Source organism: Camelus ferus, chromosome 8 (genome assembly GCF_009834535.1).
Source record: "Camelus ferus isolate YT-003-E chromosome 8, BCGSAC_Cfer_1.0, whole genome shotgun sequence".
NCBI classification, from domain to species: Eukaryota; Metazoa; Chordata; class Mammalia; order Artiodactyla; family Camelidae; genus Camelus; species Camelus ferus.
In genome coordinates this window covers 51,542,343-51,686,521 of record NC_045703.1, presented here as the reverse complement: position 1 = coordinate 51,686,521, position 144,179 = coordinate 51,542,343, and the positions used below count along the sequence as shown (strand labels likewise).

The window sequence follows — 144,179 nt, the reverse complement described above, 5'->3', positions numbered from 1 at the left end:
GCCTGTGTCTTATCCAGTGTCTTTCACGTTGCAGATAGTAAGTTAAGTATTTGTTGTCTGAACACCTGGTCAAGGCAGTGCTGAAGGAAATTGCCCTGGGTTTGGCATGCAGAATGGATTGCACTGTTCAGAACTAAAATCCTGCTGTCTGGGCCCGGTAGAGGTTGAGAAGAGACAAAAGTGCTGGTCAAAGCAATTTATGTAGGCATCCAAGAAAAAGCAGTTATGGAACCACAGATTTCAACACTGGGGCCTCTTTATTTAGGTAAGTCATAGATTTTTGAAATTACTTGTTAGTGTAGTAAAGCGTCTGTGATTTTCTTTTTCTAGACTTTTTCTAGCTTTATGAAATACGAGTATTTTCACCTTATATTTCTAGTCTTTCTAAGTAAAGATATTTGTGGTGATTACTGTCTTAATAAATGTGATTGGGAACTTACATGTAATCAACAAACACATTGTTCCTCTATTGAGATTTGTGTGGTGTGAGGCTAGGGGAACCAGAAGCTGGTTGCAGTGATGTCTCTGTGGTCTGCCTATATTCAGCCCTTACTGAACCTCTTCTCTGTACCATCAAATGCAACATTGCAGGGTGTTCCCTACCATTTATGGCTGACATCTGATGACCGACTAGTCACCAGAGATATTAAATCAACAATGACTTACTTAGTTCTTGCTAGAACCCATCACTGTGCTGGATGCATCACATTTTGGCTCTTTAAGGATGTATATACACTATATGGTGAGCGCTTGCCTAGCTGAGCAGGTGTCTGAGACCATCTCCCTGGGGGAGGATTTGTTAGCTGGGGACTTTGTTGTTTCTCAGTTAGTTCTCTCCCTCAGTACTCATTCCCAGGATCTGGGTGTACATTATGGATTCTCGTGTTTTGAGAGCTCCTACTGCCTCACAGACCTGATGTGAAGCAACACCTTGAGAGAGCCACGTGGAGTGAGCCTCTCCTAGATTCAGTGTGAAAATGGCTTGACTTGTGAGTGACCTAGAGTGACCTGACCCACAGCGCCTTCCCTACAGCAGATGCTTGTTAAGGCTGGTGGAATGAAGAGCGCCTCTACCCTGCCATTTTCATGCCCTCCTGGTTTTTCAAAAAGACTGCACTGGGGACAGTAATGAATGGAAGATAATGGGAGAAGGTGGCAAGAGACTGGAGAGAAGAAGCAGGGATAAAGATATAAGGGGAGACGAGGCAATGAGTCTCCATACCTCGATTCTGCCTTCTTTTTGCCAACCCTTTTCTGACCCCATCTCCTAAATCACTGAAGTAATTAATGGCAGTCTACTGGGACTCAGTCATGTTTCTGAATATACCCCTTACAGGACTAAGTATGCTCTTGTCATATTTAAGGCTTGTTTCTTTTTAAGAAATAGCTTAATAAAGTCTGAACATGGTTGAAAAAGGTGTGGAGCAAGGATAAAGGCTGATCGACTCACTGGTTAAAATCAGTTCAGTGGTACAAGTGAATTGTCTGTCAGGTTTGGGTTTTGTATGTATTTATCTTTCTCTAAAAAAAAAAAACCCTTTATAAAAGTAAAAGCCCCAAGCAGTTGAGATTTCAAGTAACTATATCACTTTATTTTTATCTTTTCAGTAAACTTCAAAAGAGAAAGTGAGAATAAATATATTTTATTGTTGGTACAAATCCTTTGCCTCTACTCCCGAAGGTTCTCTTTCACTTTGTAACTAGAAACGCCTCAGCTAAAGTAGAAACTGGGTAACTGGTGTTTCTGGATTACATTTTGAGATAAACCAGAATTCCTACCTGCACACAGTTGTGTATTGCTTCAGTCCTGAGTGGCTGGGGATTCACAAAGCTTACAAAAGGCCATTTGTGAGTTTACCTTGGTGGGGGGTTGTGGCTGGTTCTTGGCTCGGTTGCTGTGGTCATCTTGACTGGTAGTTATTTATTTACATCATTTTTTTCACCAGTGGAAAGTACATAGAGTACTTTCAGTTCCTGGAAAAAGAACTTTGATTTTCACCTTAAAGTAATGTATTGCAGTGTTAATCAACACACTCTATTCCAACGATCAAAAGATCGTTGAAGTCCTTTCTTTCCTTGTTAGCTTTTTAGGTCCAGTTCTTCGTCCTTAAGCATGAATGTCTGAACATCGTTCTGTGCTAAGGATCCCAGTTCTGTTTGGTGTGTAAGCAGTTTTTGAGGCAGCTTGTTGCATTTGGGATGTTCTCGCGTGTTTCATGAAATGAGAACGACTGGGACTGCTCTCTTCAGCGTTCCTTTGAATGGTCAGACCTTGGTTACATCCCACACACTGGGGTATGTGTTAGCTTACCCAGTTGATCTGTGTCATTGTAACCACGTGCTCATGTCATTGTAACCAGGGAAGTTATGTCACTGACATTAGAAATCTTGAAGGTTATGTTTCCAACTCCAGCTAATAAAGGTCCGAACAAAAACCCGGTAGGTAGGTTTCCCTCTAGTTTCTGAGGAGGCTGAGCTAGGTTTCTCTCCCATAAATGCTTGTTCAGAATGGGGGAAAGAATCTTTTACAGTGGGCCCGTGATGTGAAAGCTTTGAAGTTTTCAGTGCCCAAGAAGTTTAATCGTAGTTGTTTAAGTCAGTGACTTTCAAAAGTTTTGTCTGTGTCCAGAGTAACAAATATACTTTACATTTGCTTGTAGTCTACACAACACATATACATACACACACACCACACACATATACACACACACACACACACACACATACATAATGAAACAAAAACTTTGTGAAACTACTTAGTCTTACTGCGTGGCTACATGTGATACTATTTTCTCTTCGATTTTATTCTATTCTGTTTTATTAGACAGAAGTTGTCAGTCCCAACCTACTAAACTGACTTTATCACTCTCGATTAGGTTACAGCCTTCAATGGGCAGAATAGTGGCTTGAGTAGACTTCACTTCTGTTGGTAGGGATTACCATTCTGAACACCAGCTAGCTCCTTCACATGTTATGATGGCATTTCTGCAGATAATCCACTGTCATTTCACTGTTGTAGAAAGGCCTGGCACACCAGAAGCACCTTGAGAGGCCGTGCAGATTAGTGGTGCATCTCAGGAAACCATCTGGTCTGAAAGCTGACAAACGCTGTGAGTGCCTGAGCATTCACTTGCCATAGTGAGTCCTCCTCCAGGTGTCCCCTGTGTGCCTAGACCAGGGCCATGCGGTGGATAAGGGAAAATGCTTGAAAACTCGCTGGCAGGACGGAGCGATTTCCGGTGTGGGCCTGGCTCCCTGCTGGAGCGCAGCCTTGCAGGGCCTGCCGATGCCCCTGCCAGCCAGCCCAAGGGGAGGCTTCTGAGTAGCAATGTCTGGTGAGTTTCTGCCTTATTCTGGAGATTTCTCTGTCATGCTTACTGGCCTGCTGTCCGCATCCCCCCATAGAGGAAAATTAGTTGAGAAGTTCAGTCCATTTAACTTTACTTTCAAATCATTGGACTCTAACCTGTGTATGTATCAAGAGATCCTATGCCTGAACTGGAAGAAAAGCTGCATTTTCTTTGGAACGAGTTATTGCAAAAAAAAAAGAAAACCTGATGATTAGAGAAAATTTTCTATTGTGTTCATATGGGCTACATGTTAGCTTACACAAATTGTTAGAGGAAGATGCCTTTTATTATTTGTATTTCTGTATAACAGGAGCTTGCTTCATTCATCCTTCAGAATTCTGAAACAATTAAAAGTTTTATTGAACATCTTTTTAAAGCATGCTCTGTAGATAGAGTCTGTTTGCAGGTCATGGTTTACCCAGTACTCATTCATGTACACTCGTGTATGGTCTCATTTCACCATCCTGACAGTCCTGTGAGATGGGCAGGACAGGTGGTGTCACCCACCCCCTTTTGTGTTGAGAAAGGTGTCCCTGAGAGATTGTGACTTGCCTGAAGCCTTGTAGATAATAATGGTGTAGTTGGACTTGAACCCACTTCTTGAGACTTAGTCCCTCACTTTCTCCAGGACACGGGGTAGTGTCTCTGCTCGATCCTCAGAGAACAGTGGAAGCTTGTTTTGATGCCTTGGTGTCACTGTGAGTAGTCGCTGAACCTTGTAAGAAGCTGGTGACACCCTGGTGGTTGTTGAGGTTTGTAAGGATCTCTGCTTTGGCACTAAGTGGGTCTCCACTGCCTGCTTTTTCTTCCTCTTTTGCTGTGAGGCTGTTAGCTTTCTCTTTTCACCTGTGTAGTTGTGCCAGCATCTTGTCCCCACCACTCTCTGCTCTGCTATTTCTAATACGTTACCTTGGTGTGTAGGGTCTGGTTTATTATAATATTGTTGACCGGAAGATTTTAAGACAATCCTAAGGCACAATCCTGTGAGTTTTGCCATCTGTCCAGAGACCATTTTGGCTTCTTGCATCTTGGCCATATTTTGAGTGGCTGAGTTTTTCAGAAAAGTGATCTCTTAATAAGTGGGATGTTCTGTGATATGTAAATATGTTTTTTTGCACATTTATCTTCTGTTGGCATTTCCTTTTACTACAGTTGAATAAAGCACTATTTGTGTTTGCATTAATGTTATAGAACTGTGACTGTATTTGGGCGCCCCAGTTCTTCTTGTAAACGTTACATTTAAACATGTCTATAAAATCACTCTGACTTTGCAAGTAGGGTTATGGCGTTGTTTCACTTAAGCAATAACTTTCAAGCTGTGGTTTCACCATTAACCACTTTCTCTAATGTGTTGACTTCTCCCTTCTCTCCATCTGATCTTTGGACACCAAATTTATTTTCTTGTTTTTCATATGGTTGAAATTGCTTCTCCATGTCTTCAATTTCATATCTTTCTTCACATCATTGCTTATTTTTTAAAATGTCCAAAAATAGTGATGGTAAGACATATTTCTTTTTTTTTTATCGAAGTGTAGTCAGTTTACAATGTTGTGTCAGTTTCTGGTGTAAACATAGTGCCTCAGTCTTACATATAATATGCATATATTCGTTTTCACTCTTTTTCATTATAGGTTACTACAAGGTATTGACTACAGTTCCCCGTGCTCTACAGAAGAAACCTGTTGTTTATTTTATATGTAGTAGTTAGTATCTGCAAATCTTGAACTCCTGATTTATCCCTTCCCACCCCCTTTCCCCCTGGTAACCATAAGTTTGTTTTATATGTCTGTGAGTCTGTCTTATAAATAAGTTCATTTGTGTCTTTTTTTTTTTTTTTTTTTTTAGATTCCACATATAAGTGATACCTTACGGTATTTTTCTTTCTCTTTCTGGCTTACTTCATTTAGAATGATGATCTCCATGTCCACCCATGTTGCTGCAAATGGTGTTATTTTATTCTTTCTTATAGTTGAGTAGTAAGATGTATTTCTATCATCTGAAATTCTACTCCACTGAACATTTTTAACCAAATACTTTAAATGACATTTGATCCTCATTAACACAAATGCAAATTGTATAAAATGTAACTTAAAAAGTTGATTTGACTCCTGCTTTTTGTGTGAATTTTCTAATAAACCACTAATATCCCAGCACTCAAAACTAATAGGACCATTTTTTTTTAATATGACCTTTTAATAGTCTGCTGAAATTCTCTGAACATAAGAGAATTGATAAAAGATGCTCACTTCTGTTATCCAAAGCTTTGGACACCCAACATCATTCACGCTGTGTTGTGTTTGTGGAGTCTCAGGGATGATGGCAATTGTAAAGACATCTTTCTTTTTGGATGAAGTGAAATTTCAAAGAATTCTGACTGTTTTGTATATACCTAGAGAAACCAACTTCAGCAACTCTTAGCTCATGGAAGCAATGACCACGTATTTTCCTCTCTCAGTGCCATTGAGAGCATTTTAGTAAATATTGGTATATAGTCCCCAAATCGGAGTTATGAAGAGATCCAAGTAGAGTTCCCTTAAAAAACAAAGCTAATTGGTTAGGGCTGGGAGGATAACCTCGTGTGGCCGATGAGAAGCGGGGACCCGGGGAGCTGAGTTCACTTGCTTCACGGCCTCACAGCCGAGAGCAGCCCGGTTAGGCTGTGCTCTTATGTCCCTCTCGCCTCTTTTAAATGGTACTGAGGCTGTGTTTCTTTCTCTTAGTTTCTTTAGCTCTGACATTCCCGACTGCCCTGTAAAGGTCAAGTGACAGATTCCTTTGCTGACCTTACAGAACAGGTTTTGGAAGCTTTTCACCCACTCTGCGTCACACAGAAAGTTTTCTCAATAGATGTGCCGAAGACAAGCCACTTCCTAATGGTGGCAGAGGCAACAGAGGGACAGCATCAACCCTGAACACAGGCTCTCCAGTGTCACTTTTACTCCACTTACAAAAGCAAAATTCATTCAGATTTTAAATAATTGAAGGAAAAAACAAAAACGAAAACAAAGCCCCCCAAACAAACAGAAAACCCCAAGGGTCCCAGGCTGTAGCCTTTCCTTTGTATGAACTGAAGTCCTTAGAGACAGTTGAATAACTTAATAGAGCCGTCAGAAGCACACCTGCCTCAAAAGAAATAAGTGCATTTGAAACTGTAAACTTGGTATTCTGTTTTTGACATAAGTTTTTTCTTCTGGAGGGACTGTGGGTTTTTATTATCATTAATAGCTGAATTTGCAGGGATTCATTAAATAAAATTAGAACATGAAGTAAATGCCAGCTACTTCCATCAACAGAACTGTGGGTGACTTCTAGTAGAACTTTACTGATGTTAAGTAAAGGAGAGAGGGAGGGAGAGGGAACGGGGTGGGGGCCGGAAGGGAAAGAGGAAGAGGTAAAACAAAAATGAAAAAGGAAAAGGTTGGGAGCTGTTTGTCATGATCACAGAGGAGGGTCAGAACAGAGTTGTTTCTGTGGGATGCTCTGTTCTCTGCGGACCTTGTCGCTCTGTGATTATCATGCACCACGGCAAGATGCCACCCTGAAACTGGTCTGCCAATTTGAAGAATCATTTTCTTGCTTATTTTTAAACTTCTAAGAACAGAGAAAAAGACTGAAGGAGCCTAAATGCTGTGGTTTCCTTAAACCATTATTGTTGTAAATCCTATGGGTCCTGAAATAACTTGCTGTTCCTGAAGTTTCAAACTGCCTGACTGCTCAGAAGACTTGGCTGTTGAAAGGGAAATGGTTAGCTCTTTCCTTTAAGCGTTGTCCCCAAGGCTTAAGTGGGTCACAAGTTGGAGAATGTGGTGATTTCAGAAATAAACTACCTTTTTAAAATGGAAATTCTTTAGTTCTTTACAGAGAGCTTTGAAGTTTTCAAATAGAGTTGGCTTCAAAATAAAATATTTTAAATTTATAAATCTTAAGTAACTTAAATATTAAAGTATTCGATTGTGCAGAAATTATCAGTAGCCTGGGCGTTTTTAACTTGGTGTCTTCCTTTTAATTTTTATGTTTTTGCTTGATGATTAAAAGTAATTACAGTCCAGTTACTCTGGTTATGGGCTTATGTTTTACTAACAAGTAAATTGTGGCAGAACTTATGTTCCTCCTGGTTGGCTGGCACTTGATCTTGAATACTTTTGTAGTCTGACTTCTCTTTAGAGTGATTTAGGATGGTGATTTTGTGGGTGGAAGAGTTGCACCTGTTTCTGTAGTTGAAGGTTGATTATTGTTTCAACTTCTTCAGATTACTCAGATGCTTAGGAGAAAATGATACAAATGACCTCTTTATTTTAGGTTAGTTGTATTTTTTTTTTTTTTGTGGAGGGGGAGGGTGGCCATTGATATGTGTATTCTGGGAGTCAGTCCCTCAACAAACACATGGATGAAATATACAGCGTGAAAGGATGTAAGGTTATTTTTGTGTGCATTAACCTAGACTCTCTAAAATATAGTATACATATATTAGGCACCCTGACAATGGCAAAGCTTTAAGAGCATGAAATTTGCACTCTAGTGGTTTTATTTTTCTCCTATAATACATTCCATTGTAAGTTCACTAAGAAAGGGGATCTGGGGTCATTATTATGACATCTTTTGGTGTCCTCCCTCCAGCTGGACACACTGACTTCAACATTCTTGTATGAATACTTCCAGAAAAATTCTGTTTTTTTCCTGCCCCCACCCCCCCTTTCCACTTCTATCATCCTTCAAACATTTAATTTGGGCTGAATGAGAGAAGAAAAAACTGCTTTCTGAGTTTGGTGAACGTGCCTTGAGAGAGAACGGTGTGTTTGTGTTGAAAATGAAGCCTCTTTGGACTATTAATCTTTAAAGAAATGATGATTTATAAAAATTCTACCATAAGTTTAACTATTCAGTAACTATTCTTTAATGATGAGTTTTAATACAGCTTTATGTGGGGAAATAGTATCTATTTATCAAATTTTACAGGATGTTAAATATTTTTATGACTTTTCATGAGAATCATTATGCTATTAGATATCTCATCCAGGTTTCCAGGTTTTATACATTCTCCACTATTTGCTTTTGGATGAACTAGTAAAGATAATAATTCTGTAAGCATTGATTGTCTGTTGGGTTTCAGGCACCTCACAGGGCACTGGAGGTTAAGTGTGAATGAGCAAGTCCTTATTTTGAGGAACTCTCATTTTAGACAGAAATGTGACACTGTCTGAGCTGCATAAATAAAGCTGGGGGAGAGAATCGTGGTCAGAGGTGGCTTCAGAGAAATTAAAAAAACAGGCTGTGGGAGGGGGGCTGTATTCCAGACAAAGAAAGTAGTAGTCTGATCAAGGACAGTGCAGCTACAAGGCCATATGGAATATGGAACAGAGCCTACTGATGGGGCCCCTTAAAGGGATATGTCCAGAAAAGTTAGGGAAAAGAACTGAATTCAAGTCCAAAAGAGCCTTTATTGCTAGATGAGGAGTTTGGGGTTTATTCTTACCTTGTGTTTTTTACATAAGTGGGAACATGATTTTCTCCCTGCAAAAGGAGAGAATGGAGGCACTGGGGCTCTTTGGGGAAGATGTAGCAGGTATGGAGGTGGATTAAGAGGTCAGAAGACTCAGAAAGAAAGAACAAACTACTAGAAAGTTATAGAGGAGTATTAGCACTCGAAGAAACATCTTAGCCGTAGGTACTACCTTTGGAAGCTTCATCAGACTGGATGCGTGGAGCAAGGTGTCACAGGGAAGGCGCCTTCCTGCTGCCGCTGCCTGGGGGGTAAGCTGTGCCCCTGAGTGGGCTAGACCAGAGCCAGTGGACAGCAGGGGAGTCCAGGCAACTCTGCACGTCCTACAGGGATGAGGAGCAGCTGTCGGATTATCTCAGCTAAGAGCTCAGGTCCACTTGGACACTCATTCTCGGGGGAAATAGGACCAGAGGGGCCCAAGGGTTCTTTAAAAAAAAAAAATCAAATCATTTGGGTGTTAGGAGAGCTAGGGTGCCATGAATGAGATTACAGACACATTTCTTGATCAGGAGCCAAATGGGGGCTTCCTTCTTGGTTGTGATGTTAAGAAGTCTAGAGGTGGCTCTGAAGGAAAAAAAAATGGAAATAACTCTAAGGATTGGCTCAGGAGAGCATATTTTAAAATGGTCAATTAGAGCAGAATTTCTATGATTCCAGGAGAAAACACAGTGATGTGAATGAGGCTACGTAAGGCTACAAGCCATTGAAGAGCCCCAGTGCAGTGTTTGCGGGTTGCCTTAGAGCTTTGTGATTGGTTTGTGTCCAGCACAAAGTAACCTGTCTCTTTAATGAGCCAGGATTCAAACATCTCCTAATGGAAAATTGACTGCAGAGAAGATGAAAGTTGCCCTCGGGATCAAGTAGGTCAGCCCTGGCTACAGCGGGCAGAAAAATCCAACAGGATATAGGGTCAGACGATGTTAGGAGGGGGAAGTGTCTGGAACAAAGTCCTATGTTCCAGATTCTAGATAATGAACCAGCGCTGCCTTCAGAGGTGGCCAGACTAGGGCACCACCACCAGTGGTCACTCAAAGTTATAATGCTGTCATTTTCTTTCCTTCTTTATCTTGGGCTTATGATAGTCATATATATACACAGAAAAACCCAGACTGAATCTCTCTCTTTTCTGAGCAATTCAGCATATTGTAAGAATGAAATACTCCAGAACAACAGGTGAGATGGGACTAACTAACACTTTGGTAAGATGTTCAGATGGTACCGCTCAGCCTTGGCCACCAGAAGGGCTTCTCCTCTGGTCATCCTAATATGAACAGTATCAGAGGGTTTCAGCATCTTCAGTCTCTAGCAATACAGGGGGACATGGGAGCACTGGTGATCGGGAACATGTCTTACGGCTCCTCAGTTTTTTAAAGCACTGAGATATGCCTAGAGATATATGGCTGAAAACAGGCCTTGCTAGATCATATTCTATATGCTATTCATACTCAGTCAGGCCTGATGGAATACCTTTCTAGTTGATGTGAAACAGCCCCTCGAATGGGTATGGATAAGGGTTTTTCCATCTACATCTGACTTTTTGGTTAAGAGTCACAATCAGGATTCAGGAGGAAAAAATACGGCTTGCCTGTTTTTCTTGGATAATTTTTGTTTTGTGTTTTGCCAGGAACAAAGTAGAATTTTGAGGCCATCTAGGCTCACTTGTTATATGCATTATGCAAATTAATTCCTAATTTACCCACATTCCCCACTATTTTATTGAGATCAAATGAAATTTTTTAGCTGGCCAATGAAATAGCACTGGAGTGGTTTGGAAGACGTAAGTATCTAGACATTTTTGGCTGTATGTGTGGCTACCACTCCCTCTGGCCAAGGTAACAATGTTAAACTTTAACGCTGATGCTGGATGTTGTAATGCTAACAAGGGAAAAATGTGGTTGGGGCTCTAAGGTCATGGTTGGCAAAGGGAGACCTTTCTTCTGCCCAGAGGGCTGGTCAGTCCTGCAAGCCAGCATCATCCTGGCCCACTCCCTTCACATAGGCTTCCTTAGGATTTAGTTTTGAACTTCAGTAGCAATGATCCGTTGTGGTAAAAACAATAATTTTTTTCTTCTAGTTTTATTGAGATATAATTGACATACAGCACTGGTGCACAGCAGAATGGTTTAACTTACATACATCATGAAATGATGACCACAGTAAGCGAGTGAACATCCATCTCATACAGACAGAACATTAAAGAAATAGAAAAAGTGTTTCTTCCTTGTGATGAGAACTCTTAGAATTTACTCTCTTAACAACTTTCATATTTACATAAAGCCATGTTAATTCTCTCTCTCATGTTGTACATACATCCCTAGTTCCTGGTACACAACACAGTAATTTAATATTTCTCTGTATTTCAAAATGATCACCATGGTAAGTCTAGTTGTCATCTGTCACCTTAACAAAGTTATTATGTAATTACTGACTATATTCCCCAAACTGTACATTTCATTTATTTTGTAACTGACAATTTGTGCCTCTTAATTCCCTCACCTATCTATGTCCCCCCACTACCTCCATCCCCAGATAGTAATTTTAATAAATAGTTCTTAATATTTTTCCTAATTTGAACTGTATGCCTTTTCATGTTTTATTTTTCAGATATATTCACAGTTGTTTGGTAGTGAAGACAGTGAGTTTATTTTTTTAATGACAATCTGATTTAATATTAATAAAAGCCTGTTCTATCTCCACTGCCTGCATTTCATGCTGTGAACTTTTCAGAGGATGATACCTATGATTTCACTGATCTAATAGAAGATGGTATTTGTGCTTTTGAGCAGTGTTAGTTATATTATGGAAGGATTTTTTTTTTTTTTCAGTAAAAATTTAGCCACTGTAAGTACAGCAATATGGGAAAAGCAGGTTTTAAGCCCATGTGATCATAAACTGAAGTCAGTTTTAAAAGGAAAAAAAAAAATCACATCCCTTCTTCCCCAGTTGTTACCTTGCTAAATGTATTAGTTTCCTTGAGCTGCGGTACCAAAGTTCCACAAATGGGGTTGCTTAAAACAACAGAAATTTATTCTACCACAGTTCTGGAGGCTGGAAGTCTGAAATCAAGGTGTCTACAGGGCCACATGCCTCCCAGGGCTCTGGGGGAGAACATTTCCTTGCCTCTCCCAGCTTCTATGGCTCTAGGTGGTCCTTGCCTTGTGGCCACATAACTCCAGTCTTGACGTCCATCTTCATGTGGCCTTCTCTGTGTCTCTGTTGTCCTTTTCTGCCTCTTATAAGGATACTGGTATTGTCCTTAACACCATCCTAATCCAGTATCATCCCATCTTGATCCTTCCCATAAGTATGTCTACAAAGGACCCTATTTCCAAGTACGGTCACATCCTGAGGTTCTGGTAGACAGGAGCCTTGTGGGAGGGGAATGGGACACTATTCAACTCCTTACATTAAATTATAGGTATTTTAACCTGGTTAGCAAGAGTAGCTTGATTAGATGGTAATAGGCAAGAAGTATCATTGATCATTTATGAATTTTGCACATTCTTCTATCATATGATTTATCACATTGTATTATAGTTATTTATTTACCCACTTACCTTTTGCATTGTCTTTTTTCCCTGACATAATACACCTAACAAAATGCTTATCTATGTTATACTAATATACATATCTATATCTATATATGTCACAGCAAAAAAAATTAATGGAGTAGGTTAGAAGGATAGACTTAGAGTTAATTTAGCCCCATCTTTACAGGTAGGAACTGCTGTAGAGACCAGCTAGACAAGGCTACAGATGCAGCTGTGGTCATGTTCTCTTTACTTTCCAATTCAGGGTTCTTTGTGGCATATCAGATTATCTCTATATTAAAAGGTTTAACAATGATTATTCATTGAGTGCTGTGAAACACATGCAACCACGCCAAGCCCTGTGTACTAACCTATGTTCAGAGATCTTAACTCTCCACAGTGTAGAATTTCTCTCTCTGTGTGCAATTTAAAAAGTTGAATCTAACCCACAAGGAATATTTCTGCAGTTCACACATTGCGTGGAAGACCACTCAGGAAAGAATAAAGAATGACTCTGAGCCTCCGTGGGGAGGGTCACATGGTGCGATGGAAAAGGCTGAGTCAGGTGGTTTGACTTTGATATTGACGCGGCCGCTACTTAGTTGGGCAACTCACCATCTCTGAATTGGTCTCCTTAGTGAGAGATGCTTTGAGGTTTTTTCCAGTTCTCTTCTAAGAATTAATATCCTTGTTTGTCATTCCACATGCAGGTTTTTTTTTTCCCCCATCCCAACCAGTTTCTGGCTTGGGATCTCTTGGGTTTCTCTGTGATCATAGCAACTAGTACAGCGACTTCCACATGGTAGGGAACTTATTAACCAGGCCTTGCTGGTGATACTGGAAGATGAGAAAAGAGCTAGGCTATTCTGAGCCACATGTTGAAAGCCAGAAGACACAGAGCATCCAGAGCAGGTAGCAAGGGCTGCAGCAGGCACCCCAGGACACAGACAGACAGATAAACTGGTTCTGTGAGTCAGTTTCCTGTATCCTGTGGAGTCAAAAGGAAGACCTGCACACAGCAACAGGCCTTGGGAACAATGGTCACTTCCTGTGACCAGGAGGCTTGAGAGTCTCAGAGGGTCGGGGGGCCGCTGGCGGTTCAGACGGCACTTTCAGGCAGGGTGCTCCCGAGGCCACGTCTGTAGACTGTTTCTCTTCAGATCTGCAATAAAATTCCTTCTTTCGCCTTTCAACCTGTGTTAAAGGGTTTACAGTAAACTAAACCTTGAACTTGCCAGAGTGAATTTAGCTTTCTAGAGGAGGAGGAGATGCGTAATGCTCTGATTAGGGCTGCAACAGTGTTAGAAATTCACATACTCCAATGTCAGCTTCAATACTTTAATCTTTGTTTCCTCATGTGAAAAACTGCCATGCCATGGAAGTGTGCCACCCTGCGCGTTTTTAATCCTCACACACAAATATAGTAATAGTGGTAGTAGTGGGGGGTGGGTGGAGCTCGGTGGTAGAGCGCAAGCTTAACATGCACGAGGTCCTGAGTTCAATCCCCCGTACCACCATTAAAGAACAAACAATCTAAAAAAAAAAAAAAAGTAGTAGTAGTAGTTTAGTCGTAGTAATAGTGATAGTCAACACTTCCATTGTGCTTTACTCTGTTTTGAGCACTTCACACACATCCACACGTTTAGGTAGACTCAGACAGCTGTGCACAGAATTTCACATCATAATGTTTAGTGCTAATTCTGAACCAGTATAGGAGTTGTTCCAGATCAGGGGGGAGAAAAAAAGAGTGCAACTAGGAATGGAATGCTGAAGTCAAAGAATAGTCCTGATAATTAATAGCAAACAGTTAAACCAAATCGAGTGATTTCTTTTTTGTGTTGTCGATCACATGAGGGGCTACATCGGCTGCAATGGAAAATGCTGACGGATAAGACAAACAACTGGGCTTGCCCCGTGCTCCACCGCCCTGGACTGGACGGACAGCGACGGCTCACCCCCGGCTCCCCTCACTTTCCAAGACGATCCCGGCCCATTCTAGGGTGTGAAACAACGCGTGACAGATAGGGAGGTGTCAGCAGCTCAGCCCAGAAAGCTGGGGATTGGGCAGTGGCTTCCTGTAATCACAGGCGCTGGCTGACTGCCCCGCTCTCTGGCAGTGAGGGCCGGGGAGGTGGGCTGGGAGACAGCTGTGCCTAGCGCTGCAGGCTGCACCGGCCCCTCCATGGAACTGCTTCACCATGTTCTGCCTGAAAGGTGAGGGGGCTTGGGGTCCACTCGGGCTGGAAAGTGGTAGTTAGAAAAATGGTCATTTGGCCTCAGAGTCTAAATCACAGGGCTGGTTCTATTAGGATCAAAGTTTGGGGGAGTTTTGTTAAGTATGAAAGTGAAAAAGTCATTGTTCTTTTTTGGTTGCAAACAGGAAAAAAGACCTCCCGCTGGGGAGGTGGGATTTTCTTTCAGACAAAAAGATTTCTCTGTTTGGATGTGTCTTGTACATGTTTTGTCAGAGACGAAAGTAATTAAAAGTTTAGAAACTTAATAATTTAAGTGGGAGTGGTTTACAGTAGTATGAGTCCTGTTAGAGATGTTTTCATGGGATGAGCTGCTTATGTAAAGGAGTAGAGTGAATAGAAAGGGGGAATGATTCTGTTGTTTTAAGCTTTAATGTGTGAATTCAGGAAGGAAATTAATTTCACCATGGAACACACTTCTCGTTCTCACAATGTGTTTATTGATTATAGTACTTTGGGAAGTACTGGAAGATGATGGATATATGTAGTGATTCCTTGATTAGTTGAAGAGCATTTTCTCTTCTTAGGCAATTATTTTTTCTTCAACTCTATATTTCTTCCAACTCTTGTCATAATGTAATTAATTTCAGCATTTGAGAGTGTGTTTTTCTATGAGATTGTTGAAATGGGGGAGTGAAAATGAATTTCCTTCTAACTGGAGTAGACTACTTTGTTCATATCTTTCAGTGTATGTCATTCTGTTGATGTGAAGTTCCTGACAGCTTTTCAATTTTTGGAAATAAAGTGATCTCGGCTTGCTTTGGCTCCTTTGTCCTCACTCTGTTACTGAGGTATAGACGAGGGTTGTCTAGTCTCAGCCTTTTCAGTTTTAACCCTAACCGGACACCTTAAAAACCACCAATGTCTTTAATATTAAACTTTAAGTTTGAGATATTTATTTATATGGTTGGTACAAATTTGATAAAATTGATGGGGTAAAAACAGAAGAAAACATCACAGCTTTCTCTCCCTAAGAATTCAACTAATTCTTACTCTAGAGTGTATCAAGTTGAAGTGGGTTTCTAAGGGGTTCGTTGGCTGAAATGAATTTGAATATTTTGGGAAAATAATTTTAGATAAAATGAGTTATAAGCTCTCATGATGCTGTTTCTCAAAGAATTTTCGGCTTGGGAAAAAGTGTAACTGTGAAAAGCCAAAATTTAGTATTATTGGACAAGGGTGCATGCTACCCTAGTGTAATTTCCACAGTCTAGTTGAAATCATTATGATCTAATGATAGCTTCCGGTTTAGGATTTTTAATTGAATGCAGGTGTGGAGTTGTTGCAGGGCACGACTTCTGCTTCATCAATGTGTTTGCCTCCACCCATTCCCATAACAGCAATTCCATTTTATTAAAGAATCTATCAATTTCATGGACTCTGAGTTTCCGTGGTAACTTAGGAAATTTTTAGAGAGTCAAGTGAATGGCACGTGATGACAACTGAATGCTTTTATGCTGAAGTGTGTGTTCTAATCAGGAATCCACAATCCCCTTTAAAGCCCGCTTTCTGATCTCCCAGCAGCCAGCACAGCAGTTGACATTTGGCTCTCTTCCTGTGATTTATAGCCTCTTGGTTTACAGTAATGATTTTTAGGTTGCCCTTGTCCTGCATATGAGGCCAACTCATGATAAAGTCATTGTGAGTGAGATTAAACACAGGAATATTAAGGGCTACTTGAGAGCTTTGTGTTCTTACTATGTTTGTGTTTCCCTCTTGTTTCTTCAGAGGATTTCATTAATTGGCCCGTTTCTGAGGCTACCTGAGGTCTTAGGAACTACTGAGTTAGTGGTTTCGATTAGTGTGGATGTTAGAGGAAACACGACTGCCCTTCTTTTGGGTCAAATCATGTTCCCATGTATTTCTTTTGATTGTTGAAAGAAAACACATCAGACAGCCTCCCCCCTTGATGGAGGGCTTCCTTTTCTCCATTTAGACTGTCTTTTCTGAAGTCATGTCTACTCAGCTTTTGGTCAGTTTAGTGCTAGAAAAAGTGCCTTCTTTGAAGAGAGATGTCATCTTTGTCACTGCTGTTGGCTGTAATAGTTCACATAGTTACAGTCATTCTGTACTATCGCCATGGAAATAGTTCCGATACATTGACTCTGCCCAGGTACGTTTCGTGTGAGCGACGTTTAAGCTCCCAGGCTGTGGGAGGATGTTCCCTCATGTTCCGCCAGGGTCCCTGTCATTCCTGAAGTCATGGTGTGTTGTCCCTTCACTGTGTAATCAGTGGCCTGGGAAGTGAGTGTCCGGCTAATCAAATAATATGATTAACAGGAAACACCAGGCATATACTGTATACCATTCATGGATTGCTCTATTTTCAAAAATTAGAATAAAATATTTTTACCTCTAAAGCTTCATGGAACATAGTTTAAGTTTCTCTGAGATGATCCAGAAAAATGCAGATTTCTTAATTACAGTGCACCAGCTTCATCTTTATAAATATTAATTATCTCTTCAGCGCATCTCTTACTGAGAAGACAGTTTTTTTCCTCTTAATTTCCAACCCATCACAGTTTGTGAAACAGAAAATCACGTGCTGTGCGATAGTGCCACAGTGTCAAACAGTTGTAGTGAAGTGCTCAAACACTTAATTTTGCTTCCTGTGGTAATCTTAGTGTAGACTGGTCAGCAGAACATTGGCACTGGCTAGTGGACAAATCTGCATTAGTTTCATAGCGCTGCTGTAACAAATTAACCACTAAGCGAGTGGCTTAAAACAGAAATTTCTTCTCTCACAGTTCTGGAGGCAAGGTGTTGGCAGGTTCATGCTCCCTCTGATGTCTCTAGGGGAGAATCTTCCCTTGCCTCTTCCAGTTTCTGGTGGCCTCAGGTATCTCATGGCTGGTGGTAGTACCTCTGTCTTCACATGGCCTTTTTCCCTTTGTGTCTCTCTGTGACTCTGTGTCACATGTTTTTTTTTTAAAAAAAAAAAAACAAGGACACCTGTCATTGGATTTAGGGCCCACCCTAATCCAGTATGTGACCTCATCTTAATGGATTACATCTGCAAAGACTTTATTTCAAATAAAGTCGCATTCTGAGGTTCCTAGTGAACATGGATTTTGGGAGGGACACTAGCCACCCCATATTAGAATGGACCATGCACAAAGGCACACTGACTGAGGGCCGCATTATAGGGGGTGCGTTTAATGGAGAGCTGTAAGGGTGACTGTCTGGTGCACCTGCTTTGATGATGCATTGGAAACGTGGAGCATTGCAAACTTAAGACAAGTTTGTAGGTGTAGGTAGAAGGGTTGACTGTTCACCCACTCTGGTCAGTCATGCAAAACAGAATTCCGCCTTTTATTTCCTATAAACGATCCAGTTTCCTTCATGAACTCTGATCCTGCTGAGGAGGGGAAAAACAAAATTGAATTTAGTTCACTGCAGTCAACTCAGTGTGAGCCAAAAATTTAAACAGTTGCGTTAGATAGCTTGGTCTGTTGGATGACTCAGTCTCTTAGCGTTTTCCTATTATCTCCTTCTCTCCAGAGTGGATTCTGTTGCTAAGTTTCTCCCTTATTAATATAACAGAAGTGATGTGTGCTAAATTGTGTACTTTTGAATCATTGGCTCGATCATTACATAATTTTTAAAACATTAAAGCAGGAGACTTCTGTGGGTTGAGTTTAAAAACAAGGTTTTATTTTAAAAATATCCTTGCTCTTAATATGGAAAGGATTAATACACAGAGCTTTCTGTGCTCTGAGAATAATTTCAGTATGTTTCGTGACCATCATGGGTCTGAAGTTTCTGAATTTAATGTTGGATTTTTACCTGATCAGCATTCTCTCCAGGGGTTTAAACCTGGCTTTGGTGTTGGACTGGATTCTTTCCCTCCCTCTTATTCTGTGTTGTCCAAGATCTAGAAATCAAGTTTCATGGATTGGGAAAGTGGTGCATTGTGCAGAGTGGGCGTATCTCAGCTGCCTGCATACTCAGCATGGTGGGGTCCTGTCTATTTCCTTTCCTGCTTCACAAGTTACAGATTTAGGAAAGCCTTTAGGTTGTCTAATAATAGCAGAGTTATGTTGGAGATTACAGCTATGAACTATGTCAAGCATGTCCTTCTGCTCCCAGGAGGGCAGTTCATCCTAGAGACTCAGCTCTGTCCTTCCTCCTCGCGCGCCCTGGAACCGATCACAGGCCTCTTGCCAGTTGTCTCGTGTATGTTGTGCATGTAAAAGAATTCCTTAGATTCTTTTCTTGGCAGCATTTGGAAAATAATGTCTGGAATCAGAAACAGATTTGTTATTTCTGTGCTGAAACAAGTGCATTTTTCAAGTTAGCTAGCAAGCAACCATTTGCTCTGGAAGGTTCCCCACCCTTTCTTCAATCCAGTAATAAACTGTCAAGTAAGCCAAGTTTATGCTATTTTACTGTTCAATTCTGAGCATCATTTTAAGAGATTTGAACAATCAAAATGCAAAGTGACCCTGGGGATGTTGCATCTGTGTGAGTCTGGACATTTTATTATCATACAATCAGATTCTGAATTTTAGTTAAATTAGCAGCCGCCTTTAGAACCATAGTCCTGCAAGTCTCCCCTATTCTTTCCCCCTCCTTTCATCCAAAAATTGCATATAATTGCTATCCAATATCCTACAGTTACCAAGGGGAATTCACATTTGCTCAATCTGCAATTTAAAGTAGCACTTTTAATAAACACACTGGTGATATCATGCATTTTTCAAACTGGCGGGCAAAGCCCTTGAAATTTAATAAACCAAACAAAGCTGGCTCTTTATTTCCTTTGTCTTTCTCTTGAAAACTTTATCATGCTTTCCAGTTCTCTTTCTTCCTTCCACTACTAATCAAAATCTTGCTTTTAAATATGTTGCAGTGGAAACCAGATCACCACACTGAATAGATGATCTAATAAAAACTAGGAGATGCTATCCTTCAGGAATGAAAGAGCAGTTAACAGAGCTTTGCTGCCCGAGGCGCGCAGAGCTGGGGGTCAGGTTGTCTGTGGGGCATGCTCTGTGCAAGAACAGTGCTCTGGGTAATTTGGTGGAACTAAATCAGATGACTCGAATTCCCAAAAGCATTGGCAAAGGTTTCCGTTAAATTCCCCACTTGAATATCCCATTTTTACCTATTGTTTTCTTTGCTCATTTCCGCGTCCCTCTTTTCCAGTGTTTTTCCTTTCCTCCTCTAATTGCCCATTGGGGGAGCTCTGTTATACCTAAGAAGCATTGAACTCCCTCTAGTTGCAAAGGTATAATCGGTAATCTGCACACATGTTAGTAAGGTGATAGTTAGTAGATGAAAGCAGATGGGCCAGTGTGATAAAGGTGATTTACCGCTCAGGACATCCTGTCACCACCATCAGCCAGGCACAGAGGTTTGCAGGGGTATGTATTTTTCTATTTTGAACATCAGAAGAAAATTCTGCTGAAACAACCTAAGGGTCTTTAAGCAATTAATAGCTTTTACATGATTAAACGCATTGGGGATGCAGGGTAGGAAGATGGAGATTCTTTTTTTTTCTTCCATTTTTCAGTTTAATTATGTAGAATTGTTATAATTTGACTGCACATGTATTGCATATAAATACATATACACAATATACTACACATCTAAAAAATTTTTTAAATTTATATATATATATGTACTGTTCATTGTTTCTAAGAATGTTTAGAGCTTTAACTTTTTAAACTTACATAATTATCAAAGCCAACCACAAAAAAAGAATTAATTCAAAAAGATACACACACCCTGCTATTAACAGCAACATCATTTATAATTGCCAAGATATGGAAGCATCCTAAGTGCACATCAATAGATGAATGGATGAAGAAGATACAGCATATATATATACAATGGAATACAACTCACCCATAAGAAAGAAGGATATTTTGCCATTTGCAGCCCTTCGTTCACTTTTTTTTCCCTACTTCAAAAAACAGAATTTTATAACTGGCATAAACATTTCCATTGCATCAAAAATAATAAAATACCTAGAAATAAACTTAACCAAGGAGGTTATCTATTCTCTGAAAACTATAGAACATTGGTGAAGGAAATTGAAGATGATACAAAGAAATGGAAAGATATCTCATGCTCTTGGATTGGAAGAGTCAACATTATCAAAATGGATGCGCTACCCAATGCAATCTACAGATCCAATGCAACCCCTGTCAAACTACTCACAACACTTTTCACAGAACTAGAGCAAACAATTCCAAAATTTATATGGAACCATAAAAGACCCCGAACTGCCAAGGCAGTCTTTTGTAGGTCTTTTTATTTTTTTTCTCTCTCTTTCTCCTTTTCTTATGATTTGATGACTAGAGAAGTTCCTTTAACATTTGTTGTAAAGATGGTTTGGTGGTTTGAATTCTTTTAGCTTTTGTTTATCTGTGAAGCTTTTGATTTCTAGGAAGATGGAGATTCTTAAATTGCAAAATGTCCATTGTTTTATGAAACCATATATGGCAATCGCATTTGAAATTAAGAGGTCTTCATTGACAGGCAGCAGTATAATGACAAACTATTTGGTATCATGTTTGCAATGTTCATCCTCCATCGGCTGATTATGTCATATTTATCAGGTTTTGTTAGCTTAGATTGGGTTTAGAATCTTTATTGTTGATATTGTCAAAATGGGGCTAACACTGAGAGCCATTGAGACAAAAGTCCTTGTGGACTTGACCGAGGGCTTAATTAGGGTGGTGGGGTGGGAGGGGTCTTGCACAATAAGAAAAATGTGAGTGCTGTTTGCCATTTCTTCACTGGAATGTCTTCTTATAACAGAAAGTTATAAATAGCATAAACTGAGCTTTAGGAACCATGAGTTGAAATGTAGTGTAAGTGAATTTACAGTTAAGTGGAGAATGGTTTTCAGAAGTCAGATTATATATTACATGTTTGTTCTTGAGAAGTTTGGCAAGACAGCATTTGCAAATAAAAGAGGAAAATCTCTCCTCTGATGACCATAAGAGGACATCTATGCTGCTCGTGGTTTTATTTCACTGAGTGAAACTGGGCAAGCTTCGGAAACTTTTAGAATGAAAGCCGGGACACAGGCATCTCCCAAGTCGCTGACGTCCGGAGGAGTGAGGGCAGGATGCGCTGTCACTTGCCTCACAACTTAGGAGAGGAAAGTGGAGGGCATCCAGATTGGTTAAGGCGGCTTCGGGAGGAGGCAGGAGTCCAGGAGATTCCGGAGTTGGTAGAAGATTGGCTGGGGAAACTAAGAAGTTGAGAGCAGTGACTTTTCTGCTTTCAAACAGAAAAGATTCCTCAGCAAATGAAAAGGGAGCCTCAGAAGATGCCTGTGAGGTGTTGTGGCAAGAGAAAACAAAGCATGTGGAAGCACCCAGCCCTGGATGGTACCCCGTCTCTCCTTCCTTAGCCATGGCTTACAAGTCTGGAGTTTTTGCTTTATCCACACCCTTTCCTAATTTTAAGAAGACAGGGAATGGGGGTATAGCTCAGTGGTAGAGTGCATGCTTAGCATGCATGAGATCTTGGGCTCAATTCTGAGACCTCCATTAAAAAATAATAATAATAAAATAATAATAAAATAAAAAATAATAATAATAAAATAAAACTAGGGGGGAAAAAGAGGACAAAGGATGCTCTGGTCCCTTCTTTTCCACTAGAAAATTATTGCTGTAACAGAATCCTGGTTTTATGTACAAAAAGACCAGTATTATCCCAAGGTGATATCTAGATTCATCCAAAATTTATTGATATTCTGAAATACCTCTGAGGTTCATCACATCAGATCAAAATATCTTGATAGAATTTGGGGTGTAAGTATTTATTTACTTATCAGATTTTGGTGGGCTCTGATTATGTACCAAGCACCTTCCACTCCAGGAAAGCCTTCCATCTCCCATGCTTCTGGACTTCTCCCAGGCCCAGGTCTCCTCGGCACTCAAGAGATTTCCAGCTGTTTTCCTGTCATCTCAAAAGGGGCTCCTGCTTATGCCTGCTTTTGGTGGCGAGGAGCTCCTCTTTCCCCAAGATACCGACTTTGAAAACAAAGGAAAGACAGAATTTTCAAAGGGTTTCCCTGCTAATGATGACCCAGATAACAAAGCATTAACAGGTGAGTGAAGACGATTCAAGAAATCTCAGCTCTGTCTATTGATAATATAAGCTTGAGTAAAGATCTCCTTAGCTGTGAGAGTAGCTTCTACTGGACAAAATATTGAGGATTAAGTAACAACTTACATAAGATGCTGGACATTTTCCCACAAGCATGTAGTAATATTATTTAGATTTGACCTCTCAAAGTGCATCATAGAGTTACTGATTAGATTTACCTTGGGCTTGTGAAAGTGAAGGGAAATGTGTGCCATAATTTGTGAATGTGGTGTGACTGAAAAGGCAGATACACTTCTGGGTTTTCATTGCAACATATTTACACCAACTTTTGTGAAGTTTTCTGGAATCACAGTGGTGTAAACACATCCAGATGAACACAGAGTATCATAAATCACACATACTGGTAAATGAGCATTGTAGCAACACAAACATTTTGGAAGCCCAGGAAGCCAGGGAGAGCATCTGGACACAGTTCTAAGTGCTCCAGCAGAAGTGTTTGCTCCCACAGCAATTGAGACGAAACTTTTCCTTTTTGGAAATATTTCCTGGCACAACAAGTACTTAATGAAAATTTAAAACAAGATTTGGACTGCTTCTACGGTGCCTTTTATAAAATTGCCTTGTATTAAAAAAAAAAGAAATCTCCATGTCTTGATGAGAGGAATGGGTGGGTGGGTAGCTTTATCCTTCATAGATAGAAGTGTCCTCATCTCATGTTGACTGTTGAGGAATGGGTAACAAGGGCTCCTTAACCTTTGGGGTATTTCGCTTTTCACTCTATTTTGTCTTCTGTTGGTAATTGGCAGCTCATTTTCCACCTCAGAGAGAACAGGTTAGTGAGTGTAAGTTGTCCAACTGAATGGTCCATAAATTACAAGGGAAGTAAGAAAAAGTAGCATCCTCGAAAGGTGACACTGATGTCCATCCTCCCAAAATGCAGAGTCCATAAACGCCGAAAGGGTTGAATGCAGATGAGTGAATGTTTGATGGCTTTCAGTGTGATTTAAAACAAACATTAGTTTGATATTTGCCGTCACTTTAGATTTGAGATTATAAGACTAGGACAGGAACAGGCTTCTCTTCAGTCACCCACTGAGAACATCGAACTGCCTTTTCTGTTTCCCATAGAAAGTTAACATTCGTATGGCAGATATTATATAGATCTTTGTTTATAAGCTTTTTGGCTTATGATAGTAAATTTGGCTGAAAATGAGTTTGTCTTAGTTGCGCCCCACCTCTCATTCACCTTCACGAAATTGTTGAATAGATCCATTGTTGGCTTGTTATCTGCAAAAGATAAAGTGTCTGTGAGCTGAGGGGAAAACAGGAGCCCCCATAATAGATGAGATTCCTCTGGCACGTGACACGCCGAAGTTCACCCAGACTGCTGTTTTGGACAGTGTGTGACTAGATTTTCTTTAATTTTCCCTTTCCCCCATTTCGATATTGGAAAGTGACCCTCGTGCTCCATGCATGGGGAGCAGCTACCTTTCTCTGTCTCCCGCTGGGTACCGGCCCCCAGCAGCTCTGTGTGATGTCAGAAATTAGGTCTGACTGGATGGATGCCCGGCAGGGAAACGGGAGAACTGGCTTCTTTCTGCCAGAGTGTTGTTTCCCTCCCTGCACAACGAGAATTCTTGCTTTAATTCTAAGACAATTCTCTGGTAGGTGTCAAGGGTCCTTTGCTGCTTTCCAGTAAGGGAATCTAGTGTTTGTGATGTCCTCCTGACGCCCCAATTTCTGTCTCCAACTGAGATCGCTCCCTGCACTTCAAGTGTAACTGACCAGCTACCTACTCCACATTTCCAACGGGACGTCTGATCGACTTCCTGAACTCCCGGTACCCCACCCCCTCACTGCCCCGTCCCCACAGCTCTTCCCTTGCAGGCTTCCTCATTTCCAAGGGCAGCAAATCCGTTTTTCCAGTTGAGCAGGCCATAAACCTTGAAGTCGTGTGTGACTCCTTTTTCTCTCGTACCCCTATTCAAGGTGTGAGAAAATCCAATTGACTCATTTTAAAAAATATCTTCCTGGATCTGACTGCCTCTCACCACCTCCACTGCCAGCTCCTTGCCTGGGTCTCACCTGCACCACGATCATAGCTTCCCTTGACAATCTCTTTTCATCCAGAGTGAACCCTTCAAAATGTAAGTGAGCTCATGTGACACAAATGGCTCAAAACGCCATTTCACTCCGAGTGAAAGCCCATGCCTTGGCAACCTCTCTTTATTTTGGGAGCATCAATCAGAGGCCGGAGCTAAATCCTAGGGGAGAAAGGTGGTTTTCTAACCCACAGAACTTGTTGTGTCCAGTCCTTTAGTCTGGCAGAAAAGGAAAACGTTTCCCTGCTGGACCCACAGCCCCAGGTGAGTGATGCTCTTGTCCGATGCTCGTGGAAAGAATGGTCTTTAGTGAGACACTGTCATCTTTTCTGCCATGGGAAGGAAGGCAGTTCCAATCTGTAGCTATCTGTGTATTTAATACAGTTATTGAGATGTGCCTTTAGTCTTCGTGAAGTAAGCTTGGTAAGAGAGCGTTTCTGTTGGAATTTTGGAAGATTGATTCCCATGGCTTTTATTTATTTTTTTTTTTTTGGATAGGGATTAAGTTAGGACAAAACAGCAGGGGGCCTGTCCAAATTCGGAAGCTAACTGAAGTGTTTAATAAGCAGCTCAGTTTTTATTCCTTTGCGTGTATTTGTTTTGCTGAGCTTTGGTCTGTTATAAGAAATATCAAAAAGTCCTCTCATGGTAAGTGCTGGTTATTTCACTCTTTTATAGTACCCCGACTTTTTTTTTTCTTTCATAGCATCATTAAAATGGAGGGCAGGCTCTGAGCTCACTCACGGAGTGGGATCGGCATGTTTTCTGGGACGTATATCACGTTGTGGGTAGTTATAGGTGCCGTGGCTTCCCTGTTAGATTCTCAGCTCCTGGCGGGCTTATCCCATTAACTTGACCAAGAAAGAATTCCAACCGGTATTTGTGATTAAAGGTACGAAATGCAATATTTAACCTAGTTCAGGTGAAAAGGATTTGAGCCATCACTCTCATGGAGGGGGAGGACTTTTCTGAGGATAACTTAAAATAGAAAAAGGGATTTTTGTACTTTCAATGGGACTGAAAATATGAAGGCAAAAAGCAGAGCAAGAAAGATTTGTAACTTTCGAAGTTTCGTTTTCTGTAGCAACCTGATGGAAAAATCTAATGCTACAATTTCAATCATCAATGGCTTGTAAGAGGGGGAAGCTGATCATAAAGGAGGAGAAAGGTTAATGTGTTTCTAGAAATTTAAACATTCAGAACAAACGAGTCTAGACTTTGTGGTGACAGGGAGGGAGACGTGTTTCCTGGGTACCTTTCTGGTCTTTGAAGTGGCAGGTCACCATTAGGGAAAAGGCCCGTTCCTTGCCGGCTCCTCTCAAGCACCGTCCTGAAGTGGTTACACTTCTCCTAGAGGACTGAGGATTTACTCATCAAGGAGAAACACATCCTTTAAGCACTTTCTCCTCTTTCGAGTTTTCAATCGAAGGGGTGGGGCGGAGCTCCATTGCATAGTCCCATGAATGGGCAATTGACTGTAAACAAAAAAATAAAAGGGATTAAAATTAACTTTAGAAATATGAGATTATTTTTCTCTCAGCAAACCGTCATTTAAATGTGGGAGCTTTTCCTTTTTATATTTATTTAAAATTTAAAAATCTATTAACTATTTCTATTGAAATTTCATCTCATTTGATCTTTCCATCCCTTATCTAAGTTTTCAGACCCCCTGGATTATTTTCGAGGGTTCCCCTTTATGCGTTTCATTCTCTTACTGTTAAAACATTTGTTCCCCGTTTTCTCTGTGAATATACTTACAATTTGGTCACCATACTTTTCTGTCCCTGTTAGGTACTATGAGCACAAGCTGGTTACTATTCAGGACCTTACATCAGACTGTACCCAGAGGTGCTCTGTTAATATCTGTTGAGTGATTGTGCGCTTAGCTGCATTGAAGACTTCCCCTTTATCTCTGTGAACTGTTACAGTTATTGAAAGTTACAGGAACTTAGACCTATAGGCTGTGTTTTTGGCTCAGTAGAATGAAAGTGGTGGAGCCATCATTTTAATGGCCAGCTAAGATCTTACTAAAATGCGCACATTCAGGATGAGGAGCCTGAAATCTGCAGACGTGATTAACCAAGAGTGAAATTTTTGCAGGTGAAGCAGAAAGACTCTTAACCTAGGAACCAGAGAGGCTTTCCCATCCTGAGTCTATCATTTACTGACTGTGAGGAAGCCACTTAACCACCGTGAGCCATTTCCCCATCTAATAAGTAGAAGCGGCTGCCCTGCCTACTTGATGGGTTGATTCTGCGGGAACCAAATGAGATGAAGTACCTGGAATGTTAGCAGGGAAACTGGCAATCCTCTTCATTTCCTCCTCTCTCTTCCTCCTCTTCCTGTCAACTCCACCTTTTTAATGTGTTCCGGAACCCATCCCTCCTCTTCATCCCCTGGGCCAGCACTGCCTCAGTGGATGACTGTTCACATTCCGTGCTTTTTTTTTTTTTTTTTTTTTTTTTGGTTTATCAGGCTCCTAACTTTCTGATTCTAGGCTAATTGCTCTTTGATCCCCTCCTCCACACTCTGTTTGGAATGGGACAGACCTCAGCATGTTTCTTGTGTGACTGAAACTCTTCAGTTTCCCCCACCCCTCACCACACCGCTGGCTTCAGGATAAAGTTTAACTTCCTTCCCATGATGCAGAGGAGCCTTTCATGAAAGAACCTCCCTGTCTTCCTCTTCAGCCTCAGTTCCCACCAGCCTCTTCCCTCATCCACATTCACTGCTTTTGCACATCTGTGCACGCACCAGGACCCTCAGCTATTTCTTCTCTGTTACTTCTATCTAATATTTTGATCAGACGGACAGAACTCAGTCCATATGTTACCTCCTCTTGGAAGCTCACCGTAACCAACATTCCAAAGCTGGCTTTCAACCCCTCCCGTGTGCTGCCTCTCACACTCTCCTACAGCTGTCTGTTTTCCTGTGTGAGGCAGTAAGAACCTAGAAGGCAGGGCACGTGAGTTATCCGTTATCCTTGATGCTGAAAAATCACACAAATGTTCGTTGAATTAATTCATGAATGTTTGAAAGTCTTTAAATATATGAAGGAAATTCTGGTGTGTCATCTGGTTTAGTATTAGAAGCAAAATGGAAATCGTTACCTACCCTGCCCTTGTATAAAGTTATAAACTGTTCAGACCAGAGATCCTGGGGCTCATTTCAGCTGTTCTCTTTCAATAATTTCTCGGGAATTGAAATGCACTAAGAATTTCAAGTAAAATTATCTATCTGGGAAGGAGAAGTAGCTGTGTCAAAAAAATCCGTGAATGGTTTGAATTTCACCTGGGAAAACCATGTCTGGGATGCAGAATCCCAGTATTCCACAGGAGTAAGTGACACGGATGCTGTTAAACACAGCCAGGTGTTCAGGACGAAGGATGCAGTATTTCTGACCTGGAAGGGCAGTACACACTAAAAATACTAACCCATTCAAGAAACGTATAGATAAGCAATGTAATGATTGATCCATAATTGACTATCGAGGTAAAACCGTCTGTTTGAGTCTTCTGGAATTGAGGGATTCAAATCAGGGAAAATTGCTTTTCTGCTCTACTGACTGTGATAGGGAAATTTTCGCCCCTGTGACGTTCAGCACCTGGTGTCACGCCTGCCAGTGTGTTACACAACATGGCAAAAGGGGGCTTTGCAGATGTAATTAAGGTTACTACTCAGGGACCTTAAGAAAGGGAGATTGGCCAGGATTAGCTAGGTGGGCCTAATGTAATCACACGCGCCTTTAAGAGCAGAGCTAAGGCGAAGGAGGAATCAGAGAGATTAAGTGTGGCAAAGATTCCGTGTTGCCGGCTTGAAGATGGAGGGAGCCCCTGGGAAGCCGGGGGAAGGAACTGACTTCAACAGCCTGAATGAGCTGGGAAGCAGATTTTCCTCTCCAGCCTCCAGGTAAGAGCACACACCCGCTGACACCTTGGTTTTGGCCTTGTGAGACCCCCAAGCAGAGAACCCAGCCAAGCCTGTGGGACTTCAGAGCTGTACAGCTGTGAGATAAAGACGTGGCTATTGTTTTAAGGTGCTGAGTTGATGGTAATTTGTTACCACAGGGGTAGAAAACTACTCCACCTAGAAAACAACATGAAACATGGGGCTGGGCTGTGAGAGCTTCTTGGTTAGGAAGGCTTGATTTCCAGTGGACCTTAACATTGAATGGACTGTGTTTGACAGACACTAAAATTAAATGCTCTTTCTGACAGCTGGAAGGGATCTTTATTTCTGGCTGATCCAAGAGCTTGCCTGACCTCTGGAACATCACAGTTGACCCGAAGCATGCCCCCAAGTATGTCTTAGACTTCCAAGAGCTCCAGTGGAAAAATCAACCAAGGGGATCCTACATTATTGTATGCTGACTTCGTGCAGGGAAGGTTAACAATAATAAATCAGAGGAATGAGGATTGTTTTTGGTAGTACGGTATCAGAGGCTCATTCTTAGTTTTTCCAAGCGTTGTGTAAAGTAGGACACTTGAGACGTGTACTTCCTTTTCAGCGTGACTTTTCTGATACTGCCTTTAAGAGAGCCATTCTCCTTGTCAGAGGACCCCTCACGCCCCAAGTGCTTGAAATATACTGATTTTGACTTCATTTAAGAAATACTGGAATCTCCTATTGAGATTCTAAAAGCCATTCATTTTATTTGTGATGTACAGGACAGTCAAAGACTTAAGTCCGGGCCGTGTTTTGTCCGTGTAGTGAATTTGTCCATATTAAATACGAAAATGGTTGACTTGGTATCAAAAGAGAGAACAGCTGTGTCTGTGTAGGATGATAATGGAGTCAGAAATTAAGAGTCGATAACGCTGCTTCCTTGCCTTTGTAGAAACTGACTCCTGCCTACATCTCTCTAGAGGACACACCTACCCTTCTCAAAACATGAAATAACAACGTTATAAATAATTCTTGGGATGGCTGGTTGAAGAATGAAAATTAAAAAGAATGGGTTACTGACTTAGTGGGCCAGCACTGCCAACAAAGTTTAAAAACTTGACAAATGTTCTTTTTTTGGCTTGCTTTGGTCATTTCATATGTGTAATGAATTTGAGGTATCATTTTGACTTTGGAAGTGAGAGTTTGGTTTGACCTTCTGCACGTTCATTTCATCACTCACATACTGTCTACATTTTCTTGCTTTCTAAGCCAGTCTCTCTCCTCTTTGTCCTGGCGTATTTATTTTTTCAACAAAAAACATTTACTTAGTATGAGAGCAAACCTCCTGCCCAGTGGTGTTTGAAGACCAGGCTGGCTCCTAAATTGTCACCCTCCACGTTCTTTCTTCCTTGGTCCTAACACTTGGCACACTTGTTAACCCAAGTCTGCTTACCATTTTTCCCCCCCTTCTAAGTATGTTTTCATCCCTTCCTTCTGAATGGAAAAACCTTTGGGTTTTTTTTTCCTCCATTCTACCACTGTTTTTTTTAAACTTCTCAATCACTCCAGTTTTTCTCCGAGTATTAGGAATGTATTTTAAAAAGTAATATCAAAAACAAAATCCTGATCTTTTAGGCTTATAATCATCTGACATTATATTTACTTATAAAGCCTTATAATTATGTCAGATAACTCGCTTTCTCTCCATGGTCCTCTCATCTGAGTCTTAAGTGTACAACTTACCAGTTCCCAGTAAATTACAAAGTATGAACTGGAAAATAATCCGTGAAGCTCAGAGGAGAAATGCAGGAGAAACAGGTTAGGAGAAAGGTCTGGCCTCCGGTTCATGGGCTCTTGTGTGGAGCTGTCTAATCACTGATGACTTTGACTCTGCCAGTGGGACTGTGTGGCAGTGGGGGCAAGTCACGTAACATCCCTGCGTCTCAACTCTTTCACTTCTAACACGCAGATGGTAATCCCCTGACTCTTAGGATGTTCACGAACTTTAAATGGGATAATGCATGTAAAGCTGGCCTGGAACCTGGCTAGACGCAGTAACTGATGACTTCCGTTCTCTCTGTGCTGTGTGTGAAATGTGCCGCGTTGGTTACACTGCAGCGTCAGTGGGGGTCTTTGCACTTTGGGTTTTCGGTTTCCTATGTGGATTGGTAAGGACCTTGGTTTGTACCCACTTCTTTCTCCTGTTCATGTGCAAATGTTCTCAGCATGGGCTCCAGCACTGGGAATCGGGCTGAGCTCAGACTTGCTGTAAACTCAGCCGCTATTGGAGAATGAAAACGAGAGGATTTGTTTTCATGGTACAATAGGCTTAAAAGACCTATGACTCTTACGTCAACTGAAACTTAGAAAAAGAACAGAAACTTTGTTGCTGCTGCGCTCCAGCCTCCCCTGCTTCAGGTGCCCCGCTGCCATCTCAGAGCAGCATCGGAACGTCGTCCAAAGGTCTGTTAGGGCTTTGGTACTTCATTGAGTGTATTTTCCTCTAGAGAACTTTAGTTTCTAAAATACGGCACTACGAAAGAAATCCTTATCTGTACAAAAGCCAGGGCAGCCTCACAGCGCTGGTCTTGACCTCATATGTCAATAGGGTAAAAAGGAGGCGCCCAGAGAGGGACAACATTGATTCGTGTGCTGCTTACACAGCTGGCTCAGTGTGCTTTCTTGTTTAAACACGGCACCGCAGAGACAAAGAGGCCACGTGACAGGGTGTATTACCTTTTTAAGGCCTATCTTTAAGTGTAAAGCAGGATAGATGTTGGGGGAATTTTTTAAAAAAGACCAAGATTCACAGGGAGCTGTATTTAATATCTTGTAGTAACCTATAATGAAAAAGAATATGAAAATGAATATATGTATATATACGTATGACTGAAACATTATGCTGTACACCAGAAATGGACACATTATAACTGACTGTACTTCAATAATTTAAAAAAAAAGACCAAGATGGACAGAGTTTTTTATGGATACTATCAAGGTGGATTTTATTCAGTGTAAGACCCTGTATCAGGTGATTTTAAAACTCATTAGTATTACAGCTAAAAAATAGAAGGAAAAGAAGATATTTAAATACGAAAGTCGGTTGTTTTGAAAGTAGTAATTAGAGAAAGTTAAATTTCAAAACTAATGAGATGTAGCCAAAACAGCATGCAGAGGAAAATTAGTAAGCTTGCACATTTTTATTTTTAAATCAAAAAGAAAAGCTGTTGACTCCAGGAAAAGTATAAAGGAACATAGTTATTGAAATGGCTTATAATAAAACTAGGAGAAAAATGACAAATTCTCTGGAATTTGTTTCATATACTGCAGGTGTTTGGGTAAAAGAAGACAGGGCTGGGACGTGGCATATATAAGAAGGAAGAGAAGTGGGGACTGCATATGACAAAATGTGATGCTTTAACATTATGACCTAAAGAGCATATTTAAAATTTTATTTTTAATCTTGTGGTCATTTTGGCTAAATATTTTCAAATCTCTTTTTTCCCTAAAAGACTTCCTTATCAGATTTCCAAATATTTCTCTGACACTTAAGTTGTCCTTAGAACTCCCCTGCGTTCCTTCATGTGTCTGCCTAGCCAATGTCTATTTTTATTTTGTCTTTTATTTTGCAACAAAAGTATATCCATGATTTTATGTCTTTTAACTTGGGATTCATTATCTAGAGAGTGTACAGGACTGAATCCTTGCTGTTCCTGACAGGCCAGAACATCATCTCTCTTATTTGTATCACATAAGTTCGTGCCCCAAATAGAACTTCGAGCTCAACTAATGTGATTCTGTCATTACAGATGTAAAAAGAAAAACCAAGGTCCAGAGACATTAAGGTTCCAGGTCTCATCTAGCAAGCTGAAGACTAGAAATGACAGTCCTTGGCCCAGGGCTCCTCTGTCTCCATCAGTGTGTAGCCAGCCCAGTTTCTCTATGCAGCAACCCTTTCAAACAATTTTCTCTTTGGCTTTTATTACATGAAACTTTGGCAAGAAGGACTTCCATCATTCAGATGATTTTCAAAGACAGACTCTCCTTTTAATTTATTTCTGATATTTGAGTGGTCCTGTGATAATTTTTATGGTATCCTTCAATATTTTAAAACTCTTTTTTTTACTTGAGTACCTGCTTGCTATGGAAGAAAACCTTTAAATCCCTCAGTCTTTCCTCTTTGGAAAAATTTTGGCAGTATCTACTATATAAGCTGACTAATTACACCCCATGAACCAGGGAATTCCCTTTCAAGGAATATACCCAATGTAAAGATGTAAACATGTTCATCAAATGACATGCATGAGAATGTTCACAGTTCTACTTTTCATAGTAACCCCCAATGAGAAAAACAAAAAGTTCATTCATAATGCAGTGGATAAGTAATTCTGTTACCATACAACAATGAGAATAAACAAACTACTGCTACCTGCCACCACACAGATGGATCTCACAAACATCAAGTTGAGTGAAATATGCCAAATACGGAAGAGTATGATTCCAATCATATAAAATTCAAAAACAGGCAAAACTGATCTCTGGTGTTGGTGTCAAGGTGGTGGTTCCCTCTGTGGGTGGAACCTTCTGTATCTGATCTCAGTGCTGATTATATGGGTGTCCGCTTTGTGGCAGTTCGTTAATCTGCTCACTTAAAATTTGTGGACTTTTCTGTGCCCAATAAAAAGTGTGCTTAAAATCCATGCTTAATTTTAGCCTTCAGTTCTCCCGCTTTGCTTGCCCCTTATGGGGCCTGGCTCTCTGCTCTGTTCCTGCCGTAGGTGTCCCCACAGGGCCCACGGAGAGGTGAGAGGTGGTTAGCATCCCAGACCTGGCTTTAATTCATGCCCCACCCACTTGACATGCTTGTGGCCTTTGAACATTGCAAAGCTCCTCACTGAGTCTCCATTTCCTCAACAGCAGCAGCTCAGACACCGCAGGGCTGGGGTCAGCACCGGTGAGTGGAATGAGATGGTGCCCAGAAACCCTCAGCTCGGAGTAGGCACTGTTAACTCTAGCTGCTATTTTTAGTTTGTTTTCCTAAAGACTATTGTGTGCTTTTAAAACACAGCAATCTTGCCGCTTGGCACCAGGCTAGACCTGCCACGTGGACACGGGTTAGGGCTCCCGTTCTTGTCCTCAGATTTCATGCTCTCCCATACTCTTCTGTCCCAGTGCTTCATGATCACGAGTCCACACCAGGAATTCCCAGTCCAGGGAACTGCCCTGCTCGGTGCACTGTCTTCTAGTCCCGGACGGCTGTTCTGCTCCAGCTTTTTTACCTTGAAAAGTTCTCATCAATCCATTGCCCACCCCACCCCCAACCCCCAACTGATAATTTTTTCCTCATAATACAAAAATACGCTGAGTAATCTGCAAGACTTGGTGGACAGACTTCCCTTCCTGGCTTTGATGGGTACCTTCTGCCCAAATGAGTGGTTCTTCTCAGGGATGTTCGGAGCCGGCATCCAGTGTTGTTTGGTGGGAAGATGGTGACTACAGATGTTATACAGAGAGATCATGAGAGGGTGAAGTGGGGGGATGGAATGAAACTCATTAATTAAGAAAATAATGTCCTGACTTTATGCCTAAAGTTATTGTCATTTGTTAACCCAGGTTTTTTAATCTTGTTATGTAACGTCACGAACTCTTTGTCCACACTGCCATCAACAGGGTCTGACATGTTTCTTTCTTAGAGACAGAACATTTCAGTAACATGAATGTAAAGCAGAGAGTTGCTGATCAACCCCATCTGAATCCTGAAACGGCGGGAGTAAGAAGCATGGTCAGTGTGAGGGTTCTGGACCTTCCTCCAGGCATCCTGCTAAACACCCTGGCTGTGTGTGGAGGAGGGTCATTCATGAAGGGCGAGGGAAAGCTAGCACCAGATGACAATCTGCAGACACTGTGCTTGTTTTCAAGGATTATTTGTGGAAGTTGCCCTACTCCATGCTAGTCTCCTAATGGGGACTATGTATCACGGATAGTTGAAAAAACATCTTGTACAAATGTCACACTCGCCTTGCAAAATTAAATTATTCATGTATCGAGATGGCAGCAAATTACTTTCTTCATCCAAGATGCTGTTTCTCTGATTTTTAAAAAACTGGATAGGAACATTAGTATTTAATGCTTTTATTATTATAATATCAGTGTTTATGAAGAAATAAATATTTCTGAGTTATGAGATACATAGAAATTCCATTTGATTGCCATTTGTTTCTTGATAAAGCTTTTTTGAGGCCATCACTTGATCAAAAGGAAAATTGGATAGCAGAATAGGATTTTTTTTTAAAAAAGATTCACTTTCTATTTTTACCAATAAATTATGCCTTGAAAAAAATACTGTCAAAGATGTTACTGTATATATGGTAAAGCATTTTTTCCTGCCTCATTCAGAGAAGGCTTATTTGTGCAATACACTCAGAAAAATTGTATTTTGTCCTAGATGCTCACCTGTGGAGTGCTGTATTCTTCAGTGGTATTTTAGAATGTGTAAATATTGGAGTTACTCTATCATTGCTTAGATATTCAGTCTTCTCCATGGGAACACATGATATAGTAGAGAATTAAGGCCAAACGTAAACTTTTCTAGCATTGCTTCTGTTGCTTTTCCCCCCAATTTTAATTACATAAAGTGGTTGGAAAAGTGAGTTTGTTAAACTTGCTCTTTGAATTTGTGAAGTCAGATTGCAACAACCCATGGAATATCCTGGTTTCTTGAAAATCATTCCTGTGTACCTTCTAGTCTCATCTCTATTGCTATTATTTTTCTTATACAATGTTCATTTGAGCCTGTATTTTTTAAAAATCTGTAATTTTTTTTTAAAGTGCTCAAGAAAGGGAGTCTGTGGAAAGAAACCAATCCTGGGCTGTGTTGAACTGATAGTAGGCGACAAGGTGGAATACTACTTGTGGGCCACTGATGCAATCTGAGCGAATCCTCGAACTTTCTCAGCTTCTGATTCAGGAAGTTCTGATGAAAATGACCATGTATCTAGATTTGGATCAAAACAGATATAAATGGCCCCAAATCCCAGTTGATTTTGGAGCATATTACTAATTGTTCTTTCTCAAGAACTTGGCCAGAAGCCCTGCAGCAGGCTGTCACCGGCATACCAGCTCCCAGCTCGCTCCCTGTCTGGCCTGACTTGCTCTTCTCTCATGTTAGCTCAGCTAACACCCTCACTTCCCAGGCTCCCTTGCAGCTAGGGTGCAATGAATTTGGATGCCAAACTGAGGAATCTTAGGCAGTAGTTGTGGAGGCTGTTTGGATCTACTGGCAAGCCCAGCAGCACTGGTCTCTTGCTTTTCTGACATTGGCTTCTGTGGACACCTGGCATCCAGACCTGTACATGATCCGTGATTACCAATGATGACCAGCAGGTGGCAGCAGCAGCAGTGTTTCATTGTACCAGTCCCGACTGCAGTAAGTAAACTTATCCTCTGGCCACCTGGAGATTCTGAAAGTCCTTAATATCCTTCAGTAATTCCTTTCAGCTTAACGTAACAAGTGGATTCTGTTGTTTGCATCGACTTGTTCTGGCACTGCCTTCGTAGCTGCTTTAACAAAATAGACATCCTGTTCCAGTTATCTGATGTTCTTTCCCTAAACACTGACAGTGGATAGAGTTTTTGTGTGTTCTTTATCAGAATTGATGCAGTGTTCCAGAGCTGTATGTAATTAACATTGAGGGAAAGACAGCATTTATAAAGTAAATACAGAGGCTATGTTATTTTTATTTATGGGCTTTGATCATGACCATACAGAGCTACTCTTAGAAAAAAAAATCAGTCTGTTAAGGTAGGAAATAATTCGGAACTAAAATCCTCATTCAGAATTGCTGAACAGTATAAAATTGAAAGAGAGGCTGACGAGACTAGAGGCTAACCCAAGTCAGCCAGTGACTGTTTCCTGCTCCCCAGACTGCTGGTGTCCTACCTGGAGTAGATAGCATTTAAGACAGTGTTAGGATCCAGCCAAAGGTTATGCGTGGGGGAAGTCATTAACATAAGGAGCACAAACTATTGACCCCTATTCTTTCTTTCATCAACATTAGTTTACCTTGGTTTTATAGAATTTGCCTACTTTTTCAGTGCATTTTTCTATGTCTCTAAAGTTTTTCTAAAACACAGGATGACTATCTTGTATGAAAACTTTTGATGTCCAATCATTACTCACTGAATGAAGTCCAACCTCTTTGACTCGACAGGTGAGGTTCTTCCTGACTGGCCCGGACTTACTTTTCTGGCCGTATCCCCCCTGCCACCCCTAGGAACCCCATTTTGTCATCCGCCGGGCAGTAGACTGTCTCAGGCAGGTTCAGTTGCAGGCAGCAATGTGAGCAAAAAGGAGTCAACACGGGGTGTAAAGATCATTGGAGAAGCTTGGGGAATGGGTCCAAGCTGAACTTCCAGGAATGATTCCCAAATACCAGCTCAGAACTGGCTCACCAAGGGAGCCATTATCTCTGCTGCAAGCGGAAAGTGGCACCCAGGTATTTGACCCAAGACCACATTGCCTCAGCTGTATGCCTTACGGCAAAATGAGCGCCCCTAGTCCTGCGTACCATCTCCATGAAAGTAGGGACTGGACCCTGAGACTTCAGTTACCTCTCCTACTGAAGTGCCTCAGCGGCCAGACCCACCACCAGAACTAGCTGCAGCCCCAGGAGTGTGGACTCAAGTCCTCAGCCAAGTTTAGGTGCAGCAGCTTTGCAAACCCCGAGACTCGGGTACAAGGGAGTCTGGGAAACGTGGTTTCCAGCTCCCAGCCACTCACGTGCAGTGCGCTGTGCAAGGAGGTTTGACTGGGGCTGTTGGAGGCAACATGCACCATCTGCTGTGCACGTGACTCGGTATTCCCCCCACGCAGACACCTCTCTCTCGTCTTCATGCCTTTGTTCTTGCTCTCTTGTCTGGTTGGAATGTGTTTCATATCCTTGTCTATCTAGCAAACCCATCAAGGCCTAGCTCACGTGTCACCCTGCTGTGGCATGTTTTCCCATATCATTTCCTCCTAGCCCCCATTAGAGGTTACCCATTATTTTAAAATGTATCATATTACCATTTTATTTTATCTAGCTTTTCCATTCAATAGAATTCCTTAAAGACAAGGAATAGATTCATTTTGTCATTCAGTCAACAAATTTACTGGCATCTCCAAAGCCAATAAAGGCCTAGTTCTTGTCCTCAAGGAGGGGAAGTCCGAGCAGGGGAGACGGGTGAGCACAATTATGGAATGGGTAAACCACAGAGGAGTGAGTCACCCACCCTCGGGGGACAGGGCCTAGGAGATGGAAGGTCAAGGAAGGTCTTGTGAAGAAAATGTCTTCATCCTGGTGTCTCTCCAGTGCCTAGAGTAGTGCCTGGTCTGTAGCATCTCTGATAAAGGAGACCAGGCTGCAAAGGGGCAAAATGATTTATTTTTAAATGAACTTTAGTCTGTAGTTAAAAGCTCTCTACCCGTACTTAATACTTTAACATTAGTTATTTTTTAATGCCATAGAGTAAAGCTACATTCTCTTGACTCAGTTAGTTTAAACTGCTTTTCTTCCTGTAACTCATTCCTTTAATAAAATAATACTAATTGCATGCCTACTGTGTATCAGATCTCATACTTGGCACCAAACCATGCAGACCCACTAAGCCACGGCCTCTGTTCTACAGTCTAGATCCTGTGTCTAGTGGGACATCTCGTCACTAAACCAATAACTACACGAAAACAAGTACTAGGGCTATGAAAGAAAAGTGCAGGTCTCGATGAGAGTGAATAATAGAAGGTATAAACAGATTCAGAAGGTCAGGAAAGGTTTGCTTTCCCAAAGTAACGGTAATTAATCTGAGACTCAAAGTATGATGGGAAAGAGCAAGTGAGAAGTAATCCGCTGGTTCTTCTGTCTCTCATCTTTAATAGCAACCAAAAAAGAGGTTTTCCCTTTAACTCTTCCCCTTTTGTCATCTCTAGTAATCACTGGGTTGCCGATATCCTGGGTATGCAAGAAAATAAACTCCGATTTTGGCACACAGGGAAGTGTTTCAAAGAATGACTTGTATAATGAGATGATAATCATAATCTGTGTGGGAATTTTTGTTTAGTATTTGCAAGCTATTTCTTAAGGGAAATGTTCATAGAGGTTAGACAGTTGTGGTGCTATAGACAAATGCTTTTAAATTCTCTGGGCTCTTTCCCTCCCCTACCCACTTCATAAAGGTGGGTCATTACCCTCTTTCTCTGAATGTGCCCTTGAATGTTACATGTTGTCACCCTATCGACTTCCCGAGCATCTGGCTCTGCCTGGCCAGGTTGGTCCCGTGCAAAGAGGTCTGCATGGATTTGGTTCTGGCCCGCCCGGAGCTTACAGAAATATCAGAGGGGTTTCGCCATGTGCGGAATACACAAAACAGCCAAACAACTTAAAAACCATTGGAATTAACCTAATGATGGATAATTGATACTAGAGGTGAATAGATGGAGAGAAAGTACATTTTATTAGGAAAGCAGGAAGAAAAGCAAATTTGTCGTGGGGAATGGAGGCAACTTTAGGGAAAGCCCATGTAGACAGGGCGGGCTGGGGAAATTAGTCCTCCTTTGCTCCCCTTGGGAATCTTATGAAATCCATCTCTCGCCGTTTGCATAGACCTGAGGAGAATTTGCAGGCTGCTGCTGCAAGCGGCTCCAGGACTTCTAAATGATCCCCTTGGCCGCTGTGATGTTTTCAGGACATTCTACACATTTTAGTTCTCTCTGAATGAAGCATTCATATTGCCATTCAACATGCCTAGTTTGGGGTGCATTCTAAGCTAAATGATACAAGAAGCTATTTGTGACATTCGGCAGCTGCAGAAAGAAGAGGCTGCTTTTGGGGAGGAGGTGAGGAGGGGAGTGATGAGGTTAAAGAATTTAAGGGAAGCTAGAAGATTCAGAATATAGAGTTATCATTGTTGACGAGCAGTTGTGATTGTATCGACAAGTGGAAGAGGAAGGTTACTGAGCGAAGTGAATTTTGTCCTATTTCAACATGACACGTCATGCTGGGACCCGTGTTCCAAAGTTGCTCCGGGGTGTATTTTGATGATGAATGTAATCTATTTTCTGGAGTCTGCGGCTGATTCCTTTATCCAGTGGGGTGCAGTTGGTGAGTAGTTCTCTTTAGAAAACAGTTATAGTAAAATAATTAAATTCTAGACGGATTAAAAGTGAATGCACGCAAGCATCATGGCAGATATTGAGAAGTGCAGTTATTTAGGACCGCCCTCAATAGCCTAAATATACACTTAATTAAATACAGTGTGCTAATGAAAATTGCTTGTGGCAGCTTCATTTGAATTTGTTTTATCATGTGATGGTTTGTGTGGATTGCCACTCACGGAGAGGTAGGTGTTTCCGATAAGGTGATTAAAAAATGGACAGAGCTAAGTCTCCTGAGAACTGTTGTACGCTTTGAGGGAGGTTTGGGAAAACTGTTTGACGTTGTAAGAACTTCTTTGTTTTATTTTCTCCCCAAATACCTTTCTTTCCTTTTTATGCTGGTTGAGAAAAACATTGATTGTCTGTCTGCGTTACCAGTCAAATTTCCATAGTGATTTCTACTCCCTTCACCTTTTTTCTTTAGTAGAAAAAGTGCGTGCGCGCACATACACACACACACAAAATAAACAGTGGACCGAATTATGAAATAGCCACACCTGTCTTTATAAATGCATGCTTCCTATTTTTGGCCACATGTTAAAAATATTGTTTAGGCACATGAAGAAGACTGCTGATCTTTTAATCTTTCCTAATATGATTTTATTTGCTAAGACGTGAAGAATTTCATTATTATTATTATTATTATTATTACTTTTTTCTGTTTTCCGTTTCAAACTGCCATGACGCTCACATAGAGGAGCTAAGCCTATCATGTCCACGAAGCCAGCAGGCAGCTCTTACCTAGTATTAGCATTATTGCTTTGATTAGCATTGATTTTTCTCAGATTCTTTGTGAGTCCTAATTATGTGGGCTCTGCAGTCAGCACGCTTCCCTTCCCTTCCAGCTGTGTCCAATTGTACTGCCCTCTGGTACCAGGGGATGCCGACAAGCATGGAGACACTTCTGCAGTGTCAGTTCAGAAATCTACATGGTGAAATCCTTTAGAAATATTACGTTGCCAGAATCTGGAGATACTGGACATGTGTCTCCACACAATAATCAGTGTTCTTGTTCTTGTCTCTTGCTGTCCTTTGTTCTTAAAAATATCTCTCTGAATTGAAAAGAAAAATCAGTGAAAGTACATGAGAAATCGAGTTTATGGGAAAGTTTTATTCATTTCAATAGTCTTATGCTGTACACCAGAAATGGACACATTGTAACTGTCTATACTTCAATTTTAATAAAAAGTCTGACTGCCTAACTTAAATGAAAGTTCTGTACTTTCTAGACTAATTCTGAGTATCACTTTATGCCAGGCTGACTTTCCTTCCTCTGCTTCTGCTGTGGCACGTCTACCATAATTACAAAATCTTCGTAGCACTCATGCTCAATAAGGAGCTATGGTTTCTCTGAAGAGTTCTGCTGCTGTTTATTCAGTGGTTTAGGACAATGTAAAAATTTTTTTAATAAAACCTAGCACTCATCAGCTAAATGTTACCCCCGCCTAGATCAATTTTTACCATGACTAGAAAACCAAATACAGTTGGAGACATTTAACTGTAAGTATTGCTGTCAGTTCATCAGCAAACCAAAGCGGTCTGTCTTAATTTGTCTCATTATCATTCTGCATGTGAACCAGCTGGCCTCTTAACAGAAGCAGTTGATCACACCAGCTTATTAACTGTAGCCTTCATCTTAACCATATGCGAAACAATATAAGAAATCACAGGAAATAGGAGAAAAGCTGAACATTTTATGGGATTGTTCCATCGACGGCAAAAGAATAAGCTCAAGTGATTCTTTTCTTTCAATCTTCATACTTACTGACCATTAATTAGGAAGAAGTTAGGCAATGATAAGTCTGATTTTCCCTCGTTCATTTAAAATTAAATATTTTTTGCATTTGAGGACAATATGGTTTCAGAATCATCTGCTCCCCAAATGGAAAAACACTCCTTTGGATTCCTTTGTTGTAAGATTGAACCTTTGGGTTGTGAATTGATGTGGACCTCTTTTTCCTTAGCACTAGTTATTCACATGTAGATGCCCCCTCATTGATTTAGAAATGCTTTATGTAACTCAGAGGTGCTTCCTTAATCGGAGCTAGGTCGCAGATAGTAGGTCGTGTGCAAATATTCACAAATCTTCCTGGAGGTATGAGATCGACTTTGTCTAAGTTGAGACTGAAAAGGGACTGATTATAGAGTGTGGCCTTTCTTTGGTGGAAGAAAATGAGGGCCTTCTTTTGAGACATGACCGTGAATGAGTGTGTTAAACCGGAGCCCTTTCTTCCAAAGGTCAGCGGCAGGAATCATTTTCCAGTACCGCTGTCTCATTGAGGGGACGGCGTCCCCCTGTAGGTGGCAACCTTCTACTCTATTTTGTCAGTTTTCCTCTGGTAATCTTGATTAGGAAGCATCCTTTGCTCTCAGTTTTTCTCTAGGTAGAAAATTCTTCTCAAGTGAAGATTCTTTGTAGGTTTTGTAAAACCATAAATCAAGCAGGTCCTTAACATTGTCCAGTTTAAAAAGTACAGGAGAGCTCAGAATATAAAGCACTGTAACTAATCACACGACTCCCTTAAATTAGATCTCCAACATCATTACATTATACTTTGGCTTTTCCTTCCATGATGAGATTTTTTTTTTTCTTCCCTGAAGATTTAGAAGGAAGGTTACATTGATTTTTTTTCTTTTCAAATTTTAAAATTTATTTCCCTTTAAATTACTTTTATTATGAAAGGATATAATTATGTTAAATTTAAATAGCACAGAAAATATATTTTAATTTCCAAGTGATTGAAAGTTATTCTCTAAAGATGTGCCAGGCCCTTAATATGCATTCAGAAAATGTGTTTTAAATGACTGTATTGGGAAAGGTAAAGTGAGTTAACTTTACGACTGACCTAATTGCTGTGTCGATCCACTCATGGACATCCCTTTTCTCCTGAAATGAGCCTTTATATACCGAATATAGTCTAAGTAAAATGAACTGGATGAATTGGGACACCAGGGTGGATGGATTCGGGCTATCCAACATGTCGTGAAGAGTAATTGGTTAAGTATAAGTATATAAGCCTACAGTTAGTGAAATTATCCGTTCTCTTTCTGCAAGACGGACATAGTTCACTTTGGAGGAAGTTATCCTTGAAGTAAAATGACGTATGTTTTTGAAATAAAGGATTACGAAAGCTCTGTCAAGGAATGGTTCTTAAGGAAGACTAACATTTGAATTATAACCTAAACAATGAATAGGGGCATGCCAAGTGGGTAAGTCAGGGATGAAGCACCCCCCACGGAAGAATAACAAAGGCAGAGAGGGAGAGATGCTGTGGAGGTTGGGGCCGCGCCCGTCAGCCCTGCAGTGGAGGCAGGGGAGCTTGGTGTCTTGGAAACACGAGATGGAGGATCCGCTCAGCTGTTGTGTGGCTCTGTGACCTACTGCAGGCTGCTTATTTTGTAAAATAAGAGGAGTGGATTGGATGCCTTCTAGGGCTCTTTTCAGCTCTAATTTTCTAGATGGCTATGCCATCTCCCTTTGCCAAGTTGCCCTTGCTCTATCCCTACCTGCTGGTATTTCCCATCTCATGGCTTATTCCCTTCACACAGCCCTCCCCTGTCCGCCCCACCCGTGTCCATCATCTCTGGACAGTCTCTGGATTGTCACATTCCCTGCGTTACAGACAGTGCGTCCTTCCATCCCTGCGGGCAGGGTTGTCTGCTCAGTCAGCAGGGCTCCCTTTGTGTTTTGGGCTTTTGATGGGGGGCTGGGGGTGTTGACTTTTCTTCCTAGCATGCTTTCCGTCTGCCTCGCCTTTCATTTGTTCAGCATTTGTCACATGAATACTGGGACTTGACTAAACTAGTCACAGTGACAACAGACATTTTGAAATTGACCGAGCAGATGGTAGCAATGGTTTTAGATTAAATTATTAACTAGGACCCACAGCAGAAGCCTTTAGCTTCAACACATGTGGAGTAAAGGGTATTTCCTAGCATCAGAATTGAGTGGCAAAGCGGATGCCAGATCAAGTTCCTTCTAAAGAATTGATGCATTATCATCTCTTAAGGTTTCCCTTTCTACCCCTGGCCACCCCCCAGCAGATATATTGATGAGAAGAGAGATTTCCATTTGTCTTGTTTTCAACATGCCATATGATTCATCATTAAAGATTAATTCTGAAGCAGAAGAAAGAAAAGGCTGTTGTACCAATGAAGTTCTAGAATATTGGTGATTTTTAATGCACTTTTGTGAAGTAACAATTCATGGGACAGTTAAAAACAGTTCTGCGTAAGCATCTGCCATCAGACACGTTTTCATCCTGGGGCAGCGTCTCTACAATATTACCTTTCAAATGTGTGTGTGTGTTTAACCTCATTATGCAACCGTAAAAAGCGAAAGATTACACTCACCGAATATTCAGATTTCCCCATTTGTCTGAAAAAGACCTTTCTTGATAGCTGGTTTATCCAAACCTAGCATCCTATCCAGGATCATACATCTGGTTTTGATGTTCCTTAAATCGCGTTCAATCTGTCACATTCCTTTTATTGTTACTACTTTTTAATTGATTTATGGGAGCTGCCAGGCCAGCAAAAGGTCCCACTTTTTAGTTTGAGTGCTTGTTCTTGATTTTTCCTCTAGCTCCAGCTCTGGTGTTTCCTGTAAACTGGAAAAACTTAACTTTTCAAAAATGTTTAACTTCAGTGTACCGCAGGTGATGTTTATACTTGGTGTTTGATCACATCAGAAGCCACATAACATCGGTTGTCCCATTAGCATCGGCTGGATTAGAGAGACAGCAGGCTGGTCCTTCCACGTGCAATTGTTCTTAACAGTCCTCTTAGAGGGCAGCTCCTCAGTAAGGGCATACAAACTGACAAGTCAATCAAAAAGTTTTACATGTTTAAGATCTTAGACTACTGAGAAATGAAAACTAGTAATTTTTAAGAAAAATGCCTGATGTGAAAAATAAAAGATTGATTCTTTAGTCACAAGTAAACAACTCATCTTTCGGTCCCCAATCAATTAAATACCAAACAGCAAGAACCTATAGTCCATTCAGTTTGTGTTGAATAATGTAAAGTATATTTTTTCATCTATTGTATCAAATGCTTAGGGGTAGTTTTTAAATTGTATTACAATTGTATTAGCAAATGAATTTAACGGTAGATTTTTAAAAAATTCCTTAATTGTGAAATTTTTTCTCTCTGAAATTCAACTTTGTCTGGGCATCCTATATTTTATTTGGCAGCCCTGTTTTTAAAATTTACTCTTATTTGCACATGCATTGGTTGTAGTAATTCTTCTGCCTACGTTATTAATTTGCTTTGCAGCTTCAATAATGATTGCTACTTTCATAGATAAGAATTAGAGGCTATATAGAATTATCTCAATGTCAAAGTATTTATTAAAACGTGAGACATAATTCTTACTTCCAAAAGTTAAAGTTATGGGAAGACATGACTCCTTAATAATCAGAGGCTAGTCCTAAGCTATCTGTAAGACTATTACTGAAGCATTATTATGAATATTTATTAAGTAGGTTATGTTGCTAGTTAATATTCATACAGTTCTAAAATCTCTTACCACTAAGTGTGCACAGTTTATTTTATACAATACAGTGGGCCTGTATTGCATACTTTCTGCTATGATGTTTTCCAGTCCAATGAGTCTGAAAAGCACAAGAATGAATGGGTGTGTCTGTGGATTTAAACATTGTATTTCAAGTATTCTAGCCACGCACAAAGATAATTAACTACACCTAAATTAACTTAGTCATGTACAGTCTTCTATTTCAGATGTTAAGCTTGATTTTTAAAAATAACATAAAACATACCAACAGGCAGTAAAAGCATAGATAAGGCTGGGCTGAGAAATTTTCTGTTTTGAAGTTGCGTTGAGAAGTGCTTAAAATTATCATTCAGAACCTGGAGCTCTGACCAGAACTCCGTTACATCTGATTTTTCCTTCCCGTCCCTCCCCTTCCCACGTAGGAGACCACCACGATCTTTACTGATTATATATTCCATTTTCAGTTTGATCAGTTGTTCAGTTTGGTGTGGTTAAATGTGTCTACATATTATATGACATAATCATGCCTCGTTTCTGCCTAGAACTCCTGTGTTTAGTATTTGAAAATGTTCCTTTTTACTAAATACTGTTTAACAAAGTTTGTGAAAGTTTTGGGATGCAGAATAAAGACTTTCAGAGCCCTGACTGCACTGAATGCACCAAGGAGGGCTGAAGCTTTGTGGAGATGGGGAAGAAGAAGGGGGCAAAGGCCTTTTCTGTGGGTCTGGGGAGCCTTAGGCAGCTCTGCTTTTAAGAGGCTTCTAGGTTTGCACATATACTCTTTTGTCCTTAATAAAAATAATGAGGGTGTATTTTAAGGTTTACTACAAATGAAAGCATGAGTGGTGACAGAGTCATTCATTAAGCAGCCAGGGTTTAATTCTTTAATTTGTATATGTTAGGTATGTAATGGTTCCTGAAACATGCTACGCGCTGTCAAAGATGGGCTGCCCCCACCAAGGGCGCTGTGGAAAAACCACCCTCCGGAAGAATGGATTCTGACCTTCTCACCGTTGGCAGGATTTGCTGCCCCAGGTCCCCAGCTTCTCTCCCTGCCTCCGGTCAAGCCCACCCAGGCCCCCTCGAACTCACTTTTCACCCTCACTGGTGATCTCTTTACAGTGCCACGCGGGCCATGAAGCTTCCTCTCTTAACCTCCCTCAGTGACTCCCTAGCCCACTTTCTAAATTCCACCCCCTATGACAAGCAAGGCCCTTTAAGTTCAGGCCCCTGGGTCTCTCTCCACCTCCTTTGCCACCTCTCCCAGCATCACGCTCCCCTCAGCTTGCACGGGAGTGTTTGCAGATCTCCGCGTGTCCCGTGTGTCCCCGGCTGTGCTCTACCCAAGGGTCCCCTCTCCTCTGTTCTCCAATGGCTATTGTCTTCTAAATGAGATCCTGAGCAGACAGAGCCAGAAAGATGTTGCTAAGATGGATGTCAAAGGGTGTGCTGCCTCTGTTTTCTTCTGGGAGTTTTATGGTTTCTTACATTCAATTCTTCAATCCACTTTGAGTTGGTTTTGGTGTGTGATGTGAGATAGTCTAGTTTCATTCTTTTGCTTGTGGCTATCTAGTTTTCCCAGTGCCATTAAGTGCCCATCAACAGATGAATGGATAAATACATACACACACACACACACACACACACACACACACACACACACACACACAAAGGGAATACTACTCAGCCGTCATACAAAAAGATGAAATCTTGCCATTGACAACAATGTGGATAGACCTTGAGGGTATCATGCTACGTGAAATAAGATGGAGAAAGATGAATACTGTATGAGTTCACTCATGTAGAATCAATCAATCAATCAGTCAATCAATCAACATTCTTACGTACTTACATACCAAGCAAAAACAAATGCACAGATACAGAGAACAGGGTAGTGGTTACCAGAGGAGTAGGGGACGGGGGAAGGCAGATTGAGTAGAGGTGGTCAACTGTATGGTGATAGATGGAAACGAAACTTTTGGTGGTGAGCAGGCTGTGGTTCAGACAGAAGCTGAAATATAACATTGTACTCATAAAACTTACATAATGTTAGAACCCCATTTTTAAAAAGCTTAAATGTCTACCAGTAACTAAAAGTATATTTGGATTTGCTTGAATTCTTCTCTAGGGAGCAATACCATGACAATATTTCCTGACCTAATAACCTCAAATGATGACATAGGATCTAAAGCTAAATTCACTAAGTTTCAAACACAAATAAAAAACTAGTTTATAAAAAATAAATTTAAAAAAGTGAGCTGCATGCCCTTTGTCATCTTTCCAGTTAACATCACGGTCTTAACTCTTTCCCCATGCTCATTCAGTACTTTATTATTTTTATCTGTTTGGGTGTGTCCTCCCCACTGGACTATGACCTTCCTAAGAAAGTCAGTGGCCATGTTGGCTTTACTTTTAACCTGGATGCCTAACCCACGGCAGCTAATAAATGCTTGATGTAAAACTGCTGACTGACAGAACATAAATGCATAGTTACAGTTAAAACTTTGCAAAATACCCCTCTGTCTCTTTGCTGGTATGTTGTATATCTGCTCCTGGGAAGTAATCAGGTAACTGTAGAAATAATCAGATGATTCCTAGAAGAAAAATTTAAATGTTGGTTAAAAATAAGATTTTATTTCAAAAGATTAAGAAGAAATGTTGGAATTTTATGAAGAACGATGCCAATATTTATACAATAGTAATGGTATAGAATTTCAAAATTCTGGACCAACATAAGCTGCCAGGATTATTCATGTGATATTAGAGCATATTTTTCTTTGTAATATTTGACAGTATTTTCAGAGAACCATGATTTATTCTTACACTTTTTCTTTATGGATTCTAATAAGAACTTTTATATAAGATACATTAACTTGGATGTACTAACTGAAGATTTTTACTCTCATATTTTTATTATTTATGGGCTCTAATAAAAACTTTTGTGTAAGATATATTAACTTGAATGTACTGACTAAAGATATCTTTTCAAAACTTAGTATGCGCTAGTGAAAGAGGGTCCAGGACACCCTGATGCTCAGAGTCTAGATCTCAGTTTTCTCATTTTTAACTGGAGTTAAAATGTACATTTCTGGTTCATTGAAAACTTGACTGTCAGTCCTAATAGAAATGAGAAAGTTCTTGATAAGCAGCTGATTTAAGTAGACTGGCTTAAATTAGATGTGCAGCTTGAGATAATGTGCAATTTGGGTGGAGTTTAGCACGATGGAACTGGAGGACAGGCCCGTGAAAATCAGTAGATGCAGATGAAAACTGAGCAGAGTGTTTGAAGGTGGAGAGCTTCTTCCACAGGTGAGCAGCCTCCTTGTCTAAAGGTCCAGAGAGGAAATGTGCTCAGCTTCGTGGGCTGTCCGGTCTTCGGTACAACGGCTCGGCCCTGCTGCTGGGTACAGCGCGAGAGCAGCAATGCACGAGAGGTGCACGAATGGGCGTCGTGGTGCTCATCACACCCTTGTTGTCGGAGGCTGAAATTTGAATTTCATGTACTGTCACATGTCATGAACTACTATTCTTTTAAGTTTTTTTCAACCTTTTAAAAAGGGACCAGCTGGATTTGGCCCAAGGGCCATAACTTGCTAAGTCCTGCCTCACACCAACAAAATCATTAAGGTTTCAAGGAGGAGTAAGTAAACAGCACAGGACAGAGTTTTAATGACTGGCTTTTTGAAGCCAGATAAGAGTTCCTCAGAATCTAGAGAAGGAGCAATCAGATGTGGGAAGGGAACTAGTGGTTTACAGTGTTGATGAAGAACTGAGTCATTAGCAGTATGATGAAAAAGGTAACTAGAAAGATGAAGAGAGAGAAGACCACTGGTACTAGTTAGGAGTTCATGGTGACCACTGGGAACTTTTTTTTTTTTTTTTTAAATGAGAAGGAGAGAATTTTAGGCAGGAGGAAAGGTAATACGTGCCCCAGAACTGGAAGTGGTAGGTTTGGAGTGACCGTTCTGTGGAGCTGGCCGTGTAACTCCGAGGCAAGGAGAAAGACAGCTGTGAGGTCGTGAAGTTGATTTCCCTTCTGTTAAAGCATGACTGACCCTTTATGAAGCTTAGCTGAGATTTTGTTCATGTCTCTAACAAATGCTTATATATGCTTACCACATACCAGGGACTGCTCTAAGGACTTCATCCACAATAACTCTTTAAATTCTCATCTTAACCTTATAAACAGTGTTATTTTCTCCATTGTAGAGATGAGAAAACCAAGGGAGGAAGAGGTCACTCCTCCAGTAAGTGGCCAGTGTCCTGGGTGCGATGGCTCCAGAGTGACCCTTCACTCCTGTGCTGTGCTGTTAAGTCTCCATGTCTGGGACAGTAGAACTTTTTTTTTTTTAAATTGTTGCTACTCTAATAGAGCTAAAGTTGGAGTAACTAGTACCATGGATTTATATATTTTCTGTTGAATATATAAATTGAGCCATTAAAAAATGCTAAACACGTTGGTAAAAACATGACTCTTCAGTAAACTGTGACATCCAGGCAATGCAAATTATTAGATGAAAACACTTCCCCATTCTCATACATCTATGCAGGATGTAAAGTAGGGGCGTTGGGGAAATATTTATAATTAGTAAGCTCTTTCCAAACACAACCTAATGTGTAACACAATAATACCGTAATTCATGTGGTTTCCTTCTTGAAGATGTGGACTTAAGGAGTTAGGAGGCAGCATGAAATAATGCATAGAGAACAGTGTCCCAGACACTGGGACAGAAGCCTGCTTTCCACCCCTAGGCTTACCACTGATCACCGTGTAACCAAATAGTGGCATTATCTTTACACAACTGTGGCCACTTAATATCAGGTTGAATATTGAATGAGAAAGGAAATTACCCCGTGTGTGACTCTTACTACAGTTCATTTTCTTTTTTTTTTTTTTTTTTCAATTGCAGTGCAGTTGATTTACAAGGTTGTGTTAGTTTCTGGTGTGCAGCATAGTGATTCGTTATACATATGTATGTATTTTCAGATTATTTTCCAATATAAGCCATTACACGTTATTGAATATAGTCCCCTGTGCTATATGTCAGGAAGTTGTTGTTTATCTATTCTATGTATCGTAGTTTTATAGTTTATTTTCCTAGAGCACTTCCCTGACTAGTCCTGGTGGGTTGAAAATGTCTCACTACCCCGTAAATGTACCTCTTTAAAATGAGAGCCAGAGGAGATCACTGTACAGATTTTTTTTATTACTGTCGCTCCTTTGGTTTTCACTCAAATCTCACTTTTCAGTGAGCTCTCCCCTGACTCAGACACTGCAGCCTGGCCACCTCCCCACCCCTCAAATCCCTTTTATCCTAGTCAACTTTTTATTTCGCCATTGCGCTCACCACCTTCTAATATACCGTATAATTGTGGTTTCTTGTCAAATAATGTAAGCTCCAAGAGAGCCAGGATCTCAAATGCACTCACTTAGTCTGTGCTCAGTATTTACCTTTGTAATGACTGCATCAATGTTCCAGGGCCATTGTTGCATATGTGAAAGGCTACACACTGTTTCCAGTTTGGAAGTATGCCTGGTGACATTCAACCTCAGAAACTTGCAGATTGTGAATTGAACAGTAGTCCTGAACCGGCTTACTACCTGTCTTGAATGCAATGAGTTGAGAGGCAGCTCTGGAAGCCAAGTGAGGTCACTCTTGCTTATAAATTTGTTTTCCTACAGGGAACTTTGCACACTCATTTCAGGCAGCTATATAATTTAACTTACACTCCCAGTCCTCATTTGCCATCTTGCTATGTATGTAATTACTTTTAAATGAAGCTGTGTATGGGATGAAAGAATGCAAGTTGGAAATCCGTGATAGTATGGATGTGGGTAGGATAATATGTGTGTTTTGGTTTTTTTGTTTGTTTGCTTTGCTTTTGTTGCTGTTTATAAAAGAAGATTAAGGGGTGGGGGATGATTTCAGGAGGGATCATTCCAAAGCTTTCCCTGGAGGGAGCCCTTTATATAAATTTTATTCTTTGACTAAGAGCTTTTGTTATAAACTAAATGTTTTGAATTAGTGGGTTATTGCATTTTTCCACTCATTTGTAAGTCTGGCCCAAAGCTATGAAATAAGAGGCTGTCTAACGTGTTTCAAAAACTGTTTTGCCGTAAAGTGGGGAGAGATGTGAGGAGCATTCTTTTCCTTTGTCCCTTTCCATAATATTTCCTGATCTGTGTTCTTTTCCTTTTTGTTCCTGTCCCTTTCCCCTGGAGTGTATTTTTCTAGTGCCTGCTTGTACCGCATTTCTGATTCTCTTCTGTTTGTGTTTCCCCAGTTCTCTGTGGCTAATTACAAATGAGCAAAAGAACCAGAACTCAGTACGGTGTATTCAGGTTAAAGAGACACTCAAATAATGTTTGTATGAAATTACTCCTCTTCTCTCCCATGGTGGGTGTTTGATGTGGGATTTTTAAAACCTGGCTCTTAGATGATAATTAAACTTAAAATACAGATTTAAATGATTAGAGTACTTTATCATCTAATTTCTCCTTTTGAGTAGGGAAAGAGTTTTGTTGGTGGTGGGGGGGTGAGAGTTGTGGCAGCTTGGTGCAAACAAAATTACCCTTTGCAACAACGACAATGTGCTTCTCAATCACTGGCAAAGGAAAAAAAAACTGGGTGAGAAGACAGGGCGTACTAATTTGCACGAAAATGCAATCAAGTCATCTTTTACAGCTCCATGGAGATCCTATTGTAAAGTTTTACTGTTTGCAAACGTTCCTTTGGTGTGGGAGGCAGAGCCTGGGGGCGTGGCCAGGAAACAATAGTTTGGCTCCTTTTTCCCTCCTCAATCAGTTCAAATTCCTGACTTAACTGGAGAGTCAAAGAATCAACACAGACTGGCTCTAAGACTTGTCAGCTCCAGTAAAACGATCTGGATGTTCATAGTGGCCCAGTGAAAATGGGGAACACATTTGCTTCACCTCAACTTCCCTAAAGGAAAATTTGCGCTATTTTTGTTGACTCCAGAGAGGAGAAACTTCTTCCTTGTTGGGGAGAAAACTGAATAATTGAGCACCAAGGCAGAAAAACTGATGTGGCTATCATGCAAATAAGAACTGTGACTGGCTTTCTCTTTCTTTCCGCACCCGCACCCATTGTCACTGGCGGCTCTCAGCCTTAAAGATTAGGTTTCAGTGGGAGCTTTTCAGGTTCAAGGACTGTTAATGGTTTGTAACTGCCTGACAATAAGCTCAACCTCCAAGTTACATCAGCCCAGTCAGATGTCTAAGGACTCGAGACCAGAGGAAGAAAGTTAGAATCTGGAGCAGAAGGAAGCCGCTTGCCACCTGTCTGCTGGACTGAGCTTTTAATGTGATTTAAATTTCTAAGCCCTATGTAGACATCCTGGAAATGGTGGTCTTCATTAATACCAAGATCAAGTCTTTAATTAAGCTTTTTAAGAAGAAAAGTAAGTAGTTTCTCTTCTCCCAACTGTATGGGAGTGTGTGTGAGCGTGCGTGTTTGTGTTTTATAGACGACTTCACCCTTTTGCATGACGGAATTAACAGTGTGAAACAGCATAATTGGCATGTTTTAAACTCCATTCTATATCAAGTTGTTCAAATGCCTCAGACTTTTGTAACTCTAGGGCAGAATTATGTGATCTTTAGCATGTCTTACTTATTTATGGTTGAGATTTTAGGCGAATTCATTTCTTTTGAGAAGCTCAAAAGGGGGAACCCTTTGAAGAAGGGGGAACCCTTGTGTTTACTCTATGTCTCCCATGATGTACAGTGTATGGTTTTTGATTCTTTGGCTACATGTGAGGAGACTCGGTAACGTACCACATATTTTTGGTGGGGATGATCCTCTAAAACTCTCTGGAACTCTTTGTTAGGTGTTTAAGAGCTCAAGGACAGGCTCCGTCTAGACGTTGGTCATTGTAAAGGACACAGCTTTTGTGGTGTGGCTTCATTGTGTACTTACCATTGGTTTAAGTTTCTTTAATCCAGGTGCTCCTTCATTCTTTAGAAAGTATTTTTTTCATAAATACGTGGGGTTTTTTTAATCTAGTTGTTGGTTTATTTTACTTTAGTTTTTGGACCAATGGATTTAAATGCCAAGGAGCACTGGTAAGAGAAACTTTGGAGAAAGCAAAAGAACAGCACTCCGGGCTTATTTCTGCAGCTCTCTGGGTCAAAGGTTCTTTGGATGGACTGATTAAAATCTGCCCTGGCAAGAGTGAGATACACCAGGGGAGAGACAACTGTTCTTTCATGGGAGCCAGTTGATAGCTGTACGGTGGGGCTGATGGTGCGATTACACGGACTTGAATCCTATTACTTGAATTTGATTTGTAATTGGCAAATAGGAAGAGTTTCAATTTTCAGTATTTTCCAACGATGAAGTATGGTAATTCAGTCTTTCAAATAAATGGACATCAGCGGAAAACATTGTCATTAACTGGGCTGCTCTGTGGGGGACATCTGTTGAGTTCCATCCTGTGCAAGATTCTCAGATACATAACTAAGAGCTAAGTCAGGTCTCCATGGACTTTATATATTAAGATTGATGGTTCTATGTATGCACCATGCAAAACATTTGTTCAACAGAGATTATGTGAAATGCCAGGAGCCTAATTTACATGCTGCTTTTAGCAAACATTAAAAGCAGAAAGCACACAGGACACTTCTGTTTTAAACTTGATGTCTAATTCTTATTTTCCCATTTAGCAATTTATGGAGAGGGTGGGATGATTAAAATTTTTTCTTCCTTCTAGTTTTATTGAGATATAGTTGACATAGCACTATATACATTTAAGGTAGATGGCATAATGATTTGACTTACACACCATCAAATGATTCTCACAGTAGGTTTAGTGAAATGCATCAGCTCATATAGATACAAAATAAAAGGAAAATAAAAAATATTTTTTCTTTGTGATGAGAATTCTTAGAACTTACTCTCGACAACTTTTTCAAATCTTAAAACTGGAGATGGGATGATTTAAGAAATGAATTATTTAAAGGCAGGCTTGTAGAATTCAGTAGCTGTAGAGAAGATGGAATACAGGGTGAGTGCTGACCTTACCCCAGGGTACATGGGGTGGGCAGGTTCCCAGGGAGACCAAGAAAGGCCATGTTCCTTTTCAACGATGGTTCTAAAGGTCAGGGGCTCCTTTTGAGTAATTTCACTGTTCTTGCCACAACCATTCTTTCCATGAGTTATTTCATAAGCTAAGACAACATTTATTAGTTCATTTGATCTTTATAATAGCTGTGTTATTACGTACATTGAGTTAATTTTAAATATGTTCAAATAGGCAGGTTCACACATGCCTGTTCATTTTGTTGTGAGAATCTACTTTATGGTCTCATTTCCGGGGACGTACTATGTTGTAGAAATGAGTATGTCCAGTGTGCACTCTGTGGCATAAGTCAGAGTTAGGGGAAGGCTCGCCCCTGACTCACAGTTCTATATCTGCTGGTTTTACAGGTGTCAAGACTTGTCAGCCCCCAATAAATGCCTCAGCACAAGGTCCTTCTCCTAAACTTCTCTAGTCTCTCCTATGCCTCGCTTACAGTGGCACTTATATATGAGGTATTAAAAAAATTATGCATTTGTTTGGTGCTGTCAGCTTCACATTATGATCCATTGGTACCCCATCTTGGGTTGTGTTGTCAGGAAAAATGAAATAGACAAAGTGATCCCAAGAGGAGTAAAGGAAAATTATCACAAGAGATTTAGTGTTCTCTCCTGATTACCTGTGATTTCTGCCTCCCCCCCCCCCCCATGTTCTCATCTCTTATGTGTTGGGAAAATTCAATTGAATTGGATTATGCTGGCTGGGAAAAGTCAATTGCATTGGAATTTCTAAAAAAAAAAAATTTAATGTAAAAATATTCCATGAAAGCAAGAAATACAGAGAAAATTTTGTAGCACAAATTGATTTCTAATTTAATTAGATATGCCATTTAAATGTATTACATTGAATGTTTATGCTAATTTTTTTAAAAATTTGAGTTTATAACAGTGATGTTTTAAAATAATACTTTAGAGAGGAAAGAATTGGTCCCAACTTCTTAGTCAAAAATTTGTTTCTGTCTTGACAATCTAGCATTTACTAATGCGATGACATAGTACAATTGAATAACAAATATTTGTCATGGCAAATTGAAGCCAAAATTGGAGGTCTTTATCAATTTTGTCAATCATTTTCTAACACTGGAGTAGAAGGAGGGTTTAAAATGCTGGGAAGCAATTAACTGAGCAAACAGACAAAACACCGTGGGAAGGACCCTGGAGTTTAAGATTGAATCTTAATCAGAATTTGCTGCATTTTTCCCTTGTTGGCCTTTACCTGTGGATGTGCTAGGTACTGCATCTTGATGTAACACATTTGGAGCCAATGAAGCTTCATTTGACATCTGAATGTATTCTGCCTTTCTTTCTACAGCTGTTTCTAACCTAGATGAGGAAAGTCGATGGACAGTCCACTACACAGCTCCGTGGCACCAGCAGGAGAATGTGTTCCTTCCCACCACGAGACCCCCCTGCGTTGAGGACCTGCACCGCCAAGCCAAGCTCAACCTCAAATCAGTATTGAGGGGTAAGATGGCACCTTGCAAGCTTGATGTTCTTGAATTACTGACTGTTAGAATTGAAAGCATAGATTTGGTTGCTCTTTGTAAAGCAAGACTATTTATAACGAGCATACAGTGTGCTGTGTCTTTATAAGATACTGTAAATACTTACAATCTAATATATGCCTAATATGTCCTGGTCTCTGTAGAAAGCTGCCTGTTTCCAGATATGCAAATCTATCTTCAAAAAGCCCATTCTGGGCTAGAAATGCTTTAGCATGTTTAAACCATCAGTACTAATTTAATCAAAATAAACAAACCCCTGCTGATATGGGAAAATTTTCCACTGCCTTTTTTAAACCATTGTGAAGTATTCAAAGCAAAATTGTTAAAGCTAGTACTTTGAAATGGTTTGTTCAGTTAGTTCAAGGTGGGTGGAAAGGGGTCCTACATGTATATAGACTTTGAAGGAGAGCAGAGTGGTTTGATGTGAACTTGGGCAGCACCCAACTGGGCTCCTAATTTAAGCCCAGGTGAGCAGAGTGCGCTGTGGCCAGTGGGAGATCCAGGAAGACTGTGCGCCTGTATCTCGTTTAAAATTCTCCTTTTTACCTCAACTTGTTGCTGTTGTTAAGAAGAGTCTGTGCATGGCAAAGAGGGCTTCCTAAAAGTGATAAAGAAGGGAGGAAGTTCTTTAAAAGAGGAAGAAGTGACTTTTAAGATTCAGAAACTTAAAACAACAAAGCAGCGTTGTGGTTCTACCAGATGCTGCTCCTACCACGTGCTACTTGGGATGTAATTATACTAAAAAAGTGCTGTTCTGCTTATCTGAAATTTAATTTAACTGTGCAGCCTGTATTTTATCTAATTGTAAAAGACTTAAGTCTGGGAGAAATACTGTTACTGAATCAAGGGAAATCCAGCATGAGGACCCCTCTAATTTTTATGATAGTTTTTACTTGTATATCAATCATTTATTACTGTACTGTTAGTCTGACTACTGTGATTGCTAGCTAATATTTGTTAAACACTCAACTATATACCAAGTACTATTCTAAACCATTGCACGTCTTATCTCCTTTAATCGTCACCGTAATCCTACTACGAATCATTACTATGCCAGTTTTATAGATGAAAACACGGAGACACAAAGATTAGAAACTTGCCTAAGATCTCAAAGTTTCTTAATGGTAGAGCCGTGATTTAAACTTGGACAGTCTCAGGCTGCAGAGCTCACGTTCTTAACTGCTGCTTTTAACAACCATTCATTGGAAATCTATTTTTCTGGCAGAAATGCAGATTCACAGGCAGGGTCTTGGCTCTTGAGAAATTTATACTTATATCTAGAGTGCAAATCACACTGTGAGAAATACTCAAGAAAGGTGGCCAAAATTGCTGCATTAGAATTAGAGAAAGCACATAATTTCTGCTTAGACAAGGAATAGCTGTCATAGACTCGCAGTAGATTTGGGGTTCTGAACAGAACTAGACAAACATTTTAGATCATGGCCTAATTCTTCATGTAATCTTTTGTAATGCTTCGATTATCTCGTGTGTATCTCACAGTCTTATGTGTCATTTGTATCTTATCTTGCATCTTACAGTATTGCCATCAGACTGTCCAGAAAGGGGGACATTATGAGCTCCCTTTCTCATTTAGCCTGAGGAACTTACATATTTCGTGACTGTAAGCTTAAATAAGAAGAATCACGTTAGTTGGGCTCTTCTGTGTGTACTTTGACCTCTGTTGCCTTCATGACATACCTAAATCCAACCAAAATTTCTTCTACACCCTTTCTGTTCCTAGTGATTTGTCTTTAGTACATTTTGACAAAGAGCTTCTCTACTTATAGCTCACCTTCCTCCACCAAAGAATTAATAAGAATATTAAATGGCACGGTTCCCAGGACAAACCCCTGAGGCAGTACCATTGTTAACATTTCTCTTGAAGCTCCAAAAAACAGAGCACTTTTGCTCTGCATGGTCTGGCTTGTAGAGAATGCTTCGGGAAGGTGTATGTGAGTTTGAAAATCCAGGCCCAGCCTTTTTTTGATCAGTCTGCAGGAAATTGTGCTTCACTCCCTCTTTCATGTATTTCAAGTACCAGATTAGAGCCTCTCTTTTCTTCCCTCAGAACACAGCACATCTGTAGATAGATTTTCCTGATTTTATTTTCTTTTGGACTGTTCAGTAGATACTTATAAAATATCATCACCACTGGTTTTGCCTACACTTAAATTTTATTTTGAAGAGTTAAATGCTTTAGTGATTGCTTAAATGCCCTAAAATGGCTCATCGAAGGGATTTACTATTAATAAAATTAATAAGTTTGGAAAATTCTTAGAGCACAACTTTTAAAGTTTGGATTTAAATGCACCTGAAGAGATTTTAGATGACTGATAACTTGGAGAACAGTGGCTGAGACAGATGGAACGAGAAAGGACATCTGAGTTCTTTTGTTCTTCATTTATTTACTTTTAATCACATGTGCAGGAACTCCACATACCACTTCCCCTATGTCATGTTAGCAACCTGAAATAAACACAGCAGAGTATCCATTGCCTTACTATCAGTGAAGATTAAAAAGAAAAAATCCAGTCCCTGAATATATGGCACTATATAAAGCATGATGTTGCATAAGATTGTCCGTCCAAGTTCATTTGAAACCTCATCCTTTTTTTTTTTTTAATAATTGAAGTATAGTTGATTTATAATGTTGTATTAGTTTCTGGTGTACAGCATAGTGATCCAGTTATACATACATATATATGTATATTCTTTTTTATATTCTTTTCCATTATGGTTTATTACAGGATATTAAATATAGTTCCCTGTGCTACACAGTAGGACCTTGTTGTTTATCTATTTTACATATAGTAGTTTGTATCTGCTAATCCCAAACTCCTAATTTATCCCTCCCCGACCCCCTTCCCCCCTTAGGAAATGAATAAGATTGTTTTCTATGTCTATGAGTCTGTTTCTGTTTTGTAAATAGGTTCATTTATGTCATATTTTAGATTCCACATTATAAGTGATAGTATATGTCTTTCTCTGTCTGACTTACTTCACTTAGTATGATAATCTCTAGGTCCATCCATGTTGCTGCAATGGCATTATTTCTCTCTTTATGGCTGAGTAGTATTCCTGTGTGTGTGTGTGTGTGTGTGTGTGTGTGTGTGTGTGTGTGTGTCTATATATCTCACATCTTCCTTATCTAGTCATCTGTTGATGGACATTTAAGTTGCTTCCATGTCTTAGCTATTGTAAATAGTGCTGCCGTGAACATTGGGGTGCATGTATCTTTTTGAATTAGAATTTTCTCCAGATATATGCCTAGGGGTGGGATTGATAGATCATATGGTAACTCTATTTTTAGTTTTTAGGGAATCTCTATACTGTTTTCCATAGTGGCTGCATGCAGAGGTGAATGATACAGTGAGTACTAATAAATTAATAGCTAAGTGTTGTAAACATTTGCTTGTTTTAAAGTAATGCAGAAATGTTTATGAGTCAGTAGAGTGGTTGAGGAAGGCATGGGTTTACTGAAAATATTTTTATGAAAAAGCTAAGCTTGAGTGAATATATAAAGGTCGGTAATAGACAGAACTTAATACATATTTAAGAATCAATTCTGTGTGATGGCAGTTTATAAATGAATGGACTAAAGGTTGTGGGTCCGTAACATTAAAGAGCTGAGCTTGCTGTCTTTGTCAGGACTGAAGTAAACAGACAGTAGTGTAGTGGAGATGTGTATGAGGTACACTGGGCACGTGGGGGAGAGCTCAGTCAGCCAGAAAAGAAAAGGACTGGGAGAGCCCCGCTCTCCCATCCCCCACTGGAGGGGCGGCGGGCTCTCACAGTGCATAAAGTGGCCTGTGGAGTGCCCAGAGCCGGTGGCTTCCATTCTGGTCCAAACGAAGCAGAGATCTTTTGTATTTGTTGTAGGGGGCAAGTCTCTGGAGAATTTGATAGAATTTGGTAGCCATGCTCCTAGATCAAATGATTTGGTTTTGTTGATTTTTTTTTTTTTTTTGGTTGCTAGAGATTTAGGTAATAATTTACTGCTAACAGCAATACAAACATGTTCCAAGAGTTAAAAAGGGTATTTTGATAACTGGCTCCACAGGAAATCTGGCAGAAATGAGCAGTGAATTTCTGAAGATGGATCCATAAAGAATTCACTCAGCTTTTTACTGAATTTCCAGGAAAATTCTACTGTTTTAATTTCCATAGTTGTTCGAACCCTTCATGAACCTCATCAGCGTTAGTTGTGATGACGAATAACCTTATCTGACTAAATTTTTATCTGGATAGTTTTTAGCTGTGTTAAAAGGACCCCAGTTCGATGGGAAAAGGGAACCTGTGGGATGGGGTAGGTGTGCTCAGGCTCAGTGAAAGGTTCAGGCTTTATTTCTTTACAACCTGTTGGCCTCATTTGACAATTATAAGCATATTACAGGCTGAAATAATGACATGTTATTTTTAAGGCTTCATCCCCAAAAAGCCCAACTTGGGAGAGAAACATAATTTCTCACAGTACATTTACTGTGCAGTTTGGTTACTGTATCTGTGTAACTCCTGCCTGAGTTAGTTCACAGAGCATCTGTTGTTGATATTAGAAATGTTCTCTAGTCACAGCTCTCTTTCCTGAAGAAATACATTTTACTAGGTCAGCCCGCTCTGTAGCTCTAGAATTAGAGGTGTGAGCACAGGGAGGAGTGCGTTGGATCTGGCCTGTGTTAATTCAAAGTCAGGAGGTTAAATGTATTATATCTGGAGGGATTGGAATTGAGGATTTACATTGTGAAGAAATGACTATTTGTACAAAGTGATTTAAAACAATAGAGTGTATATGTACAGACTAACCTGTTTAATGTTAAAGAATGGTCTGTATCTCAAAATTATGGACAAGGTTTCCAAGTAGCTCCAGCCAGGTTTCTCTGAAACCTCCTGTTGTTCTTACTTTCTAATAGGAAAAGGCCAGGTTTCATGAAAAGTGCACGGGTCACATCTAGGTTCACAATCTGGCTCTGGTATGTACTAGGAATATAATATTTGAGCTTAATTTTGAGTTTGTCTCTTTGACAATTTGAGTTTGTTTTCTCATCTGTAAAGATCGTAATATCTTTTTTCACGGGAATAAAATGAACTTATTTATATAAAGTATCTCAAAGTACCTGCCCCTCAATGTGGAAGCAGTAGGTGTTTGGAGGGAAGGGTGCATTTTAAGTGCTGTGGATTACAGGTAGAAATGTCAGCTCTCTTTCCCAAGTGGCTGTCATGATGTAGGTGGCACTTTCCCTCCCAGCCCTTATGCCCCGGAGACATAAAGTGGGGAGGAGGGAGAGAGGACCAGAACGGGATATCCTCAGATGGCAGTGACAACCACAGACACGTGACAGGTTCGTTTCTTCCACGTGAGCAAGATGTCTTTCTTCCCCCTCCCCATCAACCTCTGAAAGACTCTCAGTATGCTGGAGCCAGAAGGGCCCTCCCTGTTCCTCTGGTGAATAAAGTCCTTCTTCATTTTGTAGGTAAGTAAGCCAAGGCCAGGCAAACCTGAGGGATTAGTTTATAGTGACTTTGCAGTTGATAGATGACTCTGCCAGGACTCAAACTCGGGTTTCCTGCTCTGCCCATGCTGGCCAGTTTTGACCTCAGAGCCTGAGGGCCCATCTCTACTCCTCTTCAACTGCCTTCAACTTGCAGCAAGGTCACTGGGACAGGGCTTACTCTGGGCATCGAAGGGCTCAAGGCAGACTTTGTTTCTTCAGCCAATGAGGGAATGCACAGTAGCTCATGGATGCCTCAAGTCGTTGGCTTCCCTCTTGCTCATGAAATCGTCTCTTCACTCATCCCGGATTTCATTAAAATTCAAATATGTGTAGGAGAGAAAAGAAAGGAAGCTTTATCATGAGATATCATGTGTAACTAGTATCTGTAACCATTGTTTCATCCTTCCAGCATTTGTGCATATTTTTAGGGCTAAAACAGGTCATTAATACCTCAATAGACTTAAAAAATAATAGTAATAAGACACAGGTCACAAAAGGGACAGAGGAAAAAGAAAGATAAGGGCTTAGAAATATTAAACATACCAATGATTTAGCACTTGCAGCCAGTTTACCCTTTTCTTAGTTCTTTACTTGCATTCTTCTTGAAGAATCCTTTGATAAAATATGTAAAAGGAGGTGAAGGAATGCCAGTGGTTAAAGAAAGATTATCTTTAATTTTTGTATAAGTAAGAAACATTAACTTACACTCATTCATAGAGAATTTTAACTTATTTTCTAGTTTAAACAAAAATAGGCATAGAATTGAGGGCAGCGGAAGGGGAGTGGTTCATTATTCTGGAAAAGCCTCTGAACAGAGATAGGATGTGTAATTGTCTTTCCTAAACCACCGGGGCATTGACTTCTTGTTCTGTTGTCATCAACTATTCTGAAAAATGAGATGGGAGACCAGACTTCTGATTCCAGTGCTGCCTGAGAACGCTGGAAAATCACATCCCATTCCTCTACTTAGCTTCCTCCTGCGGAAAACAACTTGTGATCTCCAAGTTCCCTTCTAAGCTCCAAAATTCTGATTGGCCTCTTGGTGCCTAACTGTTTAAGGGTGACATGTGTGAAGTTTATTGACACAGAGATATAATTTACAGCTGAACCCAAGTCCTGACAAACTGAGTTGTCTAAAATCTAAAATTTAAGTTCGTGTTGGCATAAAAATGTCTAAGAGCATCCAGCAAGTGAGGCACTGGGCTGGGCATTACAGCCCAGTCAGAGCTGAGTGACGTGGCTGCCCTCCCAGTTTAACCTAGTCCAAGAGATGAGTATGAATAACTGACTAACAAGGCTGTTAGTGGTGGTATCATCGAGCCTCACCCTTGTCCCTGGGTGTTGTCTTTAAGACATAAATCTGATCATGCCTCTCATTAAAAATTCTTTACCAGCTTCCTATCACTGGCAGGATGAAATCTCATCTCCTTAGCATCTGAGAACCTTCATGACCTTACCCTGTCAGTCCAGCCTCACCGGCCGAATCATTTCTCCCCCATGCTTCTCTGCTCCTCTGCGCATGGTCCTGACCTTGTGCCCTTATGCAGGAATAAAGTCCTTCCGTTGGAATGCAGCTGGACTTGCCTTCCCTTTCTCTCCACTGCATGTCCCAGTCTACCTCCTCTCCCTTCTGAACCACAACCTCTCACCGCCCAACTCCTGACCCCTTGTAAGGGTCATCTGGTGGATACTCGGGTTCCCACAAAGCTTTCCTAGGACTCCTCAGGGCAGACCTGGCCATCCCTTCCCCACTTTTCCACACGTCCCCACAGAACCTCAGCTGCCTCCCTTAAACTGCTCATGATACGCTGTGTCATTGTGTTCACACGGTTACCTCCCCACCTGACAGTAAGGCCCTAGGGAGCAGGACTTTTGCTTGTCATTTGTGTGACCCCAGTGTGGGGAGCTGTAGATACTGTTGTGTTTGTGGAGGTCCTAGAAAGTTCATCTAGAACCCACGAGGAAGATCAGTCAAAGCGGGGGTGAGGAGATTGAGGTGCAGAGAACGCAGGGAGGGGAGTCGTGAAGGTTGAGCCTGGAAGGCTTTAACTTTGGGGGCCGGGAAGAAGTCAGTAAAAGAGTAGCTGTGGAAGAAGAAAATAAATCGGGATGGAGCAGTCCTCAGGGTCCTCTCGGATGGGCAGGGAGTTGCAAGAAAGGCTACGGAATTGGTCATTGGGCAGCTAGCGGTGGGCAGTTTCAAGGAGGTCTCTGGATTTAAGAAGCCAGATTTCACAAGATAAGAATTATTTTTATAAGCAGAAAAATAATACAAGTAATCTTTTTAAGAAATAGAGTAAATGATGTCAACAAAGCAAGGAGATCAAGGACAGTATTTTGAGGTGGTGGCAGGCTAGAGGTAGTATTATTACTTATTTTACAAACTAGAGTGGATTAAAACACAATTGTAGACAAAAGAGCCCACAGGAGGAGAAAAGAGTGTAGAAATGAAGAGAGAATGAGAGCACGTCCCCGGAGGAGGCAGCAGGCAGTGAACTTGGGCTCAGGCAGAGGTCAGGTCTCAACTTGCAACTCCTAGACACAGATTTGGAGATGGAGCAAAAGAAACCTTGAAGTTGCTTCCTAGAGGATTTTGGAGGCTTGATAGAAATGTGGCCCCCACTATGGTGCTAGTGCTTTGGGGAGAAGGATGAGTTCCTTTGGAGCTCTCTTGTTCAGTGTTTGTGAATTTAACTAGGTTGACTTTTCAAAGACAACTGCTAATGTTATTAAAGACTTACTGTAATGTTTGGCATTTAATTAGGTTTCTTTTGGAATTTTTGTCCTTAAGGAAAGTTGCCCAACCTGATGAAACAATGGATTAAATTCTCTATTGAGAAAAGAGAAGAGCAAAGACAAAAATAAGGAATTAACAGAATGGAATGATTTACAAAAGGGGAGGTTTAACTTCTCTTACTGGATTTGATGGCGCACGACATTTTTTATAATACTGACTACTCTGAGTATGGCAACCTTGAAAGAGTAGTTGACCTGAGAGAGGGAAGTCAGATGCAATAGCAAAGGAAGAAGCAACAATCATTGCTTTTTTAGCAGATAAAGAGACATGTTGCCTTTTTTTTTTTTTTAACAGTAAGCAACACACAAAAGATAGAATAGCAAAGACAGTCAATAAATGATCCAGGTCTTCACAAAGCACCGCGGATTGTTTAAACAAAAGGCTTTTTGTTTTGCTTTTGTGTCCATGGCCAGGCTGCCTTTTCAGCAATTCCACTTCAATTCCTGCTAAAGTGAGTAACTTGAGTGGCTGCTGTATTTTGCCTGGGGCTGCATAAAGCTGCTACATTGAAAGTACTGTGGAGAAGGCTTGTTACCATTCACTGTACAACTGAAGTCCCTGGTGCTGGTGTAGAACCTTTGCAGGCTATTTGGTACTGAATCACCTTGGTGCTGCTTCACCACTGCCAGGGAGAGGGCTCTTTCTTTCTAAAGTGACGAGAGATCACCTCCTATTTGGCGGTGCCCTGCTGGTGCTCATCTCGAGCTTGCACACTCATAGTACACTCACCTTAATCGTGGGCATCCAAAGCTTTCATCTTAATTTAAATCAGCTTTAGTTCTTCAAGTCTCCTCAAGTGAATTTGGGGATGTGAAGGGAAGAAATGTCAAAAACCAGTTTTCTGCAATGGGCAAATAACATTTGAGGAATAATTCCTTCCATGGTTGGCCATGAAAAATAAAGCTAGCAAATAGTTTTATCCAATGGGGTAAGTTTTCTTTTTTTTTTTTTTAATTGAAGTACTGTCGGTTATAATGTGTCAGTCTCTGGTGTACAGCACAGTGTCCCAGTCACGCATATCACGCATATGCTTACATATATTTCTTTTCATATTCTTTTTCATTGAAGATTATTACAAGATAGTGAACATAGTTCCCTGTGCTATACAGAAGAAACTTTTTTTAAAATCCATTTTTGTATATAGTGACCAATGGGGTAAGTTTTAGTATTTAATTCCTAAGGTTTTTTGGGAGGTTTTTATTCCACTCTAATAGGAATTAATCATAGAGAGAGAATATCAATCAGAATGACCTTTTTGGGGGGTGCCTGTGTGCATAAATGAGATTGCCTATGGTGTTTAATGTCGGTGCAGGAGATCCTGGTCCCAGGATATGGAGAGAAAAGAATCTTTTCAATGCCTTTTCAGTATATTAGTCAGCAGAGTCATTTCCTGTGTGACTGCTGAGCTGATGACACAATTTACGGTGTACTTTCTCCCATGGGACTCCACCTTCCCCATCCTGACCACTTTATTTCCAAACACACGAAGTCCATTGAAATGAGAGTCACTTGGAAGAGTGCTATGGTCAGTTGCAGGCCTATGAATTGGGCACTTGGCCAGTCAGTTTTCTCCGTCCCTTGACAAAACCCCTCCATTTCAGAAGCAGCACTTCTCACCATCCCTCTTCCATCTCACTCCTTCCCAAAACTTTTCTGGGAGCTTTCTCTGAAGATGAAGCTTTCCTCTGACATCTGTTCCATCCGACTAGAGTTGCCCATGATGCAGTTAGTTTTTTAACACTGGATTTGGTCCATGTCCATGAAATTCTACTGAGACCAAGTGTTTCTGGAGAGATAACCCTGCTAGAGCACTGAACATCATCTTCCCTGTCTCATCCTCTCCCTACCTGCTCCCCCCTCACCCTCTTTTTCCTGAACATATGATTGGGTCTCCTCCCTGAATAAATTCTATATTGACGTTGGCCCCAACCCATACCCTCCAGTTGTGCTTAATAAACACTGATGACATGGCTGGTGTGCCAGATAGAAGGCAGGTCACATGCCTTGCGTTCATTAAAATGGAAAATGTGGTCAAGGATAAAATGCATCTGGATGAGGAATGGAAACAGCCCCTCGATCATGTAATCACAGTACCCTTTCAAGTACTGATCGTTCATTCATTCAGTGAACTCCCTGAGCACCTGCTCACCACCCACACTGAGTAAATTGTGTCAGGCTTTGGCACCATTAGGAGGATGCTGGCTTTTACTTTCAGGGCGTGGGAGGCCAGTGGAAAGGTTTGAGCTCAGGAGTGACATGATCTGACTCATTGTTTTTAAATGGTTCAGTCTGGTTCTGTGTTAAAAGTTTACAGTAAAGGAATCAAAGGTGAGCAGGAGACTGGGTGGAGATGACCGCAGGAATCAGGTGAGAGGTGGAAGGGGCCTGAAGCAGGAAGCATTCTTGGAAGCTGAGCTGAATTAGGACATTCAAATAAAAGCAAGAACTCTTCAAGCTTTTGAAGGGAATCTTGACACCAGGTACTTCTACAGTAGCAAAATTAAAGCTGCTTCTGAAACAAAACAGTATTCTTTAGGAACCAAAAGTAGATACTGGCTGTAGCATTTCTCCCCCTCCATCGGTGATCTGTACCCTCTCAGCTAAATTCTTCTTCATTCCTTATATCCTGTCTTCCTCTCAAGTTATTCTGTTGGTGAGTGTGGACCCTTTGTGACATAATAGAAGAAACAGATTAATCCTCTTGTCCCCTCGGGTCTTTTAGCATTTCTCACTTCAGGAATATGTAGGAAATCTCAAACTATGAAAATTCCATTTCCCTCCTCGGGAGCCTCACCGAATACCTCCTCTGAGTGGAGGACTTTTCCTCTTTGACTTCCATGCCTACCCCAAGTGGCTTTCATGTCCACCACCTTTCATATTATTTCTGCTTCTCTGTGGCTGCTTACTGGACTCTGAGACGTTTTTTCTCATGGTGTGGCTCTCAGACCAGCAAGGGCTCCACTCGGGAACTTAGAAGTGCAAGCTCTCGTGGCCCGCACTCCAGACCCACTGAATCAGAGCCTGTGGGAGTGGACCCAGCAAAGTGATTAACAAGCCCCCAGCGGATTCTGATGCACCTTAGTTGGGAGAACCACTGCTCCGTAGACTGTCTTGTGAACTTGTTTAATCAGTCAGCTAAACTGTAAGCACCTTGAAAGTTGGGACGTACCCTTCAACTTCACCTTCAACTCATTGTAAACCGGGATTGGAACACACAGCTCTTCACCCTCAGAGTGTGAGTTCTTGATGACCGCCATTCCTCTCCCTGGCTGTTTGCAGAAGGTTACTTGAACAAATTGACTCATTCCCTTCAGGGAAGCTTCCTTTTCCTTTACACGTGGGTGGTGGTTGGCATATTTTCTGATTGGCCCTCTCTTCCTTCTTACCCGCTGTTAAGTAGGTTATACTGTAGCACCTGGAACAGTTTGTCTTCTGTGCACCATTAAGAGTGGAGATATGTACTCTCAGAAGTTTTAGAGAGGCAGGGCATAATCATTAAAGCCATATATTTTCTCCTTATCTTTTTATATTTTATGGTGCTCTGGGTGCAAAGTTTCATTGACATGATGATTGTTAAAGAGGTAGTCTTACGGACTCAAATATGCATTTATTGGAAGATAAATTTGGATTTAATACTTCATATATAATAACGTCATTGTAAGTGTTCCTGTATAGCTAACTGCATACGAGCTCTTACTCTTCAGGGGAGAGGGGAGAAAAGAATGAATCACTAAGGCAGTATACTAAACCAGAAGGGCATATGTATTTGGAGTCTGTCACTTAAAGTTGCTATCAAATTATCTAGGACAATATCCATTGAAAATATGGTGTCCATTAAAACCCATGGTGTCTAAGATTTAACATAAATTTTCAACTCACTTGGTATGCTACAAGTAATTGAATAACTTAAAAAACATTTGACCATCTATAGTCTCTTAATTATGTTCTAAGTTGTTGATTCTTGAAGACAATTTAAATAAATCCAAGTACAACTATTTTGAAGAATTTACTGAAAATCCAAATATAAGTTTGGAAAATCCAGTCTACATGACTGGCAAGGAACAATCTTAACTGCAGTATCAGTATGGATTTCTTGTTCAGTTTTGCCAAACCCAGTAAATTAATGTACTAGAAGACAAATCCCTTCTGTTTTAAAATGCATTTTGGCTTAATATTCATTAAGAAAATAAGTTCTGTAATGTTTACAAAGTATAGTATTTGAGTGCAGTAAATTTTTCCTGCATGCTTGTTGCTTGAAAGCTCAAACTGGGTTCTTTAGCTACATAATACCTGATGCAGTTGCTGAATTGAAACTGATTATTGATTTTCTTTTAAACATATTTATCGTCTCCTGGGTTCTTAGTCCTCTGGTACTGGGCAAAGATACATAACAGAACTGGCTTTTGACCCTGCTGTTGATAATCTGATGATAAAAACCTGGGATAGAAGTATGGGAACCTGGGTCTACCAGAAACTTAAACACTTGTGTTTCATAATCCAGAAGACAGGTACAATATCTGCTTTCCTTCAATTCCCACTGAGATATTTTAAACACAAGTCAAATCATGACAGCCAAGGGCTTTCAGTTTAGGAAATAATGTTTATTAAGTGTCAGGAGCAATGGCTTTAAAAATCAGTGATCTGAAAAAAGAGTTTTTTAGGCTGTGGTTCATCACAGGACATCCTCACTGAAGCAGTACATCATGACCATTAGTTATAATTGACTTTGGAACTGGAGTCCTCCCAATTGTTGTGCCCTTGAATTGTAGGACAAGGATTATGGAAGATTTAATACTGTTAAAAAGAAACCACATTCAGATTGGAAAATAGGGTGCATCTAAAATGCTGCACTGCTGTGAAACACCAGCATGGTGCGTTTGACCTGAAAGTTCCAAAGCCTTCCCAGCAACCCCCCCTGGTCTACACCACCACTCTCAGCACAACCCGAAAAATGACAAAGCAGCCTTCTTAGCTGGTCCCTCTGGCTTTTACTGCAACAGTGCTTGTTTTAAATGCTTCCTTTATCATTCCTTTCTCTTCTTACTTGACGGATAAGTGCTTTGCTTTGGGGCTGTAATATACGAGGAACGGAGAAAAGAGAATTCTCTTAGGGGCTGATGACTTCTTGCAACTATGATCCTACTTCTTTGGCAGTAGTTGCAACTATACCTCCTTACTCCTTTTTTCTTTGCTATTCTTTCATTAAAAACATCAGTTGAACCTTTGTACTCTGTGAGACACAGCAGAGGATCTGAGAAGTATGCGATACGTTTTATAATATTAAAGAGTTCAGCCTAGCGTAGAAGGTTGGAGTTACTAGAGACAGCTTTGTGGAGAAGAGGATTTGAAGTGAACCTCAGAGGAAGGATGCATGTTGGTTAAGCTGTCCTGAAGTAGCACGGTGAGTGGGGTTCCCTGCAAGCGTGGTGGCTGCCAGTGCTGGCCAGTAACCCCGGGCTGCCATCATCTGTAAGAGCATTGGGGAACTGGTGTTGGTAATATCCATTATATATTAAGATGTACAATTAGTATAAATTTAAGAATTTATTTTTTTTTAATGTAAGAATTTATAAAGTAATTTCCAGAAGGGATCAAAGGATTTTCTTTTCCATCTTAAAATGCTGAGTCTACTATATTTTTATTGCCTGCATGAGATGTGTAGTGTTTTTACCTACAGACCTGCTTTCCCTTTGAGGAAGAGTTAAGAGTCCATCTCTGACATTAATTTTAGTAGACCTTAAATACCAACATTCTTTGGAATGAACATTTACTTATTTCATTTTTGCACTCATAGTGTTTTTGTTGTTACTGTGAAAACGTAAGTGTAGGAAAAATAACTATAATAGAACTTGTTTAACATCTTTTCTTTCTAGGAAGGAGCTTAAGGGTACTAAAGCCCAGAAATGAATGCACTGATTTGGTAGATAAAGGCTAGTGTTATTTTGTACATTGTTAAGTGTGGTACAGAGAGATATGGAGGAGGGCAGTTTCTCACCATAAGCCAGTTACTCACAGGAAAGGACACCCGCTTTGGGGCCAGAGCGTCTGGATTCTAATGTTGGCTCCACCATTTGGAGCAAGTTTCTTCTTGTGTCTCTAGGTTTTCATGTGTCGGATGTGGATAATTATTATCCCCATCTCTTAGGGACAGCGTGAAGAGTGGATGATTTACTGTGTGTAAAGTGCTTAGAACAGTGGCTTATTCATAGGGAGCCCTCGATCAAAGTTAATGTCATTGATATGCAGAGTTGCAACAGCTCTGCTGAGAGTTGTTATCACATCTCGCCTTTGGCCAAGGTGACCCTTGGTTACTCCTGGCAGAAGTTCTAAGAGCCAGTGTGAAGCACACCACATCCTCATCGCCCTGCTGTGTGATGGTTCAAGTCCAAGTTGGGGAGGAATTTCCCTCTGTCTGGTCCCAGCATGACTGTGAAGGAAAGAATCTTCTCGTTATACATTAAGCCACTGATATTTTGAAACTGTTTGTGACCACTGTATGTTCTAGCTCATTGTGACTGATTCAGTACATTTTGGAACAAAACAGAGAGTGGAAATTCATCAAGGATTTCTAGTAGGGCAAATTATTTTGACAATAACTCTGAATCTTCTTGCAGCAGACCGTCTCAACATATCTAAAAGATTAAAACAGAAAGTCTAAAGAATGGTTTAATATATGAAGATTTGGAGGCCAAAGCAGTATTAAATTCACAAGATGGTTAAATTGGTTAGATGACCATGTAGTTCTCTGACACTGGGTCTTTTTGGTTTTTTTTCTTTTGCTTCTATATTTAAAACTTTGGTCTCCCAAGACGTTTGCCCATTGTTCTTGCAGTAAAGAAAATAGTTTGACAAGAAAGGAAGGAGGAGGAAATTTGTAGCTGGGAAACCAGAGGATACAACAAACAGTGACACCTTTATCCAAGCAGTACTGTGGGAACAATAACATGGTTTTACTCTAAATTTCTGTTGCAAGAGGAGTGTGTGTTAAAGAAAGAGGTTCTATTACATTTAGTATCTCGTTTCCCGCCTGTGGTTGCTGGTGTAACCTGGCTTTAAGTTATGCTTTGCCTTGCTGTTACCGTCAGTTGAGTGTTTGAAAAGTCTTTGTTTATTGATGGCTGTACTCACTTACATCTCACTCTACAGACAATAAACTCAGTTTTTAATGAACAAAGCCATGGTTTTAGAAACCGAGAGTCGTTGCAACTTGACAAGAGGAAATTTTCCTAGATTTCCCCTCGAGTTGGAATGAGATAAATGACAATGGAACTTGATGAGTTTACTAGATTTCAGAAATTTGGTAAGAGTTTAAAAAAGTTGGTCATCTGCCATAAATTTATATGGCTTCATTTAATCTTAGATCCAGCCTCATGTTTCGTTTGATAGGCTGTTTGTTATACTACTATTTGAACGTTTTTGTGACATGAACTTAATCATGGGCGAAAATGGCATTGTCTTTTACACTAGACATAAAAGGTGATACGCATAAAAGGTGATAATTGCCAGCCTTTCATGCTTTTAGCATATGAATAATAATTTTGCAGTATTTTGGTCTTTTAAGATTTAACAGTTATCAAGTCATTTGGCTATTTTAATTTCTTTTTAATTAAAAAAATTTTAATTGAAGTATAGTTGATGCAATGTAGTTTCAGGTGTGCAACATACTGAATCAACATTTAAATATATTACAAAATGAACACAATAAGTCTAGTAACTGTCACCATACAAAATTATTACAGCATTATTGTCTATATCCCTTATGCTGTGTATTACATCTCTGTGACTTACTTATTTTATAACTGGAAGGTTGTATCTCTTAATCCCCTTCACCTGTTTTGCCCAACCCCCACCTCCCCCCCTCTGGCAACCATCCATTTGCTCTCTGTAACTATAAGTCTGTTTCTGGTCTGTTTTGTTTTTTGGATTCCACATGTAAGTGAAATCATACAGTATTTGTGTTTCTCTGTCTGACTTACTTCACTCAGCATAATATTCTCTAGGACTATCCGTGTTATTGCAAATGGCAAGATTTCATTCTTCTTCATGGCTGAGTAATATTCCTATGTGTGTATGAGTGTGTGAGCTATCTTCTCTATCCATTCATCTATTAGTGGGTAATTAGACTGCTTCCATATCTTGGTTATTATAAATAATGCCGTAGTGAACATTGGAGTGCATATATCTTTTAGAAGTGGTGTTTTTATTTTCTTCAGATAAATACTCAGAAGTGGAATTGCTGGATTGTATAATAGTTCTATTTTTAATTTTTTGAGGATCCTTCATACTGTTTTCCATAGTGGCTGCACCAACTTACATTCCCACCAACAATGCATGGGGGTTCCCTTTTCCTTACATCTTTGCCAGTACTTGTTATTTGTTGTCTTTTTGATGATAGCATTTTGGATGTTTTTAATATTATTGCCAAGAATATCAGAGCTAATACCACCTTTTTAGATGCTCTAGCTTAGCAGTCCCTTGCAGAGGAATCTTTTTCAAATGCAGTCTTACATGGTACCTGATACATAAAACACATTTTTTTAAATTATAAAATTTTATTATTTCAGACTTGTACTTATCATAGGGTCAGTTAATAAGAGGGAAAAATACTATTTTGAACAAGTAAAGGATTTAGTTTAAAAGGGCCTTGGCCTTCACTTTGTATTTTGTTTTGTTTGATAGCTGTTGGAAAGCACTGAATTACATGGTAAGTAGTTGCAGGTAGTAATAGTTTTTATTGGTTTGTTTTACAAGGTCCACCCTGAACCCTTAGGAGACTTCAGTTTTTTAGACCACGGAAAAATTAACTTAGCAGTACAAGTTAATGACATGTAAAACCATGAAGTTGAGTGTTATTTTTTTATGTTAGCTTTAAGATAAAGAAAATAAAATCAAATATTTACAGAATCCCAGAACTCTGCATAGAACACCATTTGAAAACTAGTCATCATGCTTTATGTAAAATATCTCTGTAGAATGAGAGTATAGGGTCTAGTTGTACCATTTATTTTTGTAGAGAAATTGTCAAATATTGAGAAAAATGTGAAAATACTTCTCACTGAAAAGGGTTAGTGTTAGTAAATTCTCATTTTAAAACATGTGCTCTGGAAGTTTCAGAAATTTTAATTTTTTATTTTACTGAATATTAAGAGCGGTTGCCAGCCCAGCCCACACATTAATTAGCCCATAAATAACTGAAGTAGTCATGTTTAGCTATCTTCTGATTACTTCTACATTTTTTAGTTTGGATTCTAAAAAATCCTCGTGACTATTTCCATGAGATTTTTAAAAAAATCTGATTTCTAGTTCTGGGTTGGAAACTTTCTCTCTCCACACCCACTGTGAGGTAGCAAAGGAGAGCGAGGATCTTTTTAATCCTCTAGTTGTAGAATTGTTATATCTCCACCAAAGCGACTGCTCCTCTCCTCTTTGAAGAAGCACAGATCCTAGTGTTAGGAGAGAACTCTGAGGATGTTCTACTTTAGTTCTGTGCCATTAGGTGCATGGTTTAGTAAAGCTGTACAAAGAGGAAACTTTCCCCAAACCAAACATGTTTCACCCTCCTTTAGCAAGCTGGATATTTAAAGGAACCCTGTGGCAAATTCTTTTGTAAGGCAGGTGCTCCTCTGGGGTGTCTGGGTAACAGGAAAGCTCCGTCCAGAGCCTTTAAATATCCATTAGAGCTCTTCTTGCTGCGCACCCCCCCACGGATAGGAGTTACCAGGACAGTGGCTCCTCCCTGAGGAGAACCCCTGGTCTCTGAGTGGCCAGTGGCCCCCGTGCCCCTGGGTTCCAGGGCCCGCTTCTTACCTTCCACTTGGCGGTGCCAGCCATTCCTCCGTGGACTGGAAGGCAGCTCAGACTGCCACCCGGCTTCGTGCTAAATTACACACAGTGATTATAGGCTGTTTGGCATCAAAGTTAAATTGAGAAGTAAAAACAAAATGAGAGCATTGTAATCCATGATTTCTCTTGACACTTTCAGCTGCTCAGTCTAGGAAACAAAGCTCGCATGAGAATTGCTGGTGTTTTTTTGATATGGAATTACATAATCAACTGTTAGGTGTCAGAAATTATAGTAAGAACCTAGGTTCAAATTCTGAGTCCACAACTTGCTTGCATAACATTACAAAGTAAATAATTTAATTGCGTTAAAGTTGCCTCAGAGGGTTGTTGTACGATGTAGAGGTGATCCCTTCAAAGTATATTAACATGGCATGTGTGTGGTAGCTGCTTTACTAATTCATAGCCCTTTTTTATCATTTATTATTATTAATTATTATTATTATTATTTTGGAATCTTATTATGCCTAGAGAAGTATTACTAGAAAAGATAAATAAAGAGGAGAAAGCAAATTCTGGTTCTTAATGCCCTCTGTCCCGTACCCTCTGCAGAATGTGATAAGTTGCGGCGGGATGGCTACCGGAGTTCTCAGTACTACTCCCAGGGACCCACCTTTGCAGCCAGCTCCGGTCCACTCTGTGATGATTATCAAGACGAGGATGAAGAAACAGATCAAAAGGTAAGGCTTCTAAATTCAGCATGGGATCCTGGATTTGGATCCCAGAACAGAAAAAGGATATAAATTGGAATAATTGGTGAGATCAGCCTGAAGTCAGTTATTTAGTTAATAGTATTATCCTGCGTTAATTTCTTGGTTTTGGCAAATACATCGTGATTATGTAGTATGTCAACGTTAGGGAACACTGGGTGAAGGGTACACAAGGAAGTCTCAGTACTGTCTTTGCAATGTTTCTCTAAGTCTAAAATTATTCTAAAGAAAGTTAAGTTCAGGGATCCAAAGAATTCACTAAAGGGATACAATCAGTGTATTGATTTCAGTACAGTATTCAATCAGTTACATGAGCTATTAAACACTTTATTATAAAATAGGCTTTCTGGTAGATGATTTTACTAACTGTAGGCCTAATGTTAAGTGTTCTGAGCATGTTTAAGGTAGGCTGGGCTAAGCTATGTTTGCTAGGTTAGTGTATTAAATGCATTTTCAACTTACAGCGTTTTCAACTTATGATGGATTTATCAGAGAAAACCTTATCGTAAGTTGAGAAAGAGCTATACAAAGGTCTTTTTATTACAATAGGAAAAGCAGCTATTTCAAAATTGATCTGGTCTATAATTCTAATAACCTACTCTTCTCTTATTGGCATGAGTGAGGAAAATTTCAGTGACAAAGTTTCTGAATTTAGTATGGAAGCTACCTTTGTACGTCCTGTGCTTTTGCTCCCACTTCCTACGGGTCCCTCACCTTACCTGGTGTTCAAGTACCTTCAGATCAGAGTGAGGGTTATTCATTTGCACCCCACGCAGTGTTTAGTGCATGATAGGCCTGCTTAGCTGGCTCGTTTGTTCTAGAATCATTTACTCAGCGATTACGACTAAGTAAATATTCACCACGAATCAGAAGTCTTTATTAATCTCTGTGACACTCGCCACCACTCACCACATCACAGTGATGTGCTGATGCTTCCTGGCTGTCCATCCAGAACAGTAATCGTGTGGACCCTGACATGTTCCTTTGGCCCTCCTCAGTGTGTTCCTACACAGAGCTACTTTAAACACAGAATTATAATTCATTTTTAAAACAAGTAGTTATTAAGCATCTCCTGTGTGCCAGGGACTATTCTAGGTGCTGACAATGTAACAATGAAGCAAGTAAAAGAAATCCTTGGCCTTGATGGTGCTTTGATTTGATGGTGAGACACTGAAAACAAATAAGCAATGATGCTGCATGAGTGACATGTGCTCAGGAGTAAAATAAAGCAGAACAAGAGGCCGCAATTTTAAATTAAAGGGGGTAGGCTTCCTGGGCAAAGAGGTGACTGGGATTAAAAGAGTGAGCCAGGCGGAAGTCTTGGAGAGGAACACCCCAGGAAGAATAAATGTTTAATGTATATAGCATGCATCTGATACTGCAAAATTCAAAGATTAATAAGATATCCCTACTTCCCTCAAGGAACTTATAGTTCTCTGGTACAGAGAATTCACCAGAATAAAAAGTTTTATATATATTATATGCTACAATAAGTGTTTGTCATATAGTAACATTTGAAAAAGAAATTCTGACTTGGGCAGTGAGGGAATGGGGGAGGGGTTGGCAAAGGACATGGTGTATAAGAAGAATAGTTGTAGGACTATTGCAACAGGCAGGATGTACTAAGGACCAAGAGATCCAAAGAGTGGATGTGTACATGGTGAGGAACGGAGGGGAGACAGGAGATAAAGTTAAGAGATGGTGGTATGCTCAGAGTCAGGAGACAGATTTTGTCTCAGCTCTGCCATGAGCTGTGTTTCTTTGGATGCATCACTTGGGCCTTCAAGGCATTACTTTCTTTATCTGGAAAGTGGGGACTGGAATAAGGTTGTTCTCTGAGATCTTTTTGGACAGCCTGTTCATTCATTCATTTACTCAGTAAATGTTTACCCAGCATGTCCGCTATGTCAAGCATTGTTGTAGGTTCTCAGGACCCATCGAGTGAAAAAGATAAAGTCCATGCCATCAGAGGGGAACGCTAAACAAACAAGTAAAATACAATATCAAGTGGTGATGAGTGTTATGAAGAAAAGTAAAGCAATGATGAGGAGACTTTTAGAGTGACAAGGCTGCTGTTTTAGATTGATTGTGCAAGAAGGGCTGTCAGATGGTCATCAGAGCCACCTCAGAATGGACTGTAGGGATGCTGCAGGTGAGCATCTGTGGAAAGAGCTTTCTAAGGAAAGAAAAGTGCAGAGGCCTGGGGAGAGTAATACGTTATCCTGTAGGGGGACTAGCCAGAGACCAGAGTGCGGGCAGTGAGCAAGGAGAGGGAGGTAATAATGACTGTAGGAGATAACCAAGGACCAGATCACATAGGACCTAGTTGGCCATGGTAAGGACTTTGGATTTGTTATTCCTTGGTGAGATGGGGAGGCAGGGGAGGAAATGAGGAAGAAAGTAGCATGATCTGATTCAATGCCATTGGTGTGGGCACTGTATGGAGATAAAACCATAGAGAGTTGAAGCTGGAGGCAGAAAGGCAAGTCAATAGGCTAGTGCAGTAATGCCGGCAGGAGATAGGTGATGGGGACTGGGACCAGGAGGGCAGTGGTGGAGATTCTAGGTTTATTTTGAAAGTGGATCTGACAGAATTTGCTGAAGTTTGAGAAAAAGGAGAGTCAAGGGGGACTCCCTTTACTATCTTTCCAGCTTAATCCCTCTAGAATCCCATTACAAAAATTACTTGACCCCGTGAGGAATTCTAAGCTGTTGGCCCTACCCTTTTCATGTGATGTCATCCTTTCCCAGTTTATGTTACCAGGGCCACCATTATATTCACTTCTTTGCACACACATTCACCTCTGCTGACCCCTCACTCCTGCCAGTTTTCCACAGAAATCCTAGCCCCTAGTTTGATCCAGCTCTCCCCCTGGTCTGCACTAAAGCCTCATTAGCTAAACAAGGCTGGAGAAAAACACCAGGTTATATTAGCCAGTCTCACTATAAATGTAGGACCTCCAACATCCAGGGCTGCCCAGCAATCCTGCCACATTAACTCATAACTTCACTCTTCCCCTCTCCCAGCTTCACACCTTCTCAAATCTCCAAACACCATTTTCTCTACTTCACTCTCAGTTACTGTCCTTGAAAATAACAACGACAATCAAAAGACTTGTCCTTTCATACCCAAGCCCATCAGATTGCTTGGGTCTCTTCTGACATCTGCTCACCCTTTCCTGCCATCACTGTGGGTGGACAGTCCTGGCTTCTTTTGTGCCCTGCTGCCTCCCAGATGCCTAGATCGGGGCCTGGCACTCAGTATTTTCCCAGCAGAATGAATAATGCCAGCCTCTCAAGGACTTCTTAACTGCCACTTCCCCCTCCCTCTTTTGCCGACTCCATTTTCTCTCTTTATTGCATCATAACCATCATTAGCCAAACATGCTGTATTTTCTTTCATCTTGAAGAAACCCTCCTTTGACCTTTTATCCTCTTCCAAATTCGGCTACATTTTCTAGTTTTTGTTTATAATATAACTTCCCAAAGAACTATGTAGATTGCTTTTCCTTACAATGTCCTTTGAACCCCCTCCATACAAACTTGTACCCCCAGCATGCTACTCAAACTACTTGTGTTAAGTCCATCCATCCCCTCTCCCTTGCCAGATCTAACAGTTAATCTCAGGCCTCATCTTACTTACTCAGGCTCTCAGCAGCACTTGACATAGTTTATTATTCTTTTCTTCTTAGCATACTTTCTTTCTGTGACTTTCATGACACCACGCAGTCCTGATTTTCCTTCTTCCTCATTAGCCATTGCTTCTCAGTCATTTTTTGGACGTTCTTCTCCCAAATGTTAGTGTAACCGCAGGGCTCAGACCTGATACTTCTGCTGCTCAGCAAGAGATTCCCTCTTTGGACGATTTCATTGAATTCCATGGTTTTAAATTCCATGTATTGAAATTTTCTAAATGCATACCTCTAGTTCAGATCCAGGCATTTATCTGCTTACTAACCATCTCTACGTACTGTCTTACAGCTATCTCAAACTTATCCAAATCCAAATTTGTGATTCTCGCATCCCTCTTCCCCCCAAAATACCTGGTTCTTTTATGCTTTTCCCCACCTTGGTAAATCACAACTCCATTCTACCAGTTGCTTAAGTCAAAACCATTGATCACATTCCTGATTCTTTTTCGTTTTCTCACATCTTCAGCAAATTCTGTAGGATTACCAATTATTGAACCAGCTTTAAAACCTCAATGCAGGCGTTATGTAATGATTAAGTCCCATGTATATCCCTGAGATGGTGGCTGTGGCATGTTGGAGGTGAGGACCAGAGCAGGTGTTAGATGAAACAGCTCAGGGGGTATTAAGTTCACCAAGAGTGATAACTGGAGTAGTGGGGGAGGAAGGTTGAGGTAAGATTACAGAGGGGCAGTACCAAGTGAGAGTTAGCTTTTGTTGTGTAGCTAATTAATAGGAAATCACTAACATTTTTTAAGCAGAAGATTTAATGATTAGGAATAAAAATTATATATCATCTTCTGTTTAGATGGAGGATATATAGCTAATGTTGAAACTGCCTTTCTAATTTATTTAAAGTGTCAAGTCTGACTCTAGGACTTCTAGAGAGGGAATATTTAACAGAATGATTTCCATGTAAAAAAAACAGAGAAGTTTTATCAAATACTGCATCAAATGGTCCCTAAAAATGGTAATTATGTGAGGTGATGAAGGTATTGATTCACCTTATTGTAGTAATTGTTTCACAATACATACATCTATCAAGTTAGCACATTGTATACCTTAAACGTACACAATGTTATATGTCAATTATATCTCAAAGCTGGAGAAAAATGAATGCGTAAAAGAAAAAAAAAAGTTGAACCAAATTGAAAAAGAACTCCAAGCCCAGATGGTTTCACAAAGAGGGTTTTACTAAAGATTTTAAAGAGTAGGTTATCCAGTGCTTGAAACTATCCCGGAGCAAAGAAAAAGAAGGAAAAGTTAGGATTTTTAAAAATAATAAATTAGTTTAACACTGATGCTAAAACCTGACTGCACAAAGCAGAAGATGAACTGGCCAATCTCACTCATGAATATAGGCATTAGAAATTATAAATAACTTATTAGCAAATATAATCTAGTATCTCATTACAAGGTGAATATTTCAAAATCAACCTGAATTTATTTCAGTAGTAAAGTAAGGATATTCAGTATTAGGTAATTCAGTCATACATTAATCGTACTAATTGGTTTGAGGAGAAAAATCGTATCAAAACCATAGATACTGACAAGGTATTTGATACAATTTAACAACCATTCTTGATCAGAACACTCAATAATATGGGAACAAGTGGATACTCATAACTTAACGAAATGTATCTGCCTTGTCATCAAGTCCAACATAATTTTTAATGGACTGTTCTCTTTACAATGAGGCATAAGATGGACATTCACAGTCACTGTTACTACATTTTATGAGAAGAACTAGCCAGCACAATTAGAAAAGCTGTAGAATAAAAAAATTCAAAATAGGAAAGACTGAGATTATGTTATCATTCATCTGTGCTAAGTTTGTATTCTTGGTGAATCCAGTAAAATCAAAGTTTAAAACAGCTATCAATAACAGAATTTAATGACAGAATAGTGTATATATATATATATATATATATATATATATATATATATATGGCATAAAATTAATGTATAGAAATCAATAACTTTCATATCTACAAAGGCAAGTTAGAAGATATAATAGAAAAAATCTATTTTTCTTTTCTTTTATTGAAGTGTAGTTGATTTACATTGTTGTGTTAGTTTCTGGTGTACAGCAAAGTGATTCAGTTTGAGATACACACACATGCACACACACACACACATATACTTTTTCATATTCTTTTCCATTACGGTTTATTATAAGGTATTGAATATAGTTCTCTGTGCTATACAGTAGGATGTTGTTTATTTTATATATGGTAGTTTGTATCTGCTAGTCCCAAACTCCTAATTTATCCCTCTTCCACCCCCTTTCCCCTTTGGTAATCATAAGTTTGTTTTCAACGTCTATGAGTCTGTTTCTGTTTTGTAAATAAGCTCATTTTTATCACATTTTAGATTCCATGTGTGATATCATATGATATTTGTCTTCCTCTTTCTGACTTACTTCACTTAGTATAATAATCTCTAGGTCCAACCATGTTGCTGCAAATGGCATTATTTTATTCTTTTTATGGCTGACTAGTATTCCATTGTGTGTGTGTGTGTGTATATATACATCTATATATACACACATCACAATTTATTTATCCATTCAGATGTCAATGCCATTTAGGTTGCTTCCATGTCTTGGCTATTGTAAATAGTGCTGCTATGAACATTGGAGTGCATGTACCTTTTCAAATTAGAGTTTTCTCTAGATATGTGCCCAGGAGTGGGATTGCTAGATCATGTGGTAACTCTATTTTTAGTTTTTAAAGGAATCTCCATACTGTTTTCCATAGTGGCTGTACCAATTTACATAGAAAAAAAAAATCTTTTTAAAATAGATATAGCAGACAAAGTAACTAGAGGTACATTTAATAAGAAAAATACAAGATCTATATGAAAAAACTTTAAAATACTGTTGAAGAATAGAACTAAGATTTGAATAAATGAAAAGACATACCATGCTCTTAGATTAGAGGCCTCAGTATCAAAAATCTGTAAGTTCTGCCCAAGTTAATTTTAAAAAAATAACACCAAAAAATGTTACGTAGTATTATTCTGTTTTAGTTTGGTGTTATCTGGGGGGATGGGAAGAGGAGGGAGAGGACTGGAGATGCTGAGTCTAAGGTTCCTGCCTGGGAAAGCTGTAAAATACAAGAGGAATGAGGAAGGAGAACCAGTGACCAGGTATTAAAACATGAAGAGTCAGAAATCACTCCAGTGTGGCACCTGACTGTACAGACCAGTAGGACAGGATGTTAAAAACAGAATACAAAGTCCAGGAATAGATCTAACTCTTCAGGGATTTAGCGCATGATCAAGATAGCATTTCAGATCAGATGGGAATTCATTAACTGTACATGGGGCTCCAGGCTGACAGTTTATGGTCTCCATATTAAGATCAAGACCCCTACCTGCATTCACTTAAACGTCACTCTAACAGTTGGGGTCATTTTAAATACGGAGTATATAGAGGTCAAATAAGAGGGGAAATTCTGCTAGGAAGACTCCTTACTTTGTATTTCCAGTGGAGGAAGGGCTATGGTGAGGAGCACAGTGAACTGTGTAGAAGGGACAGGTAAGTTAACAAATGCTTAGGAACAAATGCTTGGACATCAAAAGAGCTATTTAGGAAGAAAACACCTAGTTGCATTCAGCAAATATTAAGCATCTATTTTGCGCTTAGGATAAAAGCTTTCCTAAAATGAGAGTTGCTAATAAGGCAAAGGCTAAGGACATATAAATTAGAACAGAGAACCTAGGGGATGTCTTTTCTAGTTATTTATTCTGGCTAAGCATTCCAGAATAATTTTCCTGATGCAAAACATTTCCCAAGTAGGACTTGTGCTTATGGTATAAGGAAAGGTGTTTTGCTAGTGATGTCCACATATATCTTTCAAAGTAGTGATATGGTGTAGCAAGAAAAAAAAATACTTGAAATATTTCCAACTATATATGTCATGTATATCATCTAAATATTAAACATGCTGCATGAAAATGCTGCTGCAAAGGGATCCAGAAATCTCAGAAAATACCTTTCTATTCAACTGCGAAAACAAAGAATAAGTCATCGCTTTGGTATTGTTCCGGTCTTGACATTTCTTTGTTCTTTCAGCTTTCAGTGTGTACCAGGGACTACCAAAGGGGTTATTCAGGTATTTGAAGGAAATTCAGTTATAGATGACAAAATACTTCCTGTGAGTTGAGAGGCCATCTCTTCAGCTGCCATTGTTCGAGGTTACGTTTGATGATCTGTTCACTGAATTGGGGAAACATTCACAGAGGCCCCACTGTCTCAACAGAAAGGATGTCAGTCATGAGTTACTCAATCTCTTGCATAAAATTCACCCCCAAACAGGTAAATTAGACGAGATTATGGCAATAAACGGTCGGCTTTAACGATATTGATAGAAACTGAAATTTTCTTTTCTAGTTTCTGTTTTCCTTTGAACTGGCATATTGGGTTCTGTTTTAGTCTTCCCTGATAAGAGATATTTAAATCGAAGGAGGACTTTTAACATGACAGAAGGACAGTAGCCTTCCTCTAGAATTACAGGTGTAGGAGGCTTGTAGAACGTGATGTTTGAGAGCACCGGTCTGGGGCAGCCTTTCCACCTGTCAAGCTGGTGGCCTTGGGTAAATTGCTTCCCTCTGTGAGCTTCAGTTTCCTCAACTATAAAGAATTATAAACCACATGCTCTGGCCTGGCTCAAGACAGTCCTGGTTTACAGCCGCTATCCTGTGTAATTATTTAAAGCACCCCTTTCACTGTCAGAGGTGCTCCTGTTTTGATAATAAATTGCATGATTACCTTACCCACCTTGAGGATGGTTGTGAGGCTGAAGTGAAGTGATATTTGTAACATTCTTAATGTGCTGCCTGGAGTATAGCGGAGGCTCAAATGATGATGACTAGTGTTTTTTTAAACTGCTTGGTTTTTCAAACCAGGCTTCAAAGAAGTTAACTCAATGCAGTGTCTGGTTTTATGAAAATTTAGCCACTCTTCCAATCATTCTAGGTCTTTTATTCCACCCACATAGAATTTCCTGCCTAAGGCAATGAATTTGAGAGGTTTCAGCAATTACTAAAATTTTTCTAATTGTTATGTCTTCATAGATTATCTACGTGTAGAACTACCAGTGGTCATACTGATACTAATTTTATAATAATAGTAAAACACTTTAGGACTTTCTCACAAATTATGTCTCATTCTCACAAGGATTCCCATGAAATACATATTGTAATAATTATTACTATCATTCTAACGATCTGGAAACTGAGACTCGGATACATGAAATTACTTTCCCAAGATCACAGAGCCAGAATGCACCAGGGAGGACATGAACACAGAACTTCTCACCTTCTAGTTCATTTATTTTCATTGCACCATATTGGTGAAATAAAAGGGCAAGATTGCTAAATTACCCAAATTCCTTCACAGGATGCCTGCTGTTGCCATTTTTCATTCTGACTTTGACTTACCTGGTATTCATTCATTCATGCTATTTTTAAAAAAAAAAGCCATATAAGTCCTGCTTAGTCTCAGTATCAGACAGAGCCCCTGGCCTAGGGTAGCTTTCAGTCTAGAAAACATTTATGATGACTCATAAATGACCCAGTCATTTCTTACTGGGTCTCTCCAGGTGAGTAATTTCAGGACACAGTGGAAACACACAGAAGTTAGTAGTGGCTCCCTGTGCTCGCTGCTCTGTGATTTGTGGCGCTTGTTACTCTACTCTTGCAGGCAAGGTGAGAAGATTGGGGTCTTGTCATTTCCAGGCCTTTGTGCATTCAGACAGTGAGGGTGGCTCTAGTAACTTGTTACAGTTTCTCTTGTTGTATACATCCCGTGACACTGAAAGAGCCTGTCTTCCTGCCTGCCTTCCCTTCTAGGTGGAGAGATAGCATCCCACTATGTTGATCTCTGTAGTCCCAGCATGGTGCCAACCACCCGGCACCTGGAAAAGCTCAGGGGCCAGAGGCTGGGCTCAGTGCTCTCTGTGAGTCGCTTGGATTGTGCCCAGGTCACAGGTGTATCTTGGAGAGATTATATCACTTGCTTAAGATCACATGGCTTTTAAATCCTGAAACTGAGCTTGCTGTCTCTTTTTCAAAAGAGCATTATGAGGTATAATTTACATTAAGTAAACTACACATATTTAAAGTTTTGACATACAAGTAGATAGACATGGGACCATCACCACAATCAAGAAAAATGGTGAACACACCAATCACCACAAAAAGTGAGCTAGGATTTAAATCCAGATCTGCGATTCCAGCGCCCCAGTTTTCTCTCCAACAGTGAGTGTATGGGGAATTGAGCCTTAGCTACAGCGCCTTCCTCCTACCCAGTCTCTTAGGGGAGTTTTGAATTGTTGAGATCATAGAAAGAACATCTTTTTCAACCCATCATCCATCAATAAAAAAGTGGATAAATGAATGTATTGGAATGGAATGTATGCTTCAGTGAAACGGATTAATTATAGGCTCACACAACAACATGGATGTGTCTTAGAAACATAACGGTAAGTAAATAACACTAGAAAGAGAATAGTAGCATTTTTATAAAGACAAAGCAAGTTAAATATGTAATTTAGACATATTTATACACACATATAACAAAAAGTAAGGGAATTATTAACATGAAATTCAGGAGAGTGGTTACCTCAGCGGAAGCAGGGAAGAGTATGGAGGGAGATGCAATTATTGATAATCTTTTAAGTCGTGGGTTGAGTAGTGGGTTCTTAAATATTCATTATGTTATGTTATGTACTTTGTATATATGATTTATTGTAATAAAAATATCATTAAAAATAAGAAATTAAATAATCACTTTGAACATTTATGTTCACTTCATATGTGATCATTTACGTCCAAAAATTTTTAAAATTCAATGTGTGGTAAGAAAGTTTAGAGCCCTTGATGAAGAGGCTAGGTTGTTGGTAATACACTGAATAGGAGAGAAGGAAAAGGTGAAATTATTGAACAATGTGGATGTAAAAACCACCACCCCTAGTTCTTGTGGTGGTGGTTGGGTTCAGAGAGAAAAAAGGATTAAGGAGAGAACAGAATTAAGTCAGTATCTCTCTTGTCTAAGTATAATAAAGGTAGAAGGAGTGTATAGTCAGAAAAGACTGCAAAAGTTTTGGAACCTTATGAAACTTATCTAGAATCTTTAAAAAACAAGAGTCAACCCATGAGAGTCTTAATTCTTGAGAGAAAAACACCACAGACTAAGTAAGTGTCCTGTAAAAAGCACTGGAATGTATGGGGATTTCCTTGTGAATGGTGCTCTATATAGTTTCACCTGTTCTGTATCTATTTTTATGTAATAATTGGTAAATGAATGCCAAGTTTAGCTCTGGCTGTAATTAGGTTTTCTAATTTTTTAAAGCATAGCAAATTTTAAAAAACAGCCTGAGCAAATGTATTTCACAGTTAAACCCACTCTTTGGTAACTTGGCTGTCTGCCAAAGAGACCATGTTTCAGGCCCCGCAGTCCATCTGGTGGGAGCTTGTCTGATTTCCAGACAGGACCTAGTAGTGTCTGAAATGCAGGTCTTCTAGCATCCAAAATCCACAAGACAACTGCTGGTGTGGCAGGTGATCTCTCTTTCTACATTAAGTGATTTGACACAAGGAATCGTGGTCTCTTAAGTCGCATTTGTGACTGTCCATTCCTTCCAGGACAAGCATATGGGGTGTTAATGAACACTCTTGACCAGTTTACAGGTTTAAAAACTACACTGAAGTTCTGAAAGCAAGGCAACTTTAAACTCAATATTTGAAAAAAATAATTCACCCTATATTAAGAGATCCATTAACATAATACTATTTAAGTTAGGGTTAGCTTGAGTTGCTCAAAATGTCCAGCTGGTAAATGACAGAACCAGGATGCTGACACTTCTTGTTTTTTCACTCCAGAGTATACTGTTCCATCCACTACACCACACTGATGACTTTATTGTAGATTTTCTAAAGGTTTTGCTCTTACTTAGAGATATAAATGGAGATTTTGTTTTCAGATTGGAAAACTTAGTAACTTATTGAAGATATTGCCAAGTTGTTATTTTATACCATTTAACAGCAGAGGCTTTGGGGTCAGCTGTGGGTTCTAATCCCAGTTGCCCACTTGTGAACTTTCCGAAAGTAAAGTTGCTTTACTCCATTTCCTTATTCATAAAATGAAGCTAATGTGAAGATTAAATGAGGTACCAATTCCTATAAAGCTTGTGACCCAGGGCAAGGCACTGAGCAATCAGTTACTAAATGGTGACCCCTTTTTAGCTAAAATTATGAAATAGCTCTCTATGTAGTTCTCCTGGAACTTACATTCTCATGGGAGAGAAAACAAGATAAATAACTAAAATATATATACTAGTTATATGTACTAAATAGGAAAAAGAAAGTAGAGAAGGGAATATAAAATATTGGGGAGGAGTTGAAATTTTAGGTAGGGTGAACAGGTGAGGCCTCAACAAGAGGACTCTTGACTAAACACCTGAAGAATAAGAAAGTGCTATCTGTGACGATGTCTAAGGGAAGAGCATTTCAGGTGGTGGGAGCAGCAAGTGCAAAGGCCCTGAGGCAGGAGTGTGCATGGTTTGTGCAAGGGACTGGATGGAGAATGGTGTGGCTGGAGTAGAATAAATAAGGAATAGAATGATAGGTGATGAGGTCAGAGATAGCAGTGGACATTCATAGGTCATGTAGGGTCTTGTAAGTCATGGTAAGGGTGCAGAGGAGTAACATGATCTGACTTATATTTTAAAAGAATCCCTCTGGCTTCTTTGTTGAACAGTAGACTATTAATGGAGGGAGGGAAGGGTAGACAACAAGGTCAGAAGCATGGAGACCAGTTAAGAGGCTAACATAAAAATCCAGAGCATTGGAGTATCCATCTTAATGGAGTAATTTTGATATGTTCTGCCACTGAGATGCATGAGGTTATTCCCTCTGCCCTGGCTGTATTTATAAATACTGAGAGGGATGGGAGTCAGATCATTCTGGAAGTCATACCATCCTGTACTTTAAAACAAAATTTTAGCAGATTGTGGCACTGTATAACAGTCCCATTTGTGTATAACTTTATCTGTGCCCTGCTTGTCTGAGAAATTGTCTTGCAAATAAAGGGAGCACTTTATAAAATAGATTACCATTGTCAGTTGTCATACTGGAGCAATCCCTGGTGATTGTCCCGTGGCAACAAGGCTAAGCTGAAGCACTGTTTCATTATGACGGTTATCGATTCTGACACTCCCAGTTAACTAGAAGCTAAGTAGGTTACAAGGGCTGATGAGCACCACTGAGATGGATACAGACCATAGAACAGTGCTTTGTCGTCTCCCTCTGCAGACGTCACACGGAAAAGGGAACCCTCCCTGAGGGTGTCGCCCTGCTATTTATTCTCCATCAAGCTGAAGCTTTACTTTTCTTTTAAACTTTTTTGGTTAGGAATTGCTTTGTATGGCCTTTGAAATTTGTGCTACATTTCAAGATTGCCTGAAAAATTATTTCTATGTGTATACATCGGGAATTAGAGTAACCTACTAACTCACTAGGCTGAGATTCAACTTCAGGCATGTGACCTTGACACATACTGTCATGAAATTCTCAAATAAAATAAATTTTAATTTGTGTGTGTGTGTATCTTCAGCATGAGGGTAGATAATATGTATTATAAATCAAGTCTCATGCAAGTGTTACAACTGCAGAAAGGGTGGAAATAATTGATTTACATCAGTATGGCTTAGCAGCTGTTGCTGACTCAAAAATTCCTTTGCTTGTCCTTCAGGGATCTATAGGGATTGTGACCACTTTAACCAGTGTCAGATCAAACATGAATGGATACAATGCAATTTAGGATCATAATAGGATGTCAGTAGCATATGCTTCTTCTGAATTGAGTCTATTTATTTGTCAGTTTAATTACAAACATTTCACATTTTCCTTAGGTGGCAGTGAAACTAGATTACCATTTTACACATTTTATGTACTAATAATATAAAGTCTAAAATATTGAGATGTCTAGTTATATGATTTATTTTATGTTTTTATTTCTGCAATGCTTCTATTTTTGTTAATCTTCTTGCAATAAAAGAAAAAAAATGGGTACTTGGCAATTCACAATTCTGTTTTCCTGAAGTCGCATTTTATGTGATCAACACTTTCACATCGGTGACGTTTAATAGTTGTAGACATTTTGACAACTGTCATCTCATTAAGTTCAAGAGTAGGATGTGGAAGGTAGGGAGTATAGCCCTATTTTACAGCCAAGGAAACACCAATGTTTAGGAATAGCTCCAAGGTCATGTAACTGTCAAGTATATAGTGAATAGACTCAGGCCTTTGGACTGAGCTTCAGACTCAGCTTTGGACTCAGCTTCAGGAAGGGTAATAGCAGTAAATAGTGATGAAAGTGTTTGAGATATCTTACTGGTGCATTTCTGTAGATGTCTTACTAATGTCCTTTTAGAAACTTGCATTAAATCCAGGAAGACATTGACACCTGTTTTTTAGCAATAGATAAATCTTCACAAGCATAATGTTGAATGAAAGAAGTAAAAGAAAATACAGTATGATGCCCCTTAGAGGAAATCCAAATACAGACAAATGAAGTTGTGATGTTAGAAGTCAGGGCAGCAGTTACCCTTTTGAGGGGTGTGTGGTTGGGGGTTGTTGAACTAACCTGGGTGCTAGTTACACAGGTATCCTCTTCAGAAGGTTTATCGACTTTTCATTCTCAAGTTAAACTTGTCTTAAACACCTTAGGTGGTAGTTTAAATGCTTTTGACTTGAAGAGCAATTCCTCTCTGTTTATTATAAACTGTCATTTCCCAACAAAAGTCATTTAGCCTTTTTTGTTGTTTTTCCTGAAACCAGTGCATTTCTTTTGATTTCTTGGAGTTTTCCTCATCATAGAACCAGCTGCCGTAAAGCCATGGTGAAGTTCATCATAAAATGCTTGCCCAAACAACCTTCTTCCTTGCGCTGTTTAAGATGGTATGGGAAGAAAAGAATTGAAGAGTGCTCCCCAGTTAGGATGTTAATCTGTATCAAAACAGACACTGCTAGAAATGTTTTCATGGGATTCTGATAAGGCTTGGAGCAGCGCTTCAGTCAGCTTCTCATAATTTAACAATTTCACACTGATTTTTTTTCCATATAAATGGTTTCAGAAGAGCACAAATAGTTGAACAACAATAGCTCTGTCATTTTCAAAATGTTCCTTGAGGTCAGAGCCTAAAGGAAAGGAGATTGAAGCTGGAAATTACTTTGAGCGAAACTAAATCTTAATAAAAATAGAAACTGATGGCCAAACCCATGGTGTTTCTCTGGGTGTCTAATGTTAAACTAAATCCATAAGCTTTCTGATCATAGTAAATATAGAAAAAGGAAGAAGAACTTAAAAGATTTTTGTGGGTCAGCAAAACCTTTAGCAGTCCTCATGGCTCAGAGACTAAGGCCTCTGTGAATCACATATATTACGGGTCACACTCAAGATGATGAGCAGTTAGTTCTCTTGCAAACCATTGCTTCTGTTCCTAAATGTGATCAATTTTTTTTAAACTTGCTTCAAATCATTTTAATTAAAAAAAACCGAAACATATTTTTAAATGTTTCTGCCAGCATTTACACACTATGACTTTCTCTTACTTTTTTCCCCTGCAGTGTTCTGTCTCTTCGTCGGAAGAGGAAAGACTTATTTCCACCAGGAGACCTAAAACGCCAACCTCAAGTGACTTCTCTGACCTTAATACTCAAACCAACTGGACCAAGTCACTTCCCTTGCCAACACCAGAAGAGAAGATGCGACAGCAGGCCCAAACAGTCCAGGCTGATGTGGTTCCTATTAATATAACCGGTATGCTTTGCTCTGCAGACAGGTTCAAAATGTCCTGGGAGAGTGACTGTGGTTTTTTGTTATGTGCTCTTAGCATGTCGTTTATACATCAGAGGGAAATAGCTGTGGTCTGACTTCCTGTTCTTTGCTTAATGAAGAGAATACTGAAACATATATATGTGTGCGTGTGCATGTCAAATAGCTGTTGCTTTTAGATTAGAAGACTGCATCACCAAAGGGTGATGTCAGTGGTCCAGCTATTCATCAAAAGTGTCTCTTTTTTAATTGAATTGCCTTTTTGAAATATTTTGGCTGTATGGGAACATTCTCTAGATGTGATCTTGGATAAGAAAATATTAGGTTTTCCTTCTAAAAGTCTATTTTAACTCATATTTATAGAAGAGAAGAAGTAACAGTTTTGTGATATTTCTGAATGATAGATTTTCTTACCTTCTTGTTTTCTCAAGTAGAAAAGGGGAGAAATTACTGGAAATAAAAATACCAAGTGAATTAATAATAACTATATCTTTTTAAAAATGTGATAGGGCAGTAAAATTACATCTTAATCTCCATAAATTGAATTCTGCAAGTATCAAATAATAGTCCGTTCCTTCTGAGTATAAAAATTTTAGAACATGTTACATTAAGCTGGAATATGATTACTAATTGCCCAATGTGAAACTCAGGTTCTTTCAGAATATTATATTCAGAATATTATATTTATGATAATTAAAGCTCAAAGACAATATTTCACAAACTTAGAAGAGCTGTTGAGAGAGCAAAAATGTTCTGCTTCCATAGCCTGCAGAGAAGATAGGTCAGTGGTTCAGGGAGTGTACAAAATGCAAAATAGATGTGTAGAGAGTTAATAGCTTCTGCCATTAGACTGTGTGTTCAAGAGAAATAGATGATGATAGTTATGACTGATAATCAGCCCATACAAAGCATGGCCTATAGGGCTGAAACCAAAAAAACCCAAAAAATCAGGTGATCAGTAAAAATAAGTTTTCATAAAAAATTAGGATGAAAACCCACAGCACCTTTGCTATGTTTCTTAGGCTATTGCTCTTGGCTGCTGTTTAGAAAGCTTTCTGCCATGGCACTGGGAAACTTGTAAGGGACTAAAAACATTTGCGTAGTTAATGAAGACTTTTTAAAAACCTTACAGGATATTTGAAAATTACACTTAAAACTCTATTTTGAATTCCTGAAGAAATTTAATAAGTATGTACATGAATTATTTTAAATTCCATGTACATTTCCCCCACATTTCTGATAATTAAGCCTTAAAGAAATAGCATGGCATTTTATTCTATTTTCTTTGCAAATAACACTGTTGATTTTTCTGAATGTGATTCTCATGTTTTTTTTAAAGATTCTTTTTCTAAGTAGCTATGTTACAGAATAAAGTTTAAGACTTAATGCTCAGTGAACTACAGGGGTGCATATTTTCTGCAAGAAAATGCATTAGATGACTTGATTGATTAAATGCAGTAGAAATGTAATTACATTATATATGATTAAATGCCTCTGAAATAATATTGTAAGATAAGAAGATCATGCTATGAAATGTGACAGTCTTTAATGGAATTAGGGTAAAATGCCTTATCATGAGATTAGGCAATTTAAAGCAGAGTAACTAGAGCTTTAGGAATAAAGAATAATTTGCAGTGAAATTCATTGTCACAACAGCAGACAGCGTCAGTCTCTTCGAGCTTCATTCTCTCCTGTTTGATGACTAAGTGGATATGAATTACATGGAGTTTAAAAGGAGATCTTGAAAATGCCACACAGAGAGGGTGAATGACAATAAAGAAATGAGCAATATAAGTTATGACAAAGTGCAATTTACTTTTAATTGAGTGATTAACATTTTCAGACATGTAGAAAGCAAATCTAATACCTAACCTCATATTTATTGATCCATTTTCTGGATCTGTGTGTTGACATATACACACGTATATTTCATAAAGAAGTACTTTTTCTAATATTCTGGTATAAAGAGGCATTAAATTAAAATGTTTACTTTTAGTGGTTGAACTGACATAGGTTATACCGTTTCCTGCTCTTTAAATGACACGTTTCTAAAGCCCTAGAAGACCTTTCGACATAACAGCGCAGCTTCCTGTAGGGCATTGTCATGTGCTCATGTATTTGAATGAACACTGGTCCTCTGGTTTTCAGTACAGTTTGGCAGGGGGAAGAATTCTGATGAATATATTATTTCAAATCCAGAGACATGCTCACCAGGCATAGAGGTAGAACATTAGCACAATGAGCCACTGGCTTGAAAATGGAGTTAATCCCTTTAGTCATAGTCCTGTGGGGACTTACCATGTTCTCAGAGTTGGAGAGGAAAAAACGTTTAATATAAAATGTAAATATGAGTATATTCCATAATCTGTCATGTGGGATAACAACTCTTCCACCTGGAAGATAAATAGAAAGAGTAAACATACTTTAACAGTTCTTACAGACTGCCTTTGTACTGATGTTTGAGCTAGCTAAATGGATTTCTTAGTAGTAACCATGACTGACTAATGCCACTTTTCAATGCAGGGGAATAATTCAGTTCCTCTCAATTCAATAGATATTTACTGAATAACTGCTTTGTGTCAAGCATTGAGCTGCATGCCACAGGTGACACTAAGGTACATGATCATGATCCCTACCCTCCAAAAACATATAGTCCGACAGGGGTGACAGTCCTTCTAGGTCACAGTGCAGGATGGAAAGATCGGCACCACTAGTGGTGTGTTTCTTAGTTGTCCATCCTCACGGTTTGTTTCTTAATTTCCTTGGAGGTTGGGTGGTTTATCTTTTGTTTTTGTTTAGAAAGCAAAACTGAAGACTAAATGCAACTGTCTATTAATATTTTGTCCATTCTTGATGGCTTGATACAAGAAAATGTTTCTCCTCTGCTACAGGGAACTAACAGACCATTGAAGTCCTGACTTGCCCCTTATAAGAGCCATGTATGCTGTTGTACATGGTGACCCCTTTGTCACAGTGATGGTACCTTCTGGTGTTTCAGTGTCTTCTCTAAATCATTTATGTTTTTCTCCATTAGGAACAAAGTTGCAAGCATTTAAAAGCTGGCAAGCATTTATTTAAGTTTGTTGCTTTGTAGGTGAAATGTGTTTTGATCATTCAGCACTTTTCTCCTGTTTTTGGTTAGAGCCTTATCGGTTCTAGTCACAATTTTCCCTATTAAAATAGAAGATACACTGTTCACAATATACCCACTTTGAATGTGTGTTAATATTGCTAAAAAGAATAAATAATTTTTATACTTTTCTTACAACATAAAAGTATGTATTTTGTGTGTATGTATGTATTTTTAAAATCTCTTTTGGAGGAGAAGAACCATTTAACAAGGTCGATGCTATAAAACGTTCTTTAACTAAACTGGCAAGTAATTTAAAGCAGACCAGTCAATAACCAATACGTTATTATTTTATGGTTTCTCATGGTGTGTTAATCACACAGCTTATACACTAGAAAGAAACAAAAAGCCCTGTGGATGTGGTATTCTCGGTTTGATTGCAACATTACCTGAAATGTCTGAATTCAGATCAGCTTTAAAAAGTGATTACAAAGCAACGAGAAGCAGTTCAGCTTTAACAACAGCAGTGCTACTGGGTCTCATTGTGATAAAAGTACTTTATCATTATAAGGCTTTTCCTTTTTCATGATCGTTGTATCTCACACCATAGCAACTACCACAGTCTATCCAAATTATCAGCCTCCTTGACTGAAGAAAGAGCTCTTCATGCAATGAATTCTTGATTATTTGTTTCATCCCATAGGACAAGGCATTACATCTCTGGAGATGACCGGATGAATCAAATATATTCACTGACGGCACTGCATACACGCTGATACAAAGCGTGATTTTGGTGACCAGAAGACCTTTGTGAAACATTTCCAAAAGGATCCATTTTTAAATTACGTAAAATCACTCTCCCAGCGTGTTAGTCACCAGTTTGCATTTGCCACTTCAGCTCATTTGAAAATGAGCTCCAGGTGCTTCCTTTGGAAGGACACACATGCAGAGAAATTGGAAAACAGCCTTATGACGATAATGTGCTTTCCTTCCTTTTTTGCCCTTCAGCATTCATTCATCATCGTTTGACTGGCTAACATCATTATTAATACCTTCTTATCATTTTACAACGAGCTGCTGGAAGAAAGTGCATGGTGTCAGCTTGCTTGAGAATAACATTGCTTTGCTTGTTCTGCTACTCTACATTAGGGGAGAATTTCGATCGCCAGGCCAGCCTTCGGCGGTCTCTAATTTACACAGACACTCTGGTAAGACGACCGAAGAAAGTCAAAAGGAGAAAGACTATTACAGGAGTCCCTGACAGCATACAGAAGGAGCTAGGTATGGCTCATCAGAACTGTATTCTGTTGCCCCTCATTGCTACTCACCAGTACTACGCTAACCTCATCGGTGGTGCTTATAAAATCGATACATTCTGATAGCCTTTTGGTGCCCCAGAGGGCCAGCTTCTTTCCTGAATGTGGCATTGGGTACAGATCTTAATACCCCAAGCAGATGATGTATTGAATTTGGATGGGAAGGTAAAGGGAAGAGTGTATATGAAAACTATCAACGGGGATGGTAGAAATTTACAATAATGTCATCATCTCTGTGTACCTTGCACAGTGGGCATCTCCACAATTAAATTTACAGTTTAAGATTTCTTAAAACCAAAAGCTCACTCTAGGACTTCAGATTATAAATGTGGACTTCGTTAGTTATACTGACAATATTGATGGCATTTTGTCATCGAAGAGACAGCAATGGAGCATAGCTAGTAAATACCAGGACAGCAGGAAATGGTGATCAGTGATGGATAACGCCTCAGTGGTACTTCCAGTGAAACTAGTCCACAGCTTTTTGATTCAGTATTTTGCAACCTGTGATAAAAACAGAAAACAACCAAAAAATTTCTTTTGGCTGGTGGAGAGGGTTATTTACTTCATTATTCACACATCCATTTTGTTTCTGCCTATCTTTATATATGCTTTTGATGATCCTTTCTTTCTTCTCTGTCTACATTCACTTCCTCTCCCTGTTTCTTCGTGGCCTGTCAGGAATGTCTGCCGAGGCCAAGAGCAGGGACTCTGGTGCCAAGCTGTCTGGATCTGAACCCTGGCCCTGCCACTTATGCCCTGGGTGGCCTCCTGCTGGTTTCTTCACCTCTCTCAGTCTCCTTTTTCATTTGAAAACCTGTGGCTGGTGATATTAATAGAACCTACCTCATAGGGTTGTTTGAGGACTTAATAAATTTTTACAGGTGAAGCACTTGGTGCCTGGTACTACTATAAACATAATAGCTGCTGTTATAATTATTGTATGGAAATTAATAGTACGTCTCTCAAAACCTGCCTTTTTTCTCTTTGGCCAACCTGTGGACTTAATTCCTTATAATTACTTCACCTGACCTTTTTAGTGTTTGCTGTTGAGGGCTATACTCTAGAAACTCAAAATCATTATTTCTAGATTTGCCTATTAGTCTCTTAGGCAGAATAAGTTTATCCTAGCAACAGTGATGTATCTGTTACAGCGCTTTGAGGTAGCATTTCAGTTTCCAGAAGCTACAGATATTGTTCCTATGTGTTTTTTTGTCCCCCAGCATCCCTACCTACATGCTCTGTATTAGGGAGGCAAGGCTCACTCTTCTTTACCTGGCATTTTCTTTCTTACCACCATCCAGCCCTACAGTATGTGTTCTCTGCCTTCCAGACTGTAACAACAATGGGACAAGAATAGCGACACCTTTCCTCTGCTCTAGGTAACTCCAATGACCCAGATGACAGACAGGTGCTCATCATTTCCCGTGACATAGGGGTTTATTACAAACAAAAGCAAGATTACATCCACAGGGTTTATGAAGTTAGCCTTTCGTTCATGCCCTCACAGCTGCTTTTTTTAGTGGACCAGGCTTCTGTATCCTGTATTTCATTCTTTCAGACTCTTTTTTTTCTCTCTCTCTTTCCTTTAGGTGACAGCTAACTAATTTGAGAAAAAATAATCTGTACTAGAACATTCAGTAGATGTTAATGGGCTAATTTCTTACATTACTCACATAACATTTATATTTTAACTGATCTTTTTAGGAGATGTGCCTTAACCTAAAAAAGTGACTTTAAAGGCAGCCCTTTGTAAGATAACAAGGTTGGTGTTTCAAACATTTAAGTGGCTTTCCAATCAAAATGGGTAGGTTTGGGATGGCTTTGTGCAAAGGGTCTAATAGTTTGACCTAGATAAAAATACATACACATAAGTATTAAATATGAATTATCTATCTGTCTGTATGTAATATGACTTCTAGAACCTCAGAATTAGGAACTTTTACCACTTTTATGACTGAACCCAACCAGTATGGAGCCAGTAACTCAGTTGCCTCTTTGACCTTACTGGAATGCTCTGACCAGCTAGGTGAATCATATCTTCTGTAATTTTAATATTTTTAAAACCAGTGGTAGAGTCTCTGGGCCCACATTCATTTCTCTTTCACCCGTAACAGAGGAAAGTCGCTTTCCCCACGTCGTCTGTGTTGGGAGGGTTGCCAGATGGGAGACCGTTGATGTCACTGCACAGTCGGTGACACGACCTGGGTCACCACTGGAGGTCAACTGAGACACAGCCAAGTTACTATCCAAGTTAGACACAGCCAGCTAACATCTGTAGCAATCCAAGTGGCTGTAACTAACAGCTATCTAAGTTGTTTTGTTTTGGTTTTTCAAAGACAATTAGACAACCACTCTAGTTTCACAGATGGGCTAGTGGGAAGGACTAGTGCACAGAGTAAGGGAAAGTAGTATTTGAATGCAGTAACACTTAGCAAAAAAAAATTGGATCATATCTTTTCTTCCTCTGTTCACTTGGGCAGGGCTTGACCTTGTCCTTTCTCCTGATATTTTATACTTATATGTAAGGTGTCTGATTTGAAAGCTCTGTACAACCTAACGAAGGATGATCAAAAACAGACCTTCATATTTTCCTTAAAAATTAGTCTTTAGATTTAAAGCATAGGGGAGGATGGCTGTGTCAGACAAATTCAATTTTAAACAATATGATTATATGGAAGATATTCACTAGGAAAGATGCAACCTGTCCACTGAACACTGCCCAAGTTGCTGGGGCTTTGGATTTGGATTTTTAAAATCTAGCCAGGGATGCTTCCAGAATTCGACAGTTAATTGTGCTTAATTGTATGCAGTTTTTACTTCAAAATCTGTAGTGGACTCCACAGAGACTAGTCAATATATAATTTTTTAAAATCAAGGTATGATATTTTCTGTTTAAAGCATATTTACGGCTTATAATTTGTTGCCTTCCATTTATTTTTTTTAACATTTTTTATTGATTTATAATCATTTTACAATGTTGTGTTGCCTTCCATTTAAATAACTCAGGCAAAATTTCTGAATTTTACTTTACTCTCATCTTAAGTGTACGTAGAAATGTATTTGAACAACCTGTTACGAGGTTTCATGTTTTAGAATCCTATCTTTTAGATGGAATTATTTTGTTGGTATATAATTATGTTTGGCTACTGAGTAGTTTGGATACTTGGAACTTATTCTAGTATATACTCCCCAAGCAGATAAGGCCTTATTTGAAGGAATTCCCTTCTGAATAATTTTTGCTGGTTTGTACTAAGAACACTACTTTAGACCTGACAAGACATTTAAAAAATTCATACACTAAACTTTAAATAAAGCTAACTTGTAGGTTTCTGTCCTTTTTGATTACATACTATTTTTTTAATTGGACATCCCTTATAGTATTACATAATAACTAAAAGAAAAAATATGTAATTATTTTAAAATAGGGTAAATCCCATCAAGGTTTTTAACAGTGACCTGAGTGGTCTATATTTGTTAGTAATTCCATTTTTGCAATTCTTGTTGTTTAATCAGGATAGCATTTATCTCTGTCCTGTAATACTGTCACACTTTTTGTACTGTGAAAATATTGGAGGATCTGTTTTGGGAACAGAACTTTGATGATGGTCCCTACAATAAATAATACATGAGGGTTTTTTTATGTATTTTTAAGGTCTTTAGAAAAACATTGCTATTTTAATAAGAAAGTTTTATTGGGCGAAGAAATGGCTGATGAAGAAATGGCTGTATTCCCATTTTCAGAAGCCTAGAATGGTTTCACACACAAAATTGTTACCTAAGAGACTCACGACTTTGTTTATGGCCCTTAAAGACATTTAATAATCTACCACTGACCCCATGTACAAATTGCTATAATTTTGAAAGAAAAAGATATCAAAATCTATCTCAGAATGGAATAAGATATCTTGAATGTTTGGAATTGAGCTGCTGCAAACTGATACAGTCTTACAGATCAACCCCCCACCTTCTAAAATACTAAACTGCAAAACTCGTACCTTTTATTTACCTTAAAGTAGATTTTTCTTCTGTTTCTACCCTTTTGCCCACTTCCCCTCTTTCTGAGGGAGAACATCATAGGTACACGTGTGAGTGTCTATGTGCAGTAAGCGTGCTTAGCAGAGGGGAGGAGGAAGAAATAGATCCTCTCTACCAAAGATGCAAATACAAAAATGATTCTCCATCACCACAGTAAGGGAAAGGGCCTTATGCTGGGCAGCCTTCCTTGTAGGGCGACATCTCCTGTGCGGTTGATACAAGAACATTGCCGCCATTTGCTATTTGGCTGAGCTGTTCTATCCAGTCAGAGACATGTGCCATGTGATGGTTAATTTAAGCGGGGCAGGGAGGGAGATCTCAGGAATCCCACCCACCACCAGGTGAACAGGGATGCCAGTGGGTGCTCAATTCTCATGCCTCACCGAAGCCTGTGATTGAGATATTTTCAGGTCCTTGTTGGATAATGACAACATAGAAAGAGTTATTGTTTTGCTACTATTTTTTCAAAATTGGATTTGTCCTAATGATTACTATGCATGGATTGATTTTTTTTCCTGTATACACTTGGGTAAGTTCTTGGCTTCATTTTTTTTTTTTCTTTAAGCTTCTCTTCTTTCCTAGGTAGCTTGAAATCTTCACCTACACTTAAGGATTTTTCTCATCCACTACCCTCCCTCCCTGTGCACCCTGCCTCGTGCTTCTTCTTCTTCTTCTTTTCTTCTTCTTTTTTTTCAAACATACTGTTCTCTCTGGTTGTAAAGCTCCAAGAAATGAATAACCCTAATCTGAGGAAATGTTCACTGGATTGGTTCCTGCTGCTTTTTCCCCACCAGAACACAACAGATTGCTATTGAATTTTGAATGTCACCAACAGACAGATGATAATGGCTTAAGATGGATAATGAAATGTTTGAAACACAGATGGGCATGTAAATCATCTTTCTTTTTCTTAGGATTTCCTTCTGACATTAAAAAAAAAAATGTAATTAACACTGTTTTACACCAGTACCCCTTATAAATGGTATCTCTGTAGCCCTATTGTTGAACTGCTGCATTCATCTGTCTTTGGGAAAGACAGTCACCGCTTGACAGATGTTGTGTGCAGTCATCTGGTGGGTGAGAGGCTACCTTCATATCTTTACCAAAAGGAGGTTATTTAAAAAGTAAATCTTCCAAGGAACACTCAGCCTTGATCTCAAAGGAAGTACCTGGGAATTCTATATGCAGCGCTTAATCTGTAGCTGGATTTGAAGAACACATTTAGAGAAGTACATGAAATTGATAATAAGAATTTTCATTTTGGGAGCTATTGTAACTACTTAATTACATGCTCACAGGAAAAAAGAAATTAGATCAAATAGAAAAGATTTAAGTACAACAGAGCAGAGTCAGAAGAGGTCAAGGGATCAAGGTAATGAACCAAGACACTGATTTTTCTTTTTAGGTAACAAGCCTCTTTCTGCTTTATCTCCAGCTTCTGGGGGCACTGGCCAAGATGATGGTGGTCACTCAGTGTTCACCCCAGACCACTACTCTACACTAGGAAGGCTTGGCAGCTGTCGAGCTGCCGGGCAGCGCTCAGAAACCAGGGATTCCAGCTGTCAGACTGAGGAAGTGAAAGTGGTACCACCTTCAATGAGGAGAATCCGAGCACAGAAGGGGCAAGGCATTGCCGCCCAGATGAGCCACTTCTCAGGCTCCTCTGGGAACATGTCTGTGCTGAGCGACTCTGCGGGCATCGTGTTCCCTTCTCGCCTCAACAGTGACGCTGGTTTCCACAGTCTTCCGCGGTCTGGAGCGAGGGCAAACGTTCAGTCCCTCGAGCCACGGCTGGGCGACCTGGGCTCTGCAGAAGACGTGGACGGCACTTCCCCCTACCAGCAGGGTCACCCACATGTAGATGAAGACTTAGGGCATCCAAGAGGTGCCTCAAGGACTGGGACACCTTTGAGACCCAAATCCCAGGAGCTGAGGCACTTTGAGGCTGAGAACGTGACAAGCCCGGCGTGTGTGGTTTCTCCTCACGCCACCTACTCCACCAGCATCATCCCAAATGCCACACTCTCTTCCTCTTCCGAGGTTATTGTGATTCACACTGCTCAGAGTTCAGGGCAGCTGGACGGTCAGATTACCAGCTCATCTTCGTACACAAAGATCAAATCCAGGGACCACCCCCTCTCCAGGCACAGAGAAGCTCATCATTCTCCCAGTGGTAACTGGACTGAGGGGCACACCACCATTTTTTCACAGGCCTCGGATCCCCATTCCTCCAGTGCAAGCGCACTGCTGTCCCTCTGTGATTCCACGGTCTCTCTCAATGCTGGAAATCGGGAAAATGGGTCCCAGGCCATGGCCTATAACTGTAGAAACAGCCTGAGCTTCCCCGCCCACCCACAGGACGTGGATGGCAGGAGCGAGTCCAGTTACTCAGGCGGCAGGGGGCTCGGCAGCTCGGAGCCCTGGGAGTACAACGCCTCGGGGAATGGGCGGGCGTCTCCACTGAAGCCACGTGTGGCGACTCCCGGTTACTGCACTCCTGGGAGTAACATGAGCAGCTGCAGTTTGGACCAGACGTCCAACAGAGATGACGCCCGGTCTGTGTATTCAGAGGACCACGATGGCTACTGCCCGTCTCTGCACACCGACTCTGGGAACCTGTGCAGTGGCAGCGACGGCCTGGGGAACCCCAGGCACAGCGTGGTTAATGTTTTTGATGGAAGAACTCAGAATAACCCAGGGGACCGGGCAAATTACCAAGACAAATCCCTTTCGCGAAGCATTTCTTTGAAGAAAGCGAAGAAGCCTCCCCTGCCGCCCTCTCGGACTGACTCTCTGCGCAGGATTCCCAAGAAGAGCGTCCAGTCTCACGGGCAGGTGCTAAACGAGAGCCTGATCGCCTCGCTCCAGCACTCGCTGCAGCTGAACCTCCCCGACAAGGGCGGCACCTCGCCCTCCCAGAGCCCCTGCAGCGACTTCGAAGAGCCCTGGCTGCCTCGCTCCCGCAGCCAGAGCACAGTGAGCGCGGGCAGCAGCCTGACCTCCGCCACCACCCCCAACATCTACTCCCTGAGCGGGGTCACACCGGCACAGAGCGACACGAGCAGCGTCAGGTCCGAGTACACAGACCCGTGGGGTTACTACATAGACTATACGGGCGTGCAGGAAGACCCCGGGAACCCAGGTCGGGGAGGTTCAAACAGCACTGCGGCGCCACCTGGAAATGGGCCTGGCCACCAGCTCCCAGAGGGGTCCAGGGCCGCGATACCCCAAGTGCCCGGTGGCACAGTCAAACCAAAGATCACATCGCCGGAGAAGTCGCACAGAGTCACTTCTCCGTCCAGTGGGTATTCCAGCCAGTCGAACACACCCACCACACTCACCCCTGTGCCTGTGTTTTTAAAATCAATGTCACCAGCCAATGGGAAGGGGAAACCCAAGCCCAAGGTACCAGAAAGGAAGTCTTCTCTGGTATCTTCAGTATCCATCTCTTCCTCCTCCACGTCTCTTTCCTCGAACACTTCTACAGAAGGAAGCGGAACTATGAAGAAGCTGGATTCGGTGTTGGTGTCTCCCCTTGCCGCTCCTCCTCTGCCCTCTCTTCCATCTCCTCGTCCTGCTGACAAGTCTCCTTTCCTCCCTCCTCCTCTTCCTGTGGCAGATTCCCCTGAGGGCTCCCCTCTGCCTCGCTCCCCCCTCTTTCCCCCTCCACCCCCAGAAGTTCTTACTCCCCTCTGTCCCCAAACCGATGCCTGCTTTCCTCCGCCCCCCACGGCACTTAGCCCCCTTGTTCTGGATTCATCTGCTTCTCTGCCACCTCCACCACCTGCCTTACCCTCCTCAGTGCCTCCACCTGCCCCACCCCTTGACCCCAAATTGATGAAAGATGCCAGGCCTTTCAAAAAATCTGGCCAGCCAGAGCCCTCCCAGGAGGCTTGCAGGCAGCCTTCCACCAAGGAGGAGGGCAGCAGACCCCCCATGCCACTGGTCACCACAGAAGCACTGCAGATGGTGCAGTTGAGGCCAGTGAAGAAGAACTCAGGAACCGAAGGAGCACTGTTTCATGAACACGCATCTCAGGAAAAACCAACTCCAGTCATTCCCCAGTATCATTTAAAGCCATCTGCTTTCCTGAAGTCCCGAAATAGCACAAATGAAATGGAGAGTGAAAGCCAGCCTGCCTCCGCAACAAGCTCTCTCCTGTCTCCTGCCAAGAGCTCTACTCAGGGTCACCAGGACAGTGCGGCCGAGCGCAGCCTCCAAAGCCACGGCCCAAGCCGCGCCGGGAATGCAGAGGCTGGACCCGGGCCTGGGCCCACCCCGCCCCATGAGCCTCCTGGCCCATCGCCCAGCAGGAAGCCGCCCCCCATTTCCAAGAAGCCCAAACTATTCCTCTTGGTGCCACCTCCACAGAGAGATTTCACGGTGGAGCCCGCAGAAAACGTGAGCGAAGTATCACCCAGCCCCACGAGAGGAGAGGCACAAGAGAGTTGTGCAGACGGGGCAGGTTCCGATGAGTCCGACTCTGGCAGCTCGGTTCTTGCCGGAGGAGCTGTAGGATCCAAGTCCCTGGGCAGAGTGGAAGCCAATGTCCCCATGGTGCAGCCTGATGCCTTGCCAGCCCCCACGCAGGAGGAGCCGGGCACCGGGGGCAGCGTGGAGAGCGATCTGTCCCTGCAGGACCCAGGACGTGAGTATGGTTTTCTCTTGTTCCCCCTGACCGTATGCAGCTGAGGCGAATAGCGCTGGTGCTTGTTCACGTTCAAGCCAGCAATATGTGGGCTCCCTGTGCTGCCTGGCACTTAGGTTACCAACTTGACATTTGTATGAAAATTGTTTTAAAAATCTAGATCTAAGGGTAGGGCTTACAAAAGGGCAGACAATAGAGGTGGGGTGGTGATGGGGAGGGTGATCGGCAGCAGGCTCAGTATTAAATATCAGTGAGTAATCTCCTGGAGAGATGCAAAGAACTGTAACAACAACATTTGAGAGATTTTAGTCAGAGTTCATCTAGACTTTAACAGCAGAGCATGAGCTTTGACTGTCATGCTCATGTCATTTTCCCCACCTTTGTGAAATATCAAACTACAGACCCCACTGCCTCTCCCTGTGGTTCTCACGTTGTCAAGAATGACAGGGAAGCATATTTGGGAGCTTGGCTAAAGACTGAAATTCAAACCGCTCATGCATCTCACGTCTGCCTGCTTGCTTCATAGCTGGGGTGCGGGAGACGGACACAGTCGGTTCTTCCTCGGAGGCCTGTGACTTCCTTAAGGAAGACGGGAGTGATGAGGTGATGACCCCCAGTAGACCCCGGACCACAGAAGACCTTTTTGCAGCTATTCACAGGTATTCAGACTCCTTACTTGAATCTGCTTTATGAGTCCCCCTTTCCAAACCCTTTCTCAATGTATTTTTCTTTCTTGAGGTTTCTTCTGCCCCCCAATTAGGCTTCATTAACTTAATTGTGGATTTTTTTAGTGTTTCTATAGTTTTATTTTCATTGACTCCAATTTCTGTTTTCCTTTGTTCCAATAATGTTTATGATAATGTGGGAGAGAGAGGCGTAATATGCTGATGGATTTTGGTCAGCACTGCTCTTAGTAGCAGGAAATGCAGTGTCCGTCATATGACAGGGTATTTACAAGAGTTGGGCTAGAGTGGCCAGTGGTCGAGTCCAGGATGAAGGAGGCTGTGTTCTGTGGACTTAAGATGCACAGACTAGCTCTACAGGACTTCTTCTTTCCTAACAGTGTTTTATTTGTTTGCTATTATCATTTTCATTTTACAGAAAAACTAGAATCTTATAGTGTAATTTCTTTGGCCACTTAAATGTTTCAGTAAAAGAGTACATCTTTTTTAAGCAGGAGCAAGAGGAAATAAATCCGCTTGTTACTCTATACTGCTAGTGCCATCTACTGGCATCCAAAATTATTCAGTTTAAAACAAAACAAAACAGTAAATTAACTGCCTGAACTGTTACACTTTTTACATGTGATCACCTTGAAGAGTGAACATGATTTAGCCCTAAACTTTTATTTATTGCCTCCTTTTTCTGGCTACGAGCACCCCCACAACAGTGTCATTGTAAAAACGGGTAAGATTGTATTTGCACAAGTACTTTTTAAACTATGTGCTATGTAAGCCCTTTGCTGCCTTCTAAGATTCTTTAACACAGTGTTTTCAGATAACTCAGATGAATGCCCCCATGCTGCCAAGGCCTTATATTGCCCTGAATCAAGGTGCCTTTTTTCCCTCCTGAAACTAAACATCTATAAAATCATTTGATTCTCTTAGTGAGTAACCTTGTGTCAGGAATGTTTTCCCAATTCTTGGAATCTACCTAGAAAGACTGTTATTGCGTGACATGGACAGCACTAGCTGTGCCAGTCCCTACCTGAGATTCCATGTAAACATCTGACCTGGGTGGGTGGGGGAAAACCAGCAGGTGAATTAAGGTGTTTGTCAAGAATTATATTCTTTATCTCTTTGCTCCAGTATTGGTATAATGGCCCAACAGACCCTAAAGACTGCCTCTTCAACATTGACTGGTCCCTTTGCTCTCATTAGAAATAAAAATGTAGCTAGATATCAAGTTATTCCTCCAAACAAGGAAATGAAAAATGTCACATCCTTTGAAACCAACTTCAGTGCATTTCTAGAGGTTTACACAGATGTTTCTAACATTAATCCTGCTGGAACCCTAATAAGCACTCCATATGTATTTTCTGAATTAAGCTGAACCAATTGGAATTTAACTGTTAAAAAATCCTTCCAAGGCTCAGTGTCTTTCATTTGGTCTGGTATGTGCCAGGTGCTAAACATGCAGGCATATATATCTAAAATAGCATCCAGAGAAGATGTGTTGCCTAGTGGCTCTGTGTACTAAATACTTGGTCTCAGGGAGAAACCCAACTGTTGTGGGGCCAAATTACTACATTTCCTAAAAAAAATGCTGAAGTTCTCTTCTATATTTTATTTTGGCAACCTTCTTGAGGCACTAAAAAATTTCCACTGCAGATGTAGAAATTGGCCAGTCTGTATTGTTCTGCATACACATGATACAAGTAAAGACTGAGCAGGGTATGGATTGCAGAGAGAGAGCAAGGACACAGGCTGACTTCTGTTTGGGTACATAGTTATATAGTTTTAGATAATATATTAGCAAGCATAATAGGAACCCATCTAAGATCTGTGATTTTTAGGGCTTTATTTTATATCCTTCAGCACCTAAGCTAATAACTTAATGGAAAGAATATCTAAATTGAAACAGCTTTTAAATTTTATAATGCAAATTAATTCACTTCAGATTTAAAGCCAGATGGAAAATGTGGAACACCAGTTGAGGTGTGAAGTTTTTATATTTATTGAAATAATTAGTTTTTAAGCCAGTGTTAACTGTTTAAGCACTTTTCCTAGCCATCTTCCTTAGGAATACACATATTTTATGTGTGTATATATATATATATATATATATATATATATATATATATATGTATTTGTGTAAATATATATTATACATATATATTTATATGTATATATGTATAGTGTATATGTGTGTATATACATATATACTTATATGCAGAGAATTTACCTATTTAGATTTAATTCTCATTTAAGGGGGCAGTTGCTCTTGAGAAACAACAATGCTTTTATAAATCCCCATCTCCTCTCTTTATTCTGAATCTACAGTTAAAGGCCATAGCTTTAACCAGGTATAGCTGTGGCTTATTAGATGGAGCTCAGCACACCCTCTCCATTTAAAAGCCAAAAAAAAAAAAAATTATACCACAAACCAATACCTGCAGGAGTCAGAAGAGCAGCTCTGCCTGCGGAAACAGTATAAACTGTGAAGACACATGCTGTACATGGAAACACACTCCATCAGCTCCTGCTTCTTGTATTGCGCCATGTGATACCTTCTCTGGTATCCACTCTTTGACAACCAGAGAACCGCAGGCCAGTCCCTGCACTCCCAAGGGGGCTGGCACCGTGTCAGCTCTGGCCACCATTCAGCCTCTTAATTGGGTTTTTACCACTTCCTGGCTTCCATTTTGGTGGCTTCTTTTTGGCCAGAAGCGTGGAGAGAGCCCTGGGAGCACCAAGCCTGGGGCAGCCACCGTGGGCCCGCCCTCCCCGTGCCTAGCTGTGCAGGGCATGTAAACCAGCGCTGAAGCCTGGCCTAGTGGCAGGAAGGGAGAGTGATCTCTCCCTAAATGACACTCAGAGGATGGTTAAGCACCTGCTCTACGCCTGACACTTTATGGCTGCTTCTACGTTTACCTTTGTTAACAAGTACAAGCTGTTTACTGTTATTCCCCTTTACCAGACAGGAAACAGGATCAGAAACTTTAACGTGCCTAAGGTCACAGAACAAGGAAGCTTTAGCAGTGGGGTTTAACCCAGGTCAGCATGGCTCCAGAGGTCATCTGTCTCACTGAATCCTCACAAACCTGTGAGGTTGGCATCACCGCTCCCATTTTACAAGTAGGAAAACTGAGGCGCAGCATAGATAAGTCACTGGTCCCAGGTCACACAGCTAGAAGCTGGTCATGCTCAGATTCAGCTCTCAATCTCTATGTTTAGATAGCATCGTCTCAACCTTTACTTGTTGTGTATTCTAGAATTTCCTAGCAGAAAAGGAGCTAGGCCCACATCTTTATTTTATTAAATATATCAAGTTTCCACAGAGCAAGTCCACCTACACTTAGCTGAGAGATTCCTCACACACTGAGTTATCATGAAGAGGCCAGCAAGGGGCCCCTTGGCTCATCTGCTTTATTTGCTCTGATTCACTCTCAGTAGGAAACACATTAGGGGAGATTCTTAGAGAATGAGGGCAAGAAATAGCCCCAAGACAATTTTAACTTTCCTTGAAGGCCCCTCCCCTGTTTCACACTCTACCCGCACCCCTCACATTTTCTCGATCAGTTAGAGGTTCTCTGAAGTCAGTCAGGGAACAGGACCTGGTGTGGAGGGTTCACTCTTGTCTTCCAGAAAATTGGATTTCTAGGAGTTGACATATGGTCCAATAAGAGCCAAGGAAGGCTGGTTTTATGCCAAGCTCTAGAATGACTGAGAACGTAGAGTTGTGGAGTTGTTCTGGAACCTGAGACAGGGGCCTGTCTCAGCAGAGCGGGTATTCTAGGAGTTGGCTTGTCTGTTAGGCCCAGTCAAGTGCTGGCACCAAACAAGAAATGGAAGAGTAGAAAGAAAGGATGGCCAGCATCGGGAAATTCACTCCAGATCAGTCCAGTATAGGAAAGGTAAATGATAAGTGGTAATTATTAAAACTTTGGAAATTGCCCTATCCAAAGGAAAATAATGTGATGGCTGAGATTTGCTTGAAAATAATCCATTGAGGGTGGAAATGAAAGAAGGGTGGCCATAAGTTAATGATTATCGTAGCTGGGTCACAGGCACACATGGTAATACAATGAACTATTCTTTTTGCCTGAGTGTTTGGAACTTTCCATAGTAAAAATAATAGACGGTGAGCAGAGTATGGGATAAGAGAAGCAGAGTGGTTGTGGCTGACATCCAGCGACCCACTGGGAATTAACCTTTATCTTAATGTTATTAAATCTCAGGTCCAAGAGGAAAGTCCTTGGCCGTAAAGATTCAGAGGATGACCACTCCCGAAATCATTCTCCCTCCCCACCAGTGACACCCACTGGTGCTGCCCCCAGCCTGGCCTCCCAGAAACAAGTGGGATCCATTCAGAGAAGCGTCCGGAAAAGCAGCACCAGCAGTGACAACTTTAAAGCCCTGCTGCTGAAAAAGGGGAGTCGGTCAGACACTAGTGCCCGCATGTCCGCAGCGGAGATGCTCAAGAACACAGACCCTAGGTTCCAGAGGTCAAGGTCGGAGCCGGGGCCAGACACCCCCGAGAGTCCATCAAGCTGCTCCCCAAGCAAGAACAGAAGGGCCCAGGAGGAGTGGGCCAAGAACGAGGCTTGATGCCTCGGAGTCTGTCCTTTTCCGGCCCCAGGTATGGCCGCAGTCGAACGCCGCCTTCTGCTGCCAGCAGCAGGTACAGCGTGCGGAACCGGATCCAGAGCAGCCCCATGACGGTGATCTCAGAGGGCGAAGGGGAAACCACGGAGGCCGTAGACAGCAGAGCTCCCCGGGCCCCGGGCGCTGAAAGGGGATGTTCGCTGGATGGACTGCCGGGGTATGAAATGGATGAGAGCAGCCTGTTCTGTGGCGTGGAGCCCGCTGCCTCGCTGGGGGCACAGGCTCCTGGCCCCATGGAGGGGCCGGCCAGTGCCGCGGGGAGGGATCTCTCAGAACAACGTGGAGGTCCTCCAAGGGAAGGGAGTTAGGGGCAAGAATGGGAACCTCCCAGGTGATGTGGGGAGATGTGCAGCACATGGCTGTAGGAAGCCTGGCAGGTACCCTGCGCTGCCCTGTCCGTGGTTCCTGCGCAGGGTTTGCGCTGTGGGCCGGGCTCGGCCAGCCCTGCGGCGGAAGGGGAGGGCTTAGGACTTAACTCGGCACTTGCCCTGTGGCTAAAAAGCAAGTAGAAGCTTAACTTCTGAAGGTGCTTCCTGGGGAAGATTTTTTTTTTTTTTTTTTTTTTTTTGCTAAATGCTGGGTGGGCGTGGAGGGGGTGTGTGTGTGTGTGTGCATTTGGAACGCTTTTTATGTAAAAAAAAAAATACACACATACACACAAACAGCATGTACAGAAACGAGAGACAGAGTTAAACTAGGGAGAGTAATGGGATCTTCTGGATGAAGTGGTAATTGCTTTAAAAGTATTATGTTTATGGGAATTAGTGAGTTCCAGAAGGGAGAGGACCATTACTTATAAGAAAGAGGTGGTTGATTTGCTGGTTCTGAACGCACAGAACACATGCAGATATGTACAGGTGTGCTTTCGAGGTGAGCCGTGTGGTGAACCCCAAAAGCTGGGAAAGGGCTAAGTGACTAATTGGTTCAGGTACTTTTTCTGGGGAAAAAAGGCTTTGTTTCTTTTTTGTAAAAATGACAGACATGTGGCGGTGGCAATGCTGTGACGGAGTCCGCTGCTGTGCAGCCACAGACACACAACTTTCAGCCTGATCTGTAGAAATGTGGGTAATTTTTTTTCATGACTTTCCTCCAGGAGTAGCAGCTGAGACCTCCTTTGAGAACTGAAATGCCGGTGTGCACATACAGAGAGGGTAAGAGAGGAGAGAGCAGGGGAGAGGACTGAGTGATACACTGCTGGAATTTGTCTCCTGCTTATTAAATAAAATTATTTTCAGAATTAAATTTAAAAACTTGCACTACAGAACTGTGGGTTGAGCTTTTCCTTTTACACCTTTTTTTTTTTAAACTAGAGTTTAAACTTCCATTTGGCAATTTCTCATCACTTGAAATGTCAACATTTGCTAACTTTTGGATATCCTTTTGGTTATACCAAAGAAAAAATTATGGCTATTTTTCCTTGAACTGCCTGCAGTATCATGTCCTCATTTAGAAAGGTCTATCAAAATCTATTATATATTCTCTTACTTTGAAGAAAATACTGAATAGCTCTTATTAGTCAAATAAACAAAAACTGGCAGGGCTTCACTATTAATTAGCCCTGGGAAATGAGTTTTTAGATTAAAAAGATTTTTTTTTTTTTGCATCATTTGGTTTGTGTGTTTTTATATTTTTTTTTATAAATAATTGAATTGGCTAATTACCTTCTAATCTTAGCCAATTAGAATTTTAACACTTTTAGACATGGAAGAAAAGTGTGTAAAGTATTTATTTTTATGTGATATTCTTGTGACCCCCTTCCCCCACTTCCTCCCAACTGCCATGTACATAGACTCTCATTTGTTGGTTAAATAAAATCAGAATTTTGTCTCCTCCATCAGAAGGACCTAAGATGAGAATACTGAGATTATTGGCCTAAACCCAATGCAGCTGCCAATTGTCATCTTTTCTGGTATGAAAATATCTATAAGTTGGACTGCACAGGTGCAATCATCATAAGGTTTATACAATAAAACATTAGATACTCATTTTAGACACATCTTTGAGACAAAAACAAACCTAAGGAATTAAGACTCCTTCCATTCTCTGAAGAAAACAAATCATGTCTTTTCACACAACCAGAGATCAAGACCTGCCATTTGGCCAAGGGCAAAAGGACTTTACCATTTGGAGCAAGTGCCTGCTACATTGGGCACAAGAAGCTTTTTTTCTAAATTTTAGAAAAAGTGGTGTTGGCTTTTGAATATGAAATCTTACCATGGCTACCTAAAAAAGATTAGAATGTACGTGGATATCAAATTTAATATATAAATCGTTTATTTTGAAGATAAGATATGCACCCTCAAAACTAATTATAAAACTTTTTTTAAAATCTCCATTTTTTAAAGGAAAAAATATATTAGGGTTTTAAATTTGCTTTGAATAAAACAGTTGTAAAGGAAACATTTGAACCATTTCTGTTGTTGTTTGTACATGCATTTCTGAATGATGAGATAGGTCTTGTACAGAACTGTTGAATGTTTTCCTGGATACAAACAGAACAGCAGTGATGACCAGAAGGTGCCTGTGGGAGGTGGGGACCCAACAGAGAGGAGATAGAACATCACAGACTTTGTGGATGGTGCCGTCTAAAAGGACATACGGAAAAGCAACTCTATATAATGTCCTATGGACTTTTGAATAAAATCCCAATAATGTATTGACTGAGAGTTCAGATGATGTGACATGTGGAGAGATGCAAGAACATTTCACAGCATGGATGAAATACAGGGAGACAAGAATCTAGACTCATCCCTGAACCACATCGCATCTTCAGATTTGCTACTTTATTCTTCTGTGGGGCTTGCTACTGTTTAAGAACCAAATGATATTTAAAAACTCAGTGAGTGTAGACTCAATGACCCTTCCTTATACCCTGAGACATTAGGCACCAGAGAGTCATAGACAGAAGCCCCAGGGCTAAGTTAGTTCCACCTTATTTTTTCTAAGAGTTGGGCAAGAAACAGGACCATTTGGTCTGTCCGTTGGAAAACAGCCTCAACTCATCTGATTCCTGCTCTCCTATTTTTGAAGACTGTTGATTGAAACTGTTGCTTCTCATGTGGGGATGAGAGTGTATTTGTTTGGGGACTCAATGACAAAGAAAGAAAAGGAGGCATTTCTGTATCTCCATCTTATTCCCTGTCCAACACCATGCCCAGCTCTGGGGTGGACATCCCAGGAGGACAGAGGAAACAGGATTGGCTTCATGGGTTCTGCCTTAATGTATTTCCAGCGCATTAATTGTAGGTGAGTCATTGTTTATACTGCTGAGATTCCATCATGAAATGAGCGCCATAGGATAATTTACTTTCATAGACATTAGGATATTGTTTGGGGGTGGGGAGGGCAGGGAAGGAGGGTCTTTGGAATAAAACATGGACCCGATGCTTGAGGTCCTTATTCAGTTACTGTAACATAGTTTGTTTCAGTGATCTGCTCTAAACTACCTTCCACACAGGCCAGCCTTTATTCCCAGAACAAGGACTAGAGCAATCTCTAGTCATTTGTTCAGCATTGAAAGAAAGCCCTTTATTAAATACTTCTTACGTGCTAGGTAAGGATAAGAGAGTTCCAAGACAGAAAAATGTGGACGAGAGATCACTAAAGTGCCTGAAACCTAGTGAAAAAGACTTACAGTGAACTAGCCTATAAGACATATAGCAGCATCAGAGTAGAGAAAAGGAAGAACACGGCAGACCCTGCTCCCCACCCACCCCTAATCGAGTTCTCCTTTACCAACAGAACACCTGGAATTGATTCAGGCTGGTAAAGCACCAACTAAAACACTAGACCACATCTCTTACCCCCCATCCCCACCCACCATAGTCAAGGGCTGTGTGTGTGGCAGTTTTGGCCAATGAGACATGGGCAGTAGTCTGGGAATTTCCAGGAACATTGCTTTCCTTATATGGGTGCCATCCCCTTCCTCCTTGTATCTGTAGAATGGATGGGAGGCCGGAGGAGGAATAGTACCCTCGTACCCTTTGAGGCACCAGTAAGGATGGAAGCCACACGTTGTGGAAGGCAGAGGAGAAAGGAGCCTGATCCACTGATAGCATGGAGTCACTGCCCCAGCCTTGGGCTGTCTACCTCCAGACCCACTGGGTAAGTCGTTTTCACCTGCTTTGCAGTTGGGTGATGGAGATGTCAGAGGAAGGTAAGAGAGGGGTTGGCTGTGGTGAACCTGAGCCAACTGTGCAGACGAGGAGGGTTTTGCCAGGCAAGGGAAGCTGGCAAACGACAGGCATTCCAAACAGGGGATAGCATGAGCAAAGGCACAGAAGCAAAGTGTCAAGAGGAAACCAAGGAGTTAAACTAGGAAGTCTCTAGAAAAACATAGTGGGGACTGAGACTGGAAAGGTCGTCTCGGGCAGGAATGTAGAAGACCCGGAATGTCGTCCCAAGCAATTTGGGGTTTGCTTTGTAGTATTGGGAAACAAGGAAGGTTTTACTGATGTGACCTGGCTTGGTTCTTAGCCTTCTTCTCAAGCTACCCTCTCCCTTGGTGACTGCTTCTAATCCCATAGCATGACATTAATATTATATATTCTGGTAATTCCCAAGTGTCTCCTGTCCTGACTTCATCCATGAACCCCAGATTAGTATATCAACTACCTACTCAGAATCTGCATTTAGAGGTGTTTTAAACTTAAACGTATCCAATTCTTTACCTTATCAGTGGATGTTACCATTCACGCAAGGGCTCAGGCTCCAAGACCAGGCTCATCCTTGTGGTCTCTTTTCACCCCCACATCGAAACCAAAAGCTAGTCACGGCAACGATGTTGCCAAAATGTATCACAAATCCAGTTACTTCTCACCAGCTCCAATGCTCCCTCTCAGGTCCAGACTGTTATCTCTTGACCAGACCACTGTAGAGGCCTCCCAGCTGGTCTTCTTGCATTTACTGTGCATCTTAAACCACCCTCACTTCGCCGTACAAAGGCAGCTTTAGAAACAATTCATAGCACGTCCCTACTTGAAACCCTCCAAAGACGATGTGACCATTGGAATAGGATTCTAACTCCTTGTTGTGGCCTTTAAGATCTGCCACTATTCCCTCTCACTCAAGATTTGGCCTCATTCTCCTTCCTTCTGTCCCTGGACAGATGTTACTTTAGGCCTTAGAGCCTTATTTTAGATATTAAGAAGGAAGGTGCCCGTATTTCTATGCTGGTTTAGGTTCCTCAGGAAGGAGACACTGTAACACATTTGAAAAGGAAGAAAGGATGGAGGGTGGGTCAGGGAGAGTGCTCACCCTGCAGTGCTGATCTGAGTCCACCTGCTGGGGAACTCTGGGGAAAAGATCACTCCTTAGAGAAGTCCTGTGTTGGACAGAAACAGCTCGATCCTTTCCCAGGCCTTGCTTGGCTTTTGTCAAGAGGCCACCCTGAGAAGAGCATGCCCTCAGTTTCATAGCTTAGCGAAGTCATTGGCCACCAACCCTTCCTGCCTTAAGTATAGGGTGGTCTCAGCTTGAAAGCTAAGGTGGACCCTGGGAAAGCCAACAGTTAGAGGCTGTCAGCTCAGCACACTTCCTGCAGCTGCATGGCAAGTCTTTTCTCAAAGGGGGATCTAAGTGGCACATCCCCATGCCTGCCACACTCCACCCCTTGCACTGTACAGATCTGCTCCCCCATAAACATGTGGAAAGCAACTCCTCCAAGGGCCCTGGTGGACTTCTCTTCCTGAGCAGAAGTTGTAAATGAAGAGTTTGGTGGGACCAACTACAGCACCTTCCTGAACGTAGTCTCCAGGACACAGCCAGTCCTCCTCAGCCACCTCCTCCACTCTAAATTCCTTTCACCCTCACCTTGCATCTCTGCTGGTCTTAAGGGCTTTCCTGATGGTGTGAACCAAGCTCTTGTTCCTGAGGGGCCTGAGATCCTAGGAGCTGAACCCTTCTCAGACCAGGGCTGCTATACTTGTCCATTCAAGTTACAATTGAGCAAGGAGTACAAAGGGCACCCCTGAACTGAACTGTGCCCCCCACCCCAAATCTATATGTTGAAGCCCTAGCACCCAAGATGATGGTATTTGGAGACGGGGCCTTTGGTAAGTAATTTGGTTTATGAGATTGGAGTCTCCAAGATGGGAGCAGTGTCCTTACAAGAAGAAAGAGACCAGCGCTCTCTCTCCCTCTCCGTCATGTGAGGACACAGGAGGTAGACCTCCTCAGGTACTGACTCGGCCAGCATCTTGATCTTAGAGTTCCCAGCCTCCAGAACTGTGAGAAATAAATGTCTGTGGTCTAAGCCACACAGGCTGGTCTTCTGTTACAGCAGCCCCAAAGGACTAAGTCAAAAATCCCCTGAGGGGCCTTCCTGCCTCATGTGACAGAGTTACTCCAGCACGCCCCTCCACCCGCCTTTTCCTTCCTTCCTCTATTTCCTCTCCCAACACTTCAGGCATTTCAATATTTCTATCACATTTTTTCAGACTACTAGGAGCATCCCTAAGCATCCCCTGGGGTTTCTCTCCCTTTCATCCCTAAGGGTGTTAAATCCTGTATCCTGAGCAATATCCCCAAGTCAATAAACTTTCCTTTATCCAGGCTTGTGTCCTGGCGCCTATGACTGAGCACCTTCAGAACGGATTCCCAAGGGTCCTCTCCCGGCCCCTGCCGGTACATGTTGGCTAGGCTGCAACCTTGGTACATCGTCCATTTCTTAACGGGGGGAGGATGCAGGCCCAGAATGTTCAGAAACTTCTAGGCAGTCAAAACTGTTGAGGGCATCCACTACATGTCCCCATTTCCTGTTCCAGGTTTGGTCCTGACCTTGACATGACAAATCAGGCTTGGCTGAATCTTTGTTCTTGGTTATTACTTTTCCCTTCCAGTCCTGTGCTTGCCTACTGCATGAGGTGAGGACTTCCTAGGAAGCTACCCAAGAGGCTCTTGCCCTCATAATTAGTTTAAAATTCTTTGTTAATTGACCTTAGCTTTTTTTTTTCATTATCCACCTGCAGGACAACAATCCAGCTAAGTAATAACCATGCAAGTCCACTGTCCTTGTACTCATCCACCGCACCCAATTTTTAAAACACCTGAATCATTCACCAGTCATCGCATTCCTTCTAAGTTGCTGTTTCAACTAAAGTTTTAATAACTAGACAGCCTACTTGTGCCAGGAGCTGTCTACACATGACCTGTCCACCCCCTGGACAGGGGCTTCCTAACCAGCCAGGCAGTGAGTGACTGACCCAGTTCCAAAATGCTGTCTTACCACCCACGATCTTGGGCCACTCTGATACCAGTTGTGCCAGTTCGATGCTGAGACAGAGTTGGGAGTACAAAAGATGTCTGGTGAAGTCACACCTCTGAAAGGAAAAGGGATTGGGCAGGGTAGCTATTGGATGGCAACACAGATCTGATAAAGCCTCTGCCAGCGCACCAGGGAGCTCCAGAGCCACGACTGTTTATAAGAAGGATCCTGAGTCAGACAGAAATGGCTAAGTCCTTGTGCCATCACCTTGCTCAGTCTTTGGCTTGCAGATGCCAAAACAAAGCACACTGTCCACTCCCACTGCCTCCCTCTGTCGTAACCTAGGGACCCTCTGAGAATAGTGTGTCTTCATCTCGAAGTCTGCAGTGGATCCTGCAGAAAGTACCAGCTGCAGACTTCAGCTACCTCCACCCCTCACAGCTGGGCAGCGGTCCTCTCGTGAAGGTGGATCTGAGTGGCACGCCTCCATGCTTGCCTGCCACGACTCCAAAGCCCAGAAAAGATATGACCATTCTTTGGCCACAATCACAAATAAGTGCCAGAAGTGATTCGTGACCACTTCGCTTCAGTAACCTCGCCTCCAAACCAGGCGTCTAAATCATGCTCATCAGCAGCGGCCTTGCTCTGGTAACCTCACCTCCTCAACTAAAGCGCCATCAGTTTCTAAGTGACCCTGAAAGTCCGCTAATCCTTGAACCTTGTGCTTCCTTAAACCCTGTGTAAGGTCAGCAGTTCTCTTTGTCCAGAGAGACTGTGTCCTGCAAGCGCAGCTCTCCTGGCTCAGCAAACAGTCCATGCAGCTTTGTTCTCGATACTGAAGGTGGCCTCTTCCTTTGACGCTGTCACCCCTGCTCAGAATGCTTCCCCCACCCCCAGGCTGTCATCTGAGTGGCTCCTTCTCAGCACTCAGGTCTCAAATGTCTCTTCCTCAGGGAGGACTTGCCTGACCCCCCATGTGATGTGACGTCCACCACACTCTGCCCAGCCGCAGTCTACCTCATTGCCCTGTTTCATTGGTGTTTGCACCCTCTTACTCTCTAGAATGTAAACTCTGTAAGATGGAGATGACACAAGGTGGCACAGAGCGTTGTTCTGAGGGTTGAATGTGGGAATTCAGGTGAAATGCTCAGAAGGGTGCACCCAGAAGGCAACCCATCCATGTGAGCTATGGAAACCACTAACTGTAGGTATGTTGGTCTGTTGTGTCCAGGTTAGGGAGATTAATTTTAATAGATACCATATAACGTCAGGACTAAAAGGACCTTGAGCATCATCTGGCCCCATCCTTTCATCCACTGGATATTCAAATCTCCCATGTAAGTGATCACGTGGTCCCTGCTTGAACACACACAATGATGGGAAAGGGAAGTAGTGTCATTCGTGGGCAGCTTTGCCTGTTGGGAAGTTACTAAGCTCCAACCTGCTTTTCTCCTCTGTACCTACAACCGCCATCCCCTAGGAGCCCACAATAAAGCTCAGGTCCTGCCCATGACAGGCTTGCAGGCACCATCGTGATGTTGTCCTCTCCAGCACAGGTGTGTTCCAATACAATTGGGTCAGCATTTCAAGCACCTTGATTTTGCAGCAACCCTCTCTTTGAATAACTAATCATTTTTATATGACCTACAGAAACACTGCATACAATACTTTAAAAATTCAAGTGAATTTTAAAGTTGATTGTTTGTATACATTTCTTTGGGGAAAAAAATGTCTTTCTTGAGTGTCAAAACAAAGTAGGAAGTCCCTAACTTCATAAATGTATTCCTTGTCATGAAATATTGTCAACACTCTTGGGTATTGGGAGATAAATCTTTAACATTTTTATTGATAATATCCTGAGGTGGGTAACATCCAACTGACACAAATCCAAGCAGAGAAAAGGCAACATGATTGTGATACAGTGAAGAAACGGGAAGTAATGTGTTTCCCTGGAGCCTCATAGAAATAAAGACCGACTTACATGTTTATAGAATACTGTCCCTGTTATCTGTGTATCTAAAGCTTCAAGCATTAAAAAGGCACAATGGAGATAAGCTTAATTCATAGCAGTACTCTCGGGTAGAGATGCCAGACACATTTCGCTTCTAGGTAACGTTGATGTCTATCTTAAACAGAAGTTTTGCGATTAACCTTCCTCTCATTTTCTCATTCCTTTTCTTTGGAGGGTTCATTTTTCTGAATTAGCCATACTTCATTATTTCTATCAAGCAATTTGAAAGGACTGTTGTAGCCTGCAGTGTAGTAAACCTTCTCATCGAAAACTTTTCCTTCTTCCCTCAAAATGCTTGCTAATGTCAAGAGCTGTTCTTGATTCTTTTGGCCACTAGAGAATCCATCGAAAGACCTACAAAGGAGAAAGTAAGTGACCATGAGTGAGTTTCATACAGAACGTCTGTCTAAGAAGAAAAACAAGAGCTGATACAACGAAACCTGGAAGGAGCGCCGTTTCAAAGCTCCTCCCTCTTGACAGCTGAACTGACCATTCCCTTCCTCTGGGTCCCAGGCTTAGTGTGATCTCACACACACTGGGGGGACCCAGGAGGAGGCGTACGTCCCATCTGTTGGGTAGATTTGGAATTTCCACCATCTCGTGCTCTAACTCTGTGCTTCTCAAACTCTAATGTGCACACGAGTCACCTGGGAATTTGCTAAAATGCTGATTCAGGAGGTCTGGGCTGGGGCCTGAGAGCCTTCATTTCTAACAATCTCTGGATAATGCTGATGCTCTTGGTCAGAGGACCACATGAAAACTCCCTTAGCAGCCTCCCTTCCAGATTTTTCATTCTGTATCGAATATTTCCCCTTTTCTTATTCTCCTTGGAGAAAGGATAGGCACTGTATTACAGGTGAATGTAACATAGTTTTGGCCCTATGAACTTACAGTCTAATGGAAGAGATGGATATTCTCTAGACAGCCTGAGAAGAGTTTTAACAGAGGCAGAAGCAAAGTGCTTGGGAACACTGAGGATATGAGTAAATCGGGAGTAAGGTGTGTCTTTGAGTTGGGTCTGGAGTAGAGGATGGTTTTGCTGGACAGAGAAAGTGGGGTTGGGGGGATAAGAAAAGAACAGAAGTCTAAAAATACAAAGCATTTTCACAGTGAGGCATAAATGAGGTCAGAAAGGTGAGTCACAGCCGGATGGAAGAACCTTATATATCATCCTAAGGCCTTTTGAGATTATTCCAAAGGATGTTGAGCAGAAAAGTAACTCAATCAGTTCTGAGTAAAAATATAGGAAGAGAGATGGGAACTAGTTTGCAGAGAGAAGGAGCCAGTTAGCAAGTTACTACAAGGCTGGGGATGAAAAGATAGTCAAAAGATTTAAATAAAAAGTGGGAAAATAAAAGTTTAAGTATAGATTTTAAGGAAGATAAACAAAAATACCCCGAGATTAAATCATGACAGCACACTGACTTATCTGAGTTGCTCACATGTAAACATGATGAATTTGAAGATTAAGAACAGGAAAAACAGAAACAGAAACATTCCTAATATGCCTTCTTTAGCACAAGATTTATTATCAATGTGCCAAAGGACAAGATCATTCCTACCATTCTTCAGAGAAGATGTAAGCTCCCAAAGGTACAAACCATCATGCCTCTTCTATTCAACGTCTCCCAGACATCTAGAATCATTCCTGGAATGCAGAGCCTTTTAAATCCCAGTTGAATCAGTATAGGGTACTATGTATATAAAGTAAAACGTTGAAGATAAGTGGACAAAACCGTTCTGTAATTTTCATCATGTTGACTGATAATGATAATTCTGAACCACATGTTAAGAAACATTTTGGCTTCCAAATTTATTATTTATGTCCTTAAGGAATAGCCAACTCTTAGTATGTTCTGCCTAAAGGAAATCTGTTTCAGACCCCACTTCTTCCCTGAAATCAAATACTAAGCCTCCTACTTAGAAATCATCTTTGTCCTCTGAATACATGTTGTTCTGCAATGATCTCTCCATGGCTTTTTTTCAGGATACAAACATGTTGAGCCTCCCTCTCTGCACGCTAGGAGCTGAAGGATGTGGACAGAGTAACATGTTGCTATATTCCTGGGGAAGTTACAGCCTATAAATAGGTCATTAGAATTTAAATAATAGGACAGAGTGGCTGGCTGACTGGTGAAACCGAGGAAGGCATCACAGACATGGTGCCGTTGGATCTAAGTCCTGAAGGATGAAAATGGGCTCTCCAGAAAGAGAAAAAAGAGGGGGCTAGAGCTGGTAGTAATACCATGTTCAAGTATTTTGCATAAATTAACTCATGTGATCCTCATGGCAACCCTATGAGAGACGTAGGTACTATGTTCACACATATTTTACAGATGAGATTTTTGGCAAGGGAAGTCTGAGTAACCTGCCTGAGGTCAAAGGTAAAGAGGTGTAGAAGAACGAGGGCTGTACATTGAGGGCGGGAGGTCAGGAGAGCACAGTCCACAGGGAGACAGTTTGGGTCACATTCTGAAGGCACGTGTACAAGGTGAATAGTCCGAATGTCACACTGAAGCAAGGGGGAACAAACAGAGATTTGTAAATGGAGTAGCAGGTTGAAGGGGGTGGGGGTTGGTGCTATTCTTGTAGGAAGGGTCAGGGGTTCCAGAGTGGAGGGCGGGGTAGAGGGGGAGACCAGTGGGCAGAGAGAACAGCTGGGAGGCTCTTGAAGCGGGAACGTCAAGATATGAGATCGATAAACGTCGGAGCATCTAGTGAGTGTCAGGCACTGTGCCCGGCACCGGGCTAGCAAAGATGACAGGTGCGGCCCCACCAGGTGAGGGTAACGGTGGGGATGGAGGGAACAGAATCACCATCATTTCTGAGCGGAATGGGCCGGACCCAGGGACTGGCTGTCAGGAAAGGGTGTGTTTGATGTTGCTGACCGCGAAGGTCCTTGCTGGGCAGGCTGTCAGGTTGATGAGGCCCTTTACCGAGACAGGTTCTGTAAGACCAGAGAAAGTTTGGGAACTGGGGGAAGGCTCATTCTGAGAGCTGTGGAGTTTTATCCGCTGTCCCCGCCCCCATCCCCAACAAGCAGGGAAATCAGGGTTGGAGACAAAATTTGAGAGTCACTGGCCACAGATAGTTGCAGCGCTGTGAACAGATCGCCCAGAGCAGGTCTGCTATGACGCGAGGGTGAGTCAGTGCGGGCATCAACCGCTATTCCCCGGGGTGTGGAGTCGATGAGGCGCCGCTGAAGGGAGAGCAGCGGGAGGAAGGGCCTGACGGGAGAGTGACATGCTGAGAGTCAGAGGATGAACAAGGCTCAAGGGAACAGACTGCGCAGCACTCGGCCGCTGCGGGGGTCACATGGGAAAGCACTGCCCTAGAGTGACAAGGGCAAGGGCCCTGCGGAGGGAGACAGCGCAGGCGCGGGGCGGCGGTCCCAAGCTGCGGGGGTTGGACGAGTAGTGAGAGTCGAGGCAGTAGAGAGTCTTATAACAGGTTGGTGGTGAAGAGAGGGTGAGAAAGAGAGGACTAAAGGGGCTCTAATGTGCGAGACTATTATCATGTACTGTGCGAGGTTTTGTTTTTTTTTTTTTTAATACCAACTGAGAGAATTTAATATAAGGAATGAGTTGAACAAGTATTGGAGATCTGAAAAACTAAAAAGGAACCAGTAAACCAACAGAGGCAATCACTGCAGGAAGCAGCCACCATCCTGTGGGCTGGCAGAGTAAAGGGAAAAGTGAGGGGTTAGCAGAACCTAGAAGTTGGGAGGAGGGTACCATTCACAATTTTAAGGTATTTTTTCTCCAGATTTAACTAGATAACAGGTAGGGGGAGTCTCACGGTTTTTAGGGGGTTGGGTAGGGTATAATTTTATGTTGCATCTTATTTGTGGCAGGCATGCAGAAACTTCTCATTGAATGAATTAGTTATTCCTTGAAACAGACACTTAGTAACAAGTAAAACTAAGCTACTAGGAAAACACCAGAAAATGCATTAGCTCTGTTTTTATGGAAGCGTGAAAAGCATGGAAGCTAAATTGCATAGAAGCTAAACTGTGAGGGCCGGCAAGTAAAACCAGCAGTCAGCAGGGCTATAAATTATCTGCCACTTACCGTACAAACACCGTCATTTCAGCTCTGTCTTCAATGAAGACATCTGACTCTGAAGGTCTGGGCGGATCAGATTGCTGTTCAGAGGGGATATACAGGGAAATGGTAATGGTAGACTCACTAAAAGGACCTGAACCGGGCTCCACGTAGCTTGTCACTGGAGCTGTCATCTTTATTTTCATCTCTGTGCCATAAAAATATATATTTAAATGCAAAGGAGACCATGGAAGCAGATTTAATGTATTTATGACTACATTTAAAAACTTAATCTATTATTTTTTTGATTTGAGTTTCCTGATTTACTCAACATAAATATGTACCTTTAAGATAATTTTCATCTTAAAAAAATTAAGGGCAAAATGGCAATTCTCCACTGCCCACATTAAACACTTTCTGTGCTATTCATAAGTCTCATTAATAAATTCCATAGTCCAGTTCATTATTTTTACAATTCAGAAATTGACATCCGATTGGCCAGGTAACCTGTTAAAATATAAGCAGCATCAGAGCCAGACCAGAAGATAGATCTTGAGACTGGATCTTGTGTTCTTTGGCCCTTCCTGCCTCCTGATGTCTCTTACCTCACTAGTCAGCAAATGAGCTTAAAGCCTTAGCCATGAAAAGCCCTTAATGCTGGTTACACAGAGGCCCACTTCATCCAGCAGAATCACAGAGACGAGAGGCTGAAAAGCACTACCCAGTACTTAACCCTCCTCTAGACGCTGCTAAGGGTCTTGAGCTGTGTCCTCGTCTTCAAACAGTAAGTCTTTGACGATCTGGTTATTTTTCTATTCTAAAATGTATTTCTTCAGTAAGCGAAAACTCAGTAAGCCAGAGGTTTCAAGCACAACACAGTATATATAATTACAAGGTAAATTGCCTTCACCTTTCTCGTTTTTGCCTTCAATGTAGCTGTTCAGCCTTGTAAAGCCAGTCTGGATGGCTGAATCCCAGTCCATAGACTCAACCGAAGTGCTGACCCACTTGGCTGGTCCATAATGTCGGATCTCATAACTTCCGGGCTAGGATGGAACAGGGAAAACTTGGGGAAACAATTCTAAGGAGGCATAACGTGAGAAGCAACAGTACAGGTGCCTTGTGTCGGGTTCTCCTGGGAAGGCCTGTCCAGGGTTTGCGTCCCCCTGGGGTCGGGCCTGAGGTTCTGGTTTCTTAGCGCCGGGCAGGGCGCGCGCCGGGCAGGGCCCTTCCCGCGCCACTCTGGTCTTGGGATTAGAGACGCCGGCGGCCTCCGTCCCACATGCAGGGATGGGGGGAGTTGGTTCAATTCGGGCTAAAAGCAAGCAACTGTTCAGCCTCCTCTGCCGGGACTGTTTTGGGACGTGATCGATCCCCCCCACCCCCCGAAAAGAAACTGAGACGTGGCCAAGACCTGGGGTTATAGCTCACCGGTCGAACTGTCCCGTTTGTGCAGCAATGCGGCCAGGGACTCGGAGCATTTTTAAAAATTGTATTTTTTACCTCGATCTATGGGACTCTTCGGCCTCATTGCAAATCAGCCCGAAGACAGCTCCGCGCTCCCCACCCCCTCAGCCCGCACCCTCCGCGCCCCGGTGCGGCGCCTACCTGGGGGCCCGCGTTCTCCGGGACCTCCCAGCCCGGCGTCTCCACGGCAGGGGCCTCCGAGGCCTCGGCTGCCCCGGGGTCCGGCTCCAGCACGTCGGCCATGGGCGGCACCGACGCTCCGGGGAAAGAGCCTGGCGAGTTGCGCCGGGAAGGAGGCTGAGCCCGGGCCACTCGGGGCCGCCCAGCCTGCGTGTCCCCGAGTCCCCGCCCCGCGGACGTGCGGCCCCGCTCCCCGCAGTGGAACCCCAAGTTCGCGGGACACCGCCCGGCCCGGGCCGGGAGGGGGCGCTGCGACTGCGATCCCGACCTGGGCAGCTCCGGCCGCCAGCTCCCCTGCGGGTATCCCCTGGAGACAGGTCGGCAGGGCCCGTTTGAGCCGGCTTTCTTTAGGGGTCTCTCCTGCCCCTGCCCTTAATAAACAGGCACACAGAGACGTCTACCGTAGTAGCCAGGGGCGGAGGGGGACCGAACAACTGGCTGCTGGGGTTTCTGGTGTAACCGGTCCGGGTACCTCTCCCGCGGCCCCACCCGTGCGGGGAGCCGGTTCTGCTGACAGGTCTACTCCAGGGGAGGGACGTGACCGCGGCCCGCCCTCGTGGGTGCCTTGAGTGAAAGGCAGGAGGGCGGGGCGGGGCCGGGGTGGGGTGCACTATCCTGCCAAATCTGACCCTGTCCACAGCCCTGTGGGCCGAGTGCTCCATGCAGGGGCTGGTCCCAGGACCCAGCCAGGGGCGAGGGGCTGCATTCATGCCTAGAGGGCGGCTTCAATCCCAAACTGCGGTCAGGGACCCTAAGGGGAGGAAGTTGGTGGGGTACAGTCATCCCTGGAGAAAGTCGTGAACTATCCTGGTTTCTCGACAGTTCAGGGAACCGAAATGAGCCCCAAACCTGAGTCATCGCGCCAGCCCTTACTGGCTGGGAAGGTGCAGTGGGAGAGAGTGGTAACAGTGAGTGGCCAGACCTACTGGTTTTAAATGTTTTCAGTTAGATTTATTCTTCATTTTTTAAAGAGATTTATCGAAATATAATTCACATATCATACAATTCACCCATTTAAAGCATACCATGCGACAGTTTTTAACATATATTCACAGCTGTGCAACCATCACACCAGTGAAGTTTAGAACATTGTCATCATCCCCCCTCCGCCACCAAAAAAGAAACCGCACTGAAACCTCCTGGCCATCACTCTCCAATTCCCCATCCCCCAGTCCTAGGCAACTACTAATCTGCTCTTTGTCTCTATAGGTTTGCCTATTCTGGACATTTGCTATAAATGGGATCGTACAGTGTCTTAGTACACTGGGGCTGCTGTAACAATATACCACAGACTGGGCAGCTTGTAAACAACGGAAATTTATTTCTTACAGTTTTGGAGGCTGGAAGTCTGAGGTCAGGGTGCCAGCCAGCAAGGTGAGAGGAGGGCTTCTGCCTGGTGGCAGACTGCTTATGGTACTCTCACTTGGTGGAAGGGGCAAGGGAGCTTTCCCTAGTCTCTTTTATAAGGGCACTAATCCCATTCATGAGGGGTCTGCCCTCATGACCTAATTGCCTCCCAAAGGCCACACCTCTTTAATGCCATCACATCAGGGTTTCAACATATGAATTTGGGGGGATACAAATATGTAGACCTTAGTGTATAAAATATGGTCCTTTATGACTAGCTACTTTCATTTAGCAGATGTTTTCAAGGTTCATCCACACTGTGGCCTGTATCAGTACTTCATGTCTTTTAATGGCTGAAAAATATTCAGTTGAGTAAATACTTTGTTTATTAATTCATCAGTCAATGGACATTTGAGTTGTTTCAAACTTTTGGCTATCATAAACAGTAATGCTGCTATAAACATTTGTGTATAGGCTTCTGTATGGATGTATGTTTTTATTTCTCTTGGGTAAATACATAGGAGTGGAATTGCTGGGTCACATGATAACTCTATATTTAACTTTTTGAGGAACTGCCAGACTTTTTTTCAAGTGGTTGCACTATTTTAGATTTTCACCAGTGGGGTCTCAGCATTCTGTTCCTCCACATCCTCACCAGCACTTGTTACTATCTGACCTTTTTACTGTAGCCATCCGAGTGGGTGTGCCTAGTGCTTTAACAACTTTTATTCTGATATATAATTCACACAAAAGTCACTGTTTTAAAGTATACAATTCAGTGATTTTTATATGTTCCCTGTTATACAACGATCATCAGCATCTAAGGACATTCCATCACTCCAGAAGCCCTGCACAATTTAGCAGGCACTCTCAACCTCCCAGCCCCTCATGACCACTAATCTGCCTTCTGTCTCTATTCGTTTGCCAGTTCTGGACATTTCGTATAAATGGAGCTATGTAATACGTGACCTTTGATAACTGGATTCTTTCGCTCAGTGTAATGTTTTCAGGATTCATCCATGTTGTAGCACATATCAGTACTTCATTCCTTTTTATTGCTGAATGATACCCTGTTGTATGGGCCTAGTGCTTTTAAAGCAATTGATGCCTTCTCTTGTCCTTCCCCTTCCCAGCCCAAACAGGTGTGCAGTGGCCTGCGGATACATGACACTTTCTAGTGTTTATAGAAAATCTATTATTATGCTGAATTAAGTTTGAATTATTTAGTGAAAGCTAAATAATGAATTTTGACTTATTTTTTTTAAATAGCCTGTTTATTTTAACTTATGTAAGAGATGTGATCTGTTGCTTAGGTAACTTTGCAAAGTTGAGAATACAATTTTACCTTACAGAAAGGTTTTTTTTAAAAGAGGAAAAGGAAATAATTTACATTGTTGTTTAAGAAATCAGTTGTTCTTTTCATCTGTAGCATACCTTTTACAGTATCAATGCTTTCTGAGGGGAAACCCCTTTTTTTTTTTCTTTTTTACAAATGAGACATAAATCTTTATTTCACAAAAAATTCACTTTCTAATGAGACATGTACTGGGGATGTAGTTTAAAATACTGGGAAAGCTAGATGCTGGGTGTCACCCAGGCAGCAGCAAAGATGTGGTTACTCCAAGGCCAGTTTGTTCCTGGGGCTTTAGGCAGCAGGGACCAGATGCACCAGTATTGTCCAACCCGTTTTACTTAGTGCCACCTCCTTTTTGGGGACCATTAGTCCTCATTTCATGTCAGATTTTCACTAGAGACTCCCTGTTCTTCCAAATGAGTTCATGACCGTTAAGTAATATACCATGTTCCAAAGACAGCTTGGCATGAACCACCACGTATGTGAGTGACAAGGGGCTCAGACGACTCCAGCCCACTGCCACTGAGTCACCTCTAGATATCCTCAATGCTTCCAAGCTGAGGCCCCAGAGGTCACGGGATAGACATAAGCTGTCTCTTCAGTACCACAGAATCTGTACATGTAATAAAATAGTTGTTTTTTTGTGCCACTCAATTGAGGTGATTTTTTTTTCAGGAATAATAACTGGAAGAGTTACTGATAAATCATCTACATATAGTGCTGCAGTAGGTGTTGGTGGGCTTCAGTAATGTATAAAATTTGGTCTCAGTCTTCACATATTTTATAGTCATTTACATACATCAGGTCATTTACTCTGAGGTCACTCTTGTACTCACGATGTAATTAAATATTGGTCTTTTTATAGTTACCACTATCTCACATATGATAAGTATAAAATGGGTAGCAACTGGGTTTTCTAACAGAAAATGTAATCTTTTCTTTTGCCTGGTTTCTCCTTTGGTTTTTGGTGAGAATTTTAATACTCATCCATTATTTAGACACAAAACAACCTATGAAGCCCCATTTACACTAAGCACTTTGGCTCAGTGCCTGACATATAATTGCTTGATAAATGTTGAATGAATGCCAGTCAGAATCTGTCAGACACATGGATAGTGATTAAGTGTTTTTAGAAGCACCTGTGACCTACCCTTCTCATGGGCCACAGAAAAAGAAGATTCGTTTATTGAATGTGGGGCTGATGATAAGAAAGCTAAAGTCTAAAGCTGGGAATGTTTTTAAAAATTAAAACATCAATTCTAATCAATATGGGGCTGATAGAACTTCTGAGACTGTGGCGAGTGTTTATAAAAGCAGACAGGGATATCCACACTGATTTTAAAAGGTTTACGCTTTGAAGTAAAAGTAGATAACCAAATACACCACAACTAGGTAGCTCACATTCTCAAAAACCTCTTAAACTAAATCCTTGATGTGGCTAAGGGGAAATGCTTCTAATATATCACTTGAAGGACCATTTCCTAAAAACTTGGGATAGTTAAGATGGTCCCTTTAACTCTTGTGTATGGGACTTTTGCTGTTGTCTTAAATTATTACATTATTTATTGATTAGGACAGACTAAAGAATTGATAGGAATTGGACTCAACACCCTAATGACTTTTTTAGAACAGAGGTGTTCAATGCTCCCACTTCTGAGAAGAGGAGCCACTTTGCCCTAGTCGTGAGCATATACCTGCGAACCAGTCAGTTCTCAGCATGTCTGTGGGCCGCGAGTACTGGTCACCCCAGGCAGTTCTACACCTGAGTTTGTCTGGGTCTGAATGTTCATGATGAGTTCCAAACATGGGAGGGCTCAGTGGCAGATTAAGAATTGACTCCAAGATCGAGGAAAAGTTGAACAGTAATGCCTGGGACTTCTCACCTTCTAGATCAGTGCTTCTCAAACTATCTGTGATGGGGGACCCTCTCCCTTAAAAAAAAAAATTCTGGTTCATCATAAACCAATATGTGATTCTCCTGCCCATGACTTGGTTTAGCTCACTACATGCTTCTTAACCCACAAGTTCAACAATTATTTAACTGGTCTATACTATGCTCAGTGAGATGAATCCACTGATCATGTGCATGGACTTTGTAAAAATGTTAGACTCCTATGATATTTCTAAACATTTATGTCAATTTCTTTAATTATCTTAACTCAGACTGGCAGCAAATAGTTTGTAAGCCAGGACTACTGCATAGATCATGCTTTGAAGGACATTTATTTAGATGGACTTCCCAGTCCCCTAACCTGTTTTAGGGTCTCACACCCATTCTTCCTTACTTACCCCTGGGGTTGACTTTGTGGATCACTGGCTTATATTTACACTTAAGAAAGATTATTTGCATATTATATTATTTATATATATATTTATTCTATATTCTTATATTTATATTTATATAAATATAGGTTTTATAGTAATATAAATTCATATTTAAATACATTCTATAAATTTTTGCTTTAGATTGTTTTTTATGTATTTGTTTATTTAATGTTTTAGGAATATGGGGGTTTTTTTTCCAGGTTCATATTTATTGTACAAATTGAATATTTTTTGATGAGTTGACATTAGCTTTTCCAGGCATGAGAACTTAACGGATGAGGTAGAGACAGGTTGGAATCCATTAATGTTGCTTTTATAGCTGGAATTCTTTTGGACTTGCACTTGAAGTACAGGACAATCATAGCAACGCCTCTGTATGTGGCCAGTACATGGTTCATTTTACTTGTGAGAGTATAAAAGGTGAAATTTTTTTAATACCAGTGAACTGGAATTGGGCATTAGTTTCTGGACCTACCATGGCTTTAATCCTGCCATAGTCACAAATTCTGTAGTCTACGTTCTTCCACATACAAAGCCACCCCTCTGCCAGGTCAGAAGAAGGTACCCCCTTCAAGGCTTAAACCCAAATTTAGGAGTCTGGCTTTCCATCCCAACTCTCCTACTTTCTGGTTATGTGACCTTGGACATGTGATTCAGCCTTACTGAATCTGTTTCTTTGTTTTTACAAACATATGGTACTTACTTGATACGATTTTAAGGATTCTAAGAGGTAATGCCTGGTTGTCTCTTTACCCAGTGCTTTTCATGTTGTATGCTGATAAATGATAGCTTTTAGAGCAGTCTTTAATGAATAAAAACTCCGGATCATTTCATTAGGAACTGATACTGGTTCCTTGAATTCACCTGGTCCCCTGCTCATTGAACACACATCCTACTTGGCCATGGTTTATAATTCTTTCCCCCTCTCCCCATCTTTATGTATGATAAGTTTTTCTTGCTCAGAAATCTACTCTGTCTAAAACTGATAGAGCTAGTCCTGCTTTCTTTCAATTAGTGTTAGCATGACATATTTTTCCCCATGCGTTTATTTTTAATTTATGTGTGTCTTCATATTTTCAATGGGTTTCTTGTAGATAAAATGTAGTTGGGTCTTGTTTTTTAATACACTCTGACAAAGTCTTTTAATTGGTGTATTTAGACAACTGAAGTTCAAAATGATTATTAATAGCTACTGTGTTTTGGGTTTTGTTTTTTTTTTTTTTACTGTTTTCTAGTCATTGTCCTTGTTCTTTGTTCCTATTTTTGTCTTCCACTCTTTTCCTGCTTTTGTGGTTTTAATTGAGCATTTTATAAGAGTCCATTTTTCTCTCATTTCTTAGCACATCAATTACACTTTTTAAAAACCCTTTTAAGGTGGTTGCCCTAGAGTTTGCAATATACATTTACAACTAATCTAAGTCCACTTTCCAATAACCCTGTGCTGCTTCATGGATAGTGCAAGTACCTTATAATAACAAAATATTCTTAATTTCTCCCTCCTGTTCCTTGTGTCATTGCTGTCATTCATTTCACTTAAACATAAACTATAATCAAACATATTTTTGCTATTATTATTTTGAACAAATTGTTATCTGCTAGATTAATTAAGAATAATAAAAAAAGATGATTCTTTTACCTCCACTTATTCCTTTTCTAATTCTCTTCCTTTCTTATTCAAGTTTCTGACCCATATCATTTTCCTTCTCTCTGAAAAACTTCTTTTAACATGTCTTTCAAGGCAGGTCTTTTGGCAGCAAATCCCCTCCGTTTTTGTTTGTCTAAGAAAGCTTATATTTATCCTTCACTTCTGAAGAATAATTTTGCAGGGTACAGAATTCAGGTTGGTGTTTTTAGCTCTGAACGTTTAAATTTCACTCTGCTCCACTTGCTTATGTGGTTTCTGAGACGCACGTAATTCTCATCTTTCTCTTCTATAGGTCAGGCTTTTCTTCCCCTCCTGTGACTTCTTTCAAGATTTCTTCTTTATTTTTGATTTTCTGCAGTTTGAGTATGATACGCCTGGGGGTAGTGTTTTTTGGCATTATTCTTTCTTGGTGTTCTCTGAGTTTCCTGGATCTGTGGTTTGACGTTAATTTAGGGAGAATTTGCTGTCATTGTTGCTTCAAATATTTCTTCTGTTCCTTCCTCTTCCTCTTCTTTTTCTGGTATTTGCATTACACGTATGTAACCCCATTTATAGTCGTCTCATTTCTTGGATAGTCTCCCCACCCCCCACCCCCAGTTTTTTCCTCTTTACTTTTCCGTTTTGGAAGTTTTATTAGTATTTCCTTAAGCTCAGAGATTCTTTCCTCAGCTGTGTCCAGTCTACTGGTAAGCCCATCAAAGCATTCTTCATTTCTGTTACAATGTTTCGGGTCTCTAGCATTTGTGGGTGTTTTGTTTTTTGTTTTTTTGGTGTTTTCTTAGAATTTCCATTTCTCTGCAGGCATTGCCTGTCTGTGCTTGCATGTGGTCTGTTTTTTTGGTTTTTTTTTTGTTTTTTTGTTTTTTCCGTTACAGCCCTTTGCCTATTAATCATATTTATTTTACATTCCTGGTCAGGTAATTCCCAAAACATTCCTGCCAAATGTGAATCTATTTCTAATGCTTGCTTTGTCTCTTCAAACTGTAGTTTTTGCCTTTTCGTATGCTTTACAATTTTTTCTTGAAAAGTAAACTTGATGTAGAGGCAGTAAATAGGCCTTTAATAATGTGATGGTTAGGTGTGGGGGAAGGGAAAATGCTTCATTGTTTCATGATTGGGTCTCAGTCTTGAGTGAGCCTGTGCTCCTGGGCTGTGAACTTCACAAGTGCTTCTCTGCCTTTTTTTTTTTTTTCTCCCCCCACCCCCTTAATTGGAAGGAGATGGCTCAAGGGGCTGGAGGTGGGTATTTCCGTCCCCCAGTATAAGACCAGAGGCAGCTGGAGCTGAGAATTTCCTTTCCCCAGGTCAGGCCCTGATGAGACCCCAGCAGGCAGGGCCCTGGTAAAACAGCTTCACCTGTGGGCAGACCTTGTTAAGAACAGAAAGCTCTGGCACATTTCAAAATGGCTCCTCTTCCCCTCCCACTGGAAGCGTGAGAAGATTTTCTCCCAGATCTCCGCGGTCAGCATCTGGTAGGGCTCCTAGAGGCAAAACTCACAAAATGTGGGGTCTCTCTGGAGTTTTTAGGCCTCAGAAGTGTCTACTCTGAGCTCCAGCAACCCACTTACAGGTCGGCTTTCCCCACCCGCCGCTGGGTCCTGAGGAGGTTCCTGCTCGTGAATTTCTGCTCCAGTAAGTCATGACTCTCTGTACCTGTCTGTCTCTCTAATTTGGGGGCCGGTGGTTTGCCCTGTGACCTCAGTTCTCTGATAGATTTAAAAAGAGTTGGCTTTTCAATTTGTTTGGATTTTTCTTGTTGTTAAGATGGAGGAATGACTTTCACGCTCCTTACATGCCAGACTGGAAACTGCACTCCTTTTCCTTTGTATAAAATGATGCCTGAGTGGTATTTTCTGGTCCACTGCAGAACTTAGTAAAAATGTCTACATTCTAATCACCATTCCTATTATACCCCCTCCCATTCTCAATCTTTTCTGGCTACAGTGATTGCTTCCCCAGATACTTTTTAGCTGTTAACAGTCTGGTTCTTTCATTTGTGGATTTTCTTCAGTTTCGCTGTCTGTCTTGGAGTGCTAACAACAGGACTACCCGTGTGCGCCGACTGTGTCAACATTTAAACAGGGATGTACTGTTTACACTGCTCTAATATGCTGCTTGCAAATCCTGCTTCGTGAATTGAATTGGCGTCAGACGCACATTAGGCTGCTGGTTTTGGGGAAGAGTTTACAGGGAATGTTGGGTTATAAATGATGGCTCAAAGCTAGCTTTACAGATTGAGTTTTCTCTAAACCTATTACCTTCCATCTGTTTATGCTGATGCTCGCCTTTATTTTGTACCCACTCACATGACCTAGAGAAATGGCTTTCAGGCTTGCCTTTATATTAGAATCACCTGGTCTATTAAATTCTATTTAATTGGTCTAGATGGGTTCTTATATCAGTATTTCTAAAGGTTCCTCAGGTAATTCTACCATGCAAATAGCGTTGAAGTTTGCTGGTCTGTAGCAAGGTCAGCAAACTTTTTTTTTTAAAGCACTGTATAGTAAATATTTTAGCCTTTGAAAATCATACAGTCTCTGTTGTGACTGCTTGACTTTGATGTGACAGCTGTAGGCAAGTGGGCGTGGCTGTGCTCCAACTTTATTTCTAGACACTCAAATTCAAATTTATATAATTTTCATGTCGTGAAATATTATTCATTCGATTTTTTTCAACTATTAACAAAATCTGAAAATCAGTCTTTGCCCACAGGATGTACTGTAACAGGTTGCAAGTGGCATCTGGCCTGGGGGCTGTAGTTTGGCAGTCCCTGGTTAATAGTTTATTTTCTTCACTGCTTCATCTGGTTCCATTAGAGTAAGTGTTTCCTTAGTGACATCACTGATAACATCTTAACTGAATCCTAGCGTTATATACTTATTTGAAGTAAGTCTACCAGAATATTTTTAAACATGGCAATGCATTTCCTTAATAGCCTTTGAAATTGTGGCAATTGGGATGCTTTTGTCTAGAAGTAACAAGCATGGCTTAAAAATGGCTTCAGACCGTAGGAAAGGTATTCTCTCATTAGAATAGAAACAGTTGCAGGTTATTCAGCTGCTCGGCAATGTCATCAACCCAGGTGTTTTCCATCTTTCTACTCTCCCACGCTCAAATACTAGTCCTGGCTGATATGTTGCCTCATGGTCACAAGATGGCTGTAGCAGCCCAAGGTATCACATGCAGATGCATGACATCCAGCAAAGAGGGAGAGTATTTATTTTGCATTTATTTTTAATATGAGGCAGTCTTTTTTGGAACCAAGCCTCTCCTCCTGTGTAGATCTCCCCTTTAGGGCTCAAAGACCAAATCATCCCTTGGTGAAGGAATTGAGATCACTATGATTAACAATCATGACACATCCCCTGGTGTCAGGAAGGATCTGATCTGCCTTTCAAAGGTGGCCCCAGGATCCCAGAACTAAGTCTAGGTTCTGCTAGCAAGGGAAAAGGAAGAAATGGCAGTCGGGAAAGAATCAACATGTCTCACACAGAATTAGATTCTTAGGGTTAAAAAAAGAAGGCTGTCTGCTTAGTTTCTCATTTCCATTTATTTACTTCCCTTAAAGACCATTAGAGAATTGTTCAGCACAGTTTTCCTGAAAGAAATTTTATTGGTTTTCACTCAAATAGTTTGTATTTTGCTTCAGTCCTCAAATATATTACTATTATTTCTATCGGATTACATTTAGAAAGTAACATATCCTCTTTTGGCTTACTTTGTTATTTTTCTAAAACAGTATCCCATTGCATATCTAGCATAAAAATGTTCATGTCAAAAAGGTTTAAAAAGAGTCTTCATTTTTTTGGTTCATTTTGGACCATCAAAAGGTTTAGTTTTGCATTTTGTACTGTGAAAACAATAGTTTCCCCCCAAAATTATAGCATTGAGCGAGAGTTTAAGAACCATGTGTGTCACCCTCCTGCCTCCTCCTGACCCCGTGGGTAACCTGATAGACCCCCTCCAAGTAGTGTGTGACCCACCTCTATGTGCCCACTTGAAAATCACAGAGGGAGATTTGTAACCGTTCCAAACTCAGCTGTGCCGTTCTTCGGAGAGCCCTGACTCCCAGTCAGGAGTGGGGACTGAAATTCCACATTCCCAGTTTTCTTGGGAGACCGTCTGGCACTGTGGAAGGGGCTCTAGCCCAGGACAGAGAGGCCAGGCTTCCGGCTCCAGCTCTGCCTCTCTTGAGGTATTTAACAGCAGACAAGTTACTTAACCTCTCTGAGCTCAAGTTTTGACATCTGCTAAGCAAGAGTTTGAACTTTGTGATTTATAAGATCCCCGTTAGAGCTTCTCTGTGCTTGTCTTTACCGTGCGATCCAAGATTTTGACCTTTACTTTCCGTCGTAAAACTGATTTCTACTCTGTTCCTGCTGCTTGGTGAAGGCACATGTTGTCACAGTGTCCCCTAAAATAACATGTCAGAGCAGCCACTCTGTCCCGCCGGTCAGACAACCCACAATGTTCTGGGGTGAGACACTCCCATATGACTAAGCCAAATCCTTGTCCCTTTCTAGGAAGCAAATCAGAAGACAATAAGCAAGAGCGACACTCCAAAGGAGATACTTTTGGAGAGCTTTATTTTTTTTTTTAACGAAAGTGTTTGCAAATGTCTGTTCTTTCATTATTAATATTGAAACATATTTCGCCATTATTTACAACACCACCATTGACCACGGCAGCTCTACAGGTGGTTTTCCCGCCTTCTAGAACTCTCTGTGCATCTTGAAGCCCTCACACAGAAGTGAAATGATGAAGCCCTGAAAAACTCGTGAAGGAAGAAAGTTTTATTTGGTGGCAAAAGCAATTATCTTTGGCTTATCTACATTCTTCTGTTTTCTTTGTCTTCAGAGTTGGTTCTTATGCTCACTAGTAATTTTTTTTTCTTTCCCTCAACTCATAGAACTTTCTCGTTTTTCTCAGGGGTGTTATATGTTAATAGAAATCTTTACAACAACCTGGGGAGATTTTTTTCCCTAAAGAACTTGAAAATGTATGAACGAGATTGACATTTGCCTCTTCATCCAGGTGTCCGCCAGTGAATAGCAGCATTTTAGGTCCAGAGGCCCTGGTCCCCCTTCTCAGGTGGGCTCTGCGAGGGACTGAGGGCTGGGTTTTCAGTGGTTTACAAGAGCAGTTTACATTTGCTCATGCAGGCCAGGTGAACCCTCTTCACGCTGAGGGCCGGCATCCGGGGCCTCCTCCCCCAGAGGTGTCCCTGGTGGCCTCTTCATAGGAAGGAGGTGAACATGCAGGGAGGAGGGCTGCCCCCCGGGGCAGCGGGGAGTAGGGGAAGTCCTGCTCACTGCTCCACGGTAAGCCCGGCAGGAAGTCGGTCCCCTCCCTGGCAGGTGGCTGCTCTGGGAGGTCGATGCCTGACACCTGCCCCTGGGGCCGAGGAGCTTGGCAGCGGCGGTACAGGAAAAGCAGCAGAAAGGCCAGGAAGAGCAGGATGGTGGCTGGAAGAAGGATGCACAGGAAGGGCTCCACATCTTCCCTGGTGGAACTTATCTTCCGGGTGCCCTGGAGGTTGCGAAGGAAACTGAATGAGGACATGGGGGAAGGAAGACCTCTGTGTTTCTAAGTCTTTGTCTTCACCGTGCATTCTTCTCACCATCATTACTCATTCTAAAAATCACTCTAATCACTCATCGATGCCAACGAACTTGAGCCTACATGAAATAAAGTGCATTTACATGATAAAGTACGAATTCAGAATGTCAAAATACACCAGGATACCTTACAATATTTCCCTGAAATAAAAATTCGAGAATAAGTTTTAGTTGGCAGGCTCATCACTCATTCTTTGAATGAGAACTCTTACTGTTTATGTCCTTATTTTATTTAGAATTAGACATTTAGAAATAAACATTAGAATAAGGTTTTCTTGCCACAGAAGGATCATACGGAAATTACTTCTTTAATTCTGGAGCAAAATCTGACATTGTTATGTGCTCATATCTCATATAAATAACATTTGAAATTTGATTTGATGGCCAACTAGCCAATGCTTATTTTTTTTTTAATGTTGATGCTTTATTTTGCTTTTGTTCATTTTTTATGAGGGGGAGGTAATTAGATTTATTTTATTTCTGTTTGGAGGAGGTACTGGGGATTGAACCCAGGACCTTGTGCATGCTAAGCATGTGCTCTACCATTTGAACTATACCCTCCCCACTGATAGCCAATGCTTATAATGACTGAGATTTTGAAATTCCCTCAGTTTGTTTTTGCAATATTGGTAGGATAAATATGGGAATTTTGAACTCTCAATAAAAAGAATTGCAGATAATTTCTTAAGCAACTTAAAAGATTTTTTCTTTCTTTTTTTTAAAAAAGATATGATTTTATAGTATCAGCTTACAAGAATGATGATGGTTCTTGATGGAGTAAATAATACAATAGGCATGAAACAATAAATACTTCAACAGCAAGGTAGAAAATTCATATGAAAAAATAAGTCCTGTTCCAAATTGCTTTGACATTGCCTTAAATAAAGCTAAAAAGTAATGAAGTATTGAAAAGCTTTTCTGTTATATACTACACACAGCAACAGTGTGAATGTTAGTTCCCACTACTACGGAGGAAAAGGAAACAGTGCAAAGTCTTATAATGGTTTTTAAAAAACAACATAGTAAGTTCTTTATCTAAGGATTTAAGATAAAACTTAAAATAATAAACCTATGAGAGCTTAGGATTTTGCCTTGATTTTGGTCGAAAAAACAAATGTTTTGCTGGTCTTGACTTCTTAAGAGAATGGCTTATCTAGTGTTGTTTTATAATCTTTTTTAATTCCCAAAGAATTTAGAACTAGGTGTGTTAATTTGACTCAAAGTTAAATGGTTTATTTAATATTTACACTGCCAGATATTTTGTCTTTGGTAAGATATGAGTTAAGTTATTTTAGCTTGTGGAGAGGGGAAGGTATAGCTCAGTGGTAGAATGTGTGCGTAGCATGTACGAAGTCCTGGGTTCAATCCTTATAACCTCCAGTGGAAAAAAAAATATGTTTTAGTTTAAAGTGCATAAAAATTAAGGATTTTCTTGGGAAGCAGAGCATCATCTTTGGGGTTTGACAGCTCTGACCTTGGATTCCAATATGACATTCTGATACCTGCATGACCATGGACCATTCACTTGGCCCTAAGGGTCTGGGTTTTCTTCTCTATGAAATGGAAATGAGAACATCTTTTTTTGGAGCATTGGCATGAGACTTAAATGAATCAATGAACTATGAATTCTGTTTCTTATGCATAATCTGGTTTATCAGAACTCTTAATCTGTTGTGATGTAACAGATCCTGATTATAAAATCTGTAAGAATAGATGAACTCGTAAATAAAGTTACTACAATTATTACAAAATCAAGTCGGAGTCAAAAAGCAATTTAACTGTGTGAATTTTCTCCCCTTAGATGAATTATTTAAAATGTTAGAGTTATTATCTCTTAATACTTTAAACAGTCACTCTTCAGGCTTGATAAACACGGATCATTTTGCATAGCTTTTTTTCCCTCATTCTCCTTCAATAATGTGGATGATAATCGTTTATAAACAATGGTGGGCATCAAATTTTAAATGTTTTATTATACTCATAAGTTCGATATGCAGAGAATGTAAAGAAACTTAATATTCTATTTAAAAGTTTTTATGTAATAGACCTTCTTGTTTACAGTTATGCGACTAACGGTGTTAACTTGCAAAATTTGTGAAAGTGGAGATGCTACAGTCCCCTTCTGTGATTGACACTTCCATTGGTTGAGTTCCATTTGGCCAAGTGTCGAGTGGCACTAAAAGCCTTACCTAACCCAGCAGATTAGGACAATTTGGGGGGATAAAGAACTCTTCTTTTTTTCTAGTTAGGAGATCACAGAGCTCTAGAGCAAATTTATGATGGTATCCTTAATCTGTTTATTTAATGATTCATGATAAATTGGTTCAAATTGCTAATGGATTTTTTTTTTAATGCAGAAAGGATGTCTTTTTTAGTCAAATATTCCAATTTGTTCACAACTCTCAAAGTGTTTTTTTTTTTTCACTTTTAGTGTTTCTCTGATGTGTATATTAACTCAAGGACTTTGCTGTTCAGGGAATACTTTAAAGAAATATCCAACTAAAAATGTAACTACTCATTATATATATACGTAAGTGTGTATAATTTTTTTTCTGTAAAACGTGGTCTTAGAGAACTTAAATACCACTTGATTTTCCAGAAAACAAGAACATAGGGTTGTTTCCCTCTTTCTTGTAGGACAACAGTATCACTCATTTCCTTGCTGATCATAAAACTGAGTTTTTACGTTTTTACAAATATTTCTCTTTAATGCTGCCATAGATTGTGACTTCTTTGGTGATTTCCCAGACAAAGCAAAGCAGCAGCTGCATTTGTTAGCGAGAGGCAAAACCTCCTTAACCCTCTGCTGCCCTTCCTAAAGTAAGGTCCTTGGCTTCTGCAAACTCTTAGAAACAGCTGGAGAGCCCCAGGGAGTTTCTCCTTTTTGTATATGTAGACATTGCTTCCTGAGCAGAGAACAAATTTGTAACCCCAAAGTATAAAAATTTGTTGACTCCTAGTTTTAGGTGTTCTTTGATTATATTTGATATACTAGATATTCTTAGAATATATTTGTGGCAACTTTTACTTGAATTTATCATTGTCAAAAGAATACAACTTTTGCTGTATTCTTTTAAGTTGCTCCTTAGACCATGCCACTCAGTGAAGTCATTTTTGTCACACCTGTAATGCAAAATGATGCCACTGAGTTTTCCTAAAAATAAAGGCATCGTTGGCTTTAAAGCTAACAAAGATACTCTGGGAAGAAAAGGCATAAGTCGGAGGTACAGACCTGCAGCTGAGTTTCTGGAAGAGGTAGGCTTGGTTCGCTAGTTAACCACTCGTACGTCCCCCGGCCAGCATGTCCAAACTTCCTCCAGCTGCTGCTCAAGAGTCCCCGCATGTTTTCATCCAACTGGTGCACCGGTCACCCTTCCACCTCGCTGCCCAGATTTCAACAACAGTGCTTGTTCTTGGCCTGCATCCAGCTTGGATGTGCTTGGTTGATGGCTGTTGGTAAATTCGTTCTCTGATGAGTGGCAACAGGGAACAGAGAACAACCAGAGAGACCTTTCGGGACTGACTATATTTAAATTCTGTGCCTCTGGATTTGCTTTTGTGGCCTTTTATCACTCTAAGGATTGGCATCAGATATCAGGTATGGAGAAGATTTTAAACAGAGATGCTCTCTGCACTAGCATTCTTACAGTGCAGTGAGTGGTCTCAGTGAATAAAGAGCTGTTTATATTTAGATGTAAATAAGACCCTCTCCCTTCCCTTACCACATCCTTCTCCAGCGATATAGCTGAGCGAGAAAAACTACCCAAGCTGAATTTCCTTTAATTATTTCTGGATTCTGAGGTAGAGAGAGAATGGGCATTTGGTAGAGAAGCAAGACTCATTAATGACATTTTGGTGAATTATTTATATGAAAGATGCTAATGATAAAGTTGTACAGAAGCCAGAGACAATAGCTCAGATTGTTTGGATGGAATGTGTGCTGGTTTCAATTTAGAAAAACAAGAAGTCAAATTACCAATACCTAAATAGTCTTCCTTCTGATATTTAAACTTGATATAAAATTATTTACACTAAGTTCAGATAAGAAACTTTCAATTTAAACATTCACCGAGGTAACTTTGGGATGCGTAATTCTACATACTTATTAGGAATTTAACATTTAAGACATAGCAGTTGGATTCTCTTTCTTCTAGTGGAGTAAACTTCAACTTTATATTCATTCAAAATATTATAACTCATATTGCAACTACCTACTTTCTCATCTAGGCATCATTTTCATCCAAGTGGTTGTCATGATGCTGAAATAATATTTAAGTGGGGTGGTTTTTTCTTACTTAGGATTCTCAATCTCTGGCTCATGGTCATCTGTGGATAGGTTTTTAGGAGGGTGGTGAACTCTGTAAACTTTTAGATACATCTCATTTTCTTGGGAGCCTCCATAGATTTTGTTACCTTTTCAAAGACAGCTGCCTTCCCCAATATACGTTGACACTTTCTCAAAGTTAATTGTGATGAGTTTTCACCAAGTTGCCTAGCGTCTCAATCAGTATCCTAGTGTAGAATGCCTTTGTCACTTCATCCTTTCCTTTCTTACTGTGGAGTAAGTTGATTTTGTGCTTTTGGTTAAAATGTTCCTTGTTCCATTGATGTGTTCCTATTTTAAGTCAGTCCTGTATCTCTACATTGATACATCAGGAGCACCTTGGTGACCAGTACACCGTTTTGCCTTTTTTACCTGTCAGTGGTTTTGCCAATAGTATGCCTTTAATTGCTTCTCCAGCATATCTACTTATTTAAATACCTTCATTTCTTGAGAAGCAAATAAGCAAATTGAAAGTCTAGATCAAAAGCATAAATATGAACCTGTTATGCTGACCCTCCTTTAGCACTGGATGAATGAGAAAAAAATTCCTCCTTTTATAGATAGATTTGGGGGGGGACCAAGAGAAACAAACATATTACACAAATAACATATACACTACATCAAAAGTTGATAAATGCTGTGGAGAAAAGTAGAGAAGAAGTAAATTCCTAAATGGGGTGGGGACACTTTCAAAAGGGGAAGTCAATTAGGACCTCACAGGGAAAGTGATATTTCTGTAAAAAGCTGATGGACTTAAGGGACTGAGCCATGAAGAAATCAAAGGGAAGAGCATGGCAGATGAATGGAATAGCCAATGCAAAGGCCCTGAGGCGATCACATGCCTGATAAGTTCTCAGAGGGATAGTAGGCCAGGGTGGCTGGAGTGGAAAGCTAGGAAAAAACTAGAAGACAAGGTCAGAGAGGATACATGGGACGTGGCTGGGCTGCACAGAGTGCAGGATGTACAAAGCGTTGTAAGAATTTTGGCTTTTACTCAAGCAAAAATGGAAAGGCCATGTAGTTTTGAGCTGAGGAATGACAAGATCTGACTTCCATTTTAAAAGAATCACTCTGGCCTCTGTGTGGGAAATAGATACAGGGATTAAGGGCAAAAGCAAGGAGAATAGTGGGGGCTCTTCAAATAATTCAGGGGAGAAATAATGGATCTGAGTCATAGAAGTGGGGGTGGTGAGATTCTAGATACATTTTAGAGATAGGATCAACAAGATTTCTTGAACTAAAAGTGGTGAAGATTGAAAAAAGATCAAGAAGGATTGTTTTAGGCTTGAGCAACGGGAAGGATGACCATTTGAGGGGAAAGACTGGATGGGATGGGTTGCTTTGTTTTTGAAGCAAGGGGAGTAAAAAGCAGGAGTTGAATTTTGGACGTGTTAAGTTTGCCATGTTTGTGATTTTGGGTATTTGACTTTGGAATTTAGGAGGGAGAACTAGACCACAGATAATTGTTGGAACTCATTGGCAGGAAGATGGTATTTAAAGCTACAAAATGTGATGAGATCACCATGGAGAATGAGTGTCCATAGAATGGGGAGACTGAGTGGCCGATGAGGTAGAAGAGAAACCAAGAGTGTGTGGTGTCCTGGAATCCAAGGGAAGAAAACGTTTCTAGGAGAGAATGATTATCTCACAAGCTACTATATGATCAGGTAAGGAGATGGATGATATTTGCCGTGGGATTTAACAAAATGGGAGAGAAGGAGTGTCACTGGTTGTTCGGACAAGAGCAGTTTTGGTGGACTGGTTGGGGAAGACACTGATTGGTTATAAGGGAGAAAAGGAAGGAGAAGAACTGATGTAGAGAATATAAACAGCTCTTGAGTTATTTTGCTTGAAAGGGGATCAAAGAAATGATGCAGTAGTTGGACAGAGAAGTAGAGTCAAGGGAGTTATATAGTAAAACAGAGCAAGTTAACAAATAGAGGAAAAATCATATCAGTATGTCAGTAATTCCACCTGTAGGAATTTTTCATAAATAATCTGATGCCTACTCCAAGATGTCTGTATTAACAATTGGAAATTTTAAAAATTTCACAAAATAATTGGTTAATAAATTAATATATACACAGATGAAGAGATATTATTACCTGAAAATAAATACCAGGAAGATGTAAACATGCTTACCACATATTAAGAGAAGCGTGCCAGAAGCTATATGTTTATTATAATAAGTCTTCATGTCTTGCTTATAGAAAAAAGTCAATGTTCACAATCGTAATTCTTCCAATTAGTGAGATTTTGAGTTGTTTCTTGTGGAACTAGTTTTCTTCCTTTTGCTGATCAAAATTTTGTAATTTTTCATGAATATGTGTCCTGTGATCAACACAAATAATGTCCAAGATCTGTCCTTCTTTGAAGGCTCACATAAAAGCCACCCTGTTATAATACTCCGCAGTTTCCCGCCCTCCACCTGAATTAGGAATGAATCCCAGTTTTCTCTGAAGTCCCACAGCATGTTAGTTATTCCAATATTATAACACTTATTTAAGTCAGTTTTGTATTAGGTCAAAAATAAGTTAGGGGATTGTTAGTTGACGCAGAAAAAAACTCATTGAAGAGTTGTATGAATAATGATCCCTGGTGTGGCTTTCAGCTTACTAGGATGTGCTTAGTCTGTCATGCCAATAGCCTGAATTTTCTGTAACTGCTTACAGAAATGCTGTAATGTTTCAACTCTAGAAAGTCATCCCTGTGTGGATTTTAACAATCAAAGTCTTTTTTTTTTTTTTTTTAGGCCTCCATAGTAGATAATCTTTTCCATTTTTTTTCCCTCCACACTAAACGGCCAAATACTTCCTATGATTCTAAAAGGCTTTTAGCTAAGATTTTTCTGTTTAGGACTTTTATAGCTTGATGTTAATTATAAATGCTGACCACAATTAGTCTGAAAGTTTGATTAATTCCCTCTAAAACTTCTCTAAGGATTTCAGAACTGAGGACAGAAGAGTTTTCCCATGTTCTACTTAATTCTTTCCTCTCTGTCTTTCTCTTTTAAAATTGTCTTGTCTTCACCCATTTATTGCTCTGTTTTTTTAATTCCCTTGAGTTCAACATTGTTAGTTTCCTGTTTTTTATTTTCAAGAACTACCAAGACTTCTTGGTTTTCTGGTTCTCCTGGTTTGTGGGACATAGTGGAGTTCGACTTTGTTGTGTTACACATTTCATCGTGTGGGTTAGTAATGGAGACAATGTCCTTGAAAACTGACGGTCAAGGGAGATTGAAATAAACTAAAGACGCCTGTAAAATGGTAGGTTTTTTTTCACATTTAATTTCTAAGCTAGTAAATACATTTGAATTGTAGCAAACTGAGCAGTGCACTTTCTTAAGATGCTATTATAAAAATTAAATAAGCTTATATTTGATTAGGATGACTGAAAAACTAATCAGCAGATGGCAGGCAGCTCTGTGATGAATCACTGCCTGCATCAGTCCATGGAGACCCAGGGGTTCATCTAAGGGTCAGCAGGACTGGCTTTGGTTTTTGTTCAGTTTTGGCCCTGATAATCTGGAAGGAAAGACACAAACAGTTTGACTAAATCCACTAACAATGTGGACTGAAAAAGGAAGATATTGCAGAGCGACTTTTTTAAACCAACCATGTATGACAATTTAAAAAAGACATTATTGATACGAAATTTACTTTAGAAGAATATGAGCCTTATGGAAATGGAGGTTTGAACAGAAGATTTTTAAAAACTTTTTGTGAGGGAATAATATAAAACAGAACACAGATATTTAATGTGTTCAGTTTGATGAATGTTGACAGTTTTATTCACTCCTGTAATCACCACCTGAAACAAGATAGAAAGCATTTCTTTCACCCCAGAAACTTCCCTTCTCCTACAGTCAACTGTTTTTTTTTTTATTTCTATCTGTAATGG

The 144,179-nt window shown here is 40.9% G+C and overlaps 3 protein-coding genes and 1 pseudogene across 3 annotated transcripts; 1 reads left to right on the top strand and 3 right to left on the bottom strand.

Annotated features, from left to right (window-relative positions):
* Positions 1 to 52,254: 52,254 nt before the first annotated feature.
* Positions 52,255 to 110,601, top strand: NHSL1 (NHS like 1). Its single transcript, XM_032485022.1, is given in 9 exon segments — positions 52,255 to 52,814; positions 55,803 to 55,955; positions 74,674 to 74,801; positions 90,155 to 90,347; positions 94,582 to 94,713; positions 100,222 to 103,434; positions 103,961 to 104,093; positions 108,335 to 108,693; positions 108,696 to 110,601. Coding segments are annotated over 9 exon segments (4,743 nt in total). The 5' UTR covers positions 52,255 to 52,756; the 3' UTR covers positions 109,070 to 110,601.
* Positions 110,602 to 117,781: 7,180 nt separating this feature from the next.
* On the bottom strand, positions 117,782 to 124,045 carry HEBP2 (heme binding protein 2). Its single transcript, XM_032485027.1, has 4 exons — positions 123,628 to 124,045; positions 122,930 to 123,065; positions 122,047 to 122,227; positions 117,782 to 118,330 (listed from the first exon to the last, which is right to left on the bottom strand). Exons 1-4 carry the CDS (start codon positions 123,727 to 123,729, stop codon positions 118,132 to 118,134), a joined length of 618 nt encoding a protein of 205 aa, XP_032340918.1. The 5' UTR covers positions 123,730 to 124,045; the 3' UTR covers positions 117,782 to 118,131.
* Positions 124,046 to 128,937: 4,892 nt separating this feature from the next.
* LOC116665392 lies at positions 128,938 to 129,170 on the bottom strand (annotated as a pseudogene).
* Positions 129,171 to 134,979: 5,809 nt separating this feature from the next.
* Positions 134,980 to 139,464, bottom strand: SMIM28 (small integral membrane protein 28). Its single transcript, XM_032485028.1, has 2 exons — positions 139,188 to 139,464; positions 134,980 to 135,866 (listed from the first exon to the last, which is right to left on the bottom strand). Exons 1-2 carry the CDS (start codon positions 139,296 to 139,298, stop codon positions 135,516 to 135,518), a joined length of 462 nt encoding a protein of 153 aa, XP_032340919.1. The 5' UTR covers positions 139,299 to 139,464; the 3' UTR covers positions 134,980 to 135,515.
* Positions 139,465 to 144,179: the final 4,715 nt, after the last annotated feature.

What these genes read in the sequence shown, in the direction of transcription:
- HEBP2 (XM_032485027.1), bottom strand. Translation starts at nt 123,729, where the DNA reads ATGGCCGACGTGCTGGAGCCGGACCCCGGGGCAGCCGAGGCCTCGGAG. An exon ending in CGGAGAACGCGGGCCCCCAG is followed by an intron (nt 123,066 to 123,627) that starts GTAGGCGCCGCA and finishes GTTCCATCCTAG; the next exon opens with CCCGGAAGTTATGAGATCCG. An exon ending in TGAAGGCAAAAACGAGAAAG is followed by an intron (nt 122,228 to 122,929) that starts GTGAAGGCAATT and finishes TTTATGGCACAG; the next exon opens with AGATGAAAATAAAGATGACA.
- SMIM28 (XM_032485028.1), bottom strand. Translation starts at nt 139,298, where the DNA reads ATGCGGGGACTCTTGAGCAGCAGCTGGAGGAAGTTTGGACATGCTGGC. An exon ending in TTCCAGAAACTCAGCTGCAG is followed by an intron (nt 135,867 to 139,187) that starts GTCTGTACCTCC and finishes CGCAACCTCCAG; the next exon opens with GGCACCCGGAAGATAAGTTC.